Source organism: Populus alba, chromosome 11 (assembly GCF_005239225.2).
Source record: "Populus alba chromosome 11, ASM523922v2, whole genome shotgun sequence".
Lineage (NCBI taxonomy): Eukaryota > Viridiplantae > Streptophyta > Magnoliopsida > Malpighiales > Salicaceae > Populus > Populus alba.
Window position 1 is genome coordinate 17,265,351 of NC_133294.1, and position 143,078 is coordinate 17,408,428.

The 143,078-nt window shown below is 32.3% G+C and overlaps 13 protein-coding genes, 2 long non-coding RNA genes, 1 other non-coding gene and 1 pseudogene across 28 annotated transcripts in view; 10 read left to right on the forward strand and 7 right to left on the reverse strand.

Annotated features, from left to right (window-relative positions):
* The window catches only part of LOC140956093 (uncharacterized), a 3,722-nt gene extending 3,412 nt beyond the window's left edge, over positions 1-310 (forward strand). Inside the window, exon 4 of the mRNA XM_073412285.1 lies at positions 55-310. Coding sequence (XP_073268386.1) covers positions 55-310 — 256 coding nt within the window. The remainder of the gene's footprint in view (positions 1-54) is intronic.
* A 1,695-nt stretch (positions 311-2,005) lies between these two features.
* LOC118031516 (G-type lectin S-receptor-like serine/threonine-protein kinase At1g11300) lies at positions 2,006-5,574 on the reverse strand. 3 transcript variants are annotated; one of them, XM_035035950.2, is made up of 7 exons: positions 4,012-5,531; positions 3,731-3,838; positions 3,423-3,622; positions 3,133-3,343; positions 2,795-3,032; positions 2,560-2,710; positions 2,006-2,452 (listed from the first exon to the last, which is right to left on the reverse strand). In XM_035035950.2, the coding sequence occupies exons 1-7, from the start codon at positions 5,300-5,302 to the stop codon at positions 2,144-2,146; spliced, it is 2,508 nt and encodes an 835-aa protein (XP_034891841.1). In that variant the 5' UTR covers positions 5,303-5,531; the 3' UTR covers positions 2,006-2,143. The 3 variants fall into 3 exon arrangements, with proteins under 3 accessions (XP_034891841.1, XP_034891840.1, XP_073268506.1); XM_035035949.2 differs by having other exon boundaries at positions 3,731-3,844; positions 4,012-5,530; XM_073412405.1 differs by lacking the exon at positions 2,006-2,452 and having other exon boundaries at positions 2,602-2,731; positions 3,731-3,844; positions 4,012-5,574.
* A 10,624-nt stretch (positions 5,575-16,198) lies between these two features.
* Positions 16,199-19,575, reverse strand: LOC118031518 (G-type lectin S-receptor-like serine/threonine-protein kinase At1g11300; annotated as a pseudogene).
* Positions 19,576-27,099: 7,524 nt separating this feature from the next.
* Positions 27,100-30,444, reverse strand: LOC118031471 (G-type lectin S-receptor-like serine/threonine-protein kinase At1g11300). Its single transcript, XM_035035907.2, has 7 exons — positions 29,017-30,444; positions 28,769-28,876; positions 28,453-28,661; positions 28,165-28,375; positions 27,807-28,044; positions 27,569-27,719; positions 27,100-27,483 (listed from the first exon to the last, which is right to left on the reverse strand). The coding sequence occupies exons 1-7, from the start codon at positions 30,365-30,367 to the stop codon at positions 27,187-27,189; spliced, it is 2,565 nt and encodes an 854-aa protein (XP_034891798.2). The 5' UTR covers positions 30,368-30,444; the 3' UTR covers positions 27,100-27,186.
* A 1,872-nt stretch (positions 30,445-32,316) lies between these two features.
* Positions 32,317-35,905, reverse strand: LOC118031269 (G-type lectin S-receptor-like serine/threonine-protein kinase At1g11300). The gene is made up of 7 exons (XM_035035621.2): positions 34,493-35,905; positions 34,276-34,374; positions 33,959-34,167; positions 33,664-33,874; positions 33,332-33,569; positions 33,096-33,246; positions 32,317-33,014 (listed from the first exon to the last, which is right to left on the reverse strand). The coding sequence occupies exons 1-7, from the start codon at positions 35,778-35,780 to the stop codon at positions 32,706-32,708; spliced, it is 2,505 nt and encodes an 834-aa protein (XP_034891512.1). The 5' UTR covers positions 35,781-35,905; the 3' UTR covers positions 32,317-32,705.
* A 207-nt stretch (positions 35,906-36,112) lies between these two features.
* On the reverse strand, positions 36,113-39,600 carry LOC118031270 (G-type lectin S-receptor-like serine/threonine-protein kinase At1g11300). The gene is made up of 7 exons (XM_035035622.2): positions 38,190-39,600; positions 37,912-38,010; positions 37,601-37,803; positions 37,313-37,523; positions 36,913-37,150; positions 36,674-36,824; positions 36,113-36,592 (listed from the first exon to the last, which is right to left on the reverse strand). Exons 1-7 carry the CDS (start codon positions 39,475-39,477, stop codon positions 36,284-36,286), a joined length of 2,499 nt encoding a protein of 832 aa, XP_034891513.1. The 5' UTR covers positions 39,478-39,600; the 3' UTR covers positions 36,113-36,283.
* A 5,654-nt stretch (positions 39,601-45,254) lies between these two features.
* On the reverse strand, positions 45,255-48,758 carry LOC118031271 (G-type lectin S-receptor-like serine/threonine-protein kinase At1g11300). The gene is made up of 7 exons (XM_035035624.2): positions 47,381-48,758; positions 47,087-47,197; positions 46,805-46,971; positions 46,515-46,725; positions 46,169-46,406; positions 45,943-46,093; positions 45,255-45,840 (listed from the first exon to the last, which is right to left on the reverse strand). Exons 1-7 carry the CDS (start codon positions 48,639-48,641, stop codon positions 45,532-45,534), a joined length of 2,448 nt encoding a protein of 815 aa, XP_034891515.1. The 5' UTR covers positions 48,642-48,758; the 3' UTR covers positions 45,255-45,531.
* A 3,931-nt stretch (positions 48,759-52,689) lies between these two features.
* LOC118031450 (calcium-binding protein PBP1) lies at positions 52,690-53,326 on the forward strand. The gene has a single exon (XM_035035891.2). The coding sequence runs from the start codon at positions 52,806-52,808 to the stop codon at positions 53,145-53,147; it is 342 nt and encodes a 113-aa protein (XP_034891782.1). The 5' UTR covers positions 52,690-52,805; the 3' UTR covers positions 53,148-53,326.
* Positions 53,327-61,930: 8,604 nt separating this feature from the next.
* LOC118031666 (uncharacterized) lies at positions 61,931-63,586 on the forward strand. Its single transcript, XR_012171189.1, has 2 exons — positions 61,931-63,389; positions 63,526-63,586. It is a non-coding gene; the product is annotated as an uncharacterized lncRNA (long non-coding RNA).
* Positions 63,587-72,784: 9,198 nt separating this feature from the next.
* Positions 72,785-77,602, reverse strand: LOC118031667 (universal stress protein PHOS32). Of its 7 annotated transcripts, none has more exons than XM_073412707.1 (3): positions 76,641-77,601; positions 75,734-75,802; positions 72,785-73,065 (listed from the first exon to the last, which is right to left on the reverse strand). In XM_073412707.1, exons 1-3 carry the CDS (start codon positions 77,332-77,334, stop codon positions 73,046-73,048), a joined length of 783 nt encoding a protein of 260 aa, XP_073268808.1. In that variant the 5' UTR covers positions 77,335-77,601; the 3' UTR covers positions 72,785-73,045. The 7 variants fall into 7 exon arrangements, with proteins under 7 accessions (XP_073268808.1, XP_073268807.1, XP_034892052.1 ...); XM_073412706.1 differs by having other exon boundaries at positions 76,629-77,601; XM_035036161.2 differs by lacking the exon at positions 75,734-75,802 and having other exon boundaries at positions 76,641-77,600.
* A 6,188-nt stretch (positions 77,603-83,790) lies between these two features.
* LOC118031668 (uncharacterized) lies at positions 83,791-94,524 on the forward strand. 5 transcript variants are annotated; one of them, XR_012171145.1, is made up of 5 exons: positions 83,791-84,482; positions 85,956-86,753; positions 93,507-93,572; positions 93,674-93,820; positions 94,200-94,524. It is a non-coding gene; the product is annotated as an uncharacterized lncRNA (long non-coding RNA). The 5 variants fall into 5 exon arrangements; XR_012171146.1 differs by lacking the exon at positions 94,200-94,524 and having other exon boundaries at positions 85,956-86,505; positions 86,607-86,753; positions 93,674-94,176; XR_012171144.1 differs by lacking the exon at positions 94,200-94,524 and having other exon boundaries at positions 93,674-94,176.
* Positions 94,525-99,957: 5,433 nt separating this feature from the next.
* On the forward strand, positions 99,958-102,520 carry LOC118031669 (E3 ubiquitin-protein ligase CSU1). Its single transcript, XM_035036162.2, has 2 exons — positions 99,958-100,310; positions 101,637-102,520. Exons 1-2 carry the CDS (start codon positions 100,072-100,074, stop codon positions 102,310-102,312), a joined length of 915 nt encoding a protein of 304 aa, XP_034892053.1. The 5' UTR covers positions 99,958-100,071; the 3' UTR covers positions 102,313-102,520.
* A 3,130-nt stretch (positions 102,521-105,650) lies between these two features.
* LOC118031670 (uncharacterized) lies at positions 105,651-108,386 on the forward strand. Its single transcript, XM_035036163.2, has 5 exons — positions 105,651-106,049; positions 106,684-106,747; positions 106,879-107,043; positions 107,583-107,648; positions 107,774-108,386. The coding sequence occupies exons 1-5, from the start codon at positions 105,760-105,762 to the stop codon at positions 107,969-107,971; spliced, it is 783 nt and encodes a 260-aa protein (XP_034892054.1). The 5' UTR covers positions 105,651-105,759; the 3' UTR covers positions 107,972-108,386.
* A 1,585-nt stretch (positions 108,387-109,971) lies between these two features.
* LOC118031671 (transcription factor MYB15-like) lies at positions 109,972-111,427 on the forward strand. Its single transcript, XM_035036165.2, has 3 exons — positions 109,972-110,182; positions 110,311-110,440; positions 110,884-111,427. Exons 1-3 carry the CDS (start codon positions 109,972-109,974, stop codon positions 111,425-111,427), a joined length of 885 nt encoding a protein of 294 aa, XP_034892056.2.
* Positions 111,428-120,709: 9,282 nt separating this feature from the next.
* On the forward strand, positions 120,710-120,848 carry LOC118031700 (small nucleolar RNA Z247). Its single transcript, XR_004684566.1, has one exon. It is a non-coding gene; the product is annotated as a small nucleolar RNA Z247 (small nucleolar RNA).
* A 6,824-nt stretch (positions 120,849-127,672) lies between these two features.
* LOC118031672 (transcription factor MYB15-like) lies at positions 127,673-129,430 on the forward strand. Its single transcript, XM_035036166.2, has 3 exons — positions 127,673-127,883; positions 127,995-128,124; positions 128,875-129,430. The coding sequence occupies exons 1-3, from the start codon at positions 127,673-127,675 to the stop codon at positions 129,428-129,430; spliced, it is 897 nt and encodes a 298-aa protein (XP_034892057.1).
* A 4,927-nt stretch (positions 129,431-134,357) lies between these two features.
* LOC118031472 (transcription factor MYB3) lies at positions 134,358-135,996 on the forward strand. Its single transcript, XM_035035909.1, has 3 exons — positions 134,358-134,586; positions 134,704-134,833; positions 135,378-135,996. Exons 1-3 carry the CDS (start codon positions 134,451-134,453, stop codon positions 135,994-135,996), a joined length of 885 nt encoding a protein of 294 aa, XP_034891800.1. The 5' UTR covers positions 134,358-134,450.
* Positions 135,997-143,078: the final 7,082 nt, after the last annotated feature.

Below are 143,078 nucleotides of genomic sequence, written 5' to 3' on the forward strand. Positions count from 1 at the left end.
ATTTTGTTGTTATTATTATGTTGAACTCTAATTGAGTTATCCTTTGATTGTTAGAGATTGTGGCTGGTATGGTAAGGAGGTTGAAGATGGTGATTTATGGTCATGGGTTTGGTTTAAAGAAGAAGATGAAGAAGAAGATGGTGATTTATGGTCATGGGTTTGGTTTGACTTTGATGGATTTTTCTTAGGCCTATTACAGGTTGTGTGGAAAAGGACTTGTGTGAAGCGACGCAAGCTACTGTGGTGGTTGATTTGTAAGGGGAGGAGGATGAGGGTTTATGAGGGGAAAGTTGTTGAAGAGGAGGGGTAAGGTTGCCTCATGAATTAATTAGAGACTACATCGAATTAATTTGATAAAATTATTAGACTAAATTGGGCTGGATTGAACTAATTAGAAATAAAAAGTACTAAAACAAAGTTATATGAATAGTCAATCGGTCTTTCGAATATTTTCTCCTTTTCATTATAGTTATTGACTTTTAAATTTCATGAACTTCGTTCAGTAAAGGCTTTAAATATTGGATTTTTTCAGATTATTCCTTAAATTGATCTTTTCCAATTTAGCCTTTTTTTTAATTTAGCCTTTATTTGCTTTTAAATTCCAGTAATTTCAAAAAAAATTCCCTTTTTCTTTTCAATTGTGTCCCTAATCGAATCAATTTGGACCTCCAAATTTTAGCTTCTTGTTGCAAATTCATCATTCATTCCTAAAATTAAGGAATTTTAACTAATTTAACTTCTAATTTTGATTTTCTTCTTCAATTAAACCCTCCATTTATTCCTAACTTGGCTATTTATTTTAAACTCATCATTGCACCTTTAATTTCTTTCAATCTTATCCAAATTAAATCAAATTAAGTCATTTTTTCAATTTCATTTTAAATTGAAACCCTAATTATGGCCCAAGAAATTCTCAAACTCAATTTTTGTTTGTGATTCTCGATTATTTAACCAATTTCATCCCCAACTATATTTTTTATTTTTGCATTTTTCTTATGATTTTCATTGTTTTTTAACACACAAAAATTAAATAAAAATAAAAAAATGACTAAATTTACTAAAAAAACATATTTTTTGTTTTTATTTTTTTGTAATATATACAAAAACAAGGGGTAAAAAATTAGGTTATGATAACATCCATGCTTGATAAGGGTATAACTAAGCATACCAATAACATTTATAAACATAGTTTAAATTATGTTACTCTTTTAGAGTATTACAAGTTAGAAAATCAAATATAAAAATAGAAGGGAGAAGAAATTAAATGTGTTTGTGTTACACATGCACCCAAGCAAAAGAACTCCTGCTAGGTATAACATTATAACAGATATGTATGATCGCCTATCACATAGACTAGTATCACCCCAAATTAGCTAGAGTATTATATTTCATTATGTAGACATAATTTAACATTGTTATATTAGTGTAGGTATTTTGACTTTTATAACTCAACAATCTATATCAAATTATTATTTATATGAGGTTCACTTAGCTTGCATTGGTCTTTGGAATGCTTATGCTCGTATTGCGCCTCAATCACATAGATGAATATTTGTCGATGATATTATTTGGCCTACTCATTCCATCTTGTCTCCTCGAGACCATATCAACTTTGGCAACATATTATTTGGCAAGAGACTATGATGTTTCTCCTATATTAATAACATTGAATCTACTTGCCTCATTGTGTTACCTCTCAGAGGAATAAAATATTTTGCTACTACTAGCCCTCTCTTAATTTCAACACCATTTGTGTCATCAACGCCAGTCTCCTACTGTGGTTACGTTTAATAAGCTTTCGAAACTCAATATTATACTCATGGATAGATATATATTTCTTGAGCGAGCCCTTATAATGTCCTAGATGGCCTCCACTCTTTCATTGCTGCATGTTGGGATGATATTGTTACCAATGTATTTGCCATCAAATATATATACCAATCTACTCTGATAGTGAGGAAAAAAAATAAGATTTCTCAAACTTTAAGATTACAAATCTAAGCTGTAAAGAAAACTTTATTTGATATATTTTGAAATTCAATAATTATATAACTTTTATAAAAATAACATATCCAAGGAATGTAATGTTCTACAATGATAAACTATATTAATATCTAACAGAAAAGTAAACATGTTCTGAACTCTATCGGCCGTTAAGATCAGAAATCGTCACATTGTTAATGGAATTTATCTTTTGGCTCTGAGTAATGGCCTCTGTATCCAAGGAACTCTGCCTTTCAACAAATGCTGGTTTCTTTGGAGGAGGAAGATCCACAATTTCACTATTTAGCATGGAACTGATGGTAGACACGGCCGGTCTGTCTTTCGCCAATTCTTGCACACACAACAGACCAATCTGTATGCATCGGAATATCTCCACCTGAAAACATGGATCTGATATTGCAGGTTCGACCAGAGCTGTAATGTCACCTTCATTCCACAGTTTCCAAGCCTAAAAATATAAAAATCCATCCAAGTAAGAGTTTGCAAGTTTAATAGCATCAGAAATTGAACGGAGCTTTGCAGATATATCTCAGGCAGGGAGGCGGACAGACATACATATCCTATAAGACTCAGAGAATGCTCATTGTCATAAAAACTAGAGCTCTTTCTTCCGCTTACGATCTCCAGCAACAACACTCCAAAGCTAAATACATCTGATTTCTCTGAAAATCTTCCTTTCATTAAATATTCAGGGGACATATAGCCACTGCATGAGGATCACAGATTTCTGAGCTCAAATTAGCAAAACGGTAATAGGAGTTAAAATGAAAATAAATAAATATATACTTACTAGGTTCCAACGACCCTGGTAGTATTCACTTGATCTTCATTGCCACAAAAAATCCTGGCCATTCCAAAGTCTGAAATTTTGGGATTCAGCTCACGGTCCAATAAGATGTTACCTGGCTTCAGATCTCTATGAATAATTCTTAGTCTGGAATCTCTGTGAAGGTAAAGAAGACCTCGACAAATCCCGTTAATAATGTCAAAGCGTCTTTCCCAATGTAGTTGTCCTTTCCTGAGTGAATCTAAGCATATTGTATCCAGAAAAAATCATCAGAAAACAAGGGCAAAGGAAAATGAGTCAAGAAAAGTAGTAGCTAACCAAAAGAGGGTAGTTGCTCTAACCAAAGAGAAATGCATCCAAGCTTTTATTCGGCAGGTACTCATAAACCAACATCATCTCTTCTCCTTCAACACAGCAACCAAGAAGCCTCACAAGATTCCTGTGTTGGAGTTTAGAAATCACCACGACTTCATTCATAAACTCTTCGAGCCCTTGACCAGATGTTTTAGAAAGTCTTTTAACAGCTATTTCCTGCCCATCCGGCAATTTTCCCTACAATGTCACATCAAACCAATAAAATACCTATTTGCTCTAAATAACTATACAGCAGCTTTAGTTCCAGAAGAATTACCCAGTATACTGCACCAAAGCCGCCCTGCCCAAGCTTCTTGGATATGTCAAAGTTGTTTGTAGCAGTTTCAAGAATTTGTAATTTGAAGAGTGGTTCAAGTTTAACTTCCCTGACGTTTTCGGGCGAGTTTCCATAAAAAACTGTTCCTTGTGCTTCTCTCGTTTTGAACGATAAGGTCTCCTCACTTATCAACTTCCTTTCTGGATTCAAGTGGAAGTATCGTTATTATTTGTGAATGGTGTTTTTCTTTACCTGCTAAAATTGCAAAGTTTAGAAGTCCAGTAAGCTAATAAGACGTAGTATATTACCTCTATGTGTACCCATCCACTTCCAAGAAAGAAACACACAGATGCAGATAGCTATGGCTCCTCCAATCACTGACATACTGATGATTACTTTCATGTTTCTCTTGTTATCTGCAACTAAAAAATTGTACTGATGGTTATTTGGCAAAAATGTAAAGGAAATATGAAAAAACTTATCAATGTTTCCTCATACAGATACAGAACGTTTTGTATGTACACTAGTTTTGCACACCTGAAAAACGAAACACTAGTGAACGAAAATTAGAAAATATTATAACAATTACCAAGTTCTGTATACGCCAGGCGAATGTTGAGACCTGTCCCTCCTTCGGAGAACTTTTGTATATCAATCAAGTTTCCTGTCCATGCCATACAGCCAAAACCGTTATAATATGAATAAGCGACACAGGAACAATTCCTCAAGCACTCATCTTTACATTCTTGTTCGGAGGACGGATATAACCAGTACTCGGCAAAGGTTGGCACTTTCATCATCTCTAGCTTCATAAATCCATCTTCTTTTCCCACTTCACTACCATTCTGTATTCTATCACACTGCAACGATGTCATCCTAACACAACCGCTAGTCCAAATTCCTTTGTTCCATTCATCTGGATTTTTTGCAACAAACCCTTTTAAACATGTGCAGATAGGTGAGCTCTGTGCATCGCAGCTTCCAAAGGACCCGCACTTGCCATAAATATCACAGTCAGTTGATGGAGCTTCCCAGGTATACTCCCAACCTTGCTTTTCAGAATCCCAGTATTGTTCTGTAAATTTTCCATGAGAAGTCAAAACATTCGAGTATCGGAAAGCTGGGTCTACAATTAAACTCAGAGTGAAAGTGCCATCTCCTTCATCTTGTAGAGTAAAACCACTTAGATAGACAGAAGTAGACATTCCTGGTATTCCAATAAAGTTCTGGCCAACCCATGGACCGCTACGCCAAAATGGATGACCATTGTACCAGATGAAGAGCTCAGGAATTCCAAATGGATTGACACCAGCAGAGAAGTTTCCAACTGAAGGATCAGATGAGCTTCTCCATGACATTAGCAGTGTCTTGTTCCCAGTTCTTGCGTTAGCACTAAGTCTCATCTTTGGTAAGTAAGTATCCGTAGGCTGCTGGAAACTTTGCCATACAAGGTTTCCATTCGGTCCAGCTTTCATGACAAGGTTTCCATCATCAGTAAGCTGTGCAGTTGATTGATTGAACCCAATTGAAACATTGGATGACCACAGAACCTCTCCCAGACCATTCAAAACCACAAGATTTCCATCTTCAGATATTGTCATCGTCCCAGAAGAATCGTTGATTGGCTTGTTTCTGTTAGCCACCCATAGTACTTGAGTTTCTGCTGATATATTACTGTACCATATTCCGACATATCGGTATGTTGAGTTAACTGGGCTGAAAAATCCCAGTTCGAACCTATTGCCGGCAGAGACTATAGCTTCTGGATCTTTGATGGGTTGAGAAGGAGTAATGGTATCTCCTGCATCACCATAAAATGAGCTGGAACATGATAGAAACAGAAGAAGAGCTACTGCAACTTTGCAGTTTCCAAGTGCCATAACTTGTTGATGAGAATGGAAGACCAATAAATGGCTAAATGACTTTTCAGAGAAAGGATATGAACAAGAATATTTTTCTTCCTGTCCTTTTTCTTAATTCCAATTAAGAGAAACCATGTTTGACAATTAAAAGTCAGAAAACTTAAATGTTTTTCTGTTAATTTCCAAGTGCCATAACTTGTTGATGAGAATGTTTATGTCATATTGTTATATGACATAAACAGGGTTATATCTAGATTGACCTTTTCCTTTGAGCTCTAGTCGATCCCCCGCTCCAACCTCAACATGATATTGACCTTTTCCTTTCAGGTGTTACCTAGACGCTCTTAGCATTCTTATTTTAAAGTATTCTTGGTCTATGTTGACTGTGCATGTAATATTTAAGTAAGCTTTGTTCTTGGTCTGTGTTGACTGTGAATGTAATATTTAAGTGGGTGCTGATTAAATTACCTTACTACTCTAAAATGCCATGAGTTTCCTCCATATTTTACATTTTGTCCCTCCCGCTTTAAATTTTATCTTTCTAATTCAATTGAAAACTTCTTCACATAAAATTACGCCAAGATAGTATCAAATCAAAAAAGAAAAAAAAAATACAGATGGAATTGAAAAAAAAAAAAAGAGGTAATTGTTCCTTCTTTTTGCATTTCCCACTTCTTCTTCTTTTTCTTTCATTTCCTTTCTTAATTTTATTTTTTTTAACACTTGCTTGATTTAGAATTTATTTTTATAAATTGTTTCAATTTATTTTATAAGATTATCATAATCTTAAATAAATATCTTGATATTTAGTTTGTGCTTGATTAATTTTACAAAGTTCTATTTTTGTTATTATATAATTAAGTAAAAAATAATTAAAATAATAAAGTTCTTAATCTTAGTGGAATTCATCAACTCAATTGAAAAATAAAAAAAAAAAATTTTTTCTTTAAAAATCTTAACAGATTTGATATATTAATCCTTGAAGTCTGAGTCAATCCAATATATAACCATCTTAATATTAAAATATAAAAGATTTCAAAATTAACCCATTAATTAAATCAAATTTAATAACAATAATAATTTCATATGGTGTAAACATTTTCTTTACATTTAATTTTTTTTTTAATTTAAGCTGCCCTTTCTAAATTATCAATGTTTTTTTTTTCTTATTATAATTGAGATTTTATATAAAAGCTAGTCCGAAAAAGGCTGGGCTAACTAAACTATATAAAGAAAAGAAGGAAAGAAAGAAAAGAAATCTCTGTACAGGATTGAAAACTAAAAAAATATGACTGTTTGTCTGTTATATGATATCTTGTATATATATAAAAAATTATTGTTCGTAGAACATAACTGTGGATTTTTAACCTACTCTTTAATTTTTATATGGTGTAATTGGAATTTTCCTGGCATCCTTTATATAGGTGGTAGTCAACTTTATTGACCGTAGACCATCCAGTCGATAAAGTTAGGCGATGAGTTTTCTAGGTAGGAAATAAGCTATTTCTACCACACAAGTGTGGAACAGCAGTTGACAAGTCAAAGGACCTTGCTGTTTCATCATCATCAGGGAAACTTCGCCATAAAATGATTCCCTTGGAGCTGCCTTGGAAGACTGGATTCCCATCGTCTCCAACCTTTGCAATGGAGTTTCTGACTCTATTTGAAACATTTGATGAGCAAAGAATCTCTTTATGAGCATTTAAAACTACAAGCTTTCCATCTTAAGATATCGTCACCGCACCTGAAGAATCTATGATTGGGTTGTTTACGTGGGGAACCGATTTTGGTTTCATTGCAGAAACATTATTGTCACGACTCAATTTTCAAATCCATGATCGGTACATAGGCTAAGTTCGCTTTTAAAGTTTTATACATATACGAACCCAAACTTACATACAAGCTCATCCTTTAAATAACCCAATCAGAATTAAATACAATAGTATCAACAAAACTAACTTCATAATATAATTTAATTGTCTTAATACAAGAGTTAATATAATTTTATAGTTGTGGAGCATTAACTAGACATCAGAGAAAATACAAATTTCACCAAAAGAGCAGGTCCTGAAGGTCCAATAAAATTACCCGCTAACAAGCTATAAGCCTAAAAAGATAAATAATGAGAGGTTGGGTTCAACAACTTAGTGAATAAATAACGTTCAATACACACACACATGAGATAATATAACTATGAGAAATATATATACAAGTACGGATTTAGGTTCTTATAGGAAGGTTTTTCAAATAGACCATAACAAGAAAATCATATGGTAAAACTTGTCATAAAATAAAAATGCAATGAGCATGAGGTTTCGTACTGTGGAATGATCAGTATATACAAGTTGGTGGCTCCCCCGACCAGCTAGGGTTCAGATACGATATGCACAAAGACTAACACTACCCTATTAGTATGGGTATTCTGACTGACATACCATAGGTTCATAATCATAATCAAACAGACATATTCATATCTCAAGGCTCAACTCATGACATAAATCAAATGAGGAGCTATTAATTTAGAAGTCAATTTAAAATACATACTGGTTCATATCAAGAATTCAGAATCAACAATTGATTATGTTGTATCATAACAAAGATAATAATCAACACACACACACACACACACACATATATATAGTAACAAATCAAATATTTATTATATTTCTCGTGCATATGAAAATTATCCACTAACTTGACTCGAAAGCAAATAGAACTCAAAAGCAAATACTAAAGGAAATCCTACTAATGTCCCACCGGTAGAATATCAAGATTATCTGAATACAAAGGAGACATATTTAAGAATGACTTAAAAGAACATATAACCTATTTAATACACATATCTAAGGGTATAATCCATAACTCTATATGTTTTTAGACTAAACTAGTTATTTTTCTAAATACTCAAAATTAAACGGTTTTCCTAAAATTTAATCCATAATAAAAAAAAATGGTAATAATTCACTAAATAACCCTCAATATTCATCAAATCAATACGCATAAGCTACTATTACAGCTAGAGACCAATTTGGAATTTATCATATTTTTTAAGGTCAAATTGTAACTTTGTCAAATTGGAGGACCAAACTAAAAATATCATAAATTCATGACTATAGTGGAATTATGTCCATAATTCATCATCATTTCTTTCCAGAATCTCTAATTATGCTTCAGGGACCATTCTAGAATTTTTTTCAAAGTTTTAAGGTCAAATTGTAATTTTTTTCAAATGGGAGGACCAAATTGAAAGTATTAAAAATTCATAACTATACTGGAATTCTGTCCATAATTCATCTTTTATTCTGTCCAGAATCTCGGAATATGCTCCAGGGACCAATCTAGAATTTTTCTAAAGTTTGGGGACTAAATTGTAATTTTCACAAATTAAGGGACCAAACCAAAATTTTGTCCTACTGTTCTTTCGATATTTCTAACTTAAAATTCACCATTTACATAAATCATAACTCAAAATCATCTTTACCTACAATATTTTATAATTAACTAAATAATCCATTATCTATAACAATCAACACATAACATTGAAATTAATTCATCAATCAAACCCAAAACACAATCTTCAAAACCCTAGCATTCAACAAAACATAAATCTAAAGGTAAAAGAACACACATTTATACATTTATAAACCTAAATCTTACATTTAAACTTGTTTTCTCCAAATCTCTTCTTTTTCCCTTATTTTTCTCTCTTTTCTATTCTTCTTCTTCTTCCCTTCTCTCTCATGGTTTGCTCTTAAGAACACAGTTTTTTCTTTTTATTTTTTTTCTTTTTATTTATAGTTATCAACTATTGTTCAATTACCACAATACCCCACATTTAATTATACTTACTTCAAGCCTCCAAGGGGGCTTGGTTGCGTTTTCCTTCTAATATATTTTCAAAACATCACAATTATTGTACCATATTCCAACATAGCGATTTGTTAAATTAATAGAGCTGAAAAATCCCATTTTAAAGATAACGCTTGTGGAGACAGTTTCAAGATCTATGATGGGTTGAGATTAGGGGTGAGCAAAAAAACTGAAAAACAGATTTAACCGAGAAAACTGAAAAAATATAAACCGAGAAAACCGAACAGGTAAAAAAACTGATTAAATTGATTAAAATATTTTAGAAAAATATCTGGTTCAGTTCGGTTTCTAGTTTTGGTGTGCCTAAACCGATCTGTAAACCCCAAGAAAAAAAAAAAAAGTGAAGAAATTCATGCATATGATTAAATAAAAAAAATAGAAATTCAAAAATAATGAACCCGGTACTATTGAGGGTTGGATTTAATTGAAGAAAAAAAAATAATACACTTTAATTGAAGAAATAATAATAATAATAATACACTTAAGGGAAAAAGAGGGCCTAAATGCAAATAAGGAAAAACATAGAGTATAAACACTCTCTCCTCACCAAAACAAAATTGGTAGGAACCATAAGGAGAGAGAATATGGAGTTTTATACCCATTCTTGAGAAATTAAGAGAGAAACACTAGCATTTCGAGAACCCATCCAAGATTTAGAGCTTATAGATAGGATAAACACTTGAGAGCAAAGGATTACCAAGAAATTGAACAAGAAGAAAAGAAAGGAGGGAGATGAAAATCTTCAACTGGTTGAAGATCAAGATCTTAATTTGTATCGGGTAAGGTATTCTAAACATGATTTAAGAATATATATATATATATATATATATCATTTTTTTTTAATTTGATAAAGAATTGATACTTTGATATTGAATCATAAGTTAGGGTTCTTAGACATAAATTGGGGAAAAAGTATTTATTGTTGAGATTAAGTTAATTTATGTGTGTGGTATATAGTTTATAAAAGTATTATGTGAAGGGGAGGGGGAGACAACTCTGGACAGACTTGTCTCTTGACTTTCGGTGAGATTTTGAATAGAGGGATAAGGGAATTATGATTGGATTCCTCATAAAAATTGTAGATTTGAATGTTAGCTAACCAAGGAAACTGGTCTTGCTCAATTTGGAGATGTAGAACTCCAGTTATGGGTTACCAACATAAACTGAGTCGTGACTGATTATGTAGGGTAGCAGGACTGATTTGTTGATGAGTGATTTTGACCATCTTAGAGGCAAAATTGGGTTCTCCTTCCTCAGAGAACTGGTAGCCTCGTGTCTTAGCTTTCTAACGAGATAAATCTCACTTAAAATGGAGTTTTAGAACCTTAGATATAGTTAAAAACCTGATGAGTGTTCGGACAATGACAGTCAGAAATTAGACAGTGATAGTTCAAAGTTAGACAATGACAGTTAGAAATTGGACAGTGACAGTTCAAAGTGAGACAGTGACAGTTGGAAATTGGACAGTGATAGTTGGAAATTGGACAGTGACAGTTCAAAGTCAGACAATGACAGTTGGAAATTGGACAGTAACAGTTCAAAACTAGACAGTGACAGTTGGAAATTGGACAGTAACAATAGACTTTCATGTGAATACTATAAATAAAAATATAAAAGAATTGAGTCATATAAACGCTTACACATTGAGATATTAACTCTAAAAATATATATGAGATATGTACGTATGTTATTATGAGGAAATGAACATACATAGAAAGTAACATATGAGTAATTGATGAATATGAATTGTCTATAATATCGGCTTGAAGGAATCATAACAAAAAAAAAACTTCCTTGTGATTCAGGAGGAGCAACCAGGATTGGATCTTCTGTTAGGGGAGGTCACGAGACAGGCGAAGCAGGTGCGTGATTTTTTTTCCTATTTGCACTTATATAATTTAAAATTTGTCTGGTGTATGCAATTACAGTAAATGTCTTGTTCAATATAAATAAAATCTAGCGTAAATACAAGATTAGCTTCGGCTAATGGCATCCATGATAGGATTGCCGGGATGTGAATTACAAATTAGCTTCGGCTAATGGCATCCGTGCTAGGATTGCCGGGATGTGAATTACAAGATTAGACTTTACAAGGTCACCCAGTGTATGCAAGTAAATAAGATTATTCATCTAAGAATATACAAATGAGTGTTAATTAGGTTTAAAAGATTTACAAGCAAAATATAAGTTCCTTGTTAGAATTCTCATGGATTCGATAAAAAGTTAATACTTCATTTGTATTCATTACATGAGCATACATATATTCTTTATCAATACAATGGTATGTTTATTTATGTACTTATATAATTTAGGACTCTACTTTATGATGCTTATGTAAATATTTAACTTAAGCAAAAGGGAATTAACGTGATATGTAGTATACTTTTGTGTAAATCTTGATGTAATTATAAAAGTTCAGCTTAGCATTTAGTATTTTAGTTATCTTGTAATTAATCCTTTTGAAACATTTAGAGACACTTATTATGTTATAAATATTTTCTTTGCATGTTTGTATTCCTTTTCTTTTAAATTTTATGATATGATGTTTGAACTATGTTCATATTTATCTTACTCGTATAATATATATATTGTTTGGAATTATGAGGTTTGATATAAGGTTCGGAATTATGGGACCTTATGATGGTGGGTTGATTAAGTAAACTAATAGTAGTCGATAATTTGGGATGTTCTAAATGCAAACGAAATTCTGCCGAATTTTTGAAAAAAAAAAATTTACCCTCAACAAAAAAAGATATGTTAGAATTTTTTTTACATTGATCGAGTCGTACAATCAGACTGATACATGAACAACTTGAACCAGTTCAGTTTAGAAATGAAAAAAAATTAAACCAAGCCGCGTGCAGCCTCCTCCCTGCCATTAGCCATTAGGCATTAACAATTAACCCTAGCAGATCATTTTTCATTTCTTTCACTTTCACACAGCTGCTCCCTCCCCTCCCGTTAACCCTTTCATTAACAGTGACACAATAGCTGCCCTCGTCCTCTCCCATTAACAATTGCCCCTCCCTCTAAAAGTTTAGACACAAACAATGTCTAAAAATAAACTAAGCCATTTCCTCTCTTTCCCCCAAAACTCCAACTTGAAACTTAAAACCTCACTAAGATTAAAACTTTCGGTTCAATTCGAAAGATTAATTTGTTATGGGTTAAGGATTCTGATGAAGAGACTAAAGCAGTGGTGGATTCTGGTGGTGATGGTGGGGGAGGTGGAGGTGGAGGTAGGGATGATGGTGATAGTGATGAGGAGATGGAGAAAAAAAGATAGCGTTTTGCTAGAGTGGTTAAATTTCACTAGTGATTATGCAAAGACTCTGTTTGCTACTGTTGTTTCCGTTGCATTTCATTCTTTTGTAGCATAGCCAAGATTCATTCCTTCTCTGTCCATGTATCCAACATTTGATGTTGGCCAACACTATTTTTTCAGAGAAGATAACAATTAACATGACTTCCTTTTCTTTCTTTCCTTTTATGATTTTTAATGAGGTTTTGTGGGAGTAAATTTAATGCTAAACTGAGGCATATCTCAGTCACAGAGAAAAAAACCAATAGGTTTTTGTTGGTTTTGCATATCAAAAACCGAACCTAAACCAGTTGATTTGGACTGATTCCAGTTCGGTTTGGTTTGGTTTGGGTTTTTTTTTTTTTATTTGATTGTTTTTTAAAGGTAAAAATTAAACCAAACAAAAAATGATCTCTCTTCGTTGAGATGATATTATATCAGGTGCAGCATCATAACCTGAACAAAAGAAGGATTGAATGAGAATTAGGGCTGCTATAATTCTGCAGTTGCCAATCCCCATAACTTTTATCTCCATGTTCTTGATGTGAATCAAACTATATTTTATGGATGCTGTTCTTACTGGTCAAGAAAGTAACAGTTGTTCTTTTTCTATCCTCTTGACATATTTCAACCAAGAGCTTATTACTTTTATTAGAAAGGCATATCCAGTTTTCCACAGTCAAGAATTTTAATGTTTTCATTGTATATAAAAAAGGGTTTGTGCATTAATGGCCAATAGCATGTTGAATCCATACAATTCACTGTTTATATTAGGCATTTTCTATGATATTTTAGATTTGATTTTTGAAATAAGCAAATTGACTTATCTACATATTTGTTTTTTTAACTAACCGTGATGATATTTTTTAGGATTACTATTCTTGAATTAAGTTTGAAAAGTACAGATGCTCTAACAAAGAAATCTAGATTTTCTTAAAAAAAATCAGATGTCAAGAAATTCTTGGACAACAATGCATTTGTTGCAGTAACTCCTTTAAACACGACTATTCTTTTTGACTTGTGTAAGAAATGACAGCTTCTAGAATATCAAAAGTCTATTATTCAATTGATAGTCTTAATTCTTTTTGTATTTACGATAACTAAGTTTTCTCTACAATAAAATTAGTGAAAACAAGGCTAAAATGGATGATGATTTTTGTATTTTCTTTATATATATATATATATATATATATATATATATATATATTGAATATCTTTATCTTTTAGATGTATTAGAATATGCAACATATAAAAAAATAAGACTTTTATTTTGATATAATTATTGAACCTATTAAAATAAAAACTTGATTTGGTTTTTACCCGTATCAATACATTTGCAACCCCGCCCCAGCGCTCCCCCCCCCCCCTCTAAGTAAGCTATATTCTTGGTCTTTGTTGACTTTGCATGTAAAATGCCATAAATTTTCTCTATATTTTACATTTTGGCCCTTCCATTTTAAATTTTATCTTTCTAATTCAATTGAAAACTTCTTCATGTGAAATTAGGCCAAAATAAAATATAATCAAAAAAGAAAAAAAGATATATGGATGAAATTGAAAAAATGAGAGAAACAAAGGTGATTGTTCCTTTTTTTTCTTCTTTTTGCATTTCCCTCTTCTTCTTCTTTTTCTTTCATTTCCTTTCTTAATTTCATTCTTTTAACAATTGCTTGATTTACAATTTGTTTTCATAAATTATTTTCATGAATTGATAACTCATTTGATTGATAACATGAGTTAAACCTTGAGATATAAATGTCTATTTCATTATGATTATGAACCTATGGTTTGCCAGCTAGAATACTCATGCTAACAGGGTAGTATTAGTCTTTATGCACATTGTTTTTGAATCATGGTTGGTCGAAGGAGTCATCAACTTGTGTGGACTAATCATCCCACAGTACGGAGCCTCATGTTCATTGTATTTTGATTTTATGACGAGCTTTACCTTGTGATGTTCTTGTTATGACCTATTTGAGAAACTACATATAAAAATCTAGAGCCATAATTGTGTGTGTGTGTATCATTGTTGTATTACCTCGTATATGTATATTAAACGTTATCTACTTTCTGAGTTATTGAACTCATCTTCTCATTTGTTAGCAAGTTATTTTTGTTGGACTTTCAGAACCTGATTTTTTTTGTTGTAATTATTACTTTTTTTATGTTTAGTTAGTGCTCCATAATTATAAAAGTGTATTAACTCTTGTATTAAACTAATTAAATTATATCATGAAGTTAGTTTTATTGTTATTGTTGTGTTAACTTTAATTGAGTTATCCTTTGGTTTGCTAGAGATTATGGCTGGTATGGAAAGGAGGTTGAAGATGGTGATTTACGGTCATGGGTTTGGTTTAGAGAAGAAGATGAAGGCTGGAATGGGTGGACTTTGATGGGTTTTCCTTGGGCCTCTTACAGGTTATGTGGAAAAGGACCTGTGTAAAGTGACGTAGGCTGTTGTGGTGGTTGATTTGTGAGGGGAGGAGGATGAGGGTTTATGAGGGGAAGGTCGTTGAAGACGAGGGGTAAGGTTGCCTCATGAATTAATTAGAGACTACATCGAATTAATTTGATAAAATTATTGGACTAAATTAGACTGGATTGAAATAGATAGAAATAAAATAACTGAAACAAAGTTATTTGAATAGTCAATCGGTCTTTCAAATATTTTCTCCTTTTCATTATAGTTATTGACTTTTAAATTTCATTAACTTCGGTTCAGTGAGGGATTTAAATATTGGATGTCTTCAAATTATTCCTTAAATTGATCTTTTCCAATTTAGTCCTTTTTTTTAATTTAGTCTTTATTTGTTTTTAAATTTCAGTAATTAAAAAAAAATTCCCCTTTTCTTTTCAATTGTGTCCCTAATCGAATCAATTTGGACCTTCAAATTTTAGCTTCTTGTTGCAAATTCATCATTCATTCCTAAAATTATGCAATTTTAACTAATTTAACTTCTAATTTTGATTTTATTCTTCAATTAAACCCTCATTTTATTCCTAACTTTGGCTATTTATTTTAAACTCATCATTGCACTTTTAATTTCTATCAATCTTATCTAAATTAAATCAAATTAAGTTATTTTCTCAATTTCATCTTAAATTTAAACCCTGATTATATTTTCAATCCCCAACAATATTTTTTATTTTTGAATTTTTCTTATATAACAAACAAAAGTAGATAGTTAACTAATCACATTTCATTCAAATATAATATCATTCACCTTGCACAATGATGTCTTTCAAACCACAAAAGTCAGACGTTCATCATCATACTTTTACAAATCTTCCTTATTATTTTTATGAGGTTCACTTAGCTTGCATTGGTCTTTGGAATGCTTATGCTCGTATTGCGCCCCAATCACATAGATAAATATTTGTCGATGATATTATTTGGCCTACTCATTCCATCTTGTCTCCTCGAGACCATATCAACTTTGGCAACATATTATTTGGCAAGAGACTATGATGTTTCTCCTATATTAATAACATTGAATCTACTTGCCTCATTGTGTAACCTCTCAGAGGAATAAAATATTTTGCTACTACTAGCCCTCTCTTAATTTCAGCACCATTTGTGTCATCAACGCCATTGTTTTCCAATCTTGTCTTAGATTGATTTCGCTAGACCAAGGTGCTGCCAAGATGATCACACTGTCTTTTGACATTACTGTTTTAAGCTAAGCATGATTCAGGATTTTTTTTTTGCTAAATGAAAACAAATCATTTCTTAAAGGAGGAGGTACAGAAGCCATCATTTCGAATTTTTTTTTTTTGAAGAAACAACATTAAGATGGAGAGGACAGCCAGTCTGAGTTTTCCTCTCAGTAGTACATATTTTCTTAAGTCATACCCAGCAATGTAATGTTCTATAAAATTTTACAATAAATATATTAATATCTTATAGAAAAGTAAACATGTTCTGAACTCTATCGGCCGTTAAGATCAGAAATCGTCACATTGTTAATGGAATTTATCTTTTGGTTCTGTGTAATGGACTCTGTATCCACGGAACTATGCCTTTCAACAAATGCTGGTTTCTTTGGAGGAGGAAGATCCACAATTTCACTATTTAGCATGGAACTGATGGTAGACACTGCCGGTCTGTCTTTCGCCACTTCTTGCACACACAACAGACCAATCTGTATGCATAGAAATATCTCCACCTGAAAACATGGATCTGATATTGCAGGATCGACCAGAGCTGTAATGTCACCTTCATTCCACAGTTTCCAAGCCTGAAAATATAAAAATCCATCCAAGTAAGAGTTTGCAAGTTTAATAGTATCAGAAATTGAAAGGAGCTTTGCAGATATATCTCAGGCAGGGAGGCGGACAGACATACAAATCCTATAAGACTCAAAGAATGCTCATTGTCATAAAAACTAGAGTTCTTTCTTCCGCTTACGATCTCCAGCAACAACACTCCAAAGCTAAATACATCTGATTTCTCTGAAAATCTTCCTTTCATTAAATATTCAGGGGACATATAGCCACTGCATGAGGATCACAGATTTCTGAGCTCAAAGTTGCAAAACGGTAATAGGAGTTAAAATGAAAATAAATAAATATATACTTACTAGGTTCCAACGACCCTGGTAGTATTCACTTGATCTTCATTGCCACAAAAAATCCTGGCCATTCCAAAGTCTGAAATTTTGGGATTCAGCTCACGGTCCAATAAGATGTTACTTGGCTTCAGATCTCTATGAATAATTCTTAGTCTAGAATCTCTGTGAAGGTAAAGAAGACCTCGACAAATCCCGTTAATAATGTCGAAGCGTCTTTCCCAATGTAGTTGTCCTTTACTGAGTGAATCTAAGCATATTGTATCCAGAAAAAATCATCAGAAAACAAGGGCAAAGGAAAATGAGTCAAGAAAAGTAGTAGCTAAACAAAAGAGGGCAGTTGCTCTAACCAAAGAGAAATGCATCCAAGCTTTTATTCGGCAGGTACTCGTAAACCAACATCATCTCTTCTCCTTCAACACAGCAACCAAGAAGCCTCACAAGATTCCTGTGTTGGAGTTTAGAAATCACCACGACTTCATTCATAAACTCTTCGAGCCCTTGACCAGATGTTTTAGAAAGTCTTTTCACAGCTATTTCCTGCCCATCTGGCAATTTTCCCTACAATGTCACATCAAACCAATAAATACCTATTTGCTCTAAATAACTATAGAGCAGCTTTAGTTCCAGAAGAATTACCCTGTATACTGCACCAAAGCCGCCCTGCCCAAGCTTCTTGGATATATCGAAGTTGTTTGTAGCAGTTTCAAGAATTTGTAATTTGAAGAGTGGTTCAAGTTTAACTTCCCTGACGTTTTCGGGCGAGTTTCCATCAAAAACTGTTCCTTGTGCTTCTCTCGTTTTTGAACGATAAGGTCTCCTCACTTATCAACTTCCTTTCTGGATTCAAGTGGAAGTATCGTTATTATTTGTGAATGGTGTTTTTTCTTTACTTGTTAAAATTGTAAAGTTTAGAAGTCCAGTAAGCTAATAAGACGTAGCATATTACCTCTATGTGTAGCCATCCACTTCCAAGAAAGAAACACACAGATGCAGATAGCTATGGCTCCTACAATCACCGACATACTGATGATTACTTTCATGTTTCTCTTGTTATCTGCAACTAAAAAATTGTACTGATGGTTATTTGGCAAAAATGTAAAGGAAATATGAAAAAAACTTATCAATGTTTCCTCATACAGATACAGAACGTTTTGTATGCACACTAGTTTTGCACACCTGAAAAACGAAACACTAGTGAACGAAAATTAAAAAATATTATAACAATTACCAAGTTCTGTTACTTCTGTATACGCCAGGCGAATGTTGAGACCTGTCCCTCCTTCAGAGAACTTTTGTATATCAATCAAGTTTCCTGTCCATGCCATACAGCCAAAACCGTTATAATATGAATAAGCGACACAGGAACAATTCCTCAAGCACTCATCTTTGCATTCTTGTTCGGAGGACGGATATGACCAGTACTCGGCAAAGGTTGGCACCTTCATCATCTCTAGCTTCATAAATCCATCTTCTTTTCCCACTTCACTACCATTCTGTATTCTATCACACTGCAACGATGTCCTCCTAACACAACCGCTAGTCCAAATTCCTTTGTTCCATTCATCTTGATTTTTTGCAACAAACCCTTTTAAACATGTGCAGACAGGTGAATTCTGTGTATCGCAGCTTCCAAATGACCCGCACTTGCCATAAATATCACAGTCAGTTGATGGAGCTTCCCAGGTATACTCCCAACCTTGCTTCCCATAATCCCAGGATTGTTCTGTAAGTCTTCCATGAGAAGTCAAAACATATGTTAAACGGTTAGCTGGGTCTACAATTAAACTCATAGTGAAAGTGCCATCTCCTTCATCTTGTAGAGTAAATCCACTTAGATACACAGAAATAGACATATCTGGTATTCCAATAAAGTTATGGCCAACCCATGGACCACTACGCCAAAATGGATGATCATTGTACCACATGAAGAACTCAGGAACTCCTAATGGATTGATACCAGCAGAGAAGTTTCCAACAGAAGGATCAGATGAGCTTCTCCATGACATTAGCAGTGTCTTGTTCCTTGTTCTTGCGTTAGCACTAAGTCTCATCTTTGGTAAGTAAGTATCCGTAGGCTGCTGGAAACTTTGCCATACAAGGTTTCCATTCGGTCCAGCTTTCATGACAAGGTTTCCATCATCAGTAAGCTGTGCAGTTGATTGATTGAACCCAATTGAAACATGTGATGACCACAGAACGTCTCCCTGACCATTCAAAACCACAAGATTTCCATCTTCAGATATTTTCATCATCCCAGAAGAATCGTTGATTGGCTTGTTTCTGTTAGCCACCCATAGTACTTGAGTTTCTGCTGACATATTACTGTACCATATTCCGACATATCGATATGTTGAATTAACTGGACTGAAAAATCCCAGTTCGAACCTATTGCCGGCAGAGACTATAGCTTCTGGATCTTTGATGGGTTGAGAAGGAGTAATGGTATCTCCTACGAAAGATAGCTTTTCATCAATACAAATTCTATAGCTCAATATGGTATCAGAGCAGTAAAATTTACTCTCGTCCTTTTTTTCTCTTCTTCTCGTCATTTCTTCTCAAGCTTCCAATTATGCCTGTCAACACCACTTTACTTAACACAAATGAATCCCACGGCACATTGATTACCATCAATGTAGCAGCCCAAACACCAGTAAAACTCACCTCTACAAATTATCTAGCATGGAAGCTTCAATTCCAGACTCTATTCATAGGATATGATCTCAATGGATTTATTGATGGATCACATCCCTGCCCAGCCTCATCCATACCAGGAACAACTACACCTAATCCAGCACACAATCTGTGGATTAGACAGGATCAACTACTCCTCAATGCCATTCTTGGTTCGTTATCACCCACAATCATGGCCTTCATAGCTCAAGCACAAACATCAAAGGAAGCTTGGACAATATTAGCTAATACATATGCTAAACCATCACGTGGCAGGATCAAGCAAGTTAAAAGCCAATTCAGACAACTCACTAAAGGATCCCTGGGTGTTTCTGAATTTCTACAAACCATCAAAGCCAGAGCAGATGAGCTTGCCATTCTTGGAGCACCTGTTGACATTGAAGACCTATCCGAACGAATTCTAGAAGGACTTGGCTCTGAATATACAGAGCTAGCCAGGGCAGTCCAAGCTAGAGATACTCCAATCTCCTTTGATGAGCTACATGAAAAACTTCTCAATTTTGAAGCCTCCATCCACAACACAGCTCAACCTCACTTTCCTGCTTCTGCACACCTAGCCAACCGTGCCTTTTCTGGTTCACGTCCCCTGCCACATTCCAACTATTCATCTAACAGAAACACTGGCTGGCGCCCAACCAACACATATAATCCTCGTCTTTCTCAACCTTTCTCACCTGGCCCTCACAACTCTCGTCCACCTCAGAAACCATACTTTGGCTTTTGTCAAATCTGCAGAATCCAGGGACATACTGCTAAATATTGTCCATCCTATAAACTCATACCCATTGCCACTCCAACCAACAACAACTCAGGACTTCTGAAAACACCATGGCCACCGAAGGCGCATTGTGCTACCACTTCTTCACACAACAATCCATGGCTGTTGGACAGCGGTGCATCTCATCATGTTACATCTGATCTCAACAACTTATCCCTTCATACTCCATATGATGGGGCAGACGACATTATGATTGGTGATGGAACAAATCTTCCAATCACACACACTGGTTCTACATCTCTACTTCACTCAAATCAGAAGTTTTCATTAACTGATGTTCTCTGTGTTCCCAACATCACCAAAAACTTAATCTCTATTTCTAAATTCTGCATCTCCAACAATGCTTCAGTTGAATTCTTACCATTTTTCTTTCTTATCAAGGATCTTCACACAGGCGCCACGCTTCTGAAGGGTAAAGCTAAAGATGGTGTATATGAGTGGCCACCCTCTGCACCACTGGTTGCATTCTCTAGCATCAAAACCACCTCATTCAACTGGCATCACCGATTAGGCCACCCTGCTCTTCCTATCTTAAAACACATTATCTCCAAACATGCACTTGATTTAGCAACCTCTAGTATGCTGCAATTTTCCTGTAATGCATGTAACTGCAATAAGAGTCATAAAAGTTCCTTTTCCACATCCACTCTTACCTCCACCCGCCCCCTTCAAATTGTTTTTTCTGATGTATGGACATCTCCCATTCACTCATCTGATAGGTTCAAATACTATGTCATCTTCATTGATCATTTTACAAAATACATCTGGTTTTATCCATTAACCCATAAATCACAAGTAAAAGATGTATTCCTTCGGTTCAAAGCTTTAACAGAGAAGCACTTCCAGCAACAAATCCACACCTTGTATTCTGATAATGGTGGAGAATACATTGCACTAGCTAACTCTCTTGCACTTCATGGTATCTCTCACCTCACTACTCCCCCTCACACACCTGAACACAATGGCTTCTCTGAAAGAAGACACCTTCACATTGTGGAAACCGGCTTAACTCTCCTCACTCATGCTTCCATTCCTTTACATTTTTGGCCCCAAGCTTTTGCTACTGCTGTTTACTTAATTAACAGAATGCCAACACCGACCTTAAATCTATGCTCTCCATATGAAAAACTGTTTAGCTCCTCTCCCAATTACTCCAAACTTAAAGTATTTGGGTGCCTCTGCTACCCCTGGCTTCGTCCATATACTTCCCACAAATTAGAACCTCGGTCTAAACCATGCGTCTTCTTTGGTTACTCCTTAACACAAAGTGCATATCTCTGTTATGATCCATCAACATTCAAAGTTTTTGTTTCACGTCATGTTAAGTTTGTAGAATCCATTTATCCTTTTTCCTCCACTTGTTCCCAAGATGCACGTCCTGACTCCTCCACTGTCACTACATGGATTCCTCAGCCCATTCCAATCAGCAGTATCACTCCAGCACTCATATCACCATCTGCAGGTTGCCCTCACCAGCACCACCACAGTGAAGGTCCCTCAGTTCCCTCACCCGCATCTGACTCATCTGTGATCAACACATCCCATACTCCCACTCAATCTTCTTCCATTTCCCTCCCTGATGACCAACACCCTGCTCCTGGACCCAATCATCCCATGCAAACAAGAGCCAAGAACAACATTCACAAACCCCTTCACAAACTAAATCTTAATACCATGCTATCCAAACACTCTGATCTTGAACCAACCACCTCAGCACAAGCTCTTAAAGATCCCAAATGGCGTCAAGCCATGTCAGAAGAATTCAATGCTCTTATTCAGAATGGCACTTGGCAACTTATTCCTGCCAGCTCCAACCAGAATGTTGTGGGCTGCAAATGGATTTATCGCATTAAACGACATTCTAATGGATCTATTGACAGGTACAAGGCTCGTTTGGTAGCAAAAGGGTTCCATCAACGCCCTGGGCTCGACTACTGTGACACCTTCAGTCCGGTCATCAAACCAACCACCATCAGACTTGTGCTCAGCCTCGCCATCAGTTCTGGATGGACATTACGCCAGCTTGATGTAAATAACGCATTTCTCCAAGGTACACTCACTGAACATGTGTATATGCATCAGCCACCTGGCTTCATTGACAAGGACTTTCCCTCCCATGTCTGCAAGCTTCACAAGGCCATCTATGGCCTCAAACAGGCTCCTCGTGCCTGGTTTCATGAACTCCGGTCGTTTCTCCTTCAGTCAGGGTTCCACAATTCCCATGCAGACACGTCCTTATTTGTTCTTCGACTTGGCCACAATCTTGTTTACTTACTTGTCTACGTTGATGATCTCATTGTTACTGGAGATGATATCAACTTGGTCAATCGGTTTATCACTCTACTAGCTCACAGATTCTCCCTTAAAGATCTTGGTCCCCTGTCGTATTTCCTTGGGATTGAATTTCTTCCCACCAGGCAAGGTTTTCTATTATCTCAGCGTCAATACTTACTTGATCTCCTCACTCGCACCAACATGACTGCAGCAAAATCTGTCTTCACTCCACTCCCATCAGGCACATCAATATCCTTACATTCTGGTGAACTCTTACCTGATCCAACAGAATATCGTTCTGTTGTAGGCAGCCTCCAATACCTTCTCCTCACCAGACTTGACATTGCATATGCAGTGAATAAACTCTCTCAGTTTATGCACCAACCGACGACTGATCACTGGGCACTGGTCAAACGCCTCCTGCGTTATCTATGTGGCACTCCTGACCTTGGTCTCCATCTCTACTGTGATTCTTCTTCATCCCTGCATGCTTTCTCTGAGGCATTACATGCCTACTCCGATGCTGATTGGGCAGGCGACCCCGACCATTTCTCATCTACAGGAGCATATATCATCTACCTTGGTCGCAATCCCATCTCCTGGAGCTCCAGAAAACAGAAAACAGTTGCCCGATCTTCGACTGAGGCTGAATACAGGTCTGTCGCCAACACTGCTGCAGAGCTAAATTGGGTATCCTCTCTGCTATGTGATCTTGGTCTTCCATTGCCAACATGTCCAGTCATTTACTGTGACAATATAGGTGCCACTCAATTATGCTCCAATCCTGTTTTTCACTCCAGGATGAAGCACGTTGCTATCGACTTTCACTTCATCCGTGATCAAGTGCAAAAAGGGACTCTGCGTGTTGCCCACGTATCCTCCACAGATCAGCTTGCTGATCTATTGACAAAATCGCTTCCTAGAGTTCGGTTTCTACTTCTTCGTGACAAGATTGGTCTCTCCTCCCGAGCTCCATCTTGAGGGGGGATAATAGCCATGCATGGCATTAACACATACTGTGCAGATTTAATATCACCCATGCATACTGTACAGCCAACCATGCACAGTGCCCACGGGATACACACCATGCAGCCACTGTAACAAACCTTGCAACCATTGTAACAAACCCAGCATACAATTATATCAGCAAATCTTTTAGCTTATGATTAGGAAATCTGTTAGACAAATATCCAGCTATGTATATATATACCTACAGGATGAATACGAAAGATAGCTTTTCATCAATACAAATTCTATAGCTCAATATCTCCTGCATCACCATAAAAGGAACTGGAACATGATAGAAACAGAAGAAGAGCGACTGCAGCTTTGCAGTTTCCAAGTGCCATAACTTGTTGATGAGAATGGAAGACCAATAAATGGCTAAATGACTTTTCAGAGAAAGGATGTGAACAAGAATATTTCTCTTCCTGTCCTTTTCCTTAATTCCAATCAAGAGAAACCATGTTTGACAATTCCAATCAACAAGTGCCATAACTTGTTGATGAGAATTATTGAGAACGTTTATGTCATACTGTTATATGACATAAACAGGGTTATATCTAGATTGACCTTATCCCCCGCTCCAACCTCAACATGATTGACCTTGTACTTTCAGGTGTTTCCTAGACGCGCTTAACATTATTATTTTAAAGTAAGCTGTATTCTTGGTCTATGTTTACTGTGCATGTAATATTTAAGTAAGCTATGTTCTTGGTCTGTGTTGACTGTGCATGTAATATTTAAGTGGGTGCTGATTAAATTACCTTACTACTCTTAAATGCCTTGAATTTTCTCCATCGTTTACATTTTGGCCCTCCCACTTTAAATTTTATCTTTCTAATTCAATTGAAAACTTCTTCACATAAAATTACGCCAAGATAGTATCAAATCAAAAAAAGGAAAAAAGATATAGGGATGAAATTGAAAAAAAATAAGAAAAAAGAGGTGATTCTTCCTCTCCTTTTTTTTTTTTTGCATTTCCCTCTTCTTCTTCTTTTTCTTTCATTTCCTTTCTTGATTTCATTCTTTTAAACACTTGCTTGATTTAGAATTTATTTTTTATAAATTGTTTCGATTTATTTTTTTATAAGGTTATCATAATCTCAAATAAATATCTCGATATTTGATTTGTGCTTGATTTTAAAAAATTCTATTTTTGTTGTTGTATAATTAATTAAAAAATAAAGTTTTTAATCTTAGTGGAGGTCATTAACTTGATTGTGAATTTGACATGTTAAACCTTAAAGTCCAGGCCAATCCAATATATAACCGTCTCAGTATTAAAAAATAAAAGATTTTAAAATTAACCCATTAATTAGATCAAATTTAATAATAATGTCAAATAATTTCATATTATAGTGTAAATATTTTCTTTACATTCAATTTTTTTTAATTTAGGTTGTCCTTTCTAAATTATTGATGTTTTTTTTTAATTATAATTGAGATTTTATATAAAAGCTAGTCCAAAAAGACTTTGCTAACTAAAAAAAATATTTGCGTCAATATATAAAGAAAAGAAGGAAAGAAAGAAAAGAAATCTCTGTACAAGACTGAAAACTAAAAAATATGACTGTTTGTCTGTTATAAGATATCTTCGGACCCTGGATCTCTTGTATTAAAAAAAATTATTGTTTGTAGAACTTAACTGTGGATTTTTAATCTACTCTTTAACTTTTATATGGTCTAATCGGAATTTTCCTGGAATCCTTTATCGACCGTAGACTATCCAGTTGATAATAATTATTTTTTGAAATCATCAAATTGACTTATCTATAATATTTATTTTTTAACTAACCGTCATTATATTCTGTATGTTTACTCTTTTTAAATTAAGTTTTAAGTTTTAAGAATAGATGATGAAATTTTAAAAATAATAATAATAAAAAGTTTTCCTTTTTATTTATTTTATTTTTTTTAACACTTGCTTGATTTAGAACTTGATTTAGAATTTGATTTTATAAATTGTTTCGGTTAATATTTATTGAAATTATTATAATTTTAAATAAATATTTCAACATTTGCTTTATGCCTGGTTTTACATTCAATTTTTTTTTTTTTTTAATTTAAGCTAACTATCGGTGTTTTTTTATTATTATAATTGAGATTTTATATAAAAGTTAGTGCCAAAAAGACTTGGCTAACTAAAAAAATTTATGTTTACGTACATATACAAAGAGAAGAAGAAAAGAAAGAAAGGAAAAATCTATACAAAACTGAAAACTAAAAAAATATGACTCTCACAAATCTAGTTGGTCTAATTGGAATTTTCCTGGAATCCTTTATAAAGGTTGCAGTCAACTTTATTGACCGTAGACCATCCAGTTGATAAAGAGTTAGGCAATGAATTTTCTGGGAAATAAGCTATTTCTACCACACAAGTGTGGAACAGCAGTTGACAAGTCAAAAGACCTTGCTGTTTCATCATCATCAGGGAAACTTCGTCATAAAATGATTCCCTTGGAGCTGCCTTGCAAGACTGGATTCCCATCGTCTCAAACCTGTGCAATGGAGTTTCTGACTCTATTTGAAACATTTGATGAGCAAAGAATCTCTTTATGAGCATTCAAAACTACAAGATTTCCATCTTCAGATATCCTCACCGCACCTGAAGAATCAGCGATTGGGTTGTTTCTGTTGGGAACCCATTCTGGTTTCGTTGCAGAAACATTATTGTACCATATTCCATCATAGCTATTTGTCAAATTAAAGGGGCTGAAAATCCCATTTCAAAGATATTGCCTGCGGAGACAGTTTCAGGATCTTTGATGGGTTGAGATGATGTTATCGTCTCTGTTGCAGCATCATAACCTGAACACAAGCAGGACGGAATGAGAATTAGGGCTCCTACAATTCTGCAGTTGCTAATCCCCATAACTTTTATCTGCATCTGCTGAGCTTCCATCTTGGTTACAGGACATTACCGTTGCAGATTGCATGGCTGTAACTTCTTCTTCTGTCAACAAAGATTGACGTTGTTATTCCTAAAATCCTGTCGTGTGATGACGGCAGCATGGCTGCTCTTCTTAACGTGTGGATGACTGTTATTAGAAAGCTTACCAAATTACCTGGATTTTGCTCATTCGGGTTGCTGGATGTTCACATTCTCATGCTGGACAAATGATATTACATCAGGAGGGTATGAATAAACTAATATTTCAAGCATTATGATTTACAATGAAAAAAGAAATTCCTAAATCTTGTCATGTTCTTCAGGTAGACAGAAAACTTTCCAGTTTCTGGAGTCACTAGCAACCTTACGTCCTGCACTCCTCTCTATCAGTATACAAAAACTTTCATAGGCCTAAAGAATTCAACTACTGACACCATATACAAAATAAAGAACTTTGATTTTGGGTGATTGTCTTGATTCTCTTACACTACACACCTAACTGAAAAATAAATGTTCGAGGAATAGTTATCGGCCAGTGAAAAGTGTAGTTGAAACAAAGTTTACGGAGTCTCTCCTCCTCTCTGTATGTAAACCAATAAGCCTTTCTGTGTATGCTGGGTTGTTTGGAAGAGGAAGATCCACGATTTCACTATTTAGCATTGAAATGATGGTAGAGATAGCTGGCCTCTCTTTTGCGAATTCCTGAACACACAGCAAACCTACATGTATGCATCTCAAAATTTCCACCTTGGAATATTGATCTAATGTTAATGCAGGATCGACTAGAGCTGGAGCGTTCCCTTCATTCCACAGTTTCCATGCCTGAAATAGACTAATTTAAGTGAGAGAGTTGCAACTTTAAACTCGTCAAGAATGAAAAGAAAAGGGGATCGATGGATGAACATACAAATTCCAAAAGGTTTAAACCCTGTTCATTGCCATCAATATTTGAAATTCTTCTTCCACTCACAATCTCTAACAGCAAGACTCCAAAGCTGAAAACATCTGATTTCTCTGAAAATCGCCCGTGCATTGCGTATTCAGGGGACATATAGCCACTGCAGGAGAATGATACAGATTTTCGATTTCAAAAAGTGATGATGAAATAGGATTAGAGTAGGAGAAAAAGTGAAATTACAACTTACTAGGTTCCTACAACCCTTCTCGTGTTAACATGATCTTCATTGCCTCCAAATATCCTAGCCATCCCAAAGTCTGAAATTTTTGGATTTAGTTCTTGGTCCAACAAGATGTTACTTGGCTTCAGATCTCTATGAATAATTCTTAGTCTGGAATCCCTGTGAAGGTAAAGGAGACCTCGACAAATTCCATCGACAATGTTGAAGCGTTTTTTCCAGTCTAGAACTTCTTTTCTAACTGGATCTACATGGTAGGAGCCAAAAAAACACAGAGGAAGTAAGGGTAGGCAAAACTGACTTTAAGAGATAGTAATGCTTCTTTGAAAAAACGAAGTTACTTGACAGAGAGTTTTATAGCTCTAACCAAAGAGAGATGCATCCAAGCTTTTATTTGGCATGTACTCATAGACCAGCATCTTTTCATCTCCTTCAACACAGCAACCAAGAAGTCTCACAAGATTCCTGTGTTGGAGTTCAGAAATCACCACAACCTCGTTCATAAATTCTTCTTGCCCTTGCCCAGATGCTCTTGACAGTCTTTTCACCGCTATTTCTTGCCCATCTGGCAGATTTCCCTGTTAAGTCACGTCAATTATGTAACAAAATATTCAATTTAACTGGCACAAAAACACCACTATAGCACAAGGATTACCCTGTACACTGGCCCAAAACCACCCTCCCCAAGCTTGTTGGAAGCATCAAAGTAGTCTGTTGCAGCTATCAGCGTTTGTAATTTGAATAGTGGTAGTTCTTGAAATTTAACTTGGTTCATGCTCTCTTGGATCAAGTTTCCATTAAAGAACACTGGATATCCTTTCTTCCTTCTCGATGATAAGATTCGCTCGCTTTCCCTCTTCCTTTCTGAATTAGAGTCAAGAAGTCAGTAACGTCTTAAACTGAAATGTTGTTTTCAATGAAAAGTGAACATGTTGAGAAGTCCAACAAGCTAATAGAATGTTTCATCTAACCTCTATATTTAGCCATCCACTTCCACCAAAAAAAAGCACCAGCTGCAATAATAATTGCTCCTGTAACCACAGTTATACTGATAACTGCTTTCATATCTCTGTTTTTTCCTGCATATAAAATCTGGCATGTTTAATTTGCCTTTTCAAACTAAAGAGAGGATCAAAACTCTTCAGCCTTAATAAACAGTAACAGGACATACTTTGAAGCAGAACATTGTACAAGAATTAGACAGAAAATGAGCAATTACCGAATTCCAAATCTGCAAGGCGGACATAAAGATTAGCCCCTCCACTGGAAAACTTCCTTATATCAGTTAACTTTTCCCTCCATAGCATACAACCAATACCAGTTTGATGTGAGTAAGCTATACATGAGCAATTATTCAAGCACTCATCCTTACAATTTTGTTCGGATGCTGAAGATGACCACTCAGAAAAGTCTGGCACTTTCACCATATCCAGTTTCAAAAACTCATCTTCTTTGGGCACTTGACCATCACTTTGTGTTCTTTCGCATTTCAATTCCCTCCTCCTGACACAACCATTTGTCCAATTTCTTCTATTCCACTCATCAGAATTTTTTGGTTCAAACCCCTTCAAGCACCTGCAAATTGGTGAATTCTGTGTATTGCAGAATCCAAAAGGCCCACATTTGCCATAAATATCACAATCATCTCCTGGATATTGCTTCTTATGTTCCCACCTCTCATTGGCAGAATCCCAATATATTTCTCCAAATCTTCCTTCATAACTCAAAGCAAAATTGGTGATATAAGATTCATTGGCCAGCCCAACACTTAGTGAAAAAGTTCCATCTCCATCTTGTACAAGATTATACCCATTAATATAAACTGAATTCATTTCTGGAATTCCTATGAAGGCTTGACCATTCCATGGACCACTCCGCCAGAGTGGACGGCTATCATTCCAAACGAAAACCTCAGGAATGCTTGAGGGTTCAATACCAGAAGAAAAGCTTCCAACAGATGGATCAGAAGGGCTTTTCCATGATGTTATTTGCGTCTTCTTACCCGTTCTTCTATTAGCAGTAAGTCTCATCTTCGGCATGAACGTATCAGATGGTTCCTGGAAACTCTGCCATAAGCTGTTTCCAATTTCGCCCCCTCGCAGGATTACGTTTCCATCATCCGTAAGCTGTGCACTTGAGTTACTGACACCATTTGAAACATTTGACGACCAAAGAATCTCTTTCCGACCGTTCAAAACTATAAGATTTCCATCTTCAGATACTGTCATAATCCCAGAAGAATCATTGAGTGGCCTGTTTCTGTTAGCTATCCAGACTGGAGTTGTAACAGAAATATTATTGTACCATATTCCTACATACCGATTTGTTGAATTACCAGGGCTAAAAAACCCCAGTTTGAACTTATTTCCAGCAGAAACTACAGCTTCAGGATCTTTGATGTACTGAGATGATGTTATGGTATCTACGGAAGCACCAAGTTGCCAAAAGAAACAACATAGTAAGAGACGAAGAGCTGCCATGAAGTTGCAGCTGCCAATTTCCATTGATGAATATTTGGTAATTGTTGCCTGTGCTTGATAAGAACGAACAGTTTTATTAGATCGAGTCATTGGCAATTCAAAGTATGCATGCCATTGACATCAATGGCTTCCATTCCTTTTACTTTACTGCGGACTTGCAAATTTTTTTTCCAACCTTCTCGTTTCTATCAAAGCCATTTTTACTTTAAAAAAAACCAAATGGAGCGTTAAAAAATATCCATCCTGAAGTCAGAAATGTCAAATTTGTGTACTCTAATTTCAAACATGCCGTCTGAAATTTTTATGGGAGGTACAAATTATCTCGCAATTGGGGCAAAAAATAAACCAGAAAAGTCTTGTTTTCAGCTTAAATTATTCAAGAATTGTGACCAAAGCACAGAACATCAGTGTCCCTTTATGTCACTAACGTGTGGAGATCCTGACAAGTATTTAACTACTCGTGGAATGTTTAATTCATCCACCTACTTCATGAGGATTTTACAGTGCATGTTCGTAATCTTTTTAATTGTTTTTTATTTCAAAAAGTATTAAATTAATATTTTTGTATATGACTTTAAATAATTTTGATATACTGATATAAAAAAAATACAAAAAATTTAATATATTTTTAATTAAAAATATTTTTTAAAATCATTTTAAACTTTCAAACAGTATTCAAAACGTTTCTTGTTTTATATTAACTGATATAGTCATAGTCAAACTATGTGAAGAACATGTCTATATAACTCTCTAATGTAATGTTTTCTTGCATTATAAATGTTCCTGGGTACATCATGATGGCACTAATCATTTAATTTCAAAGTTGAAATATCTTTTTTTTAGTAATAATATTTTGACAAATACCATTCTTAATGACCAAGTCAATTGCTATGATCTGTTAAGGCCAAGAGCCTAAAACTTACTGTTTTTTTGTTTTTGGTATTGTGATGAGCACTGCTACAGTTGCAAAACCAACCTGTAACCATACATTGCTGAAAAGTGACGTTGGACCAACATCAAGATGGGCCTGACCTGGGTTAAGAACTAGCCCATCAAAACTAACTTTAACAAATATGGAATTAGAGGTCTAGTACTTTCAAGCCCAAATTTGTTATTTTATATTCTTTTAGAACATTTTTATAACATGTTTTTGAAAATATGGTAGAAATATAATAAAATAATATATTTTTTATTTTAAAAAAATTATTTTTTGATATAAATATATTAAAATGATTTAAAAATATAAAAAATAATTATTTTTTATGAAATGTTGTTTGAAATAATTTTTTTCAAAGTTGAAATAATTTTTAAAAATACTGTTTAAAATTCAATTCCAAGCTAACTCTAAAAACCTTTTAAGAGTTGATGTAGAAATAGAAATTTGACACCAGCTCATTTCGAAAAGTCAAATGTTAGATGCATATTCCTCTAGTTAAAAGAAGAGATAGAAGGATGAATGAGAGGGTTCAAAAAAATAAATTATTGAGGAGGAGATGGATATGTTAGTAAATTTTGATGGATATAAATGTGATTTTCCTCTCTTTTTGTAACTATTTTTTCCTATGAAACCAAAATAAAATTAAAAAAAAATTATAGTGAGCAAATTAAGACAATCTTATTGAGATACCAAAGAAAATTTTAGAAATCATCTAAGAATTTAAAGACATTAAAAATATCTTTTTTATATACTAAAAACATCTTTAATATTGAAAAAATCTTCTTAGGGATGACTTTAAAATGATTAGAAAGATTTCAGGAAAAAAAAATTTGTTTTAATTATTTGAATTAAGACTTTCCTCCATTTTTATTTTTGTTTTTTTGATGAGATATGATCAGCTTTTGTGATTCTAACGACGATTTAATTTCCTCCCAATTTAATCCCATTCAATCTTCCCCTTTAGATGACGGAAGAAACACCCTCTCCATCCACAAAGAACAGTGCCTTTGCTGTTCCATAAACACAAGGAAATCTGTAATGTTCTTGCCAAAAAGGGATGCAATGCAAATGGCACATTGGAATCAGTAATGTTCTTGCCAAAAAGGGAAAAAACAAGAAGCTTAGCAATTATCGATTAAGTATTGCCTATCATCATCATGCTGTCTCAAAAGAAAAGGAAATCTGTATACCATGTTCTTGCACTCAAGACTAATTACAGCATCAGTTACACACCCATCAGGTCACCAAGAACCAGCCAATTCTGACAGTCTTAGCAGCAAAAATCTGACTATTGCCACCAAGAGTTGGAAGTTCTGTGATTTGATTATTTTTATGATGATCCAGCCTATAACTAGTTTGCATAGGATATATTGTATTCTTCTAGCAAGTATTGCCATTGCTTTGATATGCCTAAAAAATTCAGCTTTGAAACTTTTACAAATGGCCGGTCTTGCAAGCCCAGCAGAAAAACAATCATGTCATGAATTTTGTCTATCGGCCGGAAAGAAGTGTAACCGTGACATTGTTGACGGATTCTGGCCTCCGGTCGTGCTGGAGGGAATCTGTGTCTCGCTCACTCCGCCTTTCTGAGAATGCAGGTTGCTTGGGAGTGGGAAGATCCACAATTTCACTATTTAGCATGGAAATGATAGTGAATATAGCTGGCCTGTCTTTTGCAAATTCCTGAACACATAGCAAACCAACGTGTACGCAACGAAAAATTTCCTCGCGGAAAGAAGGATATGAAATTCCAGGATCTACCAGAGCTGCAATGTTGCCCTCGTTCCACAATCTCCAGGCCTGAGAAGTCAAGAAATATGCTGAAGTTAATGCAGTTTTAATAATTTTTTATCATTAAAACAAGGAGTTGGATGGACATACATATCCTAGCAGGCTCAAATCGTCCTCGTTTCCATAGAAACTGGAATTTTTTCTTCCACTTATAATCTCTAACAACAAAACTCCAAAGCTAAAGACATCGGATTTCTCTGAAAATCGACCTTCCATGGCATATTCAGGGGACATATAGCCGCTGCATCATCAAAAAATAGATTTCAGAGAGAAAAAAAAGAAGTGATAGATAACAGGACTGGAATTGATAATGGAACAGTACTTACTATGTTCCAACAACCCTTCTAGTGTTAGCTTGGTCTTCGTGGTTACCAAATATCCTAGCCATTCCGAAATCTGAAATTTTTGGATTCAGTTCTTGGTCCAGTAGGATGTTACTAGCCTTCAGATCTCGATGAATAATCCGCAGCCTAGAATCCCTGTGAAGGTAAAGCAGACCTCGACAGATTCCTTCCACGATTTTGAAACGATTTTTCCAATCTAGAAGTTGCTTTCTAAGAGAATCTAGACAAAGTGCAGCGCAAAAGAAATGTGTGAGGGTAAATAAATTTATAGATAAACGATGGTAATCACTTTGGAGATATGAAAATTGCCTAACCAAAAAGAAATGCATCCAAGCTTTTATTTGGCATGTATTCATAGAGCAACATCTTTTCCTCTCCTTCAACACAACAACCAAGAATTCTTACAAGATTTCTGTGTTGCAGTTTAGAAATCACCACAACCTCATTCATAAATTCATCGAATCCTTGTCCAGATGATCTTGAGAGTCTTTTCACAGCTATTTCCTGTCCATCTGACAATTTTCCCTGCAAAATTTCTACCTATTGTATAATTCGATGTTCAATTCAGTATTAACCATAACAACTCCATTGGATCAAACTCAATTTTACCTTGTACACTGGACCAAATCCACCCTGCCCAAGCTTATTGGCTGTATTAAAGTTGTCTGTTGCATCTATCAGCGTTTGTAAACTAAACAGAGGTAGTTCTTGAAGTTTAACATGGTTCAAGTTATCTGGGGTCATGTTTTCATCTGATAATATTGGATATCCTACCTTCCTTTTTGATAAGAATACCTTCTTGCTTTTCCTCTTCCTGTCTGGTTAAATTCACAAATAAGCATCACTTGTACATTTCATTTTACTTTTGAATGAAACTTGAGAATATTTAAGAAATTCCAGCAAGCTAATACCAACATGCAATTTACCTATCCGCCTCCAGGAATAAAACACACAGATCGCAATGGCAATGGCTCCCACAACCACTGTTAAACTGATAATTACTTTCAGGTTTATCTTTTTATTATCTGCAGAAAACAAACAGCGTTATGTTTAGAATTTGCAAAAAACCAGCTAGTTTATTACCAAAAGCTACGAATACTGCTAAAAAGGAAGTGAATATTGGAAAGAGAAAGAAAAAATTACCAAGTTCTGAATCAGCTAGGCGAATGTACAGATCTGCCGCTTTTATGGGAAACTTCTTTAAATCTGTTAAGTTTCCCCTCCATAACATACATCCAAAACCTGGATAATATGAATAAGCTATGCAAGAGCAATTAATATTCAAGCACTCGTTTTTACAAGTTTGTTCGGATGTCGAAGATAACCACTCAGAAAAGTCTGGCACTTTCATCCTCTCCAGTTTCAAAAACCCGTCTTCTTTGCCCACTTGACCACCATTTTGTGTTCTTTCACATTGCAATTCCCTCCTCCTAACACAACCACTAGTCCAGTTTCCATTATTCCATTCGTCTGCATTGTTTGGTTCAAAACCTTTTAAACAACTGCAAATTGGTGAATCCTTTGGGTTACAGCTTCCAAATGACCCGCACTTTCCATAAATATCACACTCATCTTTAGGAAAATTCCACTCGTATCTCCATGACCCCTCCGTATCATCCCAAACTACTTTTCCGAATTTACCTTCAGAACTCAGGATATAATTGCTGATTAAAGACTCGTTAGCGAAACCAACACTTAGAGTAAAAGTTCCATTTCCTTCATCTGCAATATTAAATCCATCAAGATAAACAGATACCATTTCAGGAATTCCAATAAAAACCTGACCATTCCAGGGACCTGTCCGCCAGATTGGACGACTACCATTCCAAATGTAAAACTGAGGAATTCTTGAAGGATCAATACCACCAGAGATGCTTCCGATCGATGGATCTGAAGGGCTTTTCCATGATGTTAGTAGCGTCTTTTTACCTGTTCTGGAATTAGCAGTAAGTCTCATCTTTGGCATGTAAGTATCTGAAGGTTCCTGGAAACTCTGCCATAAGCTGTTCCCATTTTCACTCCCTCCCAAGACAAGGTTTCCATCATCCAAAAGCTGCGCTCTTGAACCATTCATTCCAGTCGAGACATTTGATGACCAGAGAATATCTTGCTGACCATTCAAAACAACAAGATTTCCATCTTCAGAAATTGTCATAATCCCAGAAGAATCGTTGAGTGGCTTATTTCTGTTAGCCACCCAAACTGGAGTTGTAATAGAAATATTACTGTACCATATCGCTACATAACGATTTGTGGAATTAACAGGGCTGAAAAATCCCAGTTTGAACTTGTTCCCAGCAGAGACTATATATTCAGGATCTTTGATAAACTGAGATGATGTAATGGTATCTACGGAAGCTCCAAATTCCAAACAAAAACAATATAGTATTAGAAGAAAAGCTATTGTGGATGTGAATCTGCCAATATCCATAGTTGTATATTTAGAAGCACAAAAATTATAAAACGAATATTTGGCCAAGTGCTTGTTCTTGATTGGAATTAAAGCTTTATTATATCATGAATTATTGACCATTCAATATATGCTTGTCATTGTAGCTCAGCTGTCACTTCCTGCCGTCATACTTTCCTTGGGCAATATATAGGTGTTGGTCAATTATGTAGACTCTGATTCTGACAATGAGTTGGTCAGAGTCTACATAATTGACTAACACGTATGTATTTGCCAAGACGAGTTCACATTAGGGTTAATTTAGACCATGCCAAACCAACCATGGTTACAAGATGGAGAATGAGAGTGACGAATTGATAAAATGAAATAAATTGAAAATTTATTGCAAAAAAATGGAATTAAAATATACATTATCAATATCTTGCCATTACTTTGATATGCCTAAAAAATTCAGCGTTGAAACTTTTACAAATGGCCGACCAGCTGCAAGCCCAGCAGAAAAACAATCATGTCATGAATTTTGTCTATCGGCCGGAAAGAAGTGTAACCGTGACATTGTTGACGGATTCTGGCCTCCGGTCGTGCTGGAGAGACGCTGTGTCTAGCTCACTCCGCCTTTCTGAGAATGCAGGTTGCTTGGGAGTGGGAAGATCCACAATTTCACTATTTAACATGGAAATGATAGTGAATATAGCTGGCCTGTCTTTTGCAAATTCCTGAACACATAGCAAACCAACGTGTACGCAACGAAAAATTTCCTCGCGGAAAGAAGGATATGAAATTCCAGGATCTACCAGAGCTGCAATGTTGCCCTCGTTCCACAATTTCCAGGCCTGAGAAGTCAAGAAATATGCTGAAGTTAATGCAGTTTTAATAATTTTGTATCATTAAAACAAGGAGTTGGATGGACATACATATCCTAGCAGGCTCAAAGCCTCCTCGTTTCCATAGAAACTGGTATTTTTCCTTCCACTTATAATCTCTAACAACAAAACTCCAAAGCTAAAGACATCGGATTTCTCTGAAAATCGACCTTCCATGGCATATTCAGGGGACATATAGCCGCTGCATCAACAAAAAAATAGATTTCAAAAAACAAAAACAAAAAAAGGAAAGATAACAGGATAAGAATCGCTAACGGAACAGTGCTTACAATGTTCCAACAACCCTTCCAGTGTCAGCTTGGTCTTCGTTGCGACGAAATATCCTAGCCATTCCGAAATCTGAGATTTTTGGATTCAGTTCTTGGTCCAGTAGGATGTTACTTGCCTTCAGATCTCGATGAATAATCCGCAGCCTAGAATCCCTGTGAAGGTAAAGGAGACCTCGACAGATTCCTTCGACAATGTTGAAACGTTTTTTCCAATCTAGAAGGTGTTTTCTTGAAGGATCTAGACAAATAGCAGCACAAAATAAAATTCATGAGGCTAAACAAAAGACTCCATGAAAGATGTTAATCTGCTTCTAATATGTTAAACCGCATATCTGGTTGGGAATCTGGAAAACTGTAATGTATTTACTATTTACTTAAGAGATAAGGCAAAAGCTCTAACCAAAAAGAAAAGCATCCAAGCTCCTATTTGGCATGTACTCATAAACCAACATCATCTCTTCTCCTTCAACGCAGCATCCAAGAAGTCTCACGAGATTCATATGTTGCAGTTTTGAAATCACCACAACCTCAGTCGTAAATTCTTCTTGCCCTTGTCCAGATGCTCTTGACAGTCTTTTCAGAGCTATCTCCTGCCCATCTGGGAATTTTCCCTGCAAGTTCAATCAATCCAATAACTAGCTGTTCAGTTCAATGAACCATAAAAACTCCTCCACAACACAAGCATTACCTTGTACACTGGACCAAATCCACCCTGCCCAAGCTTATTGGCTGTATTAAAGTTGTCTGTTGCAGCTATCAGCATTTGTAAACTGAACAGAGGTAGTTCTTGAAGTTTAACATGGTTCAAGTTGTCTTGGATCACGTTTTCGTCAGATAATATTGGATCCTTCCTTTTTGGTAATAATACCTTCTTGCTTGTCCTCTTCCTTTCTGGTTAAATCCACAAGTAAGCATCACTTGTACATTTCATTTTACTTTTGAATGAAACTTGAGAATGTTTAAGAAATTCCAGCAAGCTAATACTAACATGCAATTTACCTATCCATCTCCAGGAATAAAACACGCAGATCGCAATGGCAATGGCTCCCACGACCACTGTTAAACTGATAATTACTTTCAGGTTTATCTTTTTATTATCTGCAGAAAACAAATTGTGGTATCTTTAAATTTGGCAAAAGCAAAACTAGGGCAAAAGATCAAGTTTCTTCACCTTTCCATTTGAATAACGAAGTTAGTTTATCAGTAATTTTCTGTAACAGGAAATGGTTTGAACGCAACATTGTAAACGAGAATTGGATAGAAAATGAAACGCTTACCAAGTTCTGTATAAGCAAGGCGAATGTAAAGATCTGCCCCTCCACTAGAAAACATCTTTATATCAGTTAAGTTTCCCCTCCATAACATACAATATATACCAGTATAATAGGCATAAGCTACACAAGAACAATTATTCCAGCAGTCATATCTGCATTTTTGTTCAGTAATCGAAGATGACCACTCAGCAAAGTCTGGCACTTTCACTCTCTCCAGCTTCAAAAATCCATCTTCTTTTCCCAGTTCACCACCATTTTGTATTCTTTCACACCGCATCGCTTTCCTTCGAACACAACCATTAGTCCAGTTTCTGCTATTCCACTCATCGGCATTTTTTGGTTCAAAACCTTTCAAGCAACTGCAAATTGGTGAGTTCTTTGCATCACAGCTTGCAAATGACCCACACTTGCCATAAACATCACACTCATCTTGAACACTTTCCCATTGATATCTCCATGATCCCTTATTCGTATCATCCCAATCTACTTGTCCAAATTTTCCTTCAGAACTCAAAACAAAATTAGTGATATAAGACTCATCAGCAAAAACTACACTTAGAGTAAAACCTCCATTTCCATCATCCGCAAGATTAAATCCATCAAGATAAACAGAATTCATTTCGGGGACTCCGATAAAAACCTGACCATTCCAGGGACCAGTACGCCAGATTGGACGACTATCATTCCAAAGAACTATTTCAGGAATGCTCGAGGGATCAATACCCAAAGAGAAGCTTCCGATGGACGGATCTGAAGGGCTTTTCCATGATGTTAGTAGCGTCTTCTTACCTGTTTTGGAATTAGCAGCAAGTCTCATCTGTGGAATGTAAGTATCTGAAGGTTCCTGGAAACTCTGCCATAAGCTGTTTCCATTTTCACTCCCACCCAAGACAAGGTTTCCATCATCCATAAGCTGCGCTCTTGAATCATTCATTCCAGTCGAGACATTTGATGACCAGAGAATATCTTGCTGACCATTCAAAACAACAAGATTTCCATCTTCAGAAATTGTCATGATCCCAGAAGAATCATTGAGTGGCTTCTTTCTGTTAGCCACCCAAACTGGAGTTGTAATAGAAATATTACTGTACCATATAGCTACATACCGATTTGTGGAATTAACAGGGCTGAAAAATCCCAGTTCAAACTTTTTCCCAGCGGAGACTATAGTTTCAGGATCTCTGATGAACTGAGACGATGAAATGGTATCTATAGAAGCTCCAAATTCCAAACAAAAACAATTTAGTATTAGATGAAGAACTATCATGGATGTGCAGCTGCCAAGATCCATGATTGTAACTTTGGTAGCACAAAAGTTATTTAAAAGACAAAAAAAAATTGGCTAAATGCTTGATCTTGATGGGAATGAAAGCCTTGTTAGTTTATGAATTATTGACCATTCAATAAATGCACGTCATTGTCTGCAATGGCCACTTCCTGTGCTTTCTTACGTGGGAACAAAATGATTCCAATCAGTCAATTATATCAACTCTGGTTGGGAGTCATTGAACTTCTCGTGAAAAGGAGCTTTCTAAGAAAGATCGTCTTTATCACCTTAGTCAACCTATAAACAATACAGGGAAGTCATCTTTCGCAGCTTAAACTATTCAACAATTGTAGCCAAAATCTTCTTCTTTCTTACGCAAATAGGATTATAAAGAGAAAAGCATGGATATGTATTAGCCAAATTCTTTGGAAATGATAATAATCTATGTATTTGTGGCGAACATGTAAAGTTGAAAGGAATTGGAAATTCAATTTGGGTAAGATTTCTGCTAGATGGGAAAGGTTGAGTTTATTTAAGGGTTTTATTGAATAAAGATAGATAATTACAAGGGTATGATTGAAATGAAAAAAAGTTTTATGAACTAATTTGAGCCTCCAAAGTTGAAAATTATCTCGTTGAAGTTGCTTGAATATCAAACATTGTGATCTAGATCCAAATCAATCCACTATTATTTTTTAAATCCTAATGACACGTGTCAATGGCCATCCATTCTAAGCCCGTCGTGTTTCTTAGCAGCCAAAATCTTTAAATATTTTTTTAGAGTAATAATTTAATTTTTTTAATAAAATATTTTTAAAAAAAATACCACTAATTATTTCAACCTATCATTTCTATTACAAAAAATAATTAGACATTTTATTATTTCATAAATTATGACACGAATTTGATTTTTATAAATATTGATTTTAAATGTCATTACAATAGTTGTTGTGTATTTATTTTTTCTCTCTCGAAAATGTTAGCTTAATCTTTATTATTCGTGGTATTTCAAGTTTAATCTTAATTTTTTTAATATTTTTTTCTTGGTTTTCTTTTAACTTTTTTTTTAATTTTATCTTCTAATCCAAATTTATGTATATTGTTTTTTTAAATTTGGTCTTTATTTTTTAAAATTATTTTACCTTTTTGTTAAAGTTATTTTTCTTTGCAATTTCACCCTTAAATTATTTTTTTTTCTATATCAATTTTAATTATTTTTTTAAATTCTTTTGTTATTTTCTGATTTGATTTGATTTTTCTTTTTCATTTCATTATAATAAACAAGAAAAATACTGGAAAATTCTCGTGTCCCAGAATCATTTGCTGATTTGACGTGATCTTCAATTACACATTTGCTGAATTGCTGTGATCTGCAGTGTTCATTTCCATAATATTCTTCTGAAGGTGATGTGTGAAAACGCGTTCTAATCACTTGATGATTCATGGAAAGGGCTGCATATCCAATAACAAAATGTTTTAGAGGAAAGAAAAACTCTTTTTTCAAAGCTGTATCTGATCTTTAAAAAAGAAAAGAAATGAAGCCATCAGCCTCTTATTGGCTAGAACAAGACTCTTTTCCAGTTCCCAGCCATCTTAAATTTCTTGACCATTTGCAATTTTCTCGTTCCCTACCAACCGTATGTATCATCGAATTCGTCCTTGATTTTGTAAAGCAACGATGCACAATGCATCAATTTTTAGGTCATTTTCTTACCCCTTTTTATCCTTATTCTTTTAAAAATATATATTTTTTTAAGTTGCCATGATCATTTTTTCAAAAAAAAAAAAAATTGGTTTCTTTGTTGTTATTGTTTATTTTTTAAAACATCTAATTAAAATAAAACCAATTTATTTAATCTAATTATGAATTTTTTAATAAAAATATGTAAGGTAAAAGACTAATATGAGCAAAAACATGGTTGATCCGTAATCCGGCTAAACCCGATTGAGACCTTTTTTTTTTTAATGTGCTTTTTCTCCTAACCAAAGATCCCTCTTTTTTTATATTTTTTAGTTGATTATTAATCCTTTTCAAAGTTCATTATATAAATACTAGAATAATATTTTATTTTTTCAATGTGAGATATGAAGCCCTTTACTATATATACTTTATATTCACAAGAAAAAAGTTATGTTTTTTCAATATGGGTTAAAAATTCTTTTTGGTTTAAATACTTCAACTTAAGAAAATAACATACTATTATAATATCTTTTCAATATACGGTAAAAAACCTTTTAAAATAATCTTTTAAAACTTCATTATTTATAACATATATAGTTTATATTCACATGAATTATTTTTTAATATTTTCATATGAAATATTAAGACTTTAATTTTTTTTTAATGTTTTTTATTGATTCAGGTTGACCTAAAACAACTGTATAACTCAAGACCTAATTTCTTATTTAAATCAAGATCGGGTTTGATAATTATTCTCACAACTAGGGTGCCAAATGTATGGAATGACCAATGGACAAAGCATAAAGGATTCTCTACAAAAGCATAAAGCAAGCAGAAGGAAGATATCTTCGGATAAGCATGAAATGCCAAATCGGCGGCAGGAGAAGAGTCAACAAGTTAGTGAGTTGACTAACCAGGGCAGGCTCGGTAAGGTCTTATAGCAAATATTGCCTTCGTTTCACAATTTCCATGCCTGAAAAGTGAAAACAATAGTGGATATTGGATAATTTTTAGTCAATAAAAAGAGATGGAACTTCGCAGAACTTTAGCAAAGAGTTGGAGTTCATTGCCATAGAAACTGATATTTTTTTCTCCCACTTGTAATCTCCATCAACAAAACTCCAAATCTGAAGAAACAGGATTTCTCCGAAATTCGACCAATAGATACAGTGTAATCTCTCATGGAGTGTTATTTTATCACGCAACTCAATCAAAAGGTGAACCTGAAAGGTTGGGTTTTTTCAACAATTGTGACAATGTGATGTATTGTCCGCAGCGATGGCAATTTTATTTGTATACCAGTCAAAATGTAATTCCATGAAGGTTCAAGAGCAAGAACAAGAACAAGAACAAGATAAGAAGATGGTTAAACTTCTTGTCTGGTTATGGACATGTTTGCATAATTACAAAAATGTTTTATGAATATTATTCGGGATAGGTTCTTCACGGTCAATAACTCAACATCTGTAGCCATGTCAACCACATATCAAAGAAAATGGAAACGTTTTTCTTTCACCGGCACAAGGCTTTGACAAAAACAAGTCCTAATGGGTCACTATCTGTATGGCTTGTTTCCATTTCAACCTCAAGAAATTACGGCTTCGTGGCTCATTCTTGAGAATTCAACATGCTTTTATAAAATTATTTTTAATATTAGTACTTAAAACTATGTTATACAATATTATTAGCATAACAATGATGTGAAAAAAAAAACAGAAAATAAATTGAAGTGAAGTGTATTGATTATCTAGAATTGTATTACTTAAGTTTGTAGTTGAGGTTTTGTGTTGTAATGCAAATTTAAAAATCAAGGGTTCTAAAATTTAATTAAAAAGGGAATAGTGAAAAGAAAAAAAATTGAGAAGATTTAATTACTTAATTTGTTTTTACTAAATTACATGTAGATGGCAAGTTTTTCTTGTTAATAAAAGATTTAAATATATTTAGTAGATAAAATACTTTTAAGGGTGATAAAGTAATTTTATTATATTTAAAAAAATATAATTTTACTATAATATCCCTGATCAATTGATAAATGATATTTTAATTCTTTTTAAAATTACAACATTATCCCTGAAATTAAAGCAATTATTCAGTAAAGAAAAAAAAAAGTCAATACAATGCTTAAATTTATATTAGTTCTCCTCACATACTACACCAAAATGCTAAGCCCTTTTTATTTATTTTGTAATATATATATATATATATCCACCAGCCCAACCACCATTTTCAGGCCTGAGATGGACCCTTATCCACATCAGCCTTAAATCTGATACTGATAATGTTTTTGATGTGGCCCAAATGCATATGAATGAGGAATAATGCAAATTATGGATTTTGGATTTCCTTTGGAATATGCACTATGCATCCGGCTAAATAAGTGAAAAAAATATGGCCATGTTACGTTCTGGGATTAAATTATAGATACACACATATATGACATAAAAACTATATAGAAACTTACTTTTTAAGTATTTCTTTTTATTTAAATATGTTAATTGAGGTAATCGAATGATTGGAAGTTGAATATATTTCTGTATGAGAGGTATTTCAAATAAATGTATAAATATTAGTATAGCTTTAGTATTTTTTTTGGAAAATATAAATATCAAGAAGTACAATATTACTAATTCTACATGTATATTGCTATAGATAGCAGATTTAAAAAGAAAGATAAAGTAGCAATAACTAAATTTAAGAGATAAAAGATGAAATTGGTGTTGATCTTTTTTTTAGTTATTATAATAATTATCAAAACAATTTAACTTTTGAATCAATTGTAAACCACATATAATTTCAGAAAAAAAAAATCCTTTATCTTGTTCACTAGGATTAAAATCATAGATATTAAACTCAGACCGGCCCGAAGAGTCGACTTAGAACCCGATTAACCTGGTGGCTGGACCAATCCGAGTGAGATAAAAGATTGAGATGAGCAACAACCCGGTTGACCTATTAAACCCCGAACCTATTTTTTTTTTCAAATTTGTTTTTTCTTCTAGCCAAAAACCCTTATATAGTTTATTGTTAATTTTTTTCAAAGTTTATTATATAATTACTAGAATAATATTTTATTTTTATCAAAATAATATTTTTTTTAGTTGATTGTTAACCCGATCAACCCGATAGCTGGATCAGTCCGAGTAAGGTAAAAGACCAGAATGAGTAAAAACTCAGTTGACTCATGACCCGACAAAACCTAAACCTATTTTTTTTTAAATATATTTTTTTTCTTAACCAAAAACCCCTCTTTTTATATATATTTTTAATTAATTATTAATTCTTTTCAAAATTCACTATATAAATACAATATTTTATTTTTATATATAAAAATATTATACATCACATTTTCATCGGAATCTTAAAAGTACATGGCAATGCACCTACCATAAAGAAGATACTACACCTAAACCCATTTTCATCGAAGCAACGGGCATTTTGGAATTGTTGTGATGCTCACACCCTTTCTGGTTTACAAATCACTATATATATATATATGGTCTGGCCTAAATATTTGAAGCTTACCAATCACAACCATATATATGTCAACATTGATATATATATATATATATCATTTCCCCATGGTGTTGACAGAAGACGAGAGGTTTGAGAGGGAATTCAAGTTTTGAAGAGAGCAATATTGGCCAAAAATCCACAGCATGGAAGCCTTCGAAATTTCCTTTTGAACTATTTGTTTCACATCTGCGCATTCCATTCGATTATGAGCTGCTTTTCCGTGATAACCAAGAAACAATTACTGACTCCATATACTTGCCAAAGCAGCTATGAACTGCACTATCACATGATAACCTTTGGAAAGGTCTGTCATCACACTATATTTCTAGTTTTGTTTTTAAAATTTTGATTCTAATCGAGAAAAGGTAATGGTAACAACGCGACTTGAAATTTATGCAGGTATTCTTTTTTTTTCGTCTTTTTTTTAGGTCTTTTCTTTATATGTTTTCATCTTTTCATATTCAATATATGCACTTATGCATGCAATCGACATCAATGGTGATGGTCGCCTCCTATCCTCCTTTTTTCACGAGGGAATATCAGAGATAGTTACTTCATCCTTGAAAATGGATAAAATGCATTTCTCTAAGACTACCAAAAAATGTAACAATGAGTTTTCTGTGAAAGACCCCATTTATTCATTTATCTCCCCAGAGAATCAGTATTTCCCAGCTTAAATTACACTACAAAAGTATAGTTACTCTCTAAAAATCGGACTCTAAGCAAGAAGTTTGGGGAATTGACACTAGTGTATTCTTTTGGCACGAAGACCTTGAGAAATCTGTAGAATGCTGATGCATTCACTTCTTACAAACTTCCCATAATTTCTTACAACCAATTGCAGATCCAGACAGAAAGATAGCAATGTCACAAAGTTCTATTTATCGAGCTTCGAGTGCTGTGATGGAGACATTGTTAATAGAACATCTCTGTTTGTTCTGTTCAGAGGATTCTTTGTCTAAATAACCTAACCTTTCAGCGAATGCTGATTGTTTGGGAGCAGGAAGATCCACAATTTCGCTGTTTAGCATTGAAATTACAGTAGATATAGTTGGTCTATCTCTTGCAAGCTCCTGAACACATAACAGACCAATATGTATGCAACGAAAAACTTCAACCTCAAAAGAAGGGTTTGAAATTACAGGATCTACTATAGCTCCAATGTTTCCCTCATTCCATGATTTCCATGCCTGCAGAAGTGAAAATATCAACACACATAAGAATATCTAATTATAAATCCACAGAAAAAATTCGAGATTTTGCATTACAAAGCAAAGAGTTGGAGGACATACAAATCCTATCAGGCTCGAAACTTGTTCACAGTCATAGAAACTGGTATTTTTCCTCCCACTTGCAATCTCCAACAACAAAACTCCAAAACTAAAAACATCTGATTTCTCTGAAAATCGGCCCTGTATTGCGTATTCAGGGGACATATAGCCACTGCATACGAAAAAAGAGATTAATGAAACAGTGATAGATGATAAGAATGGGATTTAAGAAAGAAACAGGACTTACTATGTTCCGACAACCCTTCTAGTGTTTGCTTGATCTTCATTGCCACCAAATATCCTGGCCATACCAAAGTCTGAAATTTTCGGATTCAAATTTCCGTCCAGCAGGATGTTACTTGCCTTCAGATCTCGATGAATAATTTTTAGTCTGGAATCCCTGTGAAGGTAGAGCAGACCTCGACAGATTCCGTCAACAATGTCAAAACGTTTATTCCAATCTAGAAGTTGTTTCCTGAGAGGATCTAGACAAATTGCAGCCAAAAAAGAAGTGTGAGAGCTTCAATATTTGACTCGTAAAAGTAATTGTAATCTGCTCTAATGGTTATGCAAGTTGGGTAATTAGCTCTGACCAAAAAGAAATGCATCTAAGCTTTTGTTTGGCATGTACTCATAGACCAACATCTTCTCTTCTCCTTCAACACAGCAACCAAGGAGTCTCACAAGATTCTTATGTTGCAGTTTAGAAATCACCACAACCTCATTCATAAATTCTTCTAGTCCTTGCCCAGATGCTCTTGACAGTCTCTTCACAGCTATTTCCTGTCCATCTGCCAATCTTCCCTGCAAAGTTCCATTCATCCTACTTCTGGATTCAATTCAATTAACAATAAAAACTCCACTAGCTCAGAAGCATTATTACCTTGTACACTGGACCAAAACCACCCTGCCCAAGCTTATTGGCAATGTCAAAGTTGTTTGTTGCAGCTACAAGCTCTGGTAAACTTAAAAGTGGTAGTTTAGCTTGGTTCAAGCCGTCTTGCATCATGCTTTCGTCTGGTAAGATCTTCTTGCTTCTCTTCTTCCTTTCTGAGTTACATCCAGGAAGTAGGCATCAGTTGAACATTGCATTTTGTTTCTTTTCAATTAAAAGAGAGGATGGTTTTCAAGTCCAGCAATGGCTAGTACTCAAATGCATACTTACCTCTATAATCAGTAATTCGCCTCCACATACAGAACACACAGATTGCGCTGATAATAGCTCCCACAACCACTGTTAAACCGATAATTACCTTCATACTTGTAGTTCTATTCTCTGCAGAAAACAGAGGTTTGTAATTTTAGATTTGACAAAAACAAACCAGGGGAAAGGATCAAATTTCTTCAACTATCTACATGAATACGAAAGTACAACAGTAATTTCTATGAATATTTGAACAGAGTAAAATTTGAAGCAGTATTGTAAAAGAAAACCAGACAAAAAAAATGAAACAATTACCAAGTTCTGAATAAGCTAGGCGAACGTAGAGATCTGCCCCTCCACTAGGTAACTTCCTTGTATCAGTTAAGCTTTCCCACCACAACATACAGTGTATACCAGTATAATATGCATAAGCTATGCAGGAACAATTATTCATGCAATTTTCTCTACATGTTTGTTCCGAAACTGCCAAGGACCGGTCAGCAAAGTCTGGCACTTTCACTGTCTGCAGCTTCAAGAACCCATCTTCTTTGCCCGCTTCACCACCATATTGTATTCTTTCGCACTGCATAGGTCTCCTCCTAACACAACCACTAGTCCAGTTTCTACTATTCCATTCATCTGCATCTTTTGGTTCAAACCCTTTCATACAACTGCAAATTGGTGAGTTCTTTGCATTACAGATTCCAAATGACCCACACTTACCGTAGTCATCGCACTCATCGTTTGGAAATCGCCACACGTTAACCCATTCCTCCTTCCCATAATCCCAATATAGTTCACTAAAACTTCCATCATAACTCAAAACAAAACTTACGATATGTGATTCGTTGGCAGAACTTAAGATTAGGGTAAACGTCCCATTTCCATCTGGTAAAATATCAAATCCATTGATATTAACTGATTTCATTCCTGGAATTCCAATAAATACCTGATCATTCCATGGACCAGTCCGATAGATTGGATGACTATAATTCCAAATGAAACACTGAGGTATCCTTCCTGGATCAATTCCAACAGAGAAGGCCCCAATGGATGGATCTGAAGGGCTTCTCCATGAGGATAGCAATGTCTTCTCGCCTGTTCTTACGTTAGCGGTAAGTCTCATGTTCGTTATCATTGTATCAGAAGGTTCCTGAAAACTTTCCCATAAGCTGTTTCCACTTCCGATTTCTCGCAGGACAAGGTTTCCATCATCCATAAGCCGTGCACTTGAATTACTGACTCCCTTTGAAACATTTGATGACCAAAGAGTTTCTTTCTGACCATTCAAAACCACAAGATTTCCATCCCCAGATATTGTCATCACCCCAGAAGAATCGTTGAGTGGCTTGTTTCTGTTAGCTACCCAGACTGGTGTTATAGCCGTGACACTACTGAACCATATTCCTACATAGCGATTAGTGGAATTAACAGGGCTGAAAAATCCCAGTTTGAACTTATTTCCCGCAGAGACTATCGCATCAGGATCTTTGACATACTGAGATGAAGTAATTGTATCTCTGGCAGCACCAAGTTGCAAACAAAAAAAACACAGTAGGAGTAGAAGGGCTACCATGAATTTGCTGCTGCCAAGTCCAGCAGTTGGATATTCTTTTAACTGATTTCTTGTGCTTCGTTACAATGAAAGGCTTACTAGATTTTGAGTGATGGCCCAGTCGATACATGCATGGCATTGGCAACAAATGTCGCTTCTATATATTGTCAAGTTTATGTCCTCTTATGGAGAGTGTTATTTTATCACGCAACTCAATCAAAAGGCCGTAAACCTGAAAGGTTGGGTTTTTCAACAATTGTGACAGGTTCCCTTTTCCTGGAAGGAGATTATAGGAACAAAAGTCGCCGGTTTGGCCTACCCAGGCAGGTACGTGCCGGCCGCAGGGATGACAATTTTATCTGTATACCAGTCAAAATGTTACTTCTTGTCTGGCTATGGACATGTTCAAATTGGTTGAATCGCATTGCTAAGCTGGATGGTCTATTCTGCCATTAAAACAAACGACTACCATTCCAAACAAAAACCTCAGGATGGAATTGAAGAGCTTGTCCATGGTGTAAGGGTCCTCCTCTCAACTGTTCATCTAAAGTCAATACAAAACAAAAGCTTTTATTGGCTAGTTTTGACTTGCCAACTCACATGTAAACGTGAAAAAATTTCGTATAACAAAATAGTAATTGACAGCTTAAATGTTAAATTTTCAATTATATTACAATTTAGAATAACAATTGCATGGAGAATCAAGCTTATATTATTAGCATAACAATGATGTGAAAACAACAGAAAATAAATTAACGTGAAATGTATTGATTATCTAGAATTGTATTACTTAAGTTTGTAGTTGAGGTTTTGCATGTGTTGTAATGCAAATTTAAAAATCAAGGGCTCTAAAATTTAATTCAAAAGGGAATAGTGAAAATAAAATAAAAATTGAGAAGATTTAATTACTTAATTTGTTTTTACTAAATTATATGTAGATGGCAAGTTATTCTTGTTAATAAAAGATTAAATATATTTAGTAGATAAGATACCTTTTATACTATATTTAAAAAATATAACTTTACTATATTATCCGTGATCAATTGATAAATAATATTTTAATTCTTTAAAAAATACAACTTTATCCCTGAAATTAAAGCAATTATTCAGTAAAGGAAAAAATAGTCAATACAATGCTTAAATCTATATTATTTCTCCTCACATACTACACCAAAAAGCTAAGCCCTTTTTATTTTTTTGTAATATATATATGTGTGTGTGTGTGTGTTTATTTGTTTGTTTCACACAGCATCACCCAGGATGCTGCCACCAGCCCAACCACCATTTTCAGGCCTGAGATGGACCCTTATCCACATCAGGCTTAAATCTGATATTGATGATTTTTTTTGATGTGGCCCAATCCATATGAACGAGCGAGGAATAATGCAAATTTTGGATTTTTGGATTTCCTTTGGGATATGCACTATGCATCCGGCTAAATAAGTGAAAAAAATATGGCCATGTTACGTTCTGGGATTAAATTATAGATACACACATATATGAGATAAAAACTATATAGAACCTTACTTTTAAATTATTTCTTTTTATTTCAATATGTTAATTGATGTAATCGAATGATTGGAAGATGAATATATTTCTGTATGAGAGGTATTTCAAAAAAAACTTATAAATATTAGTATAGCTTTAGTATTATTATTTTTTTGAAAATATAAATATCAAGAAGTATAATATTACTAATTCTACATGTTTATTGCTATAGAGTACATATTTAAAAAGAAAGATAAAGTGGCAATAATTAAATTTAATAGATAAAAGATGAAATTAGTCTTGACTCCTTTTTTAATTATTATCATAATTATCAAAACAATTTAACTTTGAAGTCTATTGTAAACCACATAATTTTAAAAAAAATCCTTTATCTTGTTCACTATGCTCGAAACTATAGTTCTTAAACCCAGACCGGCATCTGAAAAAAGTAGACTTGGAACCTGATTAACTTAATGGCTGAACCAATCCAGGTCAGGTAAGAGAATGAGATGAGCAAAAACCTGGTTGACCCGTCAAAACCTGAACCTGTTTTTTTCTTTTCAAATATGTTTTTTTTTTTTCTAGCCAAAGACCTCTTTTTATATATATATTTTAATTAATTGTTAATCATTTTTAAAGTTTAATATATAAATATTAGAATAATATTTTATTTTTATAAAAATTCTATACATCACATTATTACTAATTTTTTATTGGTTTCTTCCCCCCACTGCAGCCTCCTCCTAGTCTCGGAATCTTAAAAAGTACATGGCAACGCACCAACCATAAAGAAGATACAACACCTTCACCCATTTTCATCGAAGCAACGGGCATTTTGGAATTGTTGTGATGCTCACACCCTTTCTGGCAATTCCCTGGATATATGAGCAGCTTCAAGATATGTAGAGCTCCAAAACCCAACTTCTGAGAAAGAACGCCCTTTAATGGCATTGCTCTTGTTAATTGGCATTTCCTTCCATAAGCAGCCAAAAGATCTACGAAGTCCACAGCATGTCAGGTTCACTTGGTCATCATCCCTTTCCTCTTTTGGAATTTATAGACAGATAAATCTAGGGTTTATTACAAATCACCTATATATATATATGGTCTGGCCTAAATATTTGAAGCTTACCAATCACAACCATATATATGTCAACATTGATATATAAATATATATGTCCTATCCATTGATCATTTCCCCATGGTGTTGACAGAAGATGAGAGGTTTGAGAGGGAATTCAAGTTTTGAAGAGAGCAATATTGGCCAAAAATCTACAGCATGGAAGCCTTCCACATAGAACAGAGTAAAGGCTGGAAGAGACGTTACTTTCTGTGCTAATGTTTTTGTCCTATTGTAACGAACCAAAATTTAAATTTTTCTTAATTTTTTTCTCCTGCTTATGAGGAATAGTATCACCGCATTATTTATGATGATTACGAAAGTTGAGAGCAATCTTTTTTTTTTCTAATACATATATTATCAATTTAAAAAATTTATTTTTTATTTTTGACATTAACACATTAAAATTATATAAAAAATATTAAAAAATATTATTTTAATATTTTTCAGGACAAACATAATTTTAAAAAGCATATAAAAACAAAAATTAGTCATTACACTTCCAAACAATATTTAAGAGGGGTGGAGAAATAAACAAATAAAAAGATAAATTGAAAAACAAACTATGTGATACCAAGCAATATTAATTGTCAATTATTCCATATATTAATCGTTTACTAAAAAAATAAATTATTCATAAATTATTATTTTTCATTTAACCCATCATTAAGAAGGATTTCATGTATCACTTTGAATTCATACATACTTTTTTTTTGAGTCTGCCATACAGATCAGATCCAAAAAACTATCCCAAATTACTTCAAAAACAACTAAGAAAACGAAAGGAAACGAAGCTTTCTCGAACCATGCATGATTCCGAAAGAAAAAAACATGGATGGATAGTCGCGCGCCACCAGCCAGATCGCAGTTCAAAAAAGAAAAATATCATGTGGACCCTCGAATTAATATATTGGCTTAGAGTCATAGACTATATGGTTAAGGGATTATAGCTAGGTTGCTAAAAATTGGCTCCGGGCTCTAGCCCTACAAGGGAACATTCATCATCTCATGCTTGCCGACGACCTCCGTTGTGTGGCCATGTCCTTGTATTCCTTAAGGTTTTATTTGCCGGTGGGTCAAAACCACTGCTTTATACATGGAGTATTTTATTCGTCATCATTTTTTTTTAGATATGTGTACATTACTTGCGTGGCGTTTTTGTAAATGATGCCGTCCAAAACAAAGCTCGACTTTTTGGCAAGGAAAATGCTAGCTAGCAAGCAAGCAAGCCCCATTACCAAAAATTAAAGTTGGTACCTTCCCATGCAACTTCGAGGAAGAAATGGTCACGGATCATACGCAACAAAAAGCCGGCCAGAACAACCTTCCTTGACAACTAACCTCTATTATCTGTACTTTTGTCATTGACACCTATCCGATGATCTTTCCTCGAAAACTTCTCTTCCTTTCCTCCTAAGCCTCGGTATTGATCTCGTTACAACCTATAAATATGGACCCTTATCGAGTCACATTTCCATCGTCACAACCTTCATAATTTCTCAGTTCCATCTTGCATTAGATATTCCATACGCAAACAGCTAGCTGAGCGCTAGTTTACGCTGCGTGAGTGGTCTCGAATGGCGTCGCGAAATGGGATTGTGTTCGAGGATTTCTTTCCCGCCATGGTGGAGAAGCTAGGCGCTGAAGGGTTCATGAAGGAGCTGTCCAATGGGTTTCAGCTGTTGGTTGATGAAGACAAGGGTTTGATCACATTTGAGAGTTTGAAGAGGAACTCAGCATTGCTTGGATTGCAGGATATGAGTGACGATGAAGTAAAGTGTATGGTAAGAGAAGGTGATTTGGATGGAGATGGTGCTTTGAATGAGATGGAATTTTGTACACTTATGTTCAGGCTGAGTCCTGGGTTGATGATGAATTCAACAAAATGGCTCGTAGAGGCTATTGTTAGTGAGATGTAGGCCTCTCCTCTTTTTTTTTCTTTTTCTTTTTTTTTTATTATTCTTCTTCTTCTTCGTCTTCTTCTTCTTCTTCTTTCTAAAGATATTGTAGCTCTCCATCGATCTAATTTGTTGCAATGCTGCCATTTTATTCTTCTCTTCCATTTTCATTACATAGAATTAACACATTAAATTTTTAATATGAATCTCATTGATTGCAATATATCAACCTTCCTTTTTAAGCATGGAACACAATAGTTTGATTCAATTCTTAAAACGAATCTTACGCCAATAGCGCATTTCTTAGAAGGTAACAAAATCAAAGGTAAAAGAAGAAAGGGCCAGAGAAAGGAATCTGGCTCGACTATGAAGCCATTTTTAAGACCATCTTACAAGTCCGGAGAATTTATGGGCTTTTTGGGACAAACTTTCTTAGGCCAGCTTACAAGTCCAAAGAGATACTGGGCTGGGTTTGTTACATGCTCATCTAAACTTATTAGTTGTTTTTTTTAATATTTTTTATTTGAAAATATATTAAAATAATTTTTTAAATAAATTAATTTTTAATATCAAAACATATGATCCAAAAATTAAAAAATAAATAAATAAAAAAACAATCTCAAAATATTATGAAAAAATAGGTTGCATTATAACCCCAAACAATTTCTTAATGGGCCGGTTCAGGTTTGAGCCCAAACAGTCTCTTGATAGGCAAGTTCAGGTATGAGGTCTGAGTTAGCTTGAAGGGCAGCTTCAAAATCATAAAGGGTGGGTGTTGGGTGATTTTATCTATTTCTTAAATCTAATATTAATATATATATATTTTTTACATTTTTCATTTTGAACAGTAAGTATACTATTATTTAATTTGATTTACTATTAGGATTTACTTTTACTATTATTTTTTACTATTATTTAATCCTTTAATATTTTTAAACCTTGAGCTTTTTATCTTTAAATTTTACTCTTTAAACATTTTTGCTTCATGATTTTAATCTTACACGAACACAAACTAAATCTTAAAGTTCATAATGGATATTCCTTGGTTGGAAATGCTGAATGGAGAGCATTCTTCCAACAAAGTAATAACAAAAAAGAGAGCTTATTTAAAATGGAAATATGTCAATACATATAAATATTCTTGAGAAAATGCATATTGATCACTAAAAGAAATATTATTTACATATGTATCCGCTACGTGGACAGGCATAACATAGAATTCACTAATATATTTGTTCGCGCTACGTAACGAGTCAATATTATTTTTTAAAAAATTTAAAAAAATATTAAAAATGTCTAGTAGTCATACTAGACCCAATCACTCTGGCTCTAGCACATAAGTAATTTTGGTTTTGCTTGTTTTTTAGACCTAAGTAAATGTTGATTCAGATAACAAAACAATATCAAAATATCAAAATGCTTTCATGATTATAGAAAATTACACAAAAAATAGTGTGAAAGAACAAAAACATCCACATATACAAAGCTTATATTCAAGCTTATATTCGTTTTCTTTAAAATATAAAATTCAAAAATGTTATTTTATATTTTTTATTCAAGTGCTTGGGCTTGACAATCATATTAGACCCATGCTTTTTGGATCTGACAGTCATGTCAGACCTAAGCACCTGGATCTAACAACCATGTTTAAACTCGTGTGTATCTTTTTAAAAAAGAATAAAAATTCACTTATAATTGTTCTAAAAACATATTTGTTTTATATTTTCAACTTTATCTTTTTAACCAAATATATTTTTATTTTTTTCAATATTTTTTTCTTCTATTTTGGGATATTAACCACACGCATACCTAAAATTCACTCAATTTTTTTTTTATTAATCTCTAATTTTAGTGAAGAAATTATTTATAAAATTGCACAAATTAAAATAGTCAAAAGGATAATAAGTCTTTTACTTATATAATTTTATTTTTCCTACAACATAATGTATTAATTCAAAAATGTTCTTTTATAATCATATATTTTTATAGTAAAAAATCTCTTGATTTACATTGATTTCCCACATTATTTATCTTTTGTTATGATTTATCACGAAGAAGTTGTTTTAGAATCTTAAATTGAGTCCACGACCGCACTAATATTTTTTAAATGGAGGTGTCGTAATAAAAATTACATGGACAAATTTAAACGTGAGGCAAATTGGAGAGAAAACATGCTGTTTTTTAAGGTGGAAAATATATGATTACTATTAAAACAAAGAAATTTAAGTACCAAATTAAAAGATTTTAAGGCTTTGGTGTGATAATTATTGGAATATAGTGTTAGTTGTTTATTCTAATCCCTGATGATATTCAGTAGTCGTGCCTAGAAATATATGATCACCCATGATCTCTATACGTGAATAATGTTCTTCATGTCCTTTTCTATGGTGATAGAATTCCTTACCCTTTAGGTATCACTCCTTATCAGTTGTGATTTCTAACAAAATAAGTTGGTGTATGAACACATATTAATTAGCTTGCACGCCATCTTATCCGTCACGTTTCATCTCTTTCCTTTCAAAAATTTCAAAACATGTAATGATATCTTCCTAGAGGTTTTGCTTGCATCTTCGACGACCTGCAAGTTCATAACACACTGTGTGAGTAGAATAGATAGCTGTACTTTTTTTTTTTTTTTATAACTCAAGATGTTCGAGTCAGGTTACGTACACCACGACTAAATATTTTATAATTATACTTATTGGCTTGCCGATATGGAGCATTGTTACTCTTTAGGATTGTATGAATTAGGCTCTATTCATAAACATTTTAACCTAATATATAATGTGTATTTTTATTATTTTGTAAACGCTACTATGACACTGCCCGGTGATGGTATATCTTCCGTAAAGAGGATCGATGAACTTAATATAATTAATTAGTACATGATAAAATTGCAAGGAAAAACAAAATTTAAAAAATATTTTAAAATTAGTAATATATAAAAACATATTGAGTGATTTTATTATTTTCTAATCTTACACAATGACACTGCTTGACGATTGTAAATTTGTCATAGGTAAATGATCAATAAACAATAAAATTATTAATATGCAATCAAATTGTGAGGAAAACAATCTTGATAATATTTTAAATATTATAATATAACTTATTAAGAGATTGTATTATTTACTAATCTCACCCTATGGCATGACTCAATGATGTTATATCTATCATAACATATCATTAGTGAATAACAAAATTGCATATTAAACCATCAATATACAACACAACGAGTCGAAAACATCATCATCATATTCTAAAAACAAACATCAATATAACAAATAAAAACAATATCACCACATAGTAATAACAACATCTGCACAATATAATAATTCAAAAACACATAGGCATGCATCAAATTTTAAACATTTCCATACTAGTGTGTGGACCCAACACTTCAAATATCTCACACAAATCAATAACATGCTAAAAATGGTTCAAGTATTTGAAACATTTCATCACAATTTTAATAAAAATCAATAACATGCTAAAATTGTTTTAAATAATCAATAAAATGCATCTGAGGTTTGTCGGAAGCTGTTGGAATAGTGACCAACGGCGGTGACAAATTGGGAAATGTTGCCATGTGGATCCATTGAGGGGGGAGATCGACGTGCTTGGAGTCTCAGTTTCACTTATTTCTAAATCTTCCTCTCTCCTCCGCAACGGCTGCTATCTTAGTAAGGGAGACAAGTTTTGATCTTTGAAAAATGGAGGAAGACAGGAGGCTCGGTGGAGTCTTCGGTGTTGGCGCGCGGATCGGTTGGAAAAAGAAGACATAGAGGAGGGGCAAGCGCTTGCCAAAGTTGGCTAGGAATTGAGAGCCTTTTTCTCTTTTCTCTTTTCTCTTTTCTCTTTTCTCTGTTCTCTTTTTCTTTCTACACGCTTTTTCTCAATTTTTTATTTTCACTCTACCCTCTCTTTTTTCTTCTCCCCATATCTTTTTTCTAAAATTTTCTCTCCAACTCAAATATTTGCTCGCCCTCTAAGTTTTTTCTTTCTTGATTTTCTCCTCTCTTTTTTCTCACACTTCTCTCTTTTTCTTTTTTATTTTTTTATTTTCTCCTTCTCAATTTTTTCATCCATTATTTGCTTGCGTGTATCATACATCTATATTTATACTACCCTTTATTTTCTCAAACCTTGTCACATCTTCAACTTTTTTATCTTTTTTTTTTTTTTTAACCTTATCCTAGGTGAAGGATTAGAAACGAATATGTTAGTCCCTCACCCCTTCCTTAATTATCACTATGCTCACTACACTTTTTTATATATTTTTTCTTTGGTTTTTTTCAGCTTTAATTGTATTATTAAAAATTCATCAATAAGTGCATGGCAAGCACAAAAGTTGAAATTAACCTTTACTGAATAGCTAAAATTAGTAAATATTTTTAGAAATTTTTGTATTTATGAAACTTTTTAAAATTATATATACTAAAAGGAAATTATATTTTTTTGTATAAAAATGACATAATTATAAATCTTTTTAATATTTTACTGTAACGGTAATATAGCAGTGACAAAATTGTAAATTTTTCAGGATTTTTTTTTATTTAGAAAACAATTTTTTCCTATATTTTTTTTCTATTCATACTTTGAATTTTTATCATTTTCCACTTGATCTATTTATCATCAGTTTTTTTTCTTATCTTCATTTTTTTGTATTTTTTTTAGTTTTTTGCTCTTTTTTCTTTACACTATTTTTTTTATCTTTTACAATTTTAATATTTATCACTCTACATTTGGCCCATTTATACTATTCTTTGGTTCTTATCTTTATTTTTTTGTAATTTTTATTTTATTTTTTCTTTACACTTTTTTTTTGAAAAATTATATATTATACAAAGACGTATTTAATTAAATTCATGCAAGAGTTTTTTATTTATTTATAATTAGATTTTTATTTACAAAAACACATTTAAAAAGTTTGTATATTTATTTTTTTTTTATCATAAAAATTATCAAAACCGGCAGCAAGCATAAGTCAAATAACTAGTATATAATTAAAAGGGGAGTCAAAATCGAGTTATATAAAATAATTTTTAATTATATGCTATTCAAAAGCATCAATTAAAGTTAATTTTTCTCCATCCAATAAGAAATAATCATCAATCCTTTGTTAAAAGGAATAAATGAAGAAGGACAAGAACGCAAGAAACGAGAGAGCCCCGTCAGCGGTGTTAGCGGAAAACACGGGGACTGAGATTCGCATTGTGAAAGGGACCTTTGGCAATTAAGGTTATCTAGTCATAAATAATTATCAATCCTTTATTAAAAGGAATAAATTAAGATGAACAAGATCAGCAAACAATATACGGTAGAAAATAAAATAAAATAAAATATTATACGGCCTAAAACTATGAATAAAAAACAGGAGGAGTTGTTGCGGATATAAAGTCTCCGGTAGTAGTTTGAGGGCTGCTTTATGGAAGATTAAATTTTTTATTCTTATTTATAAGCCTACGTAACTGCAAGCTAAGCAGTATTCCACAATATCAACTATGTAAATAATCGAAAAGTTTATTCAATTCTTAGAATATAAAAAACAAATCTAAGGCAGCAAGAGAAAGAAACTCAAACTATGGCCAGAGAAAGGAATCTGACTAGAATATGGAGATCCTTTTACAAGTCCAAATGATCATAGATGGCCTAGAGGGGACAAAGTCTCTTCTAGATCGGCTTACGATCGAGTGCAGGGAAGTAATAATGGAATAGCTTCTTTTTTTTTTTATCAGTTCACATGCATGAACTTTTTTCTCAGCTAAACTTATGAGTGTGTTTAGAATTGTGATTCTGGTTGTTTTTTTAAAGTGTTTTTTATTTGAAAATGTATTAAAATAATATTTTTTTAAAATTATTTTTTGATATCAACATACCAAAATAACCTGAAAATACTAAAAAGGTTTTTTAAAAACGTTTTAAAAACACAAAAACAAATATAATCTATGAACCGTCGAGATCTGAGTTAGGTTAAAGTGCAGCTTCAAAACGCATCTCCAAGTTGCATTTGTGCCTGACTTGCGATGATAATGGACGCTAATCTTTAGAGAAAGGGAAAAGATGAGGAACAGGAATACATGGAGGATGACACAAGAGACCTTGCTAGTGAACCTTCTGTGTGGAAAGAAATGGAAGCATATTCCCTGGTTGGAAAAGCTGTATGCTTTCCACCTAGAGATGCCTCTTTAACATGCAAATTTATGAATCCAACTGCTTCTAGCTCGAGAGGTCATTTTGTCATCAAGAAGTTGTTCTAGAATTTAGGATTTTTGTGGTCAAGAAGACAGGAGACATGTGCCTCGTACAACAATTCTTGGTGCGCATGATTATTATTTTGTAGACAGGTTTTGGTAGTTGTTTATGCTAATTAATCCCCAGTGATATCTAGCTAGTACACCTACCAAGAAAATATATCACATACTTAATCACCTGTCGCTCACTGTTTGTGATTTATAACAAAAGCAATTGAAGTCATCAGTGCATGTATGGAAGTTGGTGAGTAACAATTATCATAGCTTATACAGGCCTTTGCGTGTTTTCTTTCAGTTTTCATATTCTTTCCTCTCAAAAATTCAACGCGAATAATCATATCATATACATATTTTCCTGACAGAAGACACGAAACATTCACAAAATGTTCATCCTCTGTTTCCTCAGCTATTCGATGGTGAGATTACATCGGAGTTTTTTCAACAGTATTGTCACTGTTGCAAAATGGGTTTGGCTATTATGTTTGTACAATATTTTTAACACCTTCACAATTGAGAAGACCTGATTGTTATGTTTGTACAAGAAGACGGATATCCATTGTAACATTCAATCTACGAGCTTTTTTTTTTTTTTTTTTTTTTTTTTCTAAAAATAGAATTATCCTTAGTCAGGTCATAATCATTGGAATAAAACTTGATTTGAAAATCTACCGGTTTAAGGCTCACGTTATAATTATAGGTTAGATGGATTAATGCAAATCAATTCAAATTATATATATTAGATGCCATAAAATCCTATAAAGCAACAAGTACCCTATAAATATAGCCATTGAAGTAAGATGAGCCACACCATGCAATTTCATAATGACATTGTTTTGATCCCAACACATCACTTTCCTGGCTACAGAAAAAATAAAACCCCCAGCTTGCTTCCATATATGCACTGGTCACAGCAGCATCGCATGCAATCTCTACATGATTTGACAGTCTAGATCATTAGATCTTTGTCACATGTTTGAAATGGCATCCAATGTTATTTGTTCTATCGTGTCATCTGCGATCCGGATAAACCTCAAAATCCATTCTAAGTACTTGATTTATAGTTTTTAATTCAGAGGAATTTACAGATCTGTTATTCCAAGGAGTACTGGCAAGCATATCACATATGGTATTCCAACGTTTAAATATCTAACGAATTGAATCTATCAGATCTTTCATGTATATATCTAAGGTGTGTTAATAAAATGATTCTATTGAAAGCATAGTTTTCAAACTTGCCCTTGCGGGTCGATTTGAAATCCGGCCGACTCAGGACTGGAACCAAACCGAGTTAAAGAAAAAATAAAAAAAGAAAAAACCCATTGTGTTAATTAAAATGATTATAAAGTTATGTTGAAAGGTTAAAGCTCCAACGTTTGGATTTGTTGGATAATAGTGAGACCATCACTAAATCATATATTAACGAAGAAGAATTAAGTGGACCTACATCATTAAAAGTGAGAATTGGAAATACCATGGTATATAAACATAAAAATTGGTAAATAGTAATGGGAATGCTGATAAAAAATATTTCATTACTTTTCAATGTAAAATGCAACAAAAAATTTACATCGGAAATTTCTGGCAGACATAACAACAAAATATGTTTTGTTGGTAATTTTTAATGAAATTTCTGATGGAGTATCAAAAATACATAAAAAAATTAATATATATCATCAATAATTCAATTAAAAAATTGACGCGTTATTATTTAGCGATAGAATTGCTGAAGAAAATTTTTTCCCAGCAACGTGTTTTTGTTAATAAATCCATCAGCGATATAAATTATTGACGAAACAGGACTTACATGCCAACAGAATATTCCATTAACGTTTTCCAATTTTGTTGTAATGAGTTCATAACATATGAAAGGACCTAGATGCTCTTAAATAAATACTTGTTATTTTATTTAAGATATTATTGGAGATAGATAGATTGACTTATCATCGAAGATGTTGATTGATTCTTTGGCTTGAATTGGACTTCTAATTCAAAAACTGTAGACCTGAAAGAGGATCATCTGGACACGAGACGACAACACTATCAACATCGATCGTGTTTCTTATCGGTACAGAAGCAGGTTTGAAAGCTTTTCTGCATTTGTCTTCCAACATAGCCTTGTAACTTGATGCATGCACAAGAACAAGAAATTAAATGCAAGAAAAGCGGGGACCAGGGGGTTGGGTCCAGTGCTTGACCTCAAGTGCATGCCTCGCTTGAACCCGGCCCCAAGCAGGGACCAGGGGGTTAGGTCCAGTGCTTGACCTCAAGTGCCTCTGTTCAACCCCCACGTTAGCGTTTTGATCTGGTGGGCACTGACTTGTCCAATAGTTAACCTAATCCCCACCCAATAGAACACAAAGCAAGACCCCTTTCTCTCCCTATCCACAATCATCCTCGTTATTCACAATTTTACCTCACGATGGCTTGTACAAGCTTTTACTTTCTATAGCACGCCAATTTGAACAATCTGTTGGCTGAGGATTGGTTTTTTATAGCAAGTTGGCATTATTGAAACAATTTCATTATTGTTTATATTGACTTTGAATAAATTCTTAAGCGATGAGAGATGGATGCCACTTGATCGAATTCTTAATATTGCATTGAACTCTTTCGATCGAATTCTTATCGATATCCTTTTTTCTTATAAGTGTTATTTGATTTTATTAGATTTGAATCTCGAGAGATGAAATTCAAAAGTGAAACTTCTTTCTTCGTAATTCCTCATATGCAAGAACATGATCATTGATATTTTAATTTTATGATTTTTTACTATAATGTTTTGATCTAAGATCATATGACCTTTTTTTCATTCTTAACACGAGATTACAGTTAATCAGATTTATTAAAGTCAGGATACCAACATCAAATCTATCTAAAAACAATAATTTCTGAAGTTAAGCAACAAGAAATAGGGAGTCGGTGCAATTTTCCAATTTCAAAAGAAAATTTCCCTTTTTTTCATTTTTTTTTTAAAAAGCCAAGCAGGTCTTAAATATGAACAGTTGCAAGTTGTCCTGAACCATGTGTTTTGTTTTTTTAGGCCCAAACAAAGACACAGATAAAAGCAGGACATGCACATAGAAATTTGCAGGTTAATTTAGTCCATCTCCAAATAGAGAGGAAAGAAATGAAAAGGTGTGAGCTCTGTGATTCTTTAGCAAAAGTGTACTGTGAATCAGATCAAGCCAACCTATGTTGGGACTGTGATGCTAATGTTCATAGTGCAAATTTTCTTGTTGCCAAACATTCAAGATCACTTCTTTGTCATGTTTGTCAATCTCTCACGCCCTGGACGGGAACCGGACACAAGTTAGGCCCTACCCTTTCTGTCTGCAACAACTGCGTAAACAACTCGAGTTGTAGAGAAGAAAGAGGAAGAGAAGATGACGAAGAAGGCGACAATGATGATGATGATGATGATGATGATGATGATCTTGATAGAGAAGAAGATGGTGATGAAGACGAAGATGAAGAAAATGGTGATGGTGGTAATGATCATGGGGGTGAAGATGATGAAGAAAATCAAGTAGTTCCATGGTCTTCTACGCCGCCTCCGCCTGTTTCAAGCCCTTCTAATGATAGTGAAGAATGTTCAAGCAGATTTTGTCATAGTGATGGAGGGATATCAAAATCAAGAAGAGCATTTTCTTCGAAACACAGGCGTGGAACTGTGCCTTAGCCTACTAATTCTCATCGGGTTTAGGTTACGAGTCATCTGTGTTTGATGTTAATTTTGATAATCAAAATCTTTCATCCAAGCCCTTATAAATCTTGAAGCGAAATTGAAGATTGTAATGAAAGAACTCTCTCTTCTGAATCAGGATCATGTAAGGTAGGTAGGCTGCTTCTTGTTGCAAGATAACCCGAATGTGTTGAAGTCAAGTGAATCAACTTTTATGGGTCCCATGAGCTCAAGGATAGCTAAAATTTCCCATGTCACAACAAGCTCAGCAAATCAAGAACCTGGATTTGCTGAATGATGATTTTCTCACTGGATTGTAATAGCCAGGTAATTTTTCTGTAATAGCGAAGTTGTTAAAACTTCAATCTTAGAATGATCTTTATTTACTCTCTGATATTTAACCTTTCACTAAGACTATTGTTTGCACTAATCATGATAATTAAGTTCCTGCAATTTCCTGCAGCAATGCATATGTCTTTCTCCAAACTGAAATACAAGTTGTATTGCAAAATCCTAGCTGCACTGTTCTACAAGTTTTGGTTCAGTTTTTCTTCAAGAAATTGTCCTAGATTTTCAACATGACATAATGGAATCGCCAGGTGTTTGAATGGTCCATGTCAAAAACTTCTTCTATGGTGCAGATTTCGTCCCCAACTGAATGTGGGACCCTACTCTAGAAGGAATGTGGATACCATCATCTCTCTCATTTACTTAGAGGAAATGGTTTTGATTCTTTGACCAACGAAGATAAACGTAGCAGATCATGACAAAATCCATTGACTCTGGGGTTGATGGTGGTATGCCTTCATTGTTTCTTTTGCAAGAACCACAAGTTTTTTGTTGCTGAAGTCCTAGCTGCTGTTCTTCGTTTCATTGCCTTCCTTTCAATTCTTTTATGATGTGGTCATAAAAAATTGAATGGTTCCAGGTGAGACTAGTGCCTCACCTGGGCCACATGCATGGTATTAGGATTTAAATTAAAAAAAAAAAAAAAAATCATTCCTGCCAACAGAAGAGGACATGGTTTCCCACACACTAATGAATAATTTGTGGCTGGAAGACAGTGAGGGACTGTTTAGGAGTGCTATAACGAATGTTTTTAAATATATTTTGTTTATAAATATATTAAAATAATAATTTTTTTATTTTTTAAATTTTATTTTTAATATCAACGTATTAAAATAATCTAAAACATAAAAAATTAATTTTAACGAAAAAAAAATATCTATCTCTATTTGAACTGTAATATAAAATAGACACAAAATATCTTTAGATTGTGATTTCTACTAGCTTAAGATCAATCTTTTATCTTTTTGTGATTGATTGAGATTTGGCTTAGTTTTTGATATTTTATTTTAGTTGAATTTGAAATTTTCAAGAAAAAAGAAATATTTTGAATTTTAATAGAGAAAATTAATTTGAGGATATCATGGAAAAGCTATATATAAAAAAATAATAAAAATTAATGCACAGCGTCCGACCACATAAAATAAAGATTTAGGAGGTTTATGTAAGCAGATTGCAACTAGATTATTGGAGGACATTAAAAAAATGTTATTATGTGATTACAATTATAATAGTTAATTAATTTTCCGACAGCTGAACGTGCCTACCATAAACCATGTTTGATCATGGATAATTTCCTCGTGAAGCTTTTTCCAAAGCAATTTCAGTTTATTTAAGAAGATAATGATGGAATCACGAGAGTGGACAGTTGATTGCTTTGTTAAAGGAGAGTTGATTGCTATTTAGGGAGAAATTCTGAAAAAGAAATCCATTACTATTATGTAATTTAATTTAATGATATTTATTGTCATGATTCTATAATTTAAATAAAATTATTAGAAGAACCTTGTTAGGTAATGATCTCAAGATATGATTTATATTATTTTCTAACAGAGATCTTTTTAAGTGAAAGTTTTTGTGTTTGAAACTTGTAATATCTATATTATCTTGTGTTTAATTTTTTTATTAAATAAATAGGATGGTGAAAGTTTGAATTCGTGATCCGCTTGGTTATTAAAATTTTGATATTATGTCAAAGAATCATCAACACAATAGTTTAAATTGTAGATAAAATCCCATAATATAATTTATATTATTCTCTAACAATTAAAATTTTAACATCATATTAAAAAATCTGAATATTTAAATGAAACTCTAATATATAATTTGTTTTTACCTTTATTTGATCACCATGATGCACAACCATGGTTAAATGAAAATAAGAATAATTTTAATAAAAATCTCTTAAAATAACTATATATAACTTACTCTCTAACGATGAAGGCAAATCATTAACGAGAAATATTTTATAGCTCACAAAATAATCATCCACCACCAAGAATATCAGAGATATTTATGTCACCTTTCACCTTTGTTGACGTTTTGATTCTGTTTGTGATGGCCATGGAAAGCTGCCAGACACTGAATTATTCATTTATTCTTCAAATTATAGCCACTTCTTGCTCGATCGGTATTCTCTCGAATATTATCACATAAAAATTGACCATGTAATGCTCTCTTGCATTGCCCTACTTCCCCTTCGTCACGCCAGCAAAGTGATGCCAGCTTATTCCACTCAACGATATTATTTGGGAATGCGGTGTAAACCGTGTTTTAAAAAAAAATATATTTTTTTATTTATTAAAATTTAATATGTTTTGGATCGTTTTGATGTCAAAAATAAAAAAAAAATTATTGATATGCATTTCAGCACGAAAAGTTATTTGAAAAGCAACCGCTATCACACTATCAAACATACTCAACGTCGTCTCGATCCATCAAGGGTCACTCCTACTTGATGAGTTTCAAGAATTCGGTGCTTCATAATGCCTTTAGAACTAGGAGGTTGATGAAATTGGGACGGCTCCATTGATTAGGTGAAGGAAGAAATCCAAGAATGAATGAGTAATGTTTGGCATCTTTCTCTCACTGGTCAATTTTCGAGGTCCCAAGTAGGTTATCTCCATTGAAGCAGTGACCATAAGTCCCTTCTGAAATGATTTGCTGGAAAATGAAATGAACTCAGTTTCTAGCAAGTTTGACAACAACGTTTTCTTTATCTTCTTGAAAACATTGCGTTGAGCTTCAATGTATAAAAATCTGAATCATGCCATGCCACCCCCATTGGACACCGTTTGGGAGTGCGAATGCCATCACCATCGGGCACCGTTTGACAATAATTGATTTTTTAAAAGATACTTTGTCCTGGTTAATTTTTTTTTATAATTTTAATATGATGATATAAAAAATAAATTAAAAAATATTTTAATATATTTTCAAGTGAAAAAAAACTTTTTTTTGAAAGTTATGCTACGTCACAAAACCTAATATATAACAGGGTAACTTTCTTTTTATTTTTAATTGAATTACAATTAGTACTCAAATTTGATCTATCTACTTGTCATTGACAATTTTGTTTTCAATGCCTAACTTGAATACTTTATATTTTATTCAATATTTTATTCACATAGTTAATGAACTTGTTTTTTATATTATCATTTCATAATGAAATTCAAGAAAAGACTACAATAAATTAATAAATTTCTCAATTCATCACTTCGAGTTAGTCATCACTTTGAGTTAGGATGATTTACTAAACTATATGTATAATCAAATTGATATTTTTTTCATGTTTATTATGATTTTAATGTGCTAATGTAAAAAAAATATTTTAATATTCTTTCAAATGAAAAATACTTTTAAAATTTTTTTTGCATCATAATACTAAATAATACACAACTTCCTTTTTATTCTTAATTGAATTACAAATTTGATCTAATCACTTGTCATGGACAATTTTGTTTTGCATGCCTAACTTAAATACTTGATAATGAAGTTGTTTTTTAAATTATCATTTCAGAATGAAATTCAAGAAAAGACTACGATAAATAAATTTCTCATGAATACATCATTTAATTCATTACTTTGAGTGAGGATGATCGATTTACTAAACTATATGCATAAAAATTGGTTAAAAAAAATCCTCTCATTGAGTTACCATTAGAATTTAAAGCAAAAAAAGAAGAAGTCTCCATGCAAAATAATCTCTAGAGTCAACTTTGAGAGGGGAAAGTATAGTTTGTTTTTGCTTGATAAAAAAAAAAAATATATATTGTTAAGCTGTGCAAGTCTTGCAGGATTTTAGTTATATAGCATAAATAAAGTGTGTTTTGCGACTGCGATGTCCAAAATCCCTTTAAAAAGCTTGAAAGAAGAGTTTGATGATTACCACTGAAATGGATAAGATATGGAGAGAACGCCATGTTTGACTGTAGTCGGCTAGCTCACCACTTTTGACAGATGAGGGTGATCGGACTCACGAAACACATTCTAAATACCAAAAAAGTTTGCCCTAATTGTATGGCTTTCCTTCGAACTGTACCAGCTTGCAAGTCTGTACATGTTTTCTGCACTGGATTGCCATGAGAATCATGACTAGGAAAGGGAAGAGCTAGCATGTGTTAAGTTTGAATGAAGAGAAAAATAGTAGAGCAGCTGTGGTCGAGGATGAAGGCAGCATTTGGCTGCCATTTCACTGTTAATCATGCAAATGACTATATATGACCCTTCAATTTTCAATGAGTTAATTATAATTTGATTCCACTGTTTAATGAAATAATTATTTTTTTATTTTTTTTTGTTAAGAATACCCCCATAAAGTTCTTAATTATGTAAAACAAATCGAGCAAAAATTACCATTATAAGAAAAATAAAATAGTGCAGAAATCAAAATCACCAACTAAAGAGATACACTTGATTTTATAGAGACTAGAAAACTCAAGTCTTTATTTCAAATAGGAAAAAATTATTCATTTTATTCTATAAAAAAGTATATAGCTTAACTGATCATACCCTGGGTTTTCTCCCTAGAGGTAATTAATTTGAGTCTAAAAAATCTCGAGGTCACTGAAACTTGCATAGTAGTTAATTTTAGGACCCGTGAGATTAGTTGAGGCATATACAAAGCTAAATCGAATACTCACGTTGATTAAAAAAAAAATTACACTTGCCTACTGAATTTTAAAAAGTTACAGTTTTCATCCTAAATTTTGATGCACGTGTAATAATTTACATTTTGTATTTCATGAGTCTAAAAAATAAATGGTAAAAATTATCTAATTATTTACATGTTTGTCATTATTTTTCATTTTATAACTAAAAAGTTCTTATTACGTTAAAATAGAGAAAATACCAAGAAATGATATATTTCACCTCCACTTCAAATTTAAATCTATCTTGTCCATCCAGATCCACAATTAACACTTCACAGTATTACAATTAAGAAAAAATAATAAAATCGAATGTTAGCCCATGTCTTTATTTACAGGCATCCTGTAAAATAAGTCCTAATAGAAATGAAAACTAGAATGATATAATTAAATCCTATTTTAAAACAAAAGTTAAAAGAACTAGTCCACTCATATTTCACCAAGGTTTTCCACATTGAGATTATCATTTTGTTCTTAATAATTTAAGTCTTGTAGCATCTTTTCAAGGGGTAATATGTTATTTTTCACAAGACATGTTTGCTATTACAAGATTGAATGGAGATAGATAAATTTTTTAATCTTTTATTTGTACAGTTTAAAATACACTCAAAAGTTGAATTTCCTTCACTGTTAGGGTAGGGGATGTATTCGTTTTTTTCTCCTTCTTGGCACAGTGTAATTACTAGAGTACTCTTTTAGTCAAATAATATATAGCTAAGATTATAGCTAAGATTAAGGAGAGCTTCAGTCTTTTTGTTTGTTTTTGTTAATATCATGTCGTGGGATCAAGGCAATTAGGTATTTGCCTTAATTAAATTTAAAAAAGAGAGAAAGTTGTTGGCACACGAGAATCACTCATGTTTTTAGGTGGTGTGTATGGTACCTTCTAACAACCAGTGCCACATTCTAACGTGGTGTTTGATGCATTTTTTCCCCCTTTCATAGTGGTGAGGGGCGTGTAGCTAACCTCATGCATGGTGAAGCTTAAATGATATTTTTTTTTCTTATTTTCTTCTTTTCTCTCTCTTCAACCTTAAAAAATCTATTGCCCTTGCAAAAAATAAAAAATGTGTTTTATTTGTTAATTTTATTACATTCAGTCCTCATGATTTTAATGGTTTCAAATTTGATTTTTTTTTTTTTTACTTTCATCATCTGACATTTGATTTTTATATCAAATTTGTTATCTTATTTTATGATATTTCAGGTTTAGCCCTCTATGTTTTTATTTATAATTTTGATTCTTAGAATTTTTTATCAAAAAAAAATTTAATTTCATCCTTGAATCCATGATCTTGTTTTAAAATTTTTCATGTTTGGTCCTCATTCTCTTGATTTTTATTTTTGTTTTGGATTATTTTGTGAATTTAATTTTTCTTTTTAATTTTTCCCTTTAATTCAAAATTTGATGATATTTCAGATTTAACCCCTTAATGTTTTGATTTCTAATTTTGATTATTAGCCCTTTTATCAAAAAAAAAAAAAATTTTTTTTTTTTTTTCAATTTCATCAGGATTCTATAATCTTTATATCTTTTAATTTAGTCTTCATTCTCTTGATTTTTATTTTTATTTTGGATTCATTTGTTAATTTGATTCTTTTTTTTCAACTTTTTCCCTTCAATTAAAAATCTTAGGTTATCCTCTCAATTTTTGTTTTTTTTTTTTCAAATGAAGTCCTTATTATTTTAATTGCTATTTTTTTATATTTTTATTTTTTTTTACTTCATCATTCAATATTTAATTTATTAAGATTTGATTGCTTTGGTTTTTTTCATTGTTTTTATGCACGACCCAGGAGTCAATCTAGGACAGGTATTAGGTCACAAATTGAGTGAATTGACCAAGTTACTTCAAGTAAACCAAATATTTTTATTTTATAAATAAGGAAAAAAATATATCATTTTAAAAAAAATAATAAAATAAAGAAAAATAATCAATGGGTTTTGATTAGATTTACCTCGAGTTAACTAGGACATGGGTCAATCTGGATTTTTTACCATTAATTTTTTTTGAAACCCTGGCCGGTTTAATCCCTTATCTGGATCACGGATCAACCTATCAGGTCGAGCTGATTTTAAAATAGTGGCTTTACAGTTACAGTGCTTTCAGTTTAGTTGTTTATTAAAATTATGGATTTAAAAAGTTAACACGGTTGATATCATTTTTTAATTCATTACATCTTTTGAAGTTGTTTGTTTTGAAAATAAACTTTGTTATTTTCTTTGATTTGTTATCCTTTATCTCGAGATTTGGCTATTGGTGCGTGCTTTAGGCATATGACAACCTGCAGCAACTCTAGAAGGGAAAGTAAAAGGCTCAGAAGGGCCTTGGTAAGGTGGTAAATCCTCCAAATTAAAAGTGGGAGTAATATTCATCTCATTAGGCAAATCAAGTAAATAAGCATTATATCCAAGTTTATATAAAATAGAAAAGGGATCAACAGCCCGAGTTTCTGGAAATCTCTCAGGACGAACTAAGATGAACCATGACAAATTAACTTGCTCACATTGAATTACTTATTTCTACAATGCGTATCAAAAGAAATATTTTAATTTTCAATACTTATTGCTATCTAATTGCACCTAATCACAGCACGTAAACCATGGATTTGTTGGGCAAAAGATTCAACAAATGCAAAGTGCAGACTTTATCCCAATTACCTTGTTTCTTCCCGACAAGACATCAAAGCATGTAATTTAACTATTTTTCTAAAACTATTTTAAAATGTGAAGCATCAAATATTTTATAACATGAAATAAAATATTCATTTTAGAAAACTTATCCATCATAACTAAAATAGAATATGACATAGGGGAATTTCTTTCATATTCTTGACATAATAATGTTTATTACATTATTTTATTGATAGTTAAGATTTTTAGGTTTTAAAGAATTGAAGAAAAATCCAAGATGTAGCTTGATAAATCATGCATAACTTTTAATTTGATGGTTAGATTGAGCTGAAATGTTAATAGAACATTTTGAAGGCCTATTTCATATTGGATTAAAAATTTCATAATTATTAGAAATCAAAAAGGTCTTCAAATAAGGTTTGAAAAATTACCGTGCAAAATTGTTTTTATTTACCTTGTTGTATTTGGATTATTTTTTTTATTTAGTTTAGGACTTTTCATTTAATTAGTATTTTACTATCTAGGAATATTAATGCTAGATAAATTCTACTAGTTAAGTAAATTTTAAATAGCAATTATTTTCTATAAAGGATTTTATTTTTAATTAAAAATCATTTCCTATAAAAGATTTTAAAACTAATACAAATAAAATGTCAAGTTTATTTTAATATGAAGACTATTATTGTGATTTTATAAAACACTAAAGAATTTTCTCTAAATTTTCTCAATAGTTTAGGTATAAAACCTCAAGGTTTGAGAACTAACTTTTTTCCATGTTATAAATCATGTCAGTTGGTATTATAACAGGTTGGTTTCTTTGATGGATGGAGACGATAGCAACCCACTTCACAATGCAGGAGTGGAGACCATTCGCAACATTGTGTGGGTTCAGGAGCAGAAACTAAATAATTAAAAACAGAAATTTACTCGTTTGAAGCAAAACATAATTAATCTAGTGGAAAGAGTAATCATTAAGAAGATGACTTGAATGGAGACTTATCTCGAGGTAAATCAAACCCTAAATCTATTCTTTAATTTGATGAGATTTATCTTATAATAGAAGACTTTTGAAGAAAAAATGTATTAGTTTGTTGACAAAGTTGAAAGTATATTTTTATTTCAACAAGATTCCTTACTTGTCATACACAAATTTTCTTGTGGAGCAAGAAAATAATGATTTGAATTTTTAAATTTTAGAGATCTTGGTATGTTTTCAATTTCATCAGTAAAATTTAAGATAATCATTATTTTGAATAGAAAGTATAAAAGGGATATTTGAATTAAATTTTGAAGTTATAATAGTCTTATTAATACATGCTACTCAAAAAGGATATGAGCTACATCCATAAATAAAACAATACATATCATCGTAAATTCCATTTTTATAGTCTTTGGAATAAAAACATATTTTAGCCACAGCTATAACAGTCTCATTAATACATGGTACTCGAAAAGGAATTAAATGTTTCTCAACTTTCAAATCCAACCTCTCCCCAACAATCTTAAAAACCACATTCATTGGTGATTCCTCCATCAATCACCAGCTTTCAAGATCGATTGCCACTTAATATATGTATGGAAAATGCCAGCACGTCTTCGTTCATCATCACCCATGAGAGTAGATAAACATGCTGGTCATCTTCCTGCAGATCATCTTCATAACAATTCTCATATCCTGAGAACTTTATAGGATCCATAACTTGGTTCTCGCGCTTGTATTTGTCATTATCCTCGTATTTCTACTCTAAAACTAAGGTGCGATTTAAACAATCAGATGTGAACAGATAAAGGCTTGTTATCTTCTTTATATCACCCCAAAAACCATTGATAAGTCTCCTGAGAAAAGAAATGGATCCTCGTGCAACTCACGACTATAGCTAGGAAGATATCTCTTTCAGCTTCTGTTTCGTAACATCCCACCGACTTGTAATTTCTCTTCAGAATTATACATTCTATAGTCAAAGCCATGACTAACTTGACTATATTATATTTTATTCTTGTTTAATTTTGCAGGTCATTAATTACCTGCCTGTTCAAGCTCTAAAAGCTGTTCATTTCCCAATCAGTTCACATATACTAAAACATATTGGAAATAAAGAAAACCAAATATGCATACAAGTAGATGAGGTACTTAGCAGATATTTCACTAGTCCATCAAAAAAGCGAAACCTATTTACACTAAGACCTCCAAAGGAACAGTTCATCATCACCGATCCATCATCCAAACTACACATTTAAGTAAACTGCACATTTCGAAAGGTAGTATTAAGCTGACAGAGAACAGTACTACCAAGCATTTTTCGAAGACATGATCATGCAACCAACAGGACGCATGGAACATCTCATCTATCATTTCATGAAGCTGCTTCCATATCTGCAAGACACAGAAAAGATTGTTAGAATTTAGCCTTGACGCAAGAGAAGGAATATTGAAATCAACTTTCTTATAAATACATCATGTTCTTATATTTTTGTCCATTAGATATGAGGGTATGTAGTCTTGAATAGAGAAAGAAAGAAGTTTTCAGAACTTTGATTCTATTACACTCATGGAATTGCAATTTTAACCTCCAAGATGGTTTCCATAATTGGTTCATGCAGCGGTATCAGAATCCTCCTGTTGGTCTCATGATAATGAGCTAACCCATTACACCACAACAAGGGAATCGATAAAACCATGGAACTTTGAAGTGCTTCCCAGCATAACTGGTAGTCTGGAAGCGGTAGCACATAAAGAACTTGAGAAAGGATGTTGTAGTTAAGACATTGAGAAGAATAGTCATTGAAGCAGATGCATATATCATGATGGAACACTATACAACCACATGAGAAATGAATCTAATGTTAGCATGAAATGCTAACTTAGAACAAGTTGATTGACAGGTTTTACAGGAGTTTAAATGAGTTCGGACGCTACATTTTTCTGACAGCCACTTTGATGTTTGTGAATAAGCTTGTATGTATTTAAACCCAGCAGGAAGTTACAGGCTAGGTGATAATATCACCACCACCAGGTAATTGTTAAGAAACATATGAATTCAAAATCTTAAGCTATTAGGTAAGGCCCCGAAATATAATTTATATTATTTTCTAACATTAAACTATAAGGAAAAGTAGTTCCCAACCAAATAAGCCCATAGAATCTCTCTTGATATTTACCAACAGTCTCTTTCGGCCACCACAACTATCTTCCTCTGCAATCATTTGTCTCTCTTGTTCGCTATTCATTTATGTGGTCCGTTAGAGATGGTGGTAAAAAGAAACAAGCTAAAGAAACTAACAGGGACAAAAAAAGAAGAAGAAGCCAACAATCATAAAGATGACTATAAACACATGTTTTGATAATTCTAGCACACAACAATATTAGGTTCTAAGGCAGAATTATTTATTAAATGACAATTATTCCACATAGACAAACTCTCTATGCGGTCTAGAGAATAATAAATGCTCTAAAACAAACACAAATCTCTCTTTTAAACTTAATATATGATAAACACACCCATGAAAGGAAATATTAGATGAGCAAACTCTCTTGGATGGCAACTTTTTCCTAGGCATGCTAACTACATTGACCATTCCCAATAGTGTCCTCACTTAGAAAAGAAAAATGCTATTGGTGATAGTACTTGGTTTAGATCCTTCCAGTACAAGCTGAAATCAACAACACCTATAGAATATGCACATTCAGGTCTTGGTATGCCAAAGGTACCTTTTGGCTTTAGCTACATTGTCACTCAGATTTGAAATTACCATCAATGCTTCACCACCACTTAATAGAAAACCACCGAGTTGCATAAACAACCTGAACCCACCCAGCCCCCCACCCCCAAGCACCCCTCCTAAGCTAAACATGAAAGATGTACCCCTGTCATGTGTATCACAACCAAAATTCAATTTCAATGAGAAGCACTATATCAAGCCTTAAATGCTACTAACTTTTCCATCTATGTTAAAAATGAAAGACAGAACGTCTTAATCCATGGAATTAGCAAATGTTTTTCATTTTCATCCAATGCCTAGTCAAGTTTCTTATGTCTTCCAAGTGATTATTATTGACACAAGCTAATATGACGAGATATAAGTTCAAAGACCAATATTCTTCTAGCTAACAGCCCTCGATCAACCCAAAAATTGAATGCATTGATAGGGATATATGCCACAAGTACAAAGTTTTCATTTTGAGAATGGAGTTGGAATTTGTTAGTGTTGCAAATTGAAGAAGAAAAAATCACATATACAACAGTTCTCAAACACTAGCAGTATTTATCACCGTACAAGAGAAAATGCAAGTTGATTAAAACTAAAAGGCAGACTGGTGACGTTGAATTCCAAGAATTTTATGAAGTAAATTTAAAGGTCAAAGAATTTGATGGTATTTGAACAAGAACCCTAAAGTTGCATCATTGAACTAAGCAACTAAGACTTGAAACATGGAATGTTCCCTAAGTTGACACTTTATGAATTTATTTGGTGAATAGACTAAAGGCCTGGAATTGCACAAGGGAAAAGGCATTTGAAATTAGGATAACTCTCTGGCAATGAAAGAGGCAGAGCAAAAGAAAAGGGAACATATGAAATATGCCTTTAACACAACACCACTCATTAAAATAACAAATAGGCTCCTACTGAGTTGCATGAAAAATAAAACATGCCGAACCTTACCTCAATGGAAATGACAAAGATGCAGAAGCAATTGGATTTACTCGAAACACACTAAATTAAAAAAGACACAGAATCTAAGGTTGTCTTCTTCTTTCTTAGTTCTCATCAAAATAAAACAGCCAAATTGGCAGAAACAGAAGTTCACAGCATTGACAAGTAGACCATTGTACGTGGTGCAAGTAGTGTGATGTTGTAAGCAAACATCAAAATTCTATGAAAGAGTTACTAAACTGGTCGTAGTTTGATATTATTCCTTAAAAATCTGTTGAAACAATAAATGCAGAAGCATAATGCTCATCAAGTTGATTCTTGCTTGAAGTTTGAAAAGAAATCTCCCCAGTTCATTGTTAAATATAAAAAATCCTCTAAAAACACGTTACATGTATTTTCTTTCAGTGCACGATCCTGTATATAAATCGTCACCATCGATGTTGCTGAATCAAGCTGTTCTGGAATGGTAATAAGGTATGGGTTGACACAAAGGAAAAGTATTAATATCAAAGAAAGACCCCAAAAAAAATAATAGTAACAACAAAAAAGTCTTTCACACCAATATCATTTATCACTGATCAGAAATCATCCCTAGCGTGGTCCTAAACACCCAAATCAAAATCATTACCATTAAGAGGAAAAAAAAAACTGACCTAATAGGTTATTCAGTGGCCACATTTAAAGGAAATTTCACTATTCAATGCACTCTCATAGTTATCTGCACTATCAATCTTGCATGAGATTGCCTTTATAATCATAAACATGACAATTTGGAGCTAAAATGGAACAAGCTTTGACTAAATAATCACATACAATGATCTAAACCTAAACGGAAAGAAACTAAACTGAAGAAACTAATGGCATAAACTCAAGATATATTTCTTCTACTAACAATCATAACGATGATCATATTGATAAACCATGTAATTACCAACTCAAAGCACCATTCTGCTTAAAACACTAGAACTAACCAATGATCGCACCTAATGAAAAGACCATTAGCTTTATTGCCTGTTTGGCATTGCGGTCAAACCTGCTTTTCGAAAAATTTCAAAAAAATTTTTTTTGGCTAAAATTAAGTGCGGTTTGTACTTTTTGGATTGTTTTGATATGCTGATATCAAAAATAATTTTAAAAAAATAAAAAAATATTATTGACATGCTTTTCAACACAAAAAGCTATTTGAAAAACAATCAGTAACACACTCTCAAACACCCTGACATTAATCAATCCAAGAGAATCATAAGCCAATTCAGCATAACAAAACAACAAACAAACTCAAACCTGATTGTTTACCATCCATGTCATGCTCTTCCTGCTCCTCCTCCATCACCGTACACAACGTCGCCCCACCGTCCCTCTCTGACTCCTCACCAGCGCCACCATCTTTCTCATCAGGAAACCTCACAACAATAACAGGGCAAACGCAATGATGAACACAATAATCACTAACACTCCCTAACCTCCCTTTACTACTCTTCCTTGAAGCACCAAACCCTCTACTCCCCATTACCACAGCACTCAACCCCAACCTCTCAACCTCCAAACAAAGCCTTTCTTTCATATCATGATCCTTCACAATATGAATTTTAAAGGGTATGTTTGCATCAACAAGAGGCTGTGCTATATCATTAGCTTTGGTGCTTGTAAACAGATTAAAATCCTCTTCAATCTTTTGCTGATTCTCTTCATTTTGATCATCTAGATTGTAATTCTCTTTAATTGGCAACGAACCCCAATCAGCACCATAAAGAACATTTGTGGGGCTAACATGGACTAAGATCACTGCATCGCCAGAACGTAAGTAGTTTTGAACAGCCCATTTGACAGCAAAAGCACTTTCATCACTGAGATCAACAGCAATTCCTATTCTTCTTTGAGCACCAGTTGTTTGAGTGGTGACATGTAAACGTGGGGAAGGGGGTTGGACTTGAACCACCACGGCCGATTCTGTTGGTGTGTTTTTCTTAGGTGATGGTGAAGATGCCATAGCTGCTGCTAAACAGGAAAAACAAGACACAAAAGCGAATAAACAAGTGATCTGGCTTCTGGGTTTCTGTTTTTGTGGAGTTTGAGAAGGGAATATTTGGGAGAAGAAGCAAACTGTGTTGGAAAGATTGGTACTTCGGTTGTTTTTGGAGATGGAGAGAAGAAAGAGGAAAGGAAGGTTCTTTGAGTTTGGATGTGAAGGACAAGAGAACTGTTAGGATGACAAGTGGTGAGGTGGCCGTACTTTGGTTTGGAAGAAGTAAAGAGGTTTTGATCCACAGTATACTCTTAGGATGCTTCTTGATTCGATTTGGGTAAATATATATTTTTGACCTTATAGATTTATCTATGTTTCACTAACGTCCCCATAGTTTAAATTCTCTCAATGTTATCCTTATAGTCTTTAAAATGGGTCTCAATTTTTCTCTTTATTTTTTTCTTTTTGGATTAGTATGTCCAATTTTATTAAATATTTTACAAGATGAGACTGGATCTTGAGATCTCATTCTTTTTAGTAACACATTGTAAGTTTATTATTAATTAAGAGCCCTTTGATAGTAAATAATTATAAAAAAGGTGATTTTTTTTTTCATAATTGCATTTTTTCTCTCTCTCAAATCCCCAGTAATGTTATAATATACATAGAAAAAATAAAAAATAAATTCAAAAAAATAGGCTATTTAATGGTTTAAATCCCAATAAGACGTCGTCGTTTAGAAAACCTAGACCAAATGCAGTGTTGTTCGTTCAGTTCAAGCAACGGTCGAATATATTTTGAATTCTCTGAATTGCTCCATTATATAAATCCAGTCTCTCTATCTCTCTCTAAATCTCAGCATTTTCAATTTATTCAAAAGAAAAACTCTCTCTCGCTCTCTCTCTTAAGAAACAACAATTTTGTTTTAGCCATTCAAATTCTCTGTATGAAGTTTTATTTTTCATGTGATCATAGCGAATTTCAAATTAGTTCAAAGGGAGAATATTCATGACACTCAAATTCTTTGTAAGTACCCATCTCTCCTTCTCTCGCTATAATTATACAATTTGTTCTCAAAGGTGTCTTTAACATCTTGTGATTTTATGATTTGTTTTGATCATATTATAGTGATTTGCATGTAAACTTTGTCTCGTTTCCCTGTTTGATTTCTTGATTTTATTAAGGGAGTGGAGAATTTTCAAAGTTGATGTTTTTTGGATCTTTTAGATTTTAAGGTGCGTATATTCGTTCATTTAATTCTTACTTTTAAAGAATTAGGATTATAAGAACAAGAAACCCTTTAATTGGTTACATTTTAATTTCATTTTCTATTTAATGGGGTTTAAATTTTTGAAATTTGTTTCTCATTATCTTGTAAAAATATAATTTGAATTTCTGTTTATGTTTTGTGTTGTTAACCTCTGTCCATAGCAAATGAATTCTCTAAGTATCGTGTGTTTGAGCTTTCTGCTGCCAGATTTTGTTACCTATTTGCTATCAACAAAATTGTTTCCTTGCTAATTATGTCAATTGGGAGGTGGAAACTGAAATGCTAAAAAAATTAACCGTTCCCAATTTTATTTATTTTAAGTTGGAAATGAGTACTTTCCATTGAAAATGATCTTAAAAAATGGAATTCAATGAAACATGTTTTCTTTCTTTTTCGTTGTTTGTTTCACAATTATTTGAGGTGGTTTTTGGTGTAATGAATAATAGATGTTCACTGTACACTTAAAATGGTGGTGCGGCATATATATATATAAAAACTTTTGTTTTTGCAAATTATGAACCCTGGATTTGCTCATCTTGTAGTATCTACTCTCAGTTTGCTATGTGGGAAATACAGTTTTTGGCTTTTCAGTTCATAAATTTTAGTCTAGTAGTGTCTGCTTTAGAGTAAATTGTGTAACTGTGATAATATGAAAAGGCAGTTCTGCAGGATAGTATAAATGAGTCAGCTTCACCACATTTTGATCCAGTCTCTTGGTTAAGGTGCTAATACAGTTCAAAAGTTTCACCAAGGAAAGCAGAACTAATTAAACTGCCAAATTGATGATGTTACTTGCCAAACAATAGTCTTTTATCACTATTCAGACATCGTTTCAGTTATATCAGAAACCTTTCCTTGTATGGTTCTATTACTTCAGGTAGAAAAGTGATCCTAAAAAGTTAAGTTGCAGTGTTGGCATGGGTTCTTCTACTTTCTGTAATAGTATAGAATTGTAATGTCTTTTATAGCTGTATACCAGTAGTTTCTAATTTTTTCGATAAGTTGACTCAGGATGTTTTTCCTTTTAGTGAATTATACTTAAATTACTTTTGTTATATTTTTCTTGCCAAGTGTACACATTGCCTGGGGATGTGAGGATTTTCATTGTTGGCAAAGATGAGTATGATGAACTTGCTGTAAGTTAAATCATTATCTTTTTTTATATATATACTTGTTTGTGCAAGGATGCTAGTTTCTGATCTGAGATGAGGTTAAATACTATCCAGCTTGTGAGGCTCTTGGCTACATATTTTAATTTAAGACTCGTTAACTGAATGCCAGTTTCTTCTTTGTTGACATAAAATTTTTGACATGCTCTGATGTCTGCTTAGCCTGTCATCAATCACAACCTACCATTACCTTCTAGCAGTTTTAGTTTTCTTTGGCAAATCAGTCAAATGAAATGGTTGGTTTTCCCTGTTGACGGTGGCATCTCTTTTGGTTGTGGATGTCATCTGTGATGTAAGTGGTTGATGAAATAACAATTGATAGGTTTTCTTTGTTGCCATGCTTTTGTTTCAATTAGAAGCGTAAATGCCATATTGCCATGACATCTTGCTGCCCAACATAAGTAAATTTTTTATTGTATATAAGGGGTTACGGATGTTTTTTCCTTCTTGCAACAAGCAACTGATTTGGGGATTGTTGGAAATTTGTAATATCACATTCTTGATATTTAATAACTAATCCTACTAGTGGAAGTGTCTCGAGGTCAAATCTCTAGTGAGATTTGGGTAAGAAAAGAAATTTGTATATGCTTGTTACTGAAGCACTTGTACCCGGTTATTATTCATCCTGTGTTCTTAATAACATTATTAAAACATATTGCACCAGTAATGCCAAATGAGAACTATCAAAGCTATTGATCTCCATTTTCAAACTACTCATTGGCTTTTCTTTTAATTTAGTGACTTGTTTTCTCTTTGATGCTCGCAAGAGTAATGCTTGCAGAAGCTGCAGAGCTGTCTACATATTCCTAATGATGCATCCAGTTCCTGTGCACCAAGTACCCCTTCTTCTGAAGGTTCCATGGACCGTTTAGGTGTTGTAGAAACAGAATCAGCTCAACCTATTTAAAATATACATTTGAATTGCTTCTTTCCTAGATTTGTGGTTCCTACAAGTCCTGAAATTTTCCATCTACATATTGCATGTAATTAGGTCATTAGTTTTTGAAACATGAAGGCTCCTTGCTTGTATTATTATACAGTACTGCGCCTAAACTCTAGGAAGCTTTGAAGGCCTTATGGGATTTTGCCTTTCACAGAGAAGAACTGTGTGGTTATCTTAGCAGTGGAAGGACCCATTGGTTGGCAAGGAAATGATCCATCAACACATTTTAGGTAGACCATTGGTTCCTTTATGAATTCCATGATATTTTATGCTTTTTATGCTTATGATACTTGATTTTTTTTTCCAGCACTGGTGGTTTTATGTCATTGAAGAATTTGTTGTTCTTTTGTTTTACAACCGTAGCCAATGCTCAGTTGCTTTCTCAGAGTCTTTCTAGAAGTTGTTTTTAGCTGACATGGAACCTTGGACCATTATATTACATTTTTTTTTTATTGAACTCAACTGTATTTAAGATTAGCTTATTAAGGTTGCTCTATCTCATGGAATTTGTAGTTATACTTGTAGAAATTCAACGGTTTGACTCATCCACTCCAACAATCAGTAAGTTCTTCACGGGCGTGTAAGAGAAAACTTTTCCTATAAGAATCTCTTGGTCTTCATTCAAAGTGTAAGTTAGTGGTTCAAAACTTATTCACCTTTTGTCTACATGTATATTGATAGGTCTTTGGCAATTAGATAAAATCCAGAACCTTGGAAAAGGTTCATGGGCAGAAGGTAATTGTTTTTTGGTGTTTTATTCCATACATTTTGCTTCCATCATGGAATTTATCTTATTTTAGTATCTTCACCTAATAATGCTAATACTGCTGATGAAGTTTCTGTAAAGATTCTAATTGGACCAAGGCATTGAAGACACATAGGTAGGTTGATTGTGCTATTACACAAAGTTCAAATGTTGTTGTAGGCTCTGAATATGGGTGGCAAAACTTATACCTATAAAGAAGCTAGTTGATGCTAATGACCAAGGTATGCTCTCTTGTTCCATCAAATCTTTTCAATGTTGAAACTGACAAAATTATTTTGAAATGCTAACTTCTGGAAGAATTATTTCACAATGTTTGAAGTAGTTAGTCGATGCTTGCATTTTAGTTGTGCCCTTCCATCTCAAATAGAAATTTAGGCCCTTTCTTCTTTGCTGATCTTAAATGTACAAAAAGATAGCATTTTCTGAGCTCTTATACATTCAGTGTTGTAGGCTGCTGTTAGCTTCAATATTCTTGCAGTCATAAGGTTATTAGTTATTACATTTTCTTTCTTTCTTTTTTATGGGGCCATAACCATAGTTCTGAGGAGGATTAGAATACAAGCTTTTCTACTTTAGTAGGATTAAAATCAATCAATGCAGGTCAATGAAATGTTGTCCCTCACAGGGATTTTGTGATCAAATAAACCTGTATTTGATTGGAGGAGCTTTATGCTTCATGCATCTGCACTTCATTCCATACATATTATATATTTTATAAAGGGGGCCATGATGAAATATGTATTTTATATGTTTAAAAAGATTTAATGATTTGTCATTATATATATATATAAAAGAGAGAGATTCTTGTCCTAAGGGTTCAACTATTTATTTTTTTGATGAACCAAATCATTAATTTTTATAAGTGATAGTTTTCCTTTAAAATGTATTTTTAGGTAATAAGATTTTCTTTTAAATATATTTGGATATGCTAACTTGAAGAAATAAATGAATTAATTTTACAAAGATTAGCTGGATATTTTATTAAATAAACTCTTAATGGGATATTTTATGGCTTCAAACTAATTTTATAAAGATTGCATATCATTTATATTAACATCAGAGAGAACTAGAAATTTAACAAACCAAATGCTATCTTTTTCTAGGATCATATGTCAATCATTTAAATGTGCAATTGGAGAAATTTGGTGGCTGATTTGTATTTAGTTCTAAAATGTCTATGACTTGCAGACCTAATATTTAAAGTCTATTATTCTAATTAAAAATATCAAAATCTTCTTAAAGTTAGTGTTTATTGCAAAATACGGGATATAACAAACAAACTCACACATTGTGATAACCCAATAAAAAATAATTTTTATAACAATCTATTATTAAAGGATGAGATTGAAAAAAAAAAATTAGATTGTTGTTGAACTGTCAAATTAAAAACAAAAGCTAAAACAATTACACAAAATATTATTCTAATTAATATTATTTTGTGCGCCGTGCCTATTGTAATTTAGTCCAACCCTTTTAGTTTTTTTTTTTGTTAGCTAGTTTTGATGCCCATGCTTTGGGAAAGATTAAATAAATACTCTTAAAATAAAATTTATTGTTATTTGTTTTGTTTTCTATAACTCCATGCATAAAAAAATACTTTTAAAATAATTATGAAATGCCCTTAAATTAAAAACTAAATAATTAAATAAATAAATACCTCAAATCTTTAAAATATTTTTTTAAGGTGGTCAACAAATTAGTAGAAGAATTAAATGATTCATGCTTTAAATCTTTCAAAGTTACAAGATTCACAACTCAACCTTAAGTTTTCAAACAATGTTTGTTTTTTTATTCAATTATATTTTTTTTAAAAATTAAAAATTAAAATGATAATAAATCATATTAGATTGGAATGTGCAAGTTTCACATATACACGTATTTGTTATTTAAAATACATCAAAAAAAAAATCGCATGCTTATTTTATTCAATCCAATCAAGTGCTCAAATAACTTTTTTTCATCCTCTAAATGCTCACCAATACCCAAACTAATTAATTTTTTAAAGAGATAGAATTATTATGATGCACAAAATTCCAACATGAAAAACTAAAGCATAAAATAATAATTCTTCATCCATGAATTGTAATATTATAAATAAAAATTTTAAATAAAACCAGGAAATACAATCTCTAAATATGGATATGAACAAAAATAATAAATAATAAATAATAAAAAATATTGAGTGTGTCATGGGATGAGAGAAGCCTCACCCAACTTTAATAAAACCAAATCAATCCATAATGGGCTTTAAATAAAAGTGTTTAATTAGTTTCCTAAACTAAATACGGTTTAAATCCCCATAAGACGTCGTCGTTTAGGGACCGCTGGACTGGGATTAGGATAAACAAGGCCTGACCTCAGCATTCCAATTAGATATCCCTTTAGAAAACCTAGACCAAATGCAGTGTCGTTCGTTCAGTATGCAACGGTCGAAATTTTTTTGAATTCTCTGAATTTCTCTTCCACTAAATAAATCCAGCCCCCCCCCCTCTCTCTCTCTCTTAAATCTCAACGTTTTTCAATTTCTTCAAAAGAAAAACTCTCTCTTCTTCTCTCTCTCTCTCTCTCTCTCTCAAGAAACAATAATTTTGTTTTAGCCGTTCAAATTCTCTGTATGAAATTTGATTTTTCATGTGATCATAGCGAATTTCAAATTCGCTCAAAGGGCAGCCCGGTTTTGAAATCAAGCCAGGCATTTACGCTCTCAAAAGGGTGAATAGGGGGCCGTTAACGTGCACGTTGATTCAATTTAGGATATCTCCTTAATAGAAAGAAGTACCTGCTGCAGGTGACTTACGTTTCAAAAGTGGCGGAGGAAAAAGAATCATTCGATGAGGCAACCTGAAGCGAGAGAGAGCTTCTCGGTAGAGGTAGTCAAGCCAAGAGCTAGAAAGTAGAAAATCCTAAATTGAAATTCGCTATAAGGGGGTTTGCTCGACTCCGCTCGGAGAGGGAATCCATTTCATTTCCAAAACCAAGTAAGGGAGGAACGAAGTTACTATGTTCATGACACTCAAATTCTCTGTTAGTACCTATCTCTCCCTCTCTTGCTATAATTATACAATTTGTTCTTAAAGGGAGAGTGTCTTTAATATCTTGTGATTCTATGATTTGTTTTGATCATATTCTAGTGATTTGCATGTAAACTTTGTCTCGTTCCCTGTTTGACTTCTTTAATTTATTGAGTGGAGAATTTTCAAAGTTGACGTTTTTTGGATCTTTTAGATTTCAAGGTGCTTATATTCTTTCATTTAATTCTTACTTTTAAAGAATTAGGATTATAAGAATAAGAAACCCTTTAATTGATTAGATTTTAATTTCACTTTCTATTTAATGGGATCCATTTTCTTTCAAAAATTAGTTGTTTTTTTCTACAATTTAAATTTTTGTTTCTGTTTGTGTTGTTAACCTCTGTCCATACAAACGAATTCCCTAAGTATCGTATGATTGAGCCTTTCTGTTGCCAGATTTTGTTACCTATTTGCTATCAACAAAATTGTTTGCTTGTCAATTGGGAGTTGGAAATTGAAATGCTAAAAAAATTAACCTTTCCCAATTTGATTTATTTTAAGTTGAAAATGAGTACTTGCATTGCGTATCTTTCAATAGAAAATGATCTTAAAAAAATGGAACTCAATGAAACATGTTTTCTTTCTTCCTTATCATTTTCATGGTTTGTTTCACAATTATTTGAGGTGGTTTTTGGTGTAATGAATAAGAGATGTTCGCTGCACAGTTAAAATGGTGGTGCGACATATATGTATATATGAAACTTTTGTTTTTGCAAATTATGAATCCTGGATTTGTTCATCTTATAGTATCTATTCTTTGTTTGCTATGTGAGAAACACAGTTTATTTGCCATGCAGTTCATAGATTCTAGTCTAGTCGTGTCTGCTTTAAAGCAATTATTGTGTATCTCTGATAATATGAAGAGGCAGTTCTGCTAGATAGCATTGACAACGGTTGCTCTTGCAAATTATGACTCATTGATGAGTATATGTTAATTCTTCGACAATCCATCTGTAGGTTGCTTGTTGGGTATGTCATGTTTCTTATAGTATTCAATCCATAAAATATATCACGGATGAGTCAGCTTCACTACATTTTTTCCAGTCTCTTGGTTAAGGTGCTAATAGGCAGTTCAAAAGTTTCACCAAGGAAAGTAGAACTAATTAAAATGCCAAATTGATGATGTTACATGCCAAACAAAAGTCTTTTATCACGATTCAGACAGTGTTTTAGTTGTATCAGAAACCTTCCCTTGTATGGTTGTATTACTTCAGGGAGAAAGTAGATCCCAAAAAGTTAAGTTGCAGTGTTGGCATTGACTGTTCCTTGTTCTTCTACTTTCTGTAATAGTATAGAATTATAATGTTTTATATAGTTGTATACCAGCAGTTCATAATTTTTTCGATAGTTTGAGATAGGATTTCTTTCCCTTTTAGTGAATTATACTTGAATTACTTTTGTTATATTTTTCTTACCTGGTTTACAGGGTGCTTGAGGATGTCAGCATTTCCATTGTTGGCAAAGATGAGTATGATGAACTTGCTGAATGTCAAATCATTATCTCTTTTCTATACTTGTCTGTGCAAGGATGCTAGTTTCTGCTTGATACAGAGATCATTTTGAGGTTGAATAATATCCAATTTCTGAGGCTCTTGGCTACATCTTTTAGTTTAAGGCTCGCTATCTGAGTGCCAGTTTCTTCTTTGTTGACATAAAATTTCTGACATGCTCTGATGTCTGCTTAGCCTGTCATCAATCACAGCCTACCATTATCTTCCAGTAGTATTGTATATAAGGTGTTATAGATGTCATCTCATGGAATTTGTAGTTATACTTGTAGAAATTCAATGGTCTGAGTCATGAATATGTAGATTTCATGATGAACCTTTCCACTTCAACAATCTACAAGTTTTTCATGGGTGCGTAAGAGAGAACTTTTCCCATAAGAATATCTTGGTCTTCATTCATAGTGCCAGTTAGTAGTTCAAAACTTATTCACCTTTTGTCTACAGGTATTGATAGGTCTTTGTCTGCAGGTAATTGTTTCTTTGTGTATTATTCCATACATTTTGCTTTCATCTTGGAATTTATCTCATTGAAGTATCTTCACCTAATCATGCTAATATTGCCAATGAAGTTTTTGTAAAGATTCTAATTGGAGCAAGGCATTGGAGATGCATAGGTGGATTATGTTATTACATAAAGTGCAAATTTTGCTGTAGGCTCTGAATATAGATGGCAAAACTTATACCTATAAAGAAGCTAGTTGATGCTAATGACCAAGGTATGCTCTCTTGTTCCATCAAATCTTTGCAATGTTGAAACTTACAAAATTATTTTGAAATTCTAACTTCAGTAAGAATTATTTCACAATGTTTGAAGTAGTTAGTTGATGCTTGTATTTTAGTTGTGCCCTTCCATCCCAAATAGAAATTTAGGCCCTTTCTTCTTTGGTGATCTGGAAAGTACAAAAAGATAGCATTTTCTGAGCTCTTATACATTCAGTGTTGTAGGCTGCTGTTAGCTTCAATATTCTTGCAATCATAAGTTTATTACATTTTCTTTCTTCTTTCTTTCTTTCTTTTTTTATGTGGGCCATGACCATAGTTCTTAAGGGAAACTTTTAGTTTGTGTTTCAATAGAAAACTTGGCCAAGTTTTTACGTAACACATCCAATTTTCTAGAATGGGATCAGAATTCATCTTCACCAAGGATAGGACTGGCTTGTTTTTTGTTTCCTCAATATGATTTTAGCTTTCGATAGGATTTGGGGTGTTATTCTTTCCACACATGCTATTTAGAGAACGTAATGAAGAGTAGGAGGAACCCAAGGGCGTTGGTGTTCAATAGGACTGAGCGGAATTAGAATACAAGCTTTTCTACTTTAGCAGGATTACAATCAATCAATACAGGTCAATGAGATGTTGTCTCTCACGGGATTTTGTGACAGTTGTGTGTGAAATATCATAAATTTGCAGCCTGTTATGTACTCATCTCATTTTTCTTCCCAATTTAAGCATACGATTTGTTTTACGCTTTTCTGTTTGCATGGAGCTTATCATCAATTTCATTGAATGAGCTATTTTTTAAAAAAAATGAGTGTCCAGCTCATTCTTTGGTTTCAATAGTTGGTCTTGGTTGACTTGATTTCCATGTATTCAGAATCTGTTTGAAATTTGTTCTTTGTAAAAGATGAAGTAGCAGGATCTTCGTTTAGCTTTTAGGCTTGAAACCTTAAGTAAATGAATTGAATTCATTTATAATCAAATTCTATTAAAAAAGAGATGATCTAAATGCCTATTAGGAAATTGAAGATGTGTTAAAGAACAACATATTTAAATACAACACGTTTTTGATGGACATATAACCTGTATTTTGATTGGGGGAGCTTTATGCTTCATGCATGTGCATTTCACTCCATCCATATAATATATTTAATAGAGGGGTCATGATCAAATATGTATTTTCTATGTTTAAAAAGATTAATGATTTGTCAAAAAAAAGAGAGAGATTCTTGTCCTAAGGTTTCAACTATTCATTATTTTGATGAACCAAATCATTAATTTTTATAAGTGATACTTTCCCTTTAAAATCTAATTTTAGGTAATAAGATTTTCTTTTAAATATATTTGGATATGCTAACTTGAAGAAATAAATAAGAATGTCCTTTTACTATAAAACCAAATGAAAAATCGGTAATGAGCTTTGACAAGCTTAAAAGATATTAAGTGTTTTTTTTTTTTTTTTTGGTAAAAAGAAGCCCCAGCCTTGAAAAGGTCATCAAAGTGAAATAGAAGTAACCTGTGGAGGGGGCTAGACAATTAGATTAAACACCACTATAAAAATTGACATAATGGTAATAATGTCATGATAATTCTATAGAAAATAAATAATAAAAATCAGAAAATCTAGTTTTCAATCAATTCCAACATTAAATAATAAAATTATAAAAAAATATTAAAAAAAAATAATCCAAATAAACCCGAGCTAACTTATTAAATCTGCGACTAAGATCATTAAACGGATATAGCTTAATAAAAAAATTTAGAAAACTCCATTTCCAACATATGCAATGTTGAATGTTAAAATCAAGGGGGGAAAAACATTCATAAGATTAGGATAACATCAAGAAAAACAAATTAAAAAAAATACAAAGTTCAATTCTCAAATAACTTAAAATTAAATGATGAAATTTAAAAAAAAAAAAAAACAATTGAGATGTTGGAAGGTGAAATTCAAAAAATAAATCAATTAAAAAGATGAAAAAAAAAATCAAATTAACCTGAATCAACCTTTGAATTCATGAGTCTAATCCTATAGAAAGTAAATTAAAAGAAATTACGAAGCCCAATTAAAAAATTACTCAATTAAAAAGGAACTCTAAAAAAATGAATATACTCAATCCCAACTCGTGATTCAAGTTATAAAATTGTGATAACCCAACAGAAAATAGAAAAAAAAATTGCAAAGCATAAGTCCCATAGTAATCTAATATTAAAGAATAAGACTAGAAAAAAAAAATCTGATTGTTGAGTCGTGAAAATTAAAAAAAAAAAAAAAAAAACAAAAATCATTACACATGATATTATTCAAATTAATAGTGTTTTATGGGTGTGGCTATAATTTTTTATGAACTAGTGTCGTAGACAAGTTTTGGAATGAATACTCCTATAATAAAATACATTGTTATTTGTTTTGTTTTCTATAACTCAAAAGCATAAAAAATACTCTAAAAATAATTATGAAATCACCTTAAATTAAAAATTAAATAATCAAAATAATAAATAAAAATTAAATAAATAATGCCTCAAATGTTTAAATATTTTAAAGGTGAGCAACAAATTAATAGAAGAATTAAAAGACTGATACCTTAAATCTTTCCAAGTTTGAAAGTTGACAAGATTCACAACTCAACCTTAAGTTTTCTGACAATTTTTGTTTTTATAATCCAATCTTGTTTTTAAAAAAATTTAAAATTTAAAATGCTAATAAATAATATTAGGTTCTAGTGCCATAAGTTTTATATATATAATAATAAAATACGGCTACAAGAATCATATATTTTTTTATTCAAACAATTAAATTTTTTCATCCTCGAAATGCTCACAATTACCCAAACTAATTAATTTTTTTAAAGAAATGGAATTATTATGATGCACAAAATCACAACATAAGAAACTAAAGCATAAAAATAATAAATCTTCATCCATGAATTGTAATATTATAGAATAAAATCTTTAAATAAAACCAAACATTGAGTGTGTGATGGGATGAGAGGAGCTCTCACCCAACTTCAATAAAACCAAATCAATTTTATCCATAATTGGCTTTAAATAAAAGTGTTTAATTAGTTTCCCAAACTAAATCCCAATAAGACGTCGTCGTTTAGAAAATTTTCCTTGACCAGTCTAAAGCAAGAGAAAAACCAAATGTAGTGTCGTTCGTTCAGTTCATGCAACGGTCGAATATTTTTTGAATTCTCTTAAATTCCCTTCCACTATATAAATCCAGTCTCTCTCTAAAATCTTAACTTTTTTCAATTTCTTCAAAAGAAAAACTCTCTCTCTCTCTCTCTCTAGAAACAACATTTTTGTTTTAGCTGTTAACAATATTTTTTGAAAACGTTTTTGTTTTCATGTGATCATAGAATTTCAAATTCGCTCAAAGGGAGAGTGTTCATAACACTCAAATTCTCTGTAAGTACCCATCTCTCCCTCTCTCGGTACAATTATACAATTTGTTCTCAAAGGGAGAGTGTCTTTAATATCTTGTGATTTTATGATTTGTTTTGATCATATTATAGTGATTTGCATGTAAACTTTGTCTCGTTTCCCTGTTTGATTTCTTGAATTTATTAAGGGAGTGGAGAATTTTCAAAGTTGATGTTTTTTGAATCTTTTAGATTTCAAGGTGCTTATATTCGTTCATTTAATTCTTACTTTTAAAGAATTAGGATTATAAGAACAAGAAACCCTTTGATTGGTTAGATTTTAATTTCGGGGTTTAAATTTTGTAAATTGGTTTTTCATTATCTTGCAAAAAAATAGTTGTCTTTTTCCATAATTTAAATTTCTGTTTATGTTTATGTTGGTGTTGTTAACCTCTGTCCATAGCAAATGAATTCTTTAAGTTTCGTATGTTTGAGCTTTCTGCTCTCAAATTCTGTTACCTATTTGGTACCAATAAAATTGTTTGCTTGCTAATTATGTCAGTTGGGAGTTGGAAATTGAAATGCTAAAAAAATTAACCTTTCCCAATTTGATTTATTTTAAGTTGAAAATGAGTGCTTGCATTGCGTATCTTTCAATAGAAAATGATCTTAAAAAATGGAACTCCATGAAACATGTTTTCTTTCTTCCTTATCATTTTCATGGTTTGTTCCCATTTATTTGAGGTGGTTTTCGGTGTAATGAATAATGGATGTTCACTGGTGCGGCATATATGTATATATGAAATTTTTTTTTTTTTTTTTGCAAATTATGAATCCTGGATTTGCTCATCTTATAGTACTACTCTCAGTTTGCTACGTGGGAAACACAATTTTTTGCTACTCAGTTCATAAATTTTAGTCTAGTCATGTCTGTTTTAAAGTAAATTGTATAACTCTGGTCAATGTCAACGTTACTGCTATGTGGGAAATACAGTTTTTGTTTTCAGTTCATAAATTTTAGTCTAAGTAGTGTCTGCTTTAGAGTAAATTGTGTTACTGTGATAACCCATATATATAAAAGACAGTTCTGCAGGATAGTATAAACGAGTCAGCTTCACCACATTTTGATCTAGTCTCTTGGTTAAGGTGCTAATAGACAGTTCAAAAGTTTCACCAAGGAAAGCAGAACTAATTAAAATGCCAAATTGATGATGTTACTTGCCAAACAAAAGTATTTTATCACTATTTATACAGCGTTTCAGTTGTATCAGAAACCTTTCCTTGTATGGTTCTATTACTTCAGCTAGAAAAGTAGATCCCAAAAAGTTAAGTTGCAGTGTTGGCATGAACTATTCCTTGTTCTTCTATTTCCTGTAATAGTATAGAATTGTAATGTTTTTTATTGCTGTATACTAGCAGTTTCTAATTTTTTCGATAATTTGACTCAGAATTTTTTTCCCTTTTAGTGAATTATACTTGAATTACTTTTGTTATATTTTTCTTGTCGAGTGTACTCAGTCCTTGGGGATGTGAGGATTTTCATTGTTGGCAAAGATGAGTATGATGAACTTGCTATAAGTTAAATCATTATCTTTTTTTTTTCTATACTTGTTTGTGCAAGGATGCTAGAGATACAGATCATTTTGAGGTTAAATACTATCCAGCTTGTGAGGCTCTTGGCTACATTTTTTAGGTTAAATTTGATCCTTAAACTTTTGAATTGCTATATATATTTTGTTTTGAATATTTGTTTTTTAATTTCATTCTTAGAATTTAATTTTTATATTAATTTTGGCCTTGATTTTTATAATTGTTATTTGCTTTTTTCTTATCATTTTTTAATTGAAATTTTTTATCTATCAAATTTGATCCTTATTTTTTTTATTGTTACTTATTTTATTTGAAATAATTTATGAAATGTTAATTATTATAATTTTAATTTCTTTATCTTTCAATTTTTTTTTTTTTTTAGATTTGATCTTTTAAATTATGAAATGCTAATTATTTTTTTTTTTTAAATTTGGTCCTCAAAATTTTGATTGCTATATATATTTTGTTTTGAATATTTGTTTTTCAATTTCATCTCTTAGAATTTAATTTTTATATTAATTTTAGCCCTCATTTTTATAATTGTTATTTGCTTTTTCCTTATCATTTTTTAATTAAATTTTTTATCTATTAAATTTGATGCTCATTTTTTTGATTGTTACTTATTTTATTTGAAATAATTTATGAAATGTCAATTATTATAATTTTAATTTCTTTATCTTTCAATTTTTTTTATTTTTTAGATTTGATCTTTTAATTTATGAAATGCTAATTTTTTTTAAAAAATTTGGTCCTCAAACTTTTGATTGCTATATATATTTTGTTTTGAATATTTGTTTTTCAATTTATCCCTTAGAATTTAATTTTTATATTAATTTTGGTCCTCATTTTTATAATTATTATTTGCTTTTTCCTTATCATATTTTTAATTGAAATGTTTTATCTATCAAATTTGATCCTCATTCTTTTGATTGTTACTTATTTTATTTGAAATAATTTATGAAATGTTAATTATTATAATTTTAATTTCTTTATCTTTCAATTTTTTTTTTTATTTTTTAGATTTGATCTTTTAATTTATGAAATGCTAATTTTTTTTTAAAATTTGGTCCTCAAACTTTTGATTGTTATATATATTTTGTTTTGAATATTTGTGTTTCAATTTCATCCCTTAGAATTTAATTTTTATATTAATTTTGGTCCTCATTTTTATAATTGTTATTTGCTTTTTCCTTATCATTTTTTAATTGAAATTTTTTATCTATCAAATTTGATCCTTATTTTTTAATTTTATTTGATAATTATGAAATGTCAATTATTTTAATTTCTTTATCTTCTAATTTTTTTACTTATTTTCAATTTCATTACACTTTTTACCTTTAAACATCGAAAAATAATTTATTTTTTTGGAATTCACTTTCCAAAAAGAAACTAACTTTTCCAGCAAACAAATGAAGGCCAAAATGATATAAATGAAACCTTGGTTTCCTCTGTTGATGGTGGCATCTCTTTTGGCTTGTGGATGTCATCTGTGATGTAAATGGTTCATGAAATAGCAATTGATAGGTTTTCTTTGTTGCGATGCTTTGTTTCAATTAGAAGCGCAAATGCCATATTGCCATGTCATCATGCTGCCTAACAAAAGTAAATTTTATTGTATATAAGGCGTTACAGGTGTCATCTCATGGAATTTGTAGTTATACTTGTAGAAATTCAACGGTTTGAGTCATGAATATGTAGATTTCATGATGAACCTTTCCTCTCCAACCATAAGAATCTCTTGCTCTTCATTCATAGTGTCAGTTAGTAGTTCAAAATTTATTCACCTTTTGTCTACAGGTATATTGATAGGTCTTTGACAAGGAGACAAAATCCAGAACCTTGGAAAAGGTTCATGGGCAGAAGGTAATTGTTTCTTTGTATATTATTCCATACATTTTGCTTTCATCTTGGAATTTATATCATTGTAGTATCTTCTCCAAATCACGCTAATACTGCTGATGAAGTTTCTGTGAAGATTCTAATTGGAGCAAGGCATTGGAGACACATAGGTGGATTATGTTATTACATAAAGTGCAAATGTTGCTGTAGGCTTTGAATATGGGTGGCAAAACTTATACCTATAAAGAAGCTAGTTGATGCTAATGACCAAGGTATGCTCTCTTGTTCCATCAAATCTTTTCAATGTTGAAACTGACAAAATTATTTTGAAATGCCAGCTTCTGTAAGAATTATTTCACAATGTTTGAAGTAGTTAGTCGATGCTTGTATTTTAGTTGTGCCCTTCCATCCCAAATAGAAATTTAGGCCCTTTCTTCTTTGCTGATCTGAAATGTACAAAAAGATAGGATTTGGGGTGGTAGTCTTCTCCACACACGTTATTATTCATCCTGTGTTCTTATTAACATTATTAAAACATATTGCACCAGTAATGCCAAATGAGAACTATCAAAGCTATTGATCTCCATTTTCAAACTACTCATTAGCTTTTCTTTTAATTTAGTGACTTGTTTTCTCTTTGATGCTCGTAAGAGTAATGCTTGCAGAAGCTGTAGAGCTGTCTACATATTCCTAATGATGCATCCAGGTCCTGTGCACCAAGTACCCCTTCTTCTGAAGGTTCCATGGACCGTTTAGGTGTTGTAGATACAGAATCAGCTCAACCTATTTAAAATATACATTTGAATTGCTTGTTTCCTAGATTTGTGGTTCCTACAAGTCCTGAAATTTTCCATCTACATATTGCATGTAATTAGGTCATTAGTTTTTGAAACATGAAGGCTCCCTGCTTGCATTATTATACAGTACTGCGCTTTGAAGGCCTTATGGGATTCTGCCTTTCAGGAAGAACTATGTGGTTATCCAGTTTGGCTGGCAAGGAAATGATCCATCAACACATTTTAGGTAGACCATTGGTTCCTTTATGAATTCCATGATGTTTTATGCTTTTTATGCTTATGATACTTGATTTTTTTTTCCAGCGCTGGTGGTTTTATGTCATTAGAGAATTGTTGTTTTTTTGTTTTACAACCGTAGCGAATGCTCTGTTGCTTTCTCAGAGTCTTTCTAGAAGTTGTTTTTAGCTGACATGGAACCTTGGACCATTATATTACCTTTTTTTTTTATTGAACTCAACTGTATTTATGATTAGCTTATTAAGGTTGCTCTATCTCATGGAATTTGTAGTTATACTTGTAGAAATTCAACGGTTTGACTCATGAATATATAGATTTCATGATGAACCTTTCCACTCCAACAATCAGTAAGTTCTTCACGGGCGTGTAAGAGAAAACTTTTCCTATAAGAATCTCTTGGTTTTCATTCAAAGTGTAAGTTAGTGGTTCAAAACTTATTCACCTTTTGTCTACATGTATATTGATAGGTCTTTGGCAATTAGACAAAATCCAGAACCTTGGAAAAGGTTCATGGGCAGAAGGTAATTGTTTCTTGGTGTTTTATTCCATACATTTTGCTTCCATCATGGAATTTATCTTATTTTAGTATCTTCACCTAATCATGCTAATACTGCTGATGAAGTTTCTGTAAAGATTCTAATTGGACCAAGGCATTGAAGACACATAGGTAGGTTGATTGTGCTATTACACAAAGTTCAAATGTTGTTGTAGGCTCTGAACATGGGTGGCAAAACTTATACCTATAAAGAAGCTAGTTGATGTTAATGACCAAGGTATGCTCTCTTGTTCCATCAAATCTTTTCAATGTTGAAACTGACAAAATTATTTTGAAATGCTAACTTCTATAAGAATTATTTCACAATGTTTGAAGTAGTTAGTCGATGCTTGTATTTTAGTTGTGCCATTCCATCCCAAATAGAAATTTAGGCCCTCTCTTCTTTACTAAAATTTTCTGTTTGCATGGAGCTTATAATCAATTTCATTGAATGAGCTATTGTTTTCTATAAATGTCCAGCTCATAACCCTCTTTGGTTTCAAATAGTTGGTCTTGGTTGACTTGATTTCCATGTAATTTGTTCTTTGTAAAAAAATGTAGTAGCAGGATCTTCGTTTAGCCTTTAGTTTCTGCAACTCCACCGTTTAGCTTTTAACTAAAATGTTTCTTAGATTTCCCATGCACTCACCATTTGAATACTGCTGCTACTGTTAGCTATAGAGAGTGTAACAAATGGGTTGTATATTTAATTGGCCGGGTCGGGGCCTTCATTCTTCAACCAAGCCAAATGTTTGAAACGGGTCAGTGGTTTGGGCTATATTTTTCAAGTATGTTGAGCCATTGAAGACTGATCACTAGCTTGAAAGATGAAGATCTTTTCTAGTTGCTAGAAATGAAAGCTGAGCAGACAAAGGAATAGAAAGGTGAACAATTCTTCATGCTTCCTTTCTGATCCTTAAAATATAGCCCAACTACATGGGTTATGAGTTGGATGTTGCATTTTTCCTTGAGATTTTTTTTTTTTTTAACTTCTTTGCTAATTCTTCATGCTTCCTTTCTTGCAGCTTTACTGAAGCAGTGTTCTCTGATCTTTGTTTTGCTCGTCTTTGTTTAGATGAGTGATCCGCTTATCGGTTATATACCTTTTCCCTAACCATTTTTTTTTTGGAAAAATATCAAAATAAAGAATTAAAATTTAAGGTTTTAATTTGAATAAAGAATCCCCGTTTAATTTGAATTAAAATTATCAAAATAAAGAATTAAATAGTTTTAATACCTTAAATCTTAAGATTCTTGAAGATAGTATATATATAAAAAAAAGTAATAAGATATAAATTTAAGGTTAATTTGGGTTATCAAATCAAGATTTCACAAGTCCTTTTGTTTTTTCTTTCATTTTGATTGTAATATGATATAAATTTAACTGTTTTGAAACATCAAAAGAACTTCCATCAAATATTTTAAAAAAATAAAATTCATTGTTATTTGTTTTGTTTTCTATAACTCCAAGCATAAAAAATACTCTTAAAATAATTATGAAACCCCCTTAAATTAGAATCAAAATAATAAAATAAAGATTAACTAAATAATGCCTCAAATCTTTAAATGTTTTTTAGGTGAGCAAAAATTAGTAGAAGAATTAAATGATTGATGCCTTAAATCTTTTAAAGTTTGAAGGATGACAAGATTCACAATTCAACCTTAAGTTTTCGGCTATACTTGGTGAGTCCATGGGAAAAGGAAAAATTCTATTATTTTTCTTTTATTTATTTTTTTTGAAAAAAAGAAGTATAGTTTATATCTAACAAGTATAACTAAATCACACACGAAAAATTAAATTTATAAATGAAATTTGTAATGTGATATAAATTAAATTATCTTTAGAAGTCAATATTCATTCCATCCGAATAAAATCAAATTTATATACCTTTTCCCAAACGATTTTTCCTAGAAAAAATTTGTAGAATCCCCATTGAATTTGAATTAAATTGTTAATACTTTAAATCTTAAGATTCTTGAAGGTGGTATAAAAATAAAAAAGAAAGTAAAAAAACATTCGTGAACGTGTTAGTGAAGTTGTTTGATTCTCATATATTGCCTCCAAAATAAACACTGAGAAGACTTCGTGATTTTTTGGATGAAACGTGGAATGATAGTTACTAGTAAAGAATTACAGATATTTTTACCCTTTTTTTTTTTTTTTTATCATTTGGTTGCTTTAAAAGAAATTGAGAATTTTGCTTCAAACCTGATTTATGACTTTCATGCTTTATATTTAAAGTCTATTGTTCTAATTAAAAAAATTATTTCGTTTAAACATTATATTTATAGGTACACTAAATATATTGGAATATAAACTTAAAATTTTAAATTTGCATTGATGCACGACTCCAATTATCAAAATATTCCTTGAAAATTTTTAAGTAGTTTGTTCTTTGTTTTCTTTAGCTTTAAATCTTAGTTTTGCCCTTGAATATTAATAATGGTCCTTATAAGAGTCGTTGGAAATATCAAATAGCAGCTAGGTTAAAGGGTGAGTTTGTCTTGTTTGTCGCAAGTAGCTGGTTAGAAATATTTTTTATATAAAAATATTGAGATGGTAGCATGTTGTAAACTCTAGTTTATTAATTAAATAGATCATCTAGATTAAAAAAAATATGATAATCCCATTAAAAAACAAACAAAAAAATTTATAATATTTAATTCTCAATCAACTTAATATTAAATGATAAAAATAAAAATAAAAATAAAAATAAAATATTCAAAAAAAAAACACGAGTTAATTAATATTAACAACTTTTTATTTCAAAAAAATATATTTCATTTAACATTATACCAACTAAATGCTTGAGGTTTTTTTTATATCGAACAACAATTTTTTTTAAAAAAAAATTGAGGTGGCGAGTGGAACAAAAATAAAAAATAGACCTATTGTATAAAACAGATTGACAACAAAAAACAGCTTTTTTTCATGGTAATTATGGCCTTGTTTGGAAATATGGTTAAAACCGTGTTTCTTCAAATTTTTTTTTTTTTTTTTTGCTAAAAAATATTTTTTTCTGTTTTTAAATTGTTTTGATGTGCTAATTTCAAAAATAATTTTTTTAAAAATATATTATTTTAATATATTTCTAGATAAAAAAAAACATTTTAAACCGCAATCGCTATCACAATTTCAAAGAGCCCTAAAAAAAAATCTTTTAAAAACACGTTTTTGATGGACAAATAACCTGTATTTTGATAGGGGCTTTATGCTTCATGCATCTGCATTCCACTCCATACATATAATATGTATTTTTTATGTTTAAAAAGATTAATGATTTGTCATAATAAAATAAAAAATAAAAAATAAAAGAAAAAAAAGAAGAAGATTGTTGTCTTAAGGTTCAACTATTCATTATTTTGATGAACCAAATCATTAATTTTTATAAGTGATAGTTTTCTTTTAAAATGTATTTTTAGATAATAAGATTTTCTTTTAAATATATTTGGATACGCTGACTTGAAGAAATAAATAAGAATATCCTTTTACTAAATGAATTAATTTTACAAAGATTAAATGGTTATTTTATTAAATAAACTCTTAATGGGATATTCTATGGCTTCAAACTAATTTTATAAAGATTGCATATCATTTATATTAACATTAAAGAGAACTATGAGAATTGGTGGTTGATCTGTATTTAGTTCTAACCAATTCGATACTTTCTTGACAACTTGTACAAGAGAGAAAGTGACTTAAACTTGACAACTATTTTTGAAAGTCAAACTTTACAAGACAACTAAGTAAATTTTATTATCTTTAGATTCAAGTTATAAAGTTATTATTGTTATAAAGTTTTACAAACATTGAAATCACACGCTAGACTTCAATGCTTCAAGATTAATTTAGGTTATATTGTCAAAATAATTTTTTAAAAAAATTTAAAAAATAATATTACATTGTCTAGGAACATCTCAATTTTAAAAAAAATTCAAATAAGATTGTTTTTATTTTTTTCTTCACATTAATTTTTTTTTTTGTTTTTTTTTTGATTAAAATTTTGATATTTCTAGTATTAAAAAAATTAATCTTTAATCAATATATTTTAAGAAAAAATTATTTTAAAAAAACTACTACTATCACACTAATAAATAAGTCTTAACCTTAATGTTTTGACTTTGTATTTTATAAATTTAATTATTGATTCAAGAATTTATCTCAAGTTTATTATTGTTATTTTCAAAAACATTGAAATCACACACTAGATTAATTTAGGTTTTATAGTTGCAATTGTTTCTTCAAGATTTAATTTAGGTGTTATGGTTATTATAGTTTAACGGTCATCAATGTATTTGCGAATGTATGTATGTATGGATATGTATATATGCATGTATTAAGTTGTTTTCAAAGGGTCGACATTAAAGATGTACGGGGCTTTCAAAAAGTTTTAAAAAGTTGTTGTACATGATAATGAATTTATAATGATTTAGACGTTATTCTTCCATAAAAGTTAACATTTCTAAAAAATAGTAATTCAAATAATATGCAAGAAAAATTAGGATATAAAATATTATCATTTTCAAACTATAAGATCATTAATGCAATTCAATTTAAATTTAAATTTATAGATTTCAAAGTTTGATTTGAGTCATAAACAATTAAATATATTCTAACTTAACTTATTTTTATTATAAGTTATTTTTCATAATTTATGTTAAAATAACTCTTAATTATTAGTAAGTCGTCCATTATATATATATATTTGTAAGTCGAATGAAAAGGGTTTAGTTTCTGCGATACTAATAATTATAAGAGTTAACTGACTAAATATTCATACTTGAGGGACTGAAAGCAACTCCTATCATTTTATAGTTCATGTTATAGACGACATGACGCCTCGCACACCAGCGTCAAGTCAGCATTAGAAACCCCCCAAGAATCCCCAAATTATCACAATTCCTAGCTTTGCTTCTCTCAAATTCAAAAATATTATTAGGGTTTCTGTAAAGAATGCCGCAAAGACACTCAAAAAACAACAACGATTTAGCTTTTTTCACGTACGATGAGAAGAGAAAGTTAGGGTATGGGACACAGAAGGAGAGGCTTGGAAAGGATTCGATCAAGCCATTTGATGCTTGCTGTCTCTGCTTGAAACCATTTATAGATCCAATGTCCTGTCAAAAAGGTCATGTCTTTTGTAAAGAGTGCATCTTAGAATGCCTCTTAGCCCAAAAGAAAGACATTCAAAGGTAATAGCTACTTGGGTTCCTTTTCTTTTTTTACGAATTCATTTGCTTGATTGTTTGTGATTTGGTTTTGCTTTATGATTTTTTTTTGTTTTTTGTTTTGATTTTAATGTTGGTAATAGAGGAACTTGTTTTTTGAATATAGATGATGAAGTTTGGTTTTGGCAATGTTAAATGCTTATCTTTGTGTGGTTTTGTTTTGATGGTAATTTGTAGTGAGACTTGAGCTCAATTAAGTAGAATTTTGTGTTTAGTGTGAAGTTGGGAACTGAAATTGAAATGAGAAGTGAGAGATCATTGTTTAAATTTTGTCTGGAAGGTTAAAATGTGAGTTGAAGGTTAAATTGGGAAGTTTTGTTGTGGCAGTCCATGCTTTTGTGTGTTGATACGTGCAGCCTCTTTGAATTTTTATAATGAATAATGATAAGTGGATAGAATGTTTTGTGATGAATTGAAGTTTTTCAGTTCTCTAATTTATTTGGTTAGTAACTGTTTGGTTATGTTTGAACTTAAATGTTGTGTGGTGAATGTTTTCGTTGAACTGCATAATGATGAGAAGGGAACTCATGATTTAAGTTTCCCCCCTCCTTTCTGCATGTGTCTCTTCTGAATGTGTGCTGTTGTAGATTTATGACCATATTGCTTTATATGTTGTAAGCATGGATATGGTCTTCTAATTGACCTGATTATGGCACAATTTCTTAGAATTGGGAAATTAGGATCGTAGGCAATTGAGTGGTTGGAATTCATGGTGAAAGAAGGCTGGTCATTTTAACAGAAAAATCTGTCATCTTAGGCCACCAGCCAGGTTCAACAATTTTCATGGTGATTATGTTTTTATCATCATAAGTGGTCTTCAGTGGTCTTCAAGCTAAGCTATTTACTACTGGATTTTATGGCAGAGGTCTCCATAAAAGTGTAGTCTGGACTGCCATAATCTACTTTTAGAAGTTCACTTGTGTGCATGTATAATACTTTGCTCCTTCTTTCATGATTATTAGTTAACGATTTAAGATGTGAAGATATTGGTCATTGTACTTTATGGGAAAGATTTAGATGGAAAAATGGTCATTTGACAATTTTTTTTTAGACCTCAATTGGAACTGGCTTTTAGTGCAATTCATTCCCCTTTCTTTTACTGTTATGGACTGAAAGTAGGCAGGTTGGAACTTTAATTAAAGATAAGAGAGCCTATGCTAGCTCAGCCTTTTTACCTGAAGGAAAGACAGTTTCCTGCGTTATTTTTACCTGTTTTGATGTAGTGTGTCTTCTTTTATTCTTCACTGTACCAACTTTGTAATGAGAAGTGTTTTTTCTGTTATCTGCCAGGAAGCTAGCTTCCCATGAATTGCAGAAGAAACAGGAAAAGGAGGAGGAAGCAGAGAAATTGATGTCGCAGAAGGCCAGAGAGCTTGATGCATTTGATCAGCAAAATCATGGTGCAGTTCCACAGTACAGCGATAGAAACTACAGCCAAGACAAGAATGGTTTCCATGGGGCAAACAGTGTGAAGGTCACTTCATATGAAGAGGAAGCTCTCCGGACAATGAAAGCATTTTGGCTGCCCTCGGCCACGCCAGTCGCTCCGGTTAAAGTGGATGCCCCATCCACATGCACCGTCTGCCCAGAAGGCAAGGAAAAGCTCAAGACGAAGAGCCTGTTCCCAGTCTACTTCACGGAAGACACCAGTGAAAAGAAATCATCCAGCTCTCTTGATAAGACCTTCATTTGTCCTAGCTGCAAGGTCACTCTCACCAATACACTCTCACTGGTGGCATTAAGTTCTTGTGGTCATGTCTTCTGCAAGAAGTGCGCTGACAAATTTATGGCTGTTGATAAGGTTTGTCTGGCTTGCAGTAAGGGTTGTAAAGAGCGCAATTTGGTGAACTTGGAAAAAGGTGGAACAGGGTTTGCTGGCCACGACGATCACCTTGTGGCAACAGACTTCAAGCATTTGGGTAGTGGTTCAGGATTGGGACTTGTGAGACCAGCCACGAAAACTTAAACTCCAAGCGATTGTACAATATGGTAATCTTCTTGTAGTTTCTTTTGCATCATCATAAATGGAAAACCGAGGTCCTTTTGCTTTAGATGGGCGCATTCACTCGGTTTGCAGTGTGATGTGTTGTTATGAGTTTGTTCACAATAAGATAACCACTGGTGATACAATTTATTATTTGGTGAATGCCATAAACCAATAACTAGACTGAAAATGACTTCGATTGGGATTGTAGTTTATTATCGTTGAAATATGCATGGCTGCATGGTTTTGACAAGGCCATGGAGGGCATGGACTGTTCTTTCCTTGATGCTATCATTTTCCACTTGTTATTATAGTTATAGTTATTAAACCGATCCAAAAACTTGATCTGACCAAGGAGCTAGATTCTGGAATATACAGGTTGATTTGGGTTAACTTGAATTAACTTGAAAAAAGAAATATTTAAAATTTTAATATTTTATATGAAAAAAAATAAAAAAACAATTCATATGAATATAAGATATACATATTGTAAATAATAAAGTTTAAAAAATTATTTCAATTTTTTTTTTTTATCTCACATTAAAAAGATACTATGTTATCTTTTTAAATTGAAGTATACTTAAATCAAAAAAATATTTTATTCTATATTGAAAAAATATAACTTTTTTTGTTATGAACATGGAATATATATATTAAAGAGCTTTAAATTTCACATTGAAAAAAATAATTTTTTTTTCTTAGGAACATATATATATATATATATATATTAAAAGGTTTCAAATCTTACATTGAAAAAATAAAATATTCTTTTAATATTTATATAATGAATTTTAAAAAAGATTAATAATCAACTAAAACAAATCTCTAATTTGAACAAAAAAACACATTTGAAAAAAAAAATTTACTAAGGTTTTTGCAGGTCATCGCTCTAGTCATGATCAACTGAGTTCTAAATTTTTATTAGGTCCATTATTTTATTTTATCCAAATTAATCCAATTATCAAATCAATCAAAGTATGGATTGATCTGTCAATTTAATAATTACAGTTAAAGCCTGGTCCTGTTTGCAGCCCTTTGTGAAATCAGGCAACACCATCCGTGATACATGCCTGGCAACAGTATTATAATTATTTTCCTTTGATTTTATCAACTTGGTACGAAATGGCTCTTTGCACATGGGTTTGTTGAGAAATTGAGAGAGGAGACTTGAGAGTTGCCCAAAAAGGCCACCTTTATTGGGAACCAGAAGCTTATCTTAGCAAAAAAAAACAAAACCCTAAGCAGGCATGAGTTCCTAAAGGTCCCACCACCGTGACCCGCACCAGCTTGGGCTGCCATTGACGGGAAGAATTTCCCCACGGGTGAGGGAGACAGAGAGTGCTGATGATGATGCCTGCCTTCGTTATCTTCGCAGCAGAAGATTTGTTTGTTAATTATTGTGGATGGCCTCTGATTAGGCATAGACGTGTAACACACTGGGCGTGGCCTGGTGGCCGGTGGACACCTGACGCCGCGCTGTCTTTTGCCCTCCACTCAACCTCTGATGCCTAATTTTTCTTCCAATAAAAGAAAAACACATTCCGCCACCAATTTTAGTGGATCAGAGTAATCTCAAAAGGCCTAAAAGTTGGATATTCTCTTTCATGTTCAATGGACGAAAAGGTGACAACTTGAAAGAACGAAAATCATAATTTTATTTTAATGGTTGATTCATTTGCAAACTGGTTTTCATTTGTCATGAATTGGAATAATTCAGCTTGTTTTTTTTTAATATTTTTTACTAAAATATATTGATATAATTTTTTCTAGAATTTTTTATTTTTAATATTAATACATCAAAATAATATAAAAAATACTAAAAACATTAATTTTATATTTAAAAAAAAAATATTTAGAAGCAAAAACTACTGTACTAATATTTGGATTGATATATTTATATATTTTTCAAACACTCACTCAATTATTTTTCAAATAATTCATATAATAATTGGGTTGGTATATTTATATTTTTTTCCATTTTTTGTTAGGTTTAGGCCAATATGATAAGATTTCTTGTTAAAACTAATTTAAAGTCAAGCAAGAAAACAAACAAAAGATTTCAAAATAATTTTTTTTTCATAGTGTTTATTCTTAGTGGTAATATTTTTACATTAAAATGCATATCAAATTAATTTATAGATAAAGCAAAATTTATCTTTTATTTAGACTATTTAAAAAACGTAAATTCATATCAATCTAATACGTGTATTAGACTTACTAATTGCAATTAACAGATGGTAATCACTTCTAAATTTCTCACATGAAAAACTCTCTCCCCACTTTGCCTAACACCATTCTATACTTAACCAATAAAATTGCTAATTGGGTTGTTGATAATTAGGTTAACTATTATTGGCGCGAAGGATTTCATTAATCTAAACATAATCACTCAAAGCTTGATTTTCGGAAAATAATCTGATAAAATATAATCATAAAATCCCTTTTCATATTTTGATGGTTTCAGATATTTCTGACTATAAGACAGTGTAGACCGTTGGATTGGATAGGAGAGAAGAAGTTGCTGAGATTAAATTATTACGTGGCAACCGCTTCACCGTCCAATAATGCAACCGGGTCCCACTTTCCATTAATTCCCCGCCCAGCTAGAAGAAATAGAATCGTCTCTTAAAAAATAAAAAGAACCCCAAAAAGCAACGGCCTTCATCAATAGGAAGCAACACAAATCATAATTTAGCATCCATACATTAAAGAAAGTTTCACTTTAGTCCTTATACTATAGTTTTTATATATATTTAGTAGTTTTTAAAAAGTTTAATCAATTCTAACCATGAAATATATAAGAAAAAGTAATTTGGCTATGAACTATGCATGTATAATGTTGTCATCACCTTTAATAATTATTTAAAATCTCATATGATATCTCTATCAAACATTATGATAATAAATTTATTATTGAGATTACAATTATAATTTTAAATTTCAAAAAATATCAAGAAACAAATGATCCTATAATAAACTAATATTTTAATGATTTTGATGTTCTGATATATAAAAAAATAAAATTTTTTAATATATTTTTAAATGAAAAATCATTTTGTATCATATTATAAAACACACAATATACATGCATGAAAAAAGAGAGAGGAAAAGATGGAGAACATATGGGTAACCTTAGGTAGTTAACAACAAGGGATGGATTTTAAAATTTGAAGAAGTAGAGAGCTAATATAAAGATAATTTAAACTATAGAGGTTAAAGTATAACATTGTTTATTTTATAGGGACTACAATAGAGTTTGCCCTCTAACAAAGAAATAGAAAATACATTGCATTTGCATTTATAAAAGGACGGATGCCTTTTTAATACACAAAGGATAAGAACGAAAGAGAAGACAGAGAGAAAGGGAAACTTTGGTGTGTTTGTTTGTTAACTGGTAAAAGATTTGTCAAGTTTTCTCTGTATTTAGAAATGGAGGATTTGGAAAAGCAAGTGGTGGTGAATGGAGGGAAGGAGGAGGCAGAGGAAGAGGAGAAGCTGTTAATGGAAGGGATGAGTGTTTTGGATTTTGATATGTTGTGTTCTACCGTGGCTATGCAAACACAAGGCAAATATTGGGCCAAACTTGAAAGCAATGAAGAAGAAGACGATGATTTGAATCGTTACAATAATGGAGGTGCTAGCGGCGGTGGTTTCAGGATGTGGGAAGGTGGAGTTCTTGATTGCTTTGATGACCGCCACATTGCCATTGAATCTCTTTGGTATTCCTCTCTCTCTCTCTCTGATTTCTAAGGATTCCATGATTATAATTTAGAAGGAGAAGTTAAACCCAGAAAGAAATGATGGAACTTTTCTTTTTTCTTTGGTTTTGCTATGTTCTTGCTATTATTGCTATGCTTTAAATTTAATGAAATATGATTTTAGTTAGTTTACGTTTGTGTGGAGGATTTTAATGTTAATGGGTTTTGGGAGTTCAGCTGGATATGAAAATTTTATGCTGGTCGCTTTAAATTTGTATTAAAAAAAACTCAGTAAAGTCTTGGTTTCTACATGTTGCTACTAATAATAAATTTGTGTAATATGAGGTGAAAATTATGGTTGTAGCTTTAGATGTCTACTGGTATAGTTTTCTTTAGAGAAATTGGTTTTGTGGATATTGATTTTAATTTTCTGGGTCTTGAGACTTGAGGCAATGCTCTAAAGGGATTTTTTTTTTTTTTGTGTTATGGTGAATAATGCTCTATGTTGATTTACTTATTCTAGTCAATTATGCTGTCTTTGGGTCATTGAACATATGGTTGTTCAGGAGAAAAGGATTCTTCCATTTTGTTTTATTGATATGATGTGTTTGAATTTTGATTTGACTTTCAACTTACTGTGTATGCGATGTTGCAGCTGTCCATGCTATAGATTTGGAAAGAACATGAGACGAGCTGGTTTTGGTTCTTGTTTTCTTCAGGTAACATTTTCTTGCAATTCTTTAAATTTTAAGAATTTAGGAAACTAGAGTAAGACTCTGGCTCTTACAAATCTGACATGGGATCCTTATGTGAATTAAAATTTCTGAAATTCATAAATGTCATTTTGCAGGGAATTGCATATTACATTCTTGGTCTTGGCGCCCTGCTCAACTTCATTGCCTTTATTGTGATGAAGCGACGCTGCTTCCTGTACTTGTCAGTTGTATTTACCTTCTCATTAGGAATATATTTGGGTTTCTTCCGCACACAGATGAGAAAGAAATTTAATATCAGGGTGAGTATTTATGTCTCACTAAGTTTTTAACTTTTTCTGATTATTTGATATAGTTGCAACATGAGATGGCTATATTCTTAGAGTTTTGCTTTCTTGTTTTATCTTTTAAATTATGACTGCAGCTATATTCACACTTGTATTTGATATTCAGATTAGCTAGCTATCCCCCTTTTTCAATCAAACTTTGACCATTCAATGCACTGTGCTGTGAATTGTCAAATGTAATGGGAATTTGATGGAAGACCTACAAATATAAGTGTTCAAAGGTTACTGGCTCTTGTTTGTGTTTTTACCAAATTAAACACATATGAGGAACCAAGCTTCTCTCAAGCAGATCTATTTTTTAGTTTGATTTAACACAATCCACATGTAGATTATGGAAATATTTCCTCTTTCATTCTTTCAGTGAGGTGTTATTTATTAGTTATTCGAGGCTTCTTGATCCTTTACTTTTGTTTCTGAAATGTTCGTCTTTGAGATTATAAGTTGAAGCTAAATCACAGACTGATTTTTTTCTTTTACGAGTGTGTTCATTTCAGGGTAGTGATAGTTCCTTGGATGATTGCATCTACCATCTGATCTGCCCATGCTGCACATTATCCCAGGTTTGTTTACTGGATAATGTTCGTTTACTACCAGCCCAAGTATAAATTTTGATTGTTGTTAATTATAGCCATACACTTGACGTTTCTGAGACCTAATTTTAAGCATTTCATCTATAATGGAGCAGGAATCCAGGACATTGGAGATGAACAATGTCCAAGATGGTACCTGGCATGGCCGGGGTGACACTATATGTGTGGGTAGTTATAGTGAAGGAAACACGGTGTTCCTGGAACTGCACCCGCCTCCCGCAGTCACAACCACCTCCCCTGATGTTTGCAGCATGCAAAACAATACCAATGTCAGTGACCAACCTTCAACTTGAGATGTTTGGGCTTGAGACCTTGATCTATGAATCAACGTGCTATGAGCTTCCACATGATTTATTTCCTGAAGAAAAGGGTGATATGCAAGCAATATCACCCAATCTTGTTTACAAGAAGAATCAGAGGGCAGCGTGGAGCATTTGCTGCCCATACTCAGACTGCTATCTTTTCAAATCACGGAAGATAACCTGTTTGTGAGTATCTGATGAAGAAGATGTTTGCAGTCCATGCAGACAACGGAGATGAACATTGCTAGGTTATTGGTTAGACCCCTGTTCTTACTGTGCTTTGTTTAGTGGTGGAAGTTGTAAATATTGTAGTCACATTTGTTCTACGAATTTGAAGCAACACTATTTATTTCACACTGGCCGAGTTTGATTTATTTAAGTTTGTAAAAATCAAGTTTATTAGCAATCTTGGCTTGTCTTCCCTAAAAGCTCTCTCGATAATAGCTTACAAGTTGGCCTGTTGGATCCTCACTGCAAAAGCAGTTTTGTGTCGATTAGCTCACAAATTGTTCAACTAACGTTGCCAGCATCAAATACTTGCTTCAGCCATGCTAGCATGGTTCCGAGGCCTGAGGGCATTTTAGATGATGAAATGCAGTCCCTCACACAAACATGATCAAGGTACAGAAACCTTTAAAGCAAGACAACTTTATTTTTTTAGGTTAATTTATAATTTTTATATTTTTATTATATAAATTACAAGACAACTTTATAATTTTTTTTATATGGTATAAATTAAAGAATTTTTCACGAAAACAAACTAATTAATGGTTCTTTGATATCAAATTTTTATTTATTTATAATTTGTTTTAGTTATGTCAATATCTCATGTTAAAAACATTTTAGTTAAAAATTAATGTTTTATAAAACTTTAACTTTAAAAATGAGTGTAACTCACTTTTAATTTGAATTTAAATATATTAATTAAATATATTTTAAAACAAATTTACTATCATTGATAAGATATAGATAATTATCATCAATATCAAAGTATTTAATTTTTATTTATCTCAGTCTCACTTATCAAAATTACATATATTATAACTCTATATAGAAAACACTTTAAAAACCCTATTAAAAGAAAATTATTTTCTTCAAATAGAAAAACTAAAAAAGACTAATAATTATGAATAGAAAAAATAGAAATAAATGAAATAAAAAAATAAAAAAATATTTATTTTCTCTAAAATATCATACCCCAATCTCTTTTATGTTGAAAAAAACTTATCAACAAGTTCAAATTATTCTTAGAGCATAACCATCTCAATTAAAAACTATTCTCCGCCATAAAAAAGGTCCATCATAACATTCTTCATTCTTCATTCTTCATTCTTCGAGCATTTACTTAGTAAAAAAAAAAGAATTTTTTTGTGTGAGAGCTTTTCCATGAATCCATGACACTTTTATGCGGGTTACTCCATCATAAATTTTTAAAATCTTTTATCTTATCATGTATCTCTAATACATTTGTGTGAGTCGTCCCATAATGGATTCCGCAATTCAGATTTTTATCAACAACACATTATAGTTACCCATTAGAAATTAATGGATTCTAATATCAACTAATATAGTTGGAAAGAAAGATAAAGTCAAACGCCATAAATAGAAATAATACCATAAGTATAAGGACACATCCAAAATATTTAATTTTTATTCATTATTGTCACACTTGCTAAAATACTATTACAAAACTCTATATAGAAAAAACTAGAAAATCCTATTAATATTGAATAAATAAAAAATATAAAAACTATTTTTTCAAATTAGAAAACTAGAAAAGCCTTATAATACTAAATAGAAAAAAAAATTAAATTAAAAAATTAAAAATACTTAAAAATATATTTATTTTCTAAAAAAACTCCGTGCATTGTATGGCCAAAAACCATCTATTACGGGAAGAGCCAGGAGCGATCCTGTGTGTATATAAATGGGGTATGGAAACTTTGGGACTCGTTTTTCGATTAGAACATTTTCTAGGGTATTGTACGGCAATGACTCATACTGTTGTAGGGTGTTTCAACATAAAGGACCTGGAGTCTAGAAATGGAGTCTCACGTCCGGAGACGATGAAGAGTATTTCACAGAAGTATCAGAATTTGTGCTTGAAAAGAGGGGCATGGGATCCTGATGAAGATCAAATATTGAGAGCTTATATTAAGAGATATGGCACTCGGAATTGGAATGAGATGCCGAAAGCTGCTGGTAATTAAAAAAAAAAAAATACTGCTAATGATTAGTACTTGAATTCAAAATGTTACATTTACAGGCAAAACGCAGTGAAAATAAAACTATGATATAATTTATTACTTCTGTTTTGCCTCCATTTGTAGGTTTGTTAAGGTCAGGGAAGAGTTGCAGGTTTCGTTGGATGAACTATCTAAGGCCGGATATTAAGCGTGGAAACTTCAGCAAGGAAGAAGTGCAAACCATAATCAAGCTGCATGAAACGTTAGGAAATAGGTAAATTTATTCTCAACTATAGATAATATTAGCTAGCTAACGCATGTGAGTTTCCATTTCTTTTTATTAGGGCTCACCTATTCCACATGTTCATCGAGTTACTCTCAGCTCATTTCTTGAACTTATGTCCTGCAATAAAAAAAAAATGTACATGCACAGTCTCCTCTAATAGTTCTATTTAGTATATAAAGACACACAATTCATAGGTATTTCATGTTATAAAATCCCTTTTTTTATCATGAATTTTCTATGATTTTCGAAGCATTCAATCACTTTTTTCTCTTCTTGTAAAACTTGAAGAAAGTAATACAACTCTTAAGTAGTAGTCGATTGGTATATAGAGCTTAGTATGCAAACTGTAGTATTTTATCATCAATTGAAAAGAATAATGACTTGGATCGGCTGCATATGATAATAATATTTCATTTTTTCGTGTTTTACAGATGGTCTGCAATTGCAGAAAAGTTGCCCGGAAGAACCGATAATGACATCAAAAATTTCTGGAACACCCACTTGAGGAAGAGCTTCAACAACAATATTAGTAATACTGCAGTGCAAGCACCTAAACTTGAAGGAACACAGACATCCGAAGAAGAATCGAACATCATTGACGTTTCATTTCCCACTGCTCCAAAAATATTGAATTCAGAAGATCAGTACTCCCCCAAGGGGACGGTCCACACGTCACCAATTCCGTCTACTGGTAATTTCTCATCATCAAGTTCCAGTCATGTGAATGGCATCAATGAAAACAAGCGCGTGGAGGACAATGCTGGATCACTCGAATCAATTGGAGAACCAAGTTTGTTGGATCAGCCATCTTCCATGGAAGCGCAAATGGGCAAGGTGGAGGATTATGGAGAGGCATACACAGATCAAATGTGGGTCGAAGAATTGTTGGACTATCCAAATGCTTCCCATAATTTTGATGCTGGCCAAGAGTTTTGGATGAATTGTTTGATGCAAACACAATTGCATGGAGACTAAGTATAGCGAGTGTTTAGGGTGTTCGTGGCAATGTCCTTGGTGCCATTGCATTGGTATGCTTGATTCTAGAATCAATCATTATCAGCTATGTTTCATTTACTCAAATCTCTTACATCTGATCCACATTAATACAATCTAAGACTGAAATTTATTCATCTGGATTGCTCTATTTGAAGCCAATATGCCAGTACTGCTCCAGAAAAACCTCTCAACACCATCATCTCAAAATCATCAACCAATTAAAACCAAATAATCTGAAATATTTTCTTCAGAGAAGCCCTTTTTATACATGTGCAGAGCTCCTACCTCTCTAGAAAAAAGCGCTGGCTCATTCAAAACATAGCTGAGCCGATAATATTTTTGTATATCGATCTGATCGAAACTGTTAGAGCTAGCGTATAAAACCAAAACTTCCAATTCCACAGATCTTCGAAGTAAAAATGTTCAGCAAAACCAGCCAACCAAGAATTGGAAACCCGAAACCAAGGAGCATAAACACTGAGACTTCTCAAAACGAAACAATAGATATAGAGAGAAGGATCCATGAAAGAATTTGAGTACCAAACAACAAGATAATTTCAGAAAACATCACACCCACGCCACAGAATCACAATTCCTACGGACACCTAGTTCTGCTTTTGCTAGATTATCTGCCATATGATTAGCTCCACGCAAAGAATGAGTGAAAGATACAAAACCTAAAAATGAGGAGAAACAAGTAGCAAGGATGAAGAGATAGCAGTAATACCATGGCCTATTACTTTTCTTAAGCATCCAGTTGACAATCTTAGTAGAGTCAGATTCTTCTACAAATTTCTTATCCTTCTAGTAATAGGTTATTTGTAACCCTTTTTGTATAATTAAATTTCTTACTAAACCAACTTAGCAACTTATCAAACTTTCTTATCCTTTTAGCAAGTTTAATCCTATGTAAGTGAAGTTTCTTTCGGCCAACTTCAACCATAAAGCTAGACGATGAAGAATTAATTCAAAGACTGAATTCCAATCCAATATTTCATCTTGAAAAATCAAAAGATTTATAGCTAACCAAATACCTCACAAGATACAGTAGGTCAACATGAAGATAGCTTTATGTTGAAACTTCCCTCTAATTAGGATACTCTATTGAATCTCATGAGACATTCTAAAGGACTTAGCATGCACCATTCCAGACCTATCCATTTCATAAAATGAATTCGTATCTTCCGAGTTTCGTAATAGTGAAGGAAAAGATGCTCAACAGTTTATCAAAACCACGAAAAGGAAAACCACAAGATCAATGTCTATTAAATTTATTCTAACAAGGAAATCCCTGGTACATATTCTGCCATGTGGAAGTAACCATATGAAAACTTTAATTTTTGGAGGAGCCATAACTTTCCATAGAAGAGGAGAAAAAGATGACACATCAGGATATACAATTCTGTCAATTAAGGTGTTACATGATTTGGCAATGTATTTTCCATTTCTTTCGATACTCTAGTGTTTGGAGTCTTCATATTGTTGTTTCAAGCAAACTCCATTTAGCTTTGTAAGAAGAAGATTAAGTTGTTCAAGTTCCTGAGATAGGTATTTTCCAAGATAGATTCCAAGACCAACAATCCTGATTCCAGAACTCCATGTTTTTAGTTCTAGCTATTGGCTTAGTAGAGAGAACATATAGCTAAAGGAATAGATACTTAAGAATGAAAATTTCTAACCACCATTCTGATAAAAAACAAATATCCTTCTCCTTACCCATTTTATAGTGGATGTTGTCTTTGAGAGCTACTGAAAATTGATCTGTAGTGTTGGAAATTGAGTAAATACCTTGTCAAGTATAAGATAAAGGAGTATTGAAAGAAGGAATCCCATTCTCAAAGGTAGGTTTATACTTCTTGGATATTATCTCTTGTTAGCCTCTCATGCTTTGATCTTAATTAAAGCCTCCAAAGCATTTAAATAGTAGAGCTTTGTTTTTTTCTACCATGTAAACCCCCTCCTAAACCACCTCAAATCTTTCCTCTCATGACTAAATTCCAAGAGACCTCGCAAATCTTTCTAGTAGTAGATGTTCGCCAGCTCAAAAAAAATCTTTTTTATTTTTATTTTTTAATAGATATAATCACATTAATGCCCTTTGGCATAATGAAAAGGGACATGTAGTAAAGAAGTAAGGACTTAAACACAGTTTTAAGTAAGCAAACATGTAGTAAAGATGTAATCACATGAGTAATGCACTTTATTTATTTTTATTTTAAAATTAAAATTCATTACAAATAAATAATTAAAATTATTTATTTGTAATGACTTGGGTTTGCTACATGAGAGAAAGCAATTTCTTTCTCAAAACTTTAATATAAAAATTTAGATGAAGTCTCTTATATCATTGGCATAAAGATACACAGAGACATGTCTCAATGGATATTAAAATTGTCTCTAAAAACTTATATTGAAAAGGTTTTGGAAAGATCCAGGATGTCAAATTACACACCTTCAACAACACTCATTGTCAAAAGGGATAAATTCAATTAGAATCAACACTTACAAAATACATTGAAAAAGGAGCGGATGAGTAAAATTTCCTATACATTTGCAGCTAGCAGTTTGATGTATGCACAAGTTTATATAAGAACTGACATGACATTTGTTGTAGGAATGTTGGGAAGGTTCCAAAGCATTCTAGGAATGGACCATCAAAAAGCTGTTAAGAAAGTCATTAGGTATCTATAAGGAACCATGGATTACAAATTGACTTACAAGCATACTATCACCTTGAGGTGATTAATTATACAAACTAAGATTTTGTTTGTTGCATAGACACAAGAAAGTCTACTTCAAGATACATTTTTCTTCTTGATGGAGGAGTTGTATCTTGGAGAAGTACTAAGAAAAATATTGTTGTTTCATCTACTATGAAAGTAGAATTCATTAGATGCTATTAAGTAACAACATAGGTAATTTGGTTAATAAATTTTATTTATGGTCTTAAAGTTGTCGATTCTATATCAAGACTAATAAAGATATATTGTGATAATTTAGCTACAATTTTCTTCTCTAAGAGTACTAAAAGTGGAAGTCGAAATAAGTGTATCAACATAAAATATCTTGTTGTGAGAGAGAAAATGAAAGAACATGAAATGCTCATTAAGCATATTAGCACTGAGCTAATGATTGCAGATCTCATAACTAAAGCATTACCAACAAAACAACATAGAAACATATGGATCATATAAGTCTAGTTAACCCATTTGATGTTTGACTTCATTTTCTTTTAGTTGATTGTTTAAACAAATTTTATATTATTCTTAGAGACTTAAGGGATGTTTTGTGCACATAAAATATTATTTTCTATATCTATTGGGATATATAAAGTTGGACATGAATGACTTATCAGAAAGTTCATTCATAAAGTTTATATGCTCATTAAATACTTATTTTGAATGTATGAAGAAATACTTGATTATAAAGTATAACCATTATGATTTATGTGTTGTATTCTTAACTTAAATATGAGTGCTTTCACTTATTAGATATTTTGAAGATATTGTCGCTTTTCAAGTGGTATCATATGAGTTAAGTGGAAGAATGTTAGAAAAAAAAAAATTCTTAAGATAACTCATATATTAGATAGATTTTAAATTAAGTGATAATTAAGGCTTAGAGCCTACTACATAATGGGCCAAGCACATCCATGATGAACAAAGGTGCAAATTAGGTTATATATAAAAGAATCTTAGTCTAACAAAAAAAATAAAAAGAGTTGATAACAAAGTCCTTGTTTTTTTATCTACACAAAATAACCTTGGAGTTTTGACATGGATTAGAAGATTCTTTATTTTTAATAGCACAAAAATTTATGAACAATTACTTCAACGCTTAATTAATTATGATATGAGAGATTTATCCTATTAATTCTTTGCGGTTTTGGTGTTTATATGCTTGACATTTTAAAATGATCTTACAAGTTGAACCAAGAAAGCAGGCTATATAAAAGGAGACAGTATGGTATAGTCAAAGAAATCCACAACCAAGTCAACCACGTTTAACTAAGGTTGCAAGCAGGGCTCGGGCCCCCCTGCAAGATATTTTGTTTTTAATTACTGGGTAAAAGTGAGCAATTAAATGTGACTTTTTACTTTTGATTTCTTTTGAATATACTCTTGACCTGCGTGGGAAAAAAAATATAAAAACATTATTTTATGAAATAAAAAACAGAACAATCAATTTATCCTAATATAAATCCTGTAGTCGATCAAAAATAAAAATAAAAACACAAAATCATGAGCAAAATTTTTCTACAAAAAAATTAAAGTAGAGCCACCAATTAATTTATCTTTCAACAAATAAAATAAGGTAACTTAAATTTAAAATCTAATTTTGTTTTGTTTTGAGATGTTTGTTATTAATTTGATGATGTTTTTTTTTTATATATAATTCTATCATTTTTTCTTCCTCAGATCTATTAGTTCTACCAATTGTTTTTTTGAATTCTTGTTATAGTGATTTTTTTTCTAATTAATTAGATATATTTTATTGGTTTGTTTTGATTATGCTTGAATTTTTTTATATTTTTTGTTTTTAGCAGAGCCACCAAAATTATCAATTTTTTTCTTACAATATATGTTTTGATTTAGGTTGAATCATGAACAAAAATAAGAAGTATTGATTTTTTTAAAAAAAAGCAAAAATATTGATAATTCACAACTTATTGAATGAGCTTTTTCAGTGATAAATGTTGTTAAAACAAAACTTCGCAATCAGATGGAGGATGATTTTCTTGCAAATTATTTGATTGTCTATATAGAAAAAAAATTGCTGAAAGATTCATAATTGATATAATAATTGATTATTTCTATTCTATAAAAGAAAGACGAGCACAATTAAAATAAATATGTAAAAATTATTTTTTTATTATTTTGTACTTTATTTCAAAGTTTATCAAACATAAATAATGTTTCGCTTTAACTATTGTTTCTTATATACTTTGGTATAAAGATCAACAACATTAAAGTGATAAATACATTATAAAGATAAAATTAACTTTATTATTTTGATTCAATTTGATATTGCTCCAAACATTTTACCTTATACAAAGGTCATTATATGTTTGTAATAAGTTATTTGAATAAAACTAAATCATACATGTTTTGCTTTACAACTCATGTACAATAAATTAAAACAAATATTATATCTTATTATATTAATTTTGGCTCTCTCTAACAAATAATCCTAACTCTACTCCTGATTGCAAGCATCATACCTTGCTTCTGTCATGCTAGTATGATGCAGAGGCCTGAGGGCACTTTAGATTATGAAATGCAATTACTCACACAAATGTTGAGATTGAAGGATTTATGTTCTTATTAATTTGGATTAGATTAATTTGATGTTATATTTATCTTATTTTACACACACATATAAGGATTATGAATTAAGAATTAAAAAATAAAGAGGTTCGAAATGCTTTACATGTGGTTTAGTTTTTGACAAAAAAACATCTCAAATTTCTAAGGTTGTCCTCGACTAAAATTTTCTTCCTCGGTTGAATCAATATTTTAGGACAAAGACGAAAGGCTGAATGTACTGGACCCCCAACACATATTTACTCCAGCCCACCCGAAGGTGGTCTTAATTATCTTCTTCTTCTTCTTCTTCTGTTAGATTAAACTTTCTCTTCTTTCAACACTTTCCTCTGAAACAAAAATGTTCACATCAACCAAGGTGTTGCTACTGAGTCAACAACATAAGATGGGGATGATTATTGGATCAATAGATTTGATTTACGAATTTTTAAAATTTTTTATTTAAACCCAATATTGATTTAGTCCATTTCTATATTTTTATATTTTTCGCGTCCATGTCATCATGAAAGTTGACAAGGGAATTTAATTATTTATTTTGCACTTATCAATAAACTTAAACTTATGCACGCATCAACCCTGTGATACTTGGCTTCTGTTTTGTCTTTATATCGTGTCTCTTCCACAATGTCGGTTTCGTAGTCGTCGAAACAGGAAAATTAATCCTCAAATATTATTAGAAAATTATAATAGTTAATGATCTTGATAATCACCCAATTGAACAAGGTTTTGTAATCATTTATTTTATTTACTAAAACATAACGATAGAAGGCTAATCTTGACCTTGCAGACAGTCTAAAGCTAGTCTCTATCTAGCTACGTTCTTATCCCTTTAGAAATCATTAAAATGATTTCTAGAAAAAAGTTTTTTTTTTTTTTTTTTTCACTAAACCTTCCTTAGAAAAACCTGTGTTTTAACCGTGTACATAGTCATTCAACATCCCAGGACAAATGTAAGTTCAAAATCTGGGTACTATCTATCATTTTCATCATTTGTTTTTCTTTGATTGATGCTTTCCAAATATCTTAAGTATCATGGCAACTACTAGTATTAATTCTTAAAGGAAGAATAAAATGATGGTGTAAGAAAAAAAATACATCACCGAATAATTTTATATATCTTTGGATCATTTTAATATATTAATTTTAAAAATATTTTTTTAAAAAAAATATTATTTTAATATATTTTTAAGCTAAAAATATTTTAAAAAATAATTACTGATGTACTCTTAAGCATCTTTTTAACCCTTACTTCATGGTAGGCTAGATAATTTATTGTTATTTTTAAAAAATAGTTATTAGTAATGTATTTTTTGTAGGTAAATTTTTTTTTATATCATGACCCAAAACCATTGTGAATGGTTTTCAAAAATATAACACTGGCTAATGTTATAAAAACTAATGCCACAAATTTTCACAAAAATAAAACACCAAAAGATCAAACAGTATTTAATCAAACAAGATAAAAAATCTAGCGACCAAATAAAAAAATAAAAATCATAAAGGGTTGAGCTCTGTACTATAAAAAGGCCTATCATTTCATGAAAAAAAAATGAAATTTTAATAGTACCCAATAATTAAAAAAAAAAAAAAAAAAAGCAAAAGTGTGCGCGTAGGCTTTCACACTTGTTCCATCCAAAAGGTCTGACTCGCGCACTAAACTTGTTTGTGTATGTTTATGTGTGTGTATTAAAGGATTGACGATGCGTTGTTAGAGCGTGTTTGGCAGTGTGGTAACGGTTGCTTTTCAAATAACTTTTCGTGTCGAAATACATGCAAATGATGTTTTTTCATTTTTTAAAAATTATTTTTGGATCCAAAAAGTACAACCGTAACTCAATTTTAACAAAAAAAAAAATTTGAATTTTGTCAAAACGCTGAGCAATTCTTAGTCTCTCTAACGTTTTAAATAACATAGGTGACGTGTCGTTTGTTGTCTTAGTTTTCGGTGATTGGAGGGTAACCGGTAAGTATGAAATTTTTTTCCCTTGAAAAGTTCAATTTTCTACGCATTTTGGACTTAAAACACTTAAAAAAGCTACCTTGATTAACTCATCAATGAGCTTAAATAACTAAAAATCTAGCTAGAAAACTTAAAATCAACCTAAAAACAAAAATAAATTTATCAGCTTAGATCTACCATCTCATACAATAAAAAAAACAAAAAATATCTAAGTAAAACTTTTTTCATCAAATGAAACTCGTTAATATCAAAATTAACTTTTTTTATGGTCAAATTCGGTGCCAAGTAAGGTTTTATCTATTTACAACTGAAATTAATTTTAAAATTATCTTTAAAAAATATATATTACTATTAAATTATCTTTAAATAAATTATTAAAATAATATTTATAAATCATCAGATTATATCAGAATTTTAAAATAAAATTAGAGCTTTTTTATCATAATACTTATAATTATTTTACAAATAATTATATATGAATTTAATAGATAATTATTTTGAAAAATTCTCTCAGGAATTCTCAAAAAGAATAGAATAAAACTATTCTACTATTTTTACTGTCAAAATATATATAGTTTTCTTTGAATTTAAAATAATTTTTTTACTTGTCACACGTAAATTTATTTTGAATTTTATCTATTATTTAAACACAATCATGTGTGGCTAATCTTGACCTTGCAGACAGTCTGAAGTTGCTACGGAACTTCCTTTAAAAATCATTAAAATAAATGGGTTACTATCTATTAAAACGAAACGAAGTTGAATATGCAATCCTTGAATTTTTCATCACCGTAGTGTACATTCATTCACCATCCCAAGACAAATGTAAGTCAAAATTTGGGTACTTTTTTGTTATTTAGTAATGAAGAAATATCATTTAGATTCCATGACCATTAAGAAAATAACAATCCGGAAAACAAATAAAAGATTGTTTCGATTAGATGAAAATTAAAAAACCAAAGCAAAACAAATAATTAAAAACATTCTAAGCAAAACCGTTCAAAATTTGGGTTCTATCTATCATTTTCATCGTTTGTTTTTCTTTAATTGATGCCTTTTATATATTTCTTATATGCCATGACAAACACAAATAAGTCAAAAGACAATTTTGTAGAAGACCAAGTCCATGAAGAAGAACAGGTCAACCAAAACTCTTCAATACCAGCAGCCAGTTCCTAAAACAAAGGAGATAAGGTTAACAACAGAAGATAAGATAGTAAATCTTTCAAATTCAAATGTAAATCATGCTTAGGCTAACTAATATGATAGTTCTTGATTTACACTTAAACTCTGTACTACTCAAAGTCTATTTAAAGACAACAAGAATGAAGAACAATGCATCATAAGAATAATAATAAACAGTTCTTCAATTTCTATTCTGTCCATTCTTGAGTTCTCTATTGTTTTATGGTATCAGAGCCTCTAAAAAGAACAACGTCTATTTACTATTGATTTACAATGACTTCCTCATCTTCCACCTCAAATAATTCTGCTGATCCCATTCTTTCTATCCCATCCCTCTCTAATCTTCCTTTTACTATAAGCGTCAAACTCAGCTCCTCCAATTATCCTGTTTGGAAGGCTCAAACACTGCCTTACTTCAGAGGGCATGGTGTTTTTGGTTATCTTGATGGTACGATCCCCATTCCCCCACAAGAAATTGATTCTCTTCATCCCAACACAGGTGCTGGTATCAAAATCCCAAATCCTCAATATGCTCAATGGCTTCGTCAGGATTCTCTCATTCTTGCCACCCTCAATGCCTCACTCACTAAGGACGTCCTCACTCAAATTTTTTCTTATTCCACATCCCGTGATGTTTGGCTTGCCTTAGAGCGCAACTTTTCTTCACTCTCATGTGCCAAAGCTGTCCAGGTTCGCACTCAATTGGCCACCATTCGCAAAGGCTCTCTGTCTGCTAATGCATATTTTCTCTCCATCAAACGTCTGGCTGACGAACTTGCTCTTGCTGGACAACCACTCACAACTGATGATATCATCACCTACGTGCTAGCAGGACTTGGCTAGAAATATGATTCTTTGGCTTCTATCATTACCTCTCGTTTAGATTCTGTCACTCTTGAGGAACTCTACTCACTTCTTCTTATCAGTGAATCCCGTATTAATCATAACAATCAACCGCTTCAAGCCACTCCTTCAGTTAATGTAGCTACAAGGCATTCTCTGCCTCACCCCTCATCCTCTTCTCCCATTCATGCCAATTTTCATGCCCCCAATCGTGGTTCTGGTTTCTACCGTGGCAGAGGTCGTCGTTCACGTTTCAGCCCCCGTAACTATGGTTCATCTACCTCTGTTACATGTCAGGTATGTTTCAAAACAGGTCATTCTGCTAGACAATGCTATCACAGGTTTGATCTTTCTTATCAGGATCAGCGCCAAAATCGAACCTAGCCTCAAGCTATGTTTGCTGCACATTACCATACTGCTGATAATGAGTGGCATCCTGATACTGGAGCCACCCATCATTTAACCAACAATGCCAACAACATTCACGTGTTTAATGATGATGATAACAACCACAATCATATTCAGGTTGCTAATGGTGCAGGTTTGGAAATTCTTCACAGTGGCACTTCCACTTTCTCTTCTCCATCAAAGTCCTTTATGCTTAAACAAATTCTTTGTGTTCCTGAAATACACAAAAACCTTCTGTCTGTTCATCGTTTTTGTCTAGACAATAATGTTTTCTTTGAGTTTCATGCTTATTTCTTCCTTGTGAAGGATTACTTGGGGAACATCCTGCATCGAGGTCCAATCAGTAATGGTCTTTACTCCTTCTCTGCCTCTTTAGCTCACCTTCAACCTCAAGGTCTGTCAAGTATTCATGTGTCTGCCCAGCTTTGGCATCGTCATCTCGGTCATGCTTCCTTTCATGTTATCAATAAAGCTATATCTATAGCTCCTCCTAATAAACTTGCTTCTATATGTTCTGATTGTCAGTTGGCTAAAAGCCATGCTATGCCCTTTAAACATGTTCATGTTTCAGTTTTAAAACCTTTAGAATTAATATATTCAGATGTTTAGGGCCCTGCTCCTATTTTATCCACCACTGGTGCTCGTTATTATATCAGTTTCTTGATGACGCTACCAAATATTTATGGTTATTTCCCTTAAAACTCAAATCTGATGCATATTAAACTTTTATTAATTTTTAAACTGCTGTAGAACGTCAATTTGATACAAAAATTAAAGCTCTACAATCAGATTGGGGTGGGGAATTTCGTAGCCTACATAAATATTTACATAGTCAAGGCATCAATCATCGAATAACATGTCCATATACGCATCAACAAGCTGGTGTAATTGAACGACGTCACCGTCAAATTGTTGAAGTTGGTTTATCTTTACTCGCACATTCAAAATTACCACAACAATTTTAGGAAGATGCCTTCTTAACTGCTGTTTATATTATTAATAGATTGCCCACACCAGTTTTACAAAATTATTCTCCTTATAAAAAAGTCCACAATCATAAACATGATTATCATTTTTTGTGTGCTTTTGGTTGCGCTTGTTGGCGTTATTTACGCCCTTATAATAAACATAAAATGGATTTTCGATCAAAACGCTGCATATTTATTGGGTATAGTATTGGTCATCAAGGCTATAGGTGTTTAGATGTCGCTACTGGCAAAATTTTCATCTCCCGTCATGTCGTTTTTTATGAGTCTATTTACCCTTATACAGTATCTCCATTTGCTTCCCTCACCCCCGATTTCAATACTGTTGTTCTCCCACCAAATCTTCAGTTGTCCTCCTCTAGTGTTCTTATTTCTGCAGGTTCCCTTTCTCAACCTCCTGCACCACGCCAGCTCCCTTTGATCTCACCACCAAGTCCATCAAATTATCTTCATGATAATTCTATCTCCCCTGCCTGCAATCCTCCTTCATCTCAGCTGCAAAATGACTGATCAACCCCCATCATTATCTCCAATTCAGCAGCCGGTTCCCATCACCCATCCCATGATCACAAGAAGTAAGAACAATATCCACAAACCAAAAATCCTCTCTGATCATCATATTCGCTACCCCATTCCCAAAGCTCTTATGACCACACTCCATCCACAGAATAAAGAACCCACTTGCTACTCCACTGCAGTTAAACACCACCATTGGCATGAGGCTATGAACAAAGAATTTGATGCACTATTAGCAAATGGCACCTGGACTCTTGTTCCCAAACCACCGGCTGCCAATCTTGTTAGTTGCAAATGGGTGTACAAAGTCAAGAGAAAAGCTGATGGTAACATTGAACGTTTCAAGGCATGTCTAGTAGCAAAAGGTTTCCATCAACAAGAGGGTGTTGATTTTGGTGAAACATTCAGTCCAGTTGTTAAACCACCTACTGTCTATTTAGTATTGTCTCTTGCAGTCTCTTATGGTTGGTATCTTCGTCAAATAGATGTGCAAAATGCCTTCCTGCATGGCCTTCTACATGAAGAAGTTTTTATGACTCAACCTCCCGGCTTCATACATCCACAACTGCCTCACCATGTCTGCAAGTTACAGCGCTCTTTATATGGTCTTCATCAGGCACCACGAGCATGGTTCTCTCGGTTAACTGATTAATTGCAGGCCATTGGTTTCATTAGCAGTCAAGCTGATCACTCTCTCTATATTTATCACCAAGGCTCCACACTCATTTATCTTCTCATTTATGTCGATGACATAATTTTGGTTGGGGCTGACTTGCAAGCTATTAACCGTATAATAAGCTTATTACAAAACAAGTTTGCAGTTAAAGATCTTGGTGAGTTAACTTTCTTTTTAGGAATTGAAGCTATCAGAGACAATCATGGTTTGCATTTGTCACAGCGCCGTTACATTCTGGATCTTCTTACCCGCAGCCAGATGGACAAAGCAAAGCCATGCTTGACGCCCATGTCCACCTCCCAGGTATTATCCAAATCTGATGGCAAACCTTTTGCTGATCCTCATCTTTATCGCAGCATTGTTGGTGGGCTGCAGTACCTCTCCTTCACAAGGCCTGATGTCGCCTTTACAATTCACAAGGTTAGCAAATATATGCACAATCCGCTTGAACCACATTGGATAACTGTGAAATGTATTCTGCGCTATTTAAAAAGCACAATCTCCCATTCATTATTCATTCAACCGAGTACTGTTGCCAAGCTTCATTGTTTCAGCGATGCATACTGGGCATTTGATCGTGATGACAAACGCTCAGTCGGTGCCTTTTGTGTTTATCTAGGCACAAATCTAATTTCATGGGGGTGCAAACAGCAACAAACTGTTGCACGAAGCAGTACTGAAGCAGAATACAAATCTCTTGCCAACGCTGCTGCTGAAATTAAATGGATGCAATCCCTGCTAACAGATCTTCATGTACAGCTTGTCCAACCTCCAATTCTTTGGTGTGACAACATCGGTGTTATATACTTAGCCAGTAATCCTCTATTTCATGCCCGCACCAAACATATTGAGATTGACTTTCACTTTGTTCGGGATCAAGTTCTACGTGGTGAACTTCGTGTTCAGTTTGTATCTAGCAAAGATCAGTACGCAGATGTCCTCACAAAGCCATTGCCCTCCACTCAGTTTCTTCTTCTACGTGACAGTCTCATTATGCGTTCCTTACCCTTTCGACTGCAGGGGTGTTTAGAAGACCAAGTCCATGAAGAAGAACAGGTCAACCAAAACTCTTCAATACCAGCAGCCGGTTCCTGAAACAAAGGAGATAAGGTTAACAACAGAAGATAAGATAACAAATCTTTCAAATTCAAATGTAAATCATGCTTAGGCTAACTGATATGATAGTTGTTGATTTACACTTAAACTCTATACTACTCAAAGTCTATTTAAAGACAACGAGAATGAAGAACAATGCATCATAAAAATAATAATAAACAGTTCTTCAATTTCTATTATGTCCATTCTTGAGTTCTCTATTGTTTTAAATTTTAGCTCAAAATAATGCCTTGGAAGTTTTGAAAAGAGGTAGATGTTATTTGTACAAAAATTGTTGCACATGCCGATTCTAGATAAAAGGGCCCTTTCCTTACTGAAATGTTACATCGAAAAATAAAATTCTTGAAAGCTCAGTTGAGTTTATATATTGCAAATGGGGGGGGGGGAAATAATTTTGCACCGAATGTGATGTCCTTGTGGATCACCAAATATATAATTTATTACGATAATCTATAAGAGTTAGTGAATCAATCTAGGAGTGCATGTAGCATATTATTATATAACAACTCTGTAATGGTCATCCTCTAGAGATTAGGAAGGGCGGCTATGTCCTTATATGCGTTGAAAAAAACCCAGCTTATTCTTTGTGTTATGGGCAGGAATACTAATTATTTACAAAATACTAATGTTTGTTTGATGGCCAAGTATGGTTTTAGATAAGATCAAATTAACTTTAAAAATTAATTGTTCTTGTAATTAAATTCTTAATAAATTCAATTAAATCTTGAATAACTTCAATTGAGTTCTTAAACATTTAATTTTAAGTTTTCCTTTTTAGATAAAATTTTTCTTTGTCAGTAGGACCTTCATCAGTGTTAAAAAATACTTTGTTAAATTTTTCAATCTTATATATTTTGATTTTTCTTAACTAGTTTTTGGCAATTTCCTGGACATTTTGGTATATTCTTTTCACTAATATATATATTTTGAATTTTTCTTCCAATTATTATTATTTTTTTTTTGTATTTTCTCTTTTTCTCTTTTTTTTTTTAATTTTATTTTGTTTATGTGAGACCCTAAAATGGATAACAATGTGTATAATTGAGTATAATCTCTATTTAAAATGTTTTTACAATAAAAAAATCATATAATTCATCACTTGAATTTGATTTATGGTGACTTGATTTATTTATAAAATAAATTTTTTTTTTTTGTTAGAATACAAATTTAGATGTATATTGTAGATAAAAACTTGATGATTTGATACTTTAAAAAGTATCTTTAATCAATTCATGATTTTGAATAGCGATGAATAAGTTGATGCGGATGAAAGATTTGGTTCTATTTTTCTACCTCTCCTCCTAGTTTTCGTACACTCAATTATTGGTAACTTCTTTTCTTTCCCTAACACGATGTAAGCCGTGAGAAAGTGGAAAAGGAAAAATTTGGTGCTCGTGAACTGACTTCCCTTTCTCAAAGAGTATGATATTTTCTTTTTTCCAGGCAAGAATCCGTAGGCATTAGGATAAAGTATGGCTATAAAAAGTCTACCAGTCCAAGTTTGTAACAAGAAGGCAAATAAATTGCCGTACTTATAAAATTGACTAGTGTAGCACTCACCTTCCTCGGTCCCATTTTTTTGGATGAATAGATGAAGTCATACCTCCACCCTTTGGACTTCAATAAAGATGTTCCTTTCTTCCTTTTTCAATAAAGACTTCAAAATGGGGTAGTATTGTGCTAGCATGATTTGAACGCGTGGCAGGGAAGATGTTATTGTGGAAGTGTTCTTCTTTTGGTATTCTTGCTTCCACCGCCAACAATCTTGGATTTTTTTTCTTTCAACTCGCCCATCTTTAAATCTTTTTATCAACATTCCTTGGAACTTAAATATAGATTGATGGATTTGACTCGAGGTTTCACATAAGTTCTTGTAAAAATTATTTCTTATGTATTTTTTATAAATCCAGCCTGTCTCGACGAGTCGACATGGGACCCGACTGACCCGGGGCTAGAACTGGATAGCGTTAAAGAAAAAATGGGGGAAGGAAAAACCAGGAGCGACCCGGTGTAACCCAGCTGACCCAACGAGTTGACTCGGCAACCTGGTTGACCCGACTGCAAACTCGTTGACTTCTGTTTTTTTCTTGTTTTTTTTTTTCTAAAATGATATCATTTTGATTTTTTTAAAAAAAATTTGACCCGGCCGACCCGGTCAAAACCCGGAACTTGGGTCTTAGACCGGGTCGGGTCTTAAAACTATGGTTCATAGTTTTTAAACCCGGTCCAGTTCAAGGCCCGAGTTCTGGGTTTTGATCAAGTCATTGGATCGCTCGGGTCAATTCCTATTAAAGAAAAAAAAAAACGACGTTGTTTTAGTAAAAAAAAATAAAAAATTAATGGGTTGCAACTGAGTTCTACCGGGTCAGCCAGGTCATACCAAATCATAATTTTTTTATTTTTTTTTTCAACTGATCCCGGTTTCAATTTTGAGTTAGCCAGGTTATAGGCCGGCCTAGTTTTAAAATTAAATTTTAGACAATGGGTTCGTTCTATTGACATTCATTACATGGTTGATATTCCGTACATTTTGTTTTTCTCGATGGGCAAGGTTACTTTGCATGAGGATGTCATAATTAAGGGCAGCTATGTCCTTGAATGCGTTGAATAATCGCCTTTCGATTGTCGCATGAAGAATTGCCTTTTCTTTGTCGTCAAGTATAATAATTAATTATTTACAGAAAAACAGTATGGTCTAAAATAATCAACCCTCCTCTCCTCTCCTCCCCCTTTCGTTGTGTTCTTGATGTAGAAGAAATGTTTTCGACATGTATACATTTGAGAATTTTAAAATCTTATATTTTCCCATTTAGAACATTTAATACTCTTATTTCACTCTAGTTAGATTATGAAAATTTAATATAGAAAATGACTTGAGCCCATGACTCCCTTTCTCACACATTTCAGCTGCTATGGATTGCAATACAAGTATATATTCTCCCTTGACTTCATTTTTCTTTTTTTCTTTTTTTCTTTTTTCTGCTGTATTCTTACTTTTCAGTTTGTCAATCTGGTAATCAAACGGTTTAATTTATTTATACGTTTACAATCAAGAATCATGGCCAATAACATTCTATTAGGGAAATTTCCAGGGACGATCCTGAGCGTGTTGGGGTGTGTGTGTGTGTGTCTATATATATGTGGTATGGAAACTTTTGAGCTTCGAAACTCGTTTTTCCATTAGAACATTTTTTTAGGTACTGTACAGAAATGACTCGGGCTGCTGTTTGGTGTTTTGAGGTAGAGGACGTGAAGTCTAGAAATAGATTCTCACGGCCGGAGACGATGAGGAGTATTTCGCAGAAGTATCAGAATTTGTTTTTGAAAAGAGGGGCATGGGATCCTGATGTAGATCAAAAGTTGAGAGCTTATATTAAGAGACATGGCATTTGGAATTGGAATGAGATGCCGAAAGCTGCTGGTAAGTACTGCTAATGATTAGTACTTGTATTCTAAATGATACTGGCAAAACTTTGTGAAAATAAAACTGTGATATAATATATTGCTTCTTCTTCTTTGTCTCCATTTGTAGGTTTGTTAAGGTCAGGGAAGAGTTGCAGGCTTCGTTGGATGAACTATCTAAGGCCAGATATTAAGCGTGGAAGCTTCAGCAAGGAAGAAGTGCAAACCATAATCAAGCAGCAAGAAATGTTAGGAAATAGGTATATTTATTCTCAAGAATAGATATTATTAGCTAGCTAACTCCTGTATGTTTCCATTTGTTTTTAGGAGAGCTCACCTATTCCACAAGTTCATTGAGTTACAATCAGCTCATTTCTTGAACATATGTCCTGCAATAATAACACGCGCAGTACTCTCCTCTAATTGCTCTATTTGGTATACGAAGACATACAATTCCTGGGTATTTTATGTCCATAAATGTTATAAAATCCCCTTTCATGAAGAAATCTCTATGATTTTCGAAGCGTTCAATTACTTTTTTCTCTTCTTGTAAAACCACCTCATATTTGAAGCAAGTGATACAACTCTATTTAAGGGATCCATTATTAACTTCTTATGACATCATTAATCTTACATTAATTGGTTAGGATTCAAGAGACTGAGCCTGCTAGTATCTCATAAAGACTAGTTTCAACCTTTCTCACCAAGAGGTACTATTAATGAAGGTTAAGAGCCCTTCATCTTTGAGCAGATGAGACAATAAATAGGCCTCTTTATAGGCGCCAACCATGTTGCAGATTGGTAAGAACATGGTGATGTTCAATATAGCTATTGCAAAACTCTAACTTTACAGTCTAACCAATTAACACTCACTTTACAGTGTGGTAGTCGAATTGTATATAGAGCAAAGTATGCAAACTAGCAGTATTTTACCATCAATTGAAAAAAATAATGACTAAAATCGGCTGCATAAGATCAATAATATTTTCTCCTTTTTTCATCCATTTCAGATGGTCTACAATTGCAGCAAAGTTTCCTGGAAGAACCGATAATGATATCAAAAATTTCTGGAACACCCACATGAGGAACCGCTTCAACAACAATATTAGTAATACTACAGTGCAAGCCCCTAAACTGCAAGGAATACAGACATCCGAAGAAGAATTCAAGCAAAGGAAATCATCTGCCATTGATGTTTCTCTTCCCACTGCTCCACAAATATTGAATTCAGAAGAGTACTCCTCCAAGGGGACGCTCCCCATGTTACCAATTCTGTTTTCTGATAATTTCTCATCTTCCAGTTCCAGTCCTGTGGATGACATCAATGAAAGCTTGCGCATGGAGGAGAATGATGGATCATTTGAATCATTTGCAGAACTAAGTTTGCTGGATCAGCCACTTTCAATGGAAGCTCAAAAGTGCTACGCGGAGGATTATGGAGAAGCATATACAGATGAAATGTGGGTACAAGAATTGTTGAACTATCCAAATGCTTCCAACAATTTTGATGTCGGCCAAGAGTTTTGGATGAATTGCTTGATGCTAGCACAACTGCATGGAAATTAAGTAGATCGTGTGTTTATGCCACTTTTAAAGTGGTCTTCTAGTTAATTAATATTAATAAACTACAAGAGTTAAATCTCGTAATTTGCATAGGCACTGGACGATGCAATTTTTTTTTAAATTATCTTTTCATGTAATGATTGTGATATTTTTTATGTTGGAATTTTCTTTTTTCTCGAAAATTCAATGTATTTAGTAAATTTTCATATTTGAATTAGAGGCTAATTTCATAAAATATGATTTAAATTTGTAGTATAAAAAAACTAAAAGTATAAGGACTAAAATAAAAAAAAATCACAGGTCTTTTGTATATTTGTGCAAAAAAGTTCATTTTCATCCAAAAATTCTCCATTGACTTACTTTTTTTACCCTTTTAGTTTTAGGATTTTATATTTAGACCATCCACTTCATTTATTTTATGTTTTAGTCTTTAAGTGGAAGATAGAAAGTTGTTTAAAAATAAAGATGAGATAAAAAGTGGTTATGTGATCATATTTCAAAACCAAAAAATTGATCTTGCTGTCATTGAATTTCTTTCTATGAGAAGAGTATCATTAAGGTGTTTTTGAACTTTCATCTCACTATAAAAAATAGATCAAGCTCAAAAAATATTTTTTAATTCAATTTAATTTTAGACTTTTTGACCTATCTAAGAGTGTTTTGAGGTAAAAAAAAAAAAAACAAAGAGTTTAATTAAATGCTTAGGGTGTTTCTTAGGAGTTGAAATGGGTTTTTGGATCCCAAAATTTAGATTTTGACTTTTTTTCCATCAAATATATATGGTCAAAATCTTTATTAGTAGAAGATGCATCATTTATTTATTTTTAAAAAAATAATAAGGTGGATGGCATGTCACCTACCATATTAAACAAAAAAAAGCAACAAGACTTACGTTGTATGTGCTTGGTCTTGCATTTCAATGATCATGTGGACTTTTTTTTTTTTTTTTTTTGGTATAAGGCAATGCATGCTAACCCAACCATTCAAGCCTATATGCCTAGCTTCTTGTTATACAACTTTTTTTTTTTTTTTTTAATTTTAGTTAAATTTATTATAAATAAAATAATTAAAATTGAAACCCAACTATGTTGAAGCTGGCTCGGTGTGATTCTATTTGACTAAGCTAGCCCAAACGCAATCAACTCATCCCTTTTTAAAACCCATGGCTCCCAAAAGAATTTTTGGTTTAATGTTATTTTAATCTTTACCTAACTTGATTAGTCTCAATAATGAAATAATGAATTGGTGTCGGTGTAAAATTTATGTGTTAATGTTGTTTTGGAATGTTTTTTTTGGAAGTTGTTTTTTTTTTTTTTTTTTTTTTTTTTGTTTTGGTGAAAACATATTATGGGTTGAAAGCTCTTATGTTTTCTTGTTTGTGAATGTTTGTTTGATATTTCCTTAGTTTGTGTTATTAAACATAAAAAATGATTTTTTTTTAATTTATTGTTTTTATTTGTTTTAAGGATGGTGCCTAAAAAGTAAAACTATATTATTTGTTTTATGATGCTTGTGTATTATATTTATAGTTTTGAAATCCGTGGTCTAAGTTCAAGTGGGTCAACTCAGAACCCAGTTTACCTAGAACTGGAATCGGACCGAGTTAAAAAAATAAAAAAATTCATAACTTGGTGTGACTCGGTTGACTTGACAAAACCCGCTCAAAAACCTGATTGCAACCCGTTGATTTTTATTTTTTTTATTAAAATAATATTATTTTAATTTTTTTAAATAAAAATTAATTCAATAACCTGATCAAAACCTAAAATCCAAATATTAAACCAGACTGAATTTAAAAACTATCACTATATTATTTGTTGCGGAGAAATTTAAGTTCAAATGTCTATGTTAACTGTTTCTCGGCTTCTTCAAATTTACGATGCTTGTGTACTATAACAACTTTGTTAATTTAAAAAAGAAGAATAAAATGATGACCTGATTAGAAGTACATGTTAAGGTTGTTGTCCAAGCATCATGGAGCATCTGTACCGTGTTGCAGGGACTTCTAGCTGTTACAATTGACCATCATCGCCCCCTTCTTTCTTCCATAAAGAAAAGTCTATGAATATCCAAAAATATTGTTTTGAAAAGAGGAAGACCTTCTTTAAACAAAAATTATTGAAGATTTTACATATAAAATTGGGAATTTCTTAGCCTTTCTCCTTTTCAATTCTTGAAAGCTCAGTTGAGTTTATATATTGCAAATGGGAGAACAAAGAAATTAAGGTCCAATGTACAGTACCTAATGTGATGTCCCTGTGGATCACCAAATATATAATTTATTACAATAATCTATATGAGGTGGTAAATTAATTACAAGAAATGCAAGTTGTAATGATCATCCTCAAGAGATTAGGATCTTTGAACTGAATCATACCTCTCCTGAACCATGGGTTTGTTTTTCTCGAAATCATAAAATTCATTAAAAAGTCATAAGAAATCGAGGACAGAATTTTCGGTGGTATTTTTGTCATCAAATTGGTGCATGGAGGTTGATTAATTTCTTATTTTTTTTATGCTAGTTCTTTAAGAAGAACACAAACTCAACTCATATGCTATTAAATTGAAAAAAAAATAATAGTGTCACTCAAAACACTAATTTCTTATGAAGAATCAACTATTTGTTTGGCTTCAAGTATACTATTATTTTTAAAAAAATTAAGGTAAAAAAAAAAAGGCACCCCTCTCTCATCGTGTTCTTGACCTAGAGGAAATGTTTTCTGCGTATTTACATTTGAGGGAATTTATTTTTATTAATATATTTGAATGAACGCGTAAGATCCAATATTTGATATTCTTTCGCAAGTCAAGAAAAGGAGTTCACACATTTTGTCTACCTACGCGGGGTTGCAATTTGTACAGTCTGGAATGCGAGTAACATTGTAGTCTCCCATTTTAAACTTTAATACTCTTATTTCGCTCTAGTTTATTCCTAAAGTTTTAATATACAAAATGACTTGAGCCCTTGACTCGCTTTCTCAAACATTTCTAAGATTAATTTCTAAAGTTTTCGTATACAAAATGACTTGAGCCCTTGACTCGCTTTCTCCCACCTCTCTGTGCTTGATTCAGTCCATTTTCGCCTCCTAGCACTTGCTATTTTATAAAGTCAAAACACAAACAAGTATTTACTTGTGGCATTATTCTGACATATAAGAAAACGTGTTAATCTAGGATGAACTGATCTATATGCATGTACTTGTTGTATGTGTCTTGACAGGTCGTTAAAATTATTGGAAATTCTGAGCTTTGAAACACGTTTTCCCACAAGAAAGTATGGTATAGTTTATGGAAATGACTCCTGCTTTGACGTAGAACTTGTAGTCTAGATATATATAAATTCTCAAGCAGCATAAGAACATGAAAAAAAATCCAAATTACTATATCAGAATGCGCCTGTGAAATAGCTGCATGAAGTCTTGACAATATATAAAATAAATACTAGCTTGCTTATATATATATTAAATTAAAAACAAGTAATAACAATCGGTTCAATTCCAAATATTTCGGAGTAGAAGCAAAATAAAATGATGGAAATACTGATGACTAACGCGTTAAAATGATCAATTCCATACAGTTGGTGTGAATTAGACTTTGGAGAGAAAATAATATATATAAAAAAAACTTATAACTTTGAATTCAAACATTGGATCACACCTTTTTTTTTTACCTAAAAGATTCTACAAGCTCAGTTTTATAAAAAATAAAAAATTGGTTGGTTGTAACCAATTGAGAGATCTCCAAATTAGATCTTAAAGGTGCTATACCGACTAATTTTGTTATTTTTTTTCTTTTTATTTTTTATTTTCTAACTTGGTTATGTTTTTTATTGTTTTTTCTTTTATTTTTTTATTTCCTAATTTGTTAACATTTATGTCAATTTTAAGATTTATTTAATGAGTTATCAATATTTTAGTAAGATAAATTACTCAAATATAAAATATTTTTCATTGAACTTTCAAATTATATATATGTTATTTGTGCCTACTATTTTTTAAAGGTTCTGTTCTTGTAAACAAAACAATCACAATATCCTTGAATTAAATATCCAAGCCATTAAAAACATAAAAATAAAAAATAAAAAACAGCAGTACCCTATAACCTCGACTTCTATCTATCAAAATAGTGTGATTGTAGAATCCTTAACAGTGAGTTTTTGAACGCGAGTTGGGTCAGAAGACTCATGATCGAGAGCAAGTTGATGTTTGGAAAGACATAAGTTTATTTGTTACTATAAAAAAAGAAAAATAAAACAAAGCATTTTTGTATTATATGTGCCTGAGTTAAATTGGTTAGATTTTACAAACCAGCAATGCTAAATTGAAAATCTTATATCATTGCAAAATCTTTGGTAAATTATTTTTAATATATTAAAAGACTTTCACCCTTCCCCCCTTTGCATAACTTAGTTTTATTTTTCTGTTTATTTAATAACTTTTTTTGTAGCTATATCCTTTCTGTTAAACAGGTCAATCAAATAAATTAATCAAATGGATTAATTTATTTATAAGGTCACAATCAAGAACTATGCTAGAAAACATTGTATTCAACCAACCCTCTCTTTATCTGTCAAATAATTATTTAAAAATTTAAAATTATTATGTGAGATCATAAAATATAATTTATATAATTTTTTAATATGCTTTTTTAAGTGAAAACTCTTTGGTTTTAACCTCAAATATAATTTATCTAATTCTCTAACACATCCCTTTAAAATATAAACATTATTCAAAAATTTAAATGGTTAGATAAGACTCTAAAATATAATTTATATAATTTTTTAATAATTATATATATCATGTCAAATAATTATTTTATTTCAAAAATTTAAATAGATTACAAAATATAATTTATATAATTTTTTAATATATGTATATATATAGGGGGAAACTCTAGACCTTCGAAACTCGTTTTTCCATTACAACTTTTTTTAAGATACTGTACGGAATTTACTCGTACTGCTGTCTGGTGTTTTACGGTAAAGGACGTGAAGTCTAGAAATAGATTCTCACGGCAGGAGACGATGAGGAGTATTTCACAGAACTATCAGAATTTTTGTTTGAGGAAAGGGACATGGAGGGCTGATGAAGACCAAATGTTGAGAGCTTATATTAAGAGATATGGCATATGGAATTGGAATGAGATGCCGAAAGCTGCTGGTAACTGTTAATGATCAGTACTTGATTTCAAAATGTTACATATACAGGCAAAACGCAGTGAAAGTTTTTCTTCTTCTTCTTCTTCTTCTTCTTCTTCTTATTTGCCTCCATTTGTAGGTTTGTTAAGGTCAGGGAAGAGTTGCAGGCTTCGTTGGATGAACTATTTAAGGCCGGGAATTAAGCGTGGAAATTTGAGCAAGGAAGAAGTGCAAACCATAATCAAGCTGCATAAAATGTTAGGAAATAGGTAAATTTATAGATATTTTTAGCCGAGGCATGTAAGTTTCCATTACTTATTATGGAGCTCACCTTTTCCACAAGTTCATTGAGTCACTCGCAGCTCATTTCTGATCTCTCCTCTGATATACAATTCTGAGGCATTTCATTTCCATAAAATTTATAAAATCCCATTTTATCATGAATATTCTCATCTTGGTTAGAAACCAAGACAGCTAGTATCTCATAAGAGCTAGTTTCAACCTCTCTCTCTCTCCATTAGATACAATTAATTAAGGATAAGAGCCTTTCATCTATGAACAGATGAGGCAATAATTAGGCCTCCTGATAGGCGCCAACCATGTTACAGATTGGTAAGCACACGGTGATGTTCAGTATAGCTATTCCAAAACTCTCACTTCACAGCTTAGCAATCACTTTATGGTAGTGGTCAATTGGTATATAGAAACTGTACGCATAGTAGCAGTATTTTGTCATCAATTCAAAAGAATAATTACTTGGCTCGGCTGCATAAGATCAATAATATTTTCTTCTTCTTTTTTCATCTATTTCAGATGGTCTGCAATTGCAGAAAAGTTGCCTGGAAGAACGGATAATGAGATAAAAAATTTCTGGAACACCTACTTGAGGAACCGCTTCAAGAACAACATTAGTAATACTGCAGTGCAAGCACCTAAACTGCAAGGAACCGGTCCTGTGAATGACATCAATGAAAACCAGCACATGGAGGGGAATGTTGGATCACTTGAATCCTCTGGAGAGCCAAGTTTCCGGGATCAGCCATTTTCAATGGAAGCTCAAATGTGCAAGGTGGAGGATTATGGTGAAACATACACAGATGAGATGTGGGTCCAAGAATTGTTGTCCTATCCAAATGCCTCCCACAATTTTGAATGCAAGCAAAGGAACTCATCTGACATTGATGTTTCACTTCCCACCAGTCCAAATATATTGAATTCAGAAGAGTACTCCTCCAACGGGACACTCCCGATGTCACCAATTATATCTACAGATAATTTCTCATCATCAAGTTCCAATCCTGTGAAGGACTTCAATGAAAACCAGCACATGGTGGAGATTGGATCACTTGAATCGTTTGGAGAACTACCTTTGTGGGATCATCCCTTTTCAATGGAAGCTCAACTGTGGGTCCAAGAATTGCTGTACAACTAAAATACTTACCAAAATTTTGCTGCTGGCCAAGAGTATTGGATGCATTGTTTGACTCAAGCACATGGAAACTAAGTATAGCGTATGTTTTTGCCACTTTCAAAGTGGCCTACTGGAAAGTCTTAATTTCTCGATGCGTATACATAATAGAAAATGTTTGAAAGACAGCGTGCTGTTAGCTACCGTTTAGCTATGGTGCCTTAATTATGATTTGATACCTGAAGGCTCTTCACTTTTTAGATTCCGATTGGGTGTCTATAATTTGCGATAACATATGTTTTTTGTTTGTTGGCGTATTTCGATGGTGTGGGATTTAGTTGAAATTAATGTCATTCTGCACTTTTCTCTTCTTTTATGCTACTGTTGGTTATCTATATGCTGTTTCTGTTCTCAGTTTTTTTAGTATTAAAGTAAACTGCTAGGTTTTTGATGGTTTATGTTGGACTGTCAGTTTTTGGAAACATGGTAAAACCGTGTTTTAAAAAAAAAAAAATTAAAATTTTTATTTATTTTTTAAGATTATTTTAATTTATTAATGTTAAAAATAATTTTAAAAAAATAAATAAAAATATTATTTTAATATATTTTCAAGTAAAAAACATTTTAAATTATAATTATTACTTTACTTCCGAACATAATTAAATTTCATTTAAAAATGTTCACGCCCATGTTCTTGGTGCTCTGCATCGGTATTCTTGATTGATGTTAGTACTGGATTCCATATATCTTTGTCAGCTATGTTGTTTTTGTTCTTCTTTCAATGTGCTCCATATGGTAAAATTATGGCTCTCGTGATGTTCTGACGAAAGGTTTAATGATGACAAGTCTTTTCTTTCATAGCCAGGTATTAAGCAAGCTTATCGTATTTAGATTGATTTGTGAAAATTTTATATTTCATAATGTGTTTATGAAATCGAAATCTACATATATGCAATGGGATGGCAGGAAAATGGTCTCTGATAATATTAATCTATGTCAAAAAATCATCTCAACCTAAAAGTTTAAGCTTTTAGATGAGATTTCAAGATATGATTTATATTATTCTCTAATACACCCCCTCAAATAAAAGTTCTTTGGGTTTAAAATTTGTATAGACCCACATTACTTTATGCTTAATTTTTGTATCAAATAAATAGAGATGATAAAATTTGAACTCGTGACCACTTGGTCATGAAGGCTCTGATACTATATCAAATAATCATCTCAACTTAAAAACTTAAACTTTTAAATGAAATCCCAAAATATATTTTATATCATTCTCTAACTATCTACATATATCCTTTTATGTTTTCTTCTCTTCCTCCTCCCTTCTTCCAATGCCACCAAAAACTTAGCCTCTTGATCTCTATATCCACCGTAGAAAAACCTCTTTCTCCCATGAAATACATGTACGACTAGTAAACACATTTGTAGTAAATGCATGTTTTAATAGGTTACATGATTAGAAAATATTTTTTCAATTATGCTAATTTGAAAAATAATTTTGGTTTTTGTGCAAACGTGAGAAAAACTCATTTAATCACAGTTAAAAAAATCTAAATAAAAATGGTGACCAAACAGAAGGTAATGGAAGTAAATAGTCACCGGAATTTATCATTCATGCCAAACTAATGACATGTATAAAAAGTAAATGAACCTTATTTATGTATAAAATCACCCTATATTTTTCTTAATCATCGAGATTTTCATTGGTTTCAGGTTATATAATAAGACATAACTCTCACTACCTCGTTGAAAAAAGTAATTAAATATTGTATAATAATTAAATAAATAACGGTTAATGAAACTTAATTGAATAATGTATAAAAAGTAAATGAAACTATCTAGTAAGTGGTCCAATGATTTCAAGTTTGGAATCAAGAAATTTGTTTCCCATCTGATCTCAAGTTCGAACCATGTTGTTGCTAATATGATGGTTATTGGAGGCTTATATAGTCATTAACTTTAAAAATTCGTAAAATTAATCGAGGTATGCGCAAATTGATCCAGACACCCATGTTAATAATAATAATAATAAATAAAAATAAAAGGAAATGAGCCTTATTGATGATGTATATATTGCCCCAACTTGTTTACGAGAAGGCATTACATGGTAGCGTGGAACTTTCTTTGCCAATTCAATGGTTGCTGCTGCGAGAGTCAGAAAGCACTGGACCATCTTTACCTGGTCTTAATTTACTAATTCGATTTGGTCTTTTTAAATTCTCTCTACTTTCTTTCTTTTTTTTATTTCCTTTTTTTTATATAACAAATTCTCTCTACTTTCAACACAAATCACCGGAGAAAAAATCTATAGTGCTAGTCCGCAATGAAAACATGTCCTAAGTTTCCAAGAATTGAACAGATCGTCACCCTGATCATGTCATCAAGAAGGCTGACCTTGACTTGGGTATTTAATTAATGACTATATAGATATAATAATTGTAAAAACAAATCATTTAATTTAAATTACGATCACTTCAGCTATGTATTACGCACTCTTTGTTGTCCCTTTACCGTATTCTTCCACTATATGTCAGTTTCCTGTCTCGTTGAACGTAGAAAAATCAATCCTCAATGGCAGGAAAATATAATATATAGTTAACAATCTCATAATTAAATGAGCAAGATATATATCTAGTTTATTTTTAGTAATACATATTCCAACTTATACGATATTTACTCCTATTTAGAATTAAGATTTCATTTAAAAAATATTCTCCAACATAAAATCTATAGCATGAAATATTAGTTTGTCTAAGATTAATTGTAAATGAATTAAAAATAATCTTAAACAACACTTGGTTGGTAAAATTTTTAAACTCAAAAAGTCTTCATTCCACATTTAAAGATTACAAACTTTTTCCTAGAAAGTAAAAATAAAGTTTGTAGGGTATCAATGTTTTAGAAGAAAAACGACCTATTCAATACAGGCTTTACATTAAAAGCACACGAGCACTTGACTTGGCTTGGGTTTGGATTAATTTTAAAATAAGTACATTGTAGTACAACCTTCTACAATGATGTTTGTTTTTTCTTGGCATCGCTTCCTTGGGGGAGGTGGCAACTAGTGTGGTCGAAAGCCACCGGATTTGCCGTCGAATGACTCTTTTTTTTTTTTTTCCTTCATGTTTCCTTAAAATTCATGTTTGGTATTTAAAATTTTAAGGTTATTCTTTTTAATTGGGTAGATTTAAGTATCAAATTCTTATTCTTTTAATTTATAATTTTTCTTTACTTTTTTTTGCCTAGTTTATAAACTTTAAATTTTAATTTATTTTTTTTAAGATTTTTGGTAGTTTCTTCTTTTAGTTTTTTTTTTTTTGTAATTGATTTTTCTTTTAAATTTAGGCCTTAATTCAATCTAATATCATCCATCCTTTTTCTTCTTTTTCAAATTTGATCCTTATTTTTTTTAATTCTTATTTGTTTTTCAATTCCATCATTTGACATTTAATTTATTAAAATTTAAGCTTCATGGTTTTTTAAATTTGGTGTTTCCAATCAAATGGTCTAGGCTTTTGGGCCACGGGTTTTATAAGTTAACACAAGTTCATGTGGTTTTCTTAGTTTTTTTTTTATATATATATATATAAGATTATTCATATCTCATGACATAACATATGGGTTTAGCATATCGATCCGAGCAGACTAGGGCTCTTTTTTTTTATAGTCGCTATTTGTTTTTTATTTTGTATTTTTTTTCCTTAATTTTATTTTTCAATATTTAATTAGTTAAAGATTGAGTTTTTGATGTTTTTCTAGATTTGTTGTTTCATGTCAAATGACTTAATTCATTTGATTAGGTAATTTTACCTAAAATTACACGTAACACTTCATTTAGAACCATATCATTTCTCCAAAAAAAGAAGATATTTTTAAAAACACAATTGAGTTAGTCTCTAATATTATCAACCATTTATTTAGGCAAATAATTCTACTTTAAGAAATTATATAAGATGTAGTGTCTGTTTGTCACTGCATTAGTTTTTACTTTTAAATTAAATTATCTTTTAAGTTGCTTTTTACTTAAAAAAAATATTAGATTAATGTTTTGATATGTGTTTTTTATATATAGTTTTGATGTATTGGTATCAAAGATAAAAAAAAAAAAATCTGAATTTTTTTTTAATATATTTTCAATTGAAAAGCATCATGCATTACCATAGTCTATCAATCAATAGAAAACTATATTTTTAAAGACAACACACATGGAATAATGTTTGTACTCTCACATGATGAAATATGGTTCTATCGAATTTTATTTATCTAATATAGTTTATGGAGAGTTAATAGACTAACTTTATACAATAATAATTCTACTCTCCTTCGAGGATAGATAGTTTTGGTAGCCAAAGGAAAATTTGAAGGTAAAGGATATTTCTAAGACAATATTTGGGTGCATTAAAATTAAGTTTTTTTTTCTAAAATATTTTAAAAATTTTATTTTCTATCGGTTTTATATATTTTATATATTTCTAACTTTAATGTTTAAATTCTAAAAATTAAAAGAATAAAAACAGTAAATATGTTGGACTGCCATATGACAGCATTTTTCCGAACCTCTTGCTGGTTATTTGGGAATGTGCGCTGATAATTTTGCTCCCACTCCACGTTATTGCAAGGTTTATTACTCTGTTTGGGCCTTTAGGCCCTCTTCTTTCTGGAGCAGAAAAAAAGCCTTCCTTCTAAAAAGGAATTCTTACTTTTGTTTTATTCTTTGTTTATTATTTAAAAAAAAAAAAAGGAATTGGAACCAACTTAATTAATGGATGCCTCCCTTCAATTTCTTCATCCATATTTGCAAAATCTCTCTAACCGGCATAATAGCTCATTGTTGGGTTTCAAAATTCAAAAATAATAAAATAAAATTATTTAGAAGTTTCTAAAATTCTATTTTACAAATTTAGAGTTGTATAAAATTTACTTGAATATTTAATATTCTTCGGCTATGATTAAATTCTTAGGGCTCATTCGATTAAATTTTTAGGGCTCGTTCAATTGTCTAGTCTTCAATAGTAATTCACACTAACCATCAATAAAAAATCTTCTAAATCTTCTATTTAAAAGAGAGAGATTTACAAAGCCTAAAGTACTAGCTTTAATTTTATGTTTACGTAATTCTTTTTGTAAAAATTATTTGACATAACTTTTTTATTCTTTCCCAAAATAATAGGTTTAGCTTTATATTTATAGGGAATTTTAAAAACTAGGATTATTTAGAAACAATACTTTGATTAATTCATTAATCATTTTACTTTTACTAACCATATAATACATTTTATGGAATATATGTTCAATATTATGTATCAAATTTTAATGGAAAAATAATATTTAAGTTTTTTGTTTATTTAAATAATTCTTTATTCTTCATTTAATTATGAATTTCTTGTTCAACAAAACAAATAATAGTTTTTTTTTTTATTTCTATAGATAGGTTTAAAGATATAATTCTCCCTACAAAACACCTTTTTATAATTTCTATTCTAAAAATCTTACTAAATACAATTGTCACACGTCACTCAAGCAGCATCGTTTGATGATTTTTTGTTTATTGATTGATTCGTTGAGATTCGTCGAGATTCGTCACCTAGTATTTAATTGAAAGCTACTAGGAAACCCGTTTGTACTGGTCTTGTCAGAGATTCACGAGTAAGTAACTGGTTTGTGGTTAGAGAATGTATTAACACCCTTAATGCACCTTACCTGAGGTAAGCTGCTTCGTGGTTTTGATGTAATAAAAAAGTTTTAAAAATTTTATCTTTTCATTGGATATTAGAAATACGACTTACATGTAAGTTCATAATCCTTAACAGTGAACAAATTAAAATATTAAATTCTTCTTTATTCTTTTTTCTTTTGCATACACACTACAAATTATAAAAATTAAAAAAAAAACTAAACAAAAAATAAATTAAACAATTTAAAAATTACAAAAACAGCTCCTAAAATAAAAGTAGGAACAATGCAGCCACGAGAACAGTGCTAGAAGGCTTCTGGGTCACGAAAACAATGCAGCCACGGGAGCAGAGGTTGGAGGAAGTGCTGCTGCCTGGAGAGAGGGGGTGAGATGGCTCGTGAGGGATGTGGGGCTCTTGGTGATGGAGCTCTAGTTTGTCTTTGCCAAAAGAGAGGAAGGGCTACGACGTGGGAGAGAAAATCAAAGTTGGGGAAGGGGGCGTTTGTTTGGTATGAGATAGGTTTAGGTTTAGGGTTGTTTTTTTTTTGTTTTTTCTTTTAAAATTGCCCTTCTTTTGTGTGTGTTGAAAGTCACAATTTATTTGAAAGTTATTATTTATAGGCAAAATATTGCTTGGGCCTAAAAATTGGTCCCTCAACTTTTTTTTTTTGTAAATTTGATTTTTCTTGTCTTGTTTCTTATATTTTTGAAAACGAGCAATATCAACGTTGATTTAATGAGAAAAATCAATGATTTTAAAAATAACGCGTGAAAAGTCGAACGCGTTCGAAAAATCTTTGAAAATTTAAATTTTTTTTTAGACGATGTTGAGAATGCTAAAAACAATGTAAATATATTAAAAATATATTTTTTTAGATTTTTGTTATTTGTCACTATTTTTGGATTTTTTTAAAAAATTTTATCAAAAAAATAAATAAATAATTGGATAACAACAACAACCTTAATACATATTTTTTAAAAAAGAAAATCATATAAAAGGAAAAAGATAAAGCAACCTTATAAATTATTGATTCAATGGCACAACGTTGAAAATTAAAGCTTTCCTGTTTAATTATGTCAATTTTGAGATTGAAAGTAATAAATTTTTAATAGATCAGGTAATTAGATGTATCTTAATTAAAATTAAAAAAAAAAAAAAAAAAAAAAAAACTCAAGAGAGTGAACTCTCTCTGTCAATGGTTCGTTGTTTATGGTCTCCTTCAAGTTTCATGGAGGTTAAGAATGATGACCTAAGCAGGACTTCGTCACTACTACTCCGTCGCTATTAATTTAAAAAAAAAACATTAAAAGTACTGGTTCTTACAAAATCAGTACAGTTCAGCTTGGAAAAAAGTATCACCGTTCACACAGTTATAAATGTCACATGCTTAGTCTTCAATTCATATATTAAATTGTATCCTCGACC

Coding starts and splice junctions, on each gene's coding strand:
- LOC118031450 (XM_035035891.2), top strand. CDS start 52,806: ATGGCGTCGCGAAATGGGATTGTGTTCGAGGATTTCTTTCCCGCCATG.
- LOC118031669 (XM_035036162.2), top strand. CDS start 100,072: ATGCCGCAAAGACACTCAAAAAACAACAACGATTTAGCTTTTTTCACG. Junction 100,311..101,636: donor CAAAAGAAAGACATTCAAAG/GTAATAGCTACT, acceptor GTTATCTGCCAG/GAAGCTAGCTTCCCATGAAT.
- LOC118031471 (XM_035035907.2), bottom strand. CDS start 30,367: ATGACTCGATCTAATAAAACTGTTCGTTCTTATCAAGCACAGGCAACA. Junction 28,662..28,768: donor GTGGATGGCTAAATATAGAG/GTTAGATGAAAC, acceptor ACTCTAATTCAG/AAAGGAAGAGGGAAAGCGAG. Junction 27,484..27,568: donor GTTTAAACCTTTTGGAATTT/GTATGTTCATCC, acceptor AGTCTATTTCAG/GCATGGAAACTGTGGAATGA.
- LOC118031472 (XM_035035909.1), top strand. CDS start 134,451: ATGAGGAGTATTTCACAGAACTATCAGAATTTTTGTTTGAGGAAAGGG. Junction 134,587..134,703: donor TGAGATGCCGAAAGCTGCTG/GTAACTGTTAAT, acceptor CTCCATTTGTAG/GTTTGTTAAGGTCAGGGAAG. Junction 134,834..135,377: donor CATAAAATGTTAGGAAATAG/GTAAATTTATAG, acceptor CATCTATTTCAG/ATGGTCTGCAATTGCAGAAA.
- LOC118031671 (XM_035036165.2), top strand. CDS start 109,972: ATGACTCATACTGTTGTAGGGTGTTTCAACATAAAGGACCTGGAGTCT. Junction 110,183..110,310: donor TGAGATGCCGAAAGCTGCTG/GTAATTAAAAAA, acceptor CTCCATTTGTAG/GTTTGTTAAGGTCAGGGAAG. Junction 110,441..110,883: donor CATGAAACGTTAGGAAATAG/GTAAATTTATTC, acceptor CGTGTTTTACAG/ATGGTCTGCAATTGCAGAAA.
- LOC118031667 (XM_035036155.2), bottom strand. CDS start 77,334: ATGGCATCTTCACCATCACCTAAGAAAAACACACCAACAGAATCGGCC. Junction 73,406..76,628: donor CATGGATGGTAAACAATCAG/GTTTGAGTTTGT, acceptor TACCGCTTCCAG/ACTACCAGTTATGCTGGGAA.
- LOC118031670 (XM_035036163.2), top strand. CDS start 105,760: ATGGAGGATTTGGAAAAGCAAGTGGTGGTGAATGGAGGGAAGGAGGAG. Junction 106,748..106,878: donor TTGGTTCTTGTTTTCTTCAG/GTAACATTTTCT, acceptor GTCATTTTGCAG/GGAATTGCATATTACATTCT. Junction 107,044..107,582: donor GAAAGAAATTTAATATCAGG/GTGAGTATTTAT, acceptor TGTTCATTTCAG/GGTAGTGATAGTTCCTTGGA.
- LOC118031271 (XM_035035624.2), bottom strand. CDS start 48,641: ATGGTAGCCCTTCTACTCCTACTGTGTTTTTTTTGTTTGCAACTTGGT. Junction 46,972..47,086: donor GCGAATTACTGATTATAGAG/GTAAGTATGCAT, acceptor GATGTAACTCAG/AAAGGAAGAAGAGAAGCAAG. Junction 46,726..46,804: donor GTTTTGGTCCAGTGTACAAG/GTAATAATGCTT, acceptor GGAACTTTGCAG/GGAAGATTGGCAGATGGACA.
- LOC118031672 (XM_035036166.2), top strand. CDS start 127,673: ATGACTCGGGCTGCTGTTTGGTGTTTTGAGGTAGAGGACGTGAAGTCT. Junction 127,884..127,994: donor TGAGATGCCGAAAGCTGCTG/GTAAGTACTGCT, acceptor CTCCATTTGTAG/GTTTGTTAAGGTCAGGGAAG. Junction 128,125..128,874: donor CAAGAAATGTTAGGAAATAG/GTATATTTATTC, acceptor CATCCATTTCAG/ATGGTCTACAATTGCAGCAA.
- LOC118031270 (XM_035035622.2), bottom strand. CDS start 39,477: ATGGATCTTGGCAGCTGCACATCCATGATAGTTCTTCATCTAATACTA. Junction 38,011..38,189: donor CCTTGCTTATACAGAACTTG/GTAAGCGTTTCA, acceptor TGTTTTCTGCAG/ATAATAAAAAGATAAACCTG. Junction 36,593..36,673: donor CTTTGAGCCTGCTAGGATAT/GTATGTCCATCC, acceptor TTGACTTCTCAG/GCCTGGAAATTGTGGAACGA.
- LOC118031516 (XM_035035949.2), bottom strand. CDS start 5,302: ATGGCACTTGGAAACTGCAAAGTTGCAGTAGCTCTTCTTCTGTTTCTA. Junction 3,033..3,132: donor CTTGGATGCATTTCTCTTTG/GTTAGAGCAACT, acceptor CAATATGCTTAG/ATTCACTCAGGAAAGGACAA. Junction 2,453..2,559: donor CTCTGAGTCTTATAGGATAT/GTATGTCTGTCC, acceptor TTATATTTTTAG/GCTTGGAAACTGTGGAATGA.
- LOC118031269 (XM_035035621.2), bottom strand. CDS start 35,780: ATGGATATTGGCAGATTCACATCCACAATAGCTTTTCTTCTAATACTA. Junction 34,375..34,492: donor CCTAGCTGATTCAGAACTTG/GTAATTTTTTCT, acceptor TGTTTTCTGCAG/ATAATAAAAAGATAAACCTG. Junction 33,570..33,663: donor CTTGGATGCATTTCTTTTTG/GTTAGGCAATTT, acceptor CACTTTGTCTAG/ATTCTCTTAGAAAGCAACTT.